This window comes from Hyperoodon ampullatus (assembly GCF_949752795.1).
Source record: "Hyperoodon ampullatus genome assembly, chromosome: 8".
Lineage (NCBI taxonomy): Eukaryota > Metazoa > Chordata > Mammalia > Artiodactyla > Ziphiidae > Hyperoodon > Hyperoodon ampullatus.
The window spans coordinates 2887530-2990020 of NC_136921.1; the positions used below are offsets into that span (position 1 = coordinate 2887530).

Sequence of the window (102491 nt, forward strand, 5' to 3'; positions counted from 1 at the left end):
TTAATAGTATAATAAATATATCCATAAATTATGTAAACATATTTATACATATTATAAATATAAAATATTCTCCAATTATTTTCTTCCGGTACTCTCATATGTTTTGAACTGTTTAATTTCTTGGAATTTATTTTTGTATGTAATAGTTTTGCCGTATGGAAAACCATACGTTCCAATGCCATTTATTTGGACAACAATCTGAAATACTTCTGCTTTGAAGTACCACATTTATCAGAAATCAAAATTCCTAGATTTATGTATCTGGTGGGGGGTTCCTGTGCTATTTCAGTGATTCATATTTTCCGACACCGGTACCACTCTGTTACAATTACTAGAGCCTCATCGTATGTGATCAGCTGACATTTCTTCAATAACGTCACTGGGATTTTACTTTTCACTGTTCGATTTCCAGGTTTCAGGGAGGAGGGTCAGTTTGCGTCCCTGAGGCCTGCACCCTGCCCATGCTCTGCACCCACCGGGCACGCAGACTCGCCGTGTCCCTGGCCCTTGCCTGTGCCGCGCCCTTGCCCCCCTTCCTGGGCACCGCTCCTCCACCCCCCGGGCAGAGGAAGCTAAGGGTCCACGCAGCAGAGCTGGACCCGGGCAGCCCACCGTGCTGGCTGGAGTGCAGTCCCGTGTCGGGCTGTCCTCCACTTGCCCACCCTCGGCCTCCTGTCCTGGGGGGAGCCGGCAGCCAGCCCTGCCTGGTCCCGCCCCTCCACGCGCCCTGTGGCTCACGACCGGGATGAAAGCCGAAGCCCCGGAGAGATCTGTGCCCACCTAGCCCCGTCTGTCTGTCCCCTGGGCAGGGTGGGCACATCTGCACTCAGGAAGCTGGGAGTCTGGGAGGGCCAGGCTGGCCCCTCACTGCCCAGGTCAGAGGGCTTCATGCGCTTTATGAAGACAGCACTTCCCAGAACCGTCAGGGCCCTCAGCCCCAAGGGGCCCCATGCCCAGCTTTGGGACCATATCGCTCCTCGGTGCCACCAGCCAGGAGGCCCGAGTCCCCTCAGTGGCCACAGGCCGAGGCAAAGCTGCCCCTTTTGTGTCCAGCTCTGGGTGTCCTCAGGCCAAGGCCTGGTCAGGCCTTTCCTAAGACCTCAGCTCAGACCACAGTCCGGTCTCTCACAGGAAAACGCTTGTAGCCAGCGATCCAAACACGGACGAGGGGACAGTCCTGGACTTAACTGTGCGTCTGCGGCACATTCTCTCCTCGAGCCAGGAAGGAGACGTGCGACCCTCCAGCAAGATGGGGACACGGCCCACATGCCCTGAAGGATGAAGGGGCTGAGCAGGAGCCCCCAGGAGCCCCTGTGTGAGCCGGAACGCTCTTGAGAAGCCCCCTGATGCTGAGGGGTCATGGCGACCCCGTCCACAGGCATCTACAGCTCAGAGATGGTGTGCGGGGACACCTAGGCCACACAGCCTCCAAGTCCTGAGCTCTCCCCAGGCCACTGGCCTCCTTCCCACCAGGTCTGCCTTTGCCTGTGGGGTTTAAGGGAAAGAAAAGCATCTGTCACCAGAGGATACCACCTCGGCAAGGGCAGAATTCACCCGGAGAGGTGGGGTCCGGCAGGGAGAGGGACCTGCACTCCTCCGTGGGGCACCTTGGTTCTTCTCTGCCAGCAGAGGAGAGACATGGCTCAAGTCCTGGTTGGGGGGCTGGGGGGAAAGGTCCAGGGGTCATGGGGGGCGCATCCCGTCTGTAACCCTGGTGGCCAGTGAGACGTGCCCCCAGCTAGCACGCCACCCTCAGGCTTCAGCTACTGACCCGTCTGCCCCTTACTGTTGATGATGAACCTTGTTTGGGCTTTGAAACACTGTGGCGTGATCCATGGACACGACAGAGACCAGTGATGGCAGCAAGTCACTATCTGGCCCAACCTTTGATTTTCAGGTCCATCGGGGGCTTTCAGTCTACAGTTCAGAGCAAGACCCAGGAACCAGCCCCCAGGACCGGCAGAGGAGGACGTCTTGCTCCACTTGGGAAAAAGGCTGCACAAGCCTGAGACTTTTCTTGAGCTGGGAGCTGAGGCCACAGGACAGGCACCCGACACAGAACCCAAAAGAGGGCAGAGCCCAACCCAGAAGGGAGAAAGCCTGGAGCCTGGGGCCACCCTCCTGCGGGTGTTCTCCACAACCACCCGGAAGACGCTGGATAGCTTTTCACCATGTATCCCTCGCGGTGTAGACCTGGGAAAGGGAGCAGCAGCCACTGGAGGGGCAACACCTCCTACTGGAACCTTCTCCCCCTCCCCCTCTGTGGGGCAGCGACAAGCACTGTCCGCTTCAGGGCACTGCAGGCAGGGAAGTGTACTGGGTCCAGACCTGCAGCCCAGGGCGGGCAGGAGTGCTCGGGGGCCGCACCCCAGGGACAGAGAACCACAGAGGACTGGGGTTAACTGAACAACAGAGGGCGCCCCTGCAGCCCCGAAAGCCAGGCCACAAGCGTCTGGCAACAGGAAATCCCGGAATAATGAATATGTAACACAACTAATTGATAGAGCAAAAGAATAATCCATCCTGATCAGGCAGGATTTGATCTATGCCTGTAAGGATATTCTGACACCAGGTGACCTAGAATATCACATCACCAGGCCAAAGGAGAAGAAGATACACTCTCCCTAACAGAAAAGAACGATTCAACATCCATTCGTGTTGATCACTCTTTGTGAGCCGGGAATAGGACATGTTTTCAACGTAATAAAAGTACCTTAAAGCCGCGGTCAACACTGCTCTGAGCAGTAGCACTGGAGGGTCCATCCGTCAAGTCGGTTACAAAGTGAGGATGATTAGCATCATTATTTGTTTAGCATCACTTTGGGTGAAAGGCAAAGTGGAAAATAATATTTACAACGCAAGACACAAAGGGCTTCTAGAAACAAATCAGAAGAAAAAGGCCAAGAGTCCACCAGAATCAAGGGCAGCTGATCAGAAGACTCAGTTCACAGAAAGGAAACATTCCTTAAACACACCGCCAGATGCTCGAACCCATTCGAAATAAGAGAAGTGCAAATTAAACCTCACTGAGATCCTCTTTCTCACCTGTCAGAGTAACAAAAGGCCAAACGTGTGACAATACGCTGCTAGAAAGGCTGTGGCGAAGCAGACACGCCTGCACCTGTGCTGGTGGGAGACCAAACAGCACAGCCCACGACCATCGCCTTGAAGCGGAGGTGCCGACATTACAGTCTGTCTACCCAGCAACCCGGCAATCTCACTTCTGGGGGTCCATCCACGGACACACCTGCCATTTCTTACACACATGTAAGAAACGAAGCAAAACAAGGTTGGTCACTGCACAAGGCTGGGAACCACCCAAGGCCAGCAACAGGGAGCTGGGCCGCATACACCGGGCACGCCCTCGGGACACTCCGCACAGCTCTGCAGGGAATGACGATGGCCTCTAGGGACTGGCAGGGTGCAGTCCCCAGGATTTGGGAAAATTTTTAAAACCAAGATGCAGAATGGCATACATATAGCATTCTACCTTTTGCGATACTGTGTGTTGTGGGAGTATAAAAATATGTATTCGTATTTCCCTAAAGAAACAGAGAGATAAAGGAGAATCTAATAAAAGAGGCTGCCTACAGGGGCAAGAAGAAACAGTGCAGACAGGGATGAGAAGGCGGAGGTGGCTCGGTGCAGACCTTCGGCATCACTTAGATTATTGATCCATGTTAATATATAACCTATTTCTTAAAAAAGCACTTTAAATAAAAATATGGAAGACATATTTTTAAAATTATAGTTATGCCACATACAAAAATGTGGAATGACTAAATACTGATAACGTGAGAGCAGTTAACGGTCATTTTCTTTTTTAAAAAGACATTTACATGTAACACTGTCATCGGGTGTCACGCCGGGCTCCGTGGGAACATGGCCCAGCCCCGCCGTCCACGCGGACCAGCCGGGCCTCGCCTCCAGGGGCACCCCCTGAGGTCGCGCTGTGCCGGCTTCACCACGGAACGCCCGAGGTGGGGGGGCGTCTCCGCGCGCCCAGCGCGTCCTGACTGCGGTGCCAGGAGCCCCAGGGTTCCTCCTGCCGCTCTTCTCCAAGCAGGGTCAGCCTGGTCCCATCTTGCCGCGGCCCGGGGAGGTTCTCCGGGGCCTCTGTCCTTCCCGGTCAAGCTCATGCCAGCTGCACACGGCACAGACCAACCTCCTGGAGCTCCATCCAGACAGCTGGAAGGGCGTCCAACAGGCCCCCTGCGATTCCCTTCAGGCAACGCCAGCTCACACGGGAGCCTTTGGGGAAGGCCCTGCAAAAGTCATGAAGCCAAGACACACGTCCACGTCTCGCCGCAGGCAAGCAGAGGCCCTGTCACCTGTCTGCAGTGTGGACGCGTCACGAACGGCCCCTGACCTACGGCAGAGATGTGGCGACAGTGGGACACACACGGCTCTCCTGTCGCTCAGAGGGGCCCCGTCACCCCTTCACGGCCATGTGTCACCACTCCTAGGTATCAAATAGGGAGAGGGAGAAGATCATTTGTCATCCAAACCAGGACCCTCCTGCAGGCGGGGAAGGGAGGTATTAATAATTATGCCTCAAGAAAAGGCACGGCTGCCACCGTCCTGAGCAGATCAGGGCTATGGCTCCGCTCCTGGGGGGTGCGCGTCGCGCCCCAAGTACAGGAGGGCGCAAGAGGCACCGCGCAACTGGCGTTCAGGCCGGGGTCCGGCAAGCGAGGCCCGCGATCGCTGGCCACCATCACCCGGCAAAGTGCTGGCTTTGACGGGGTCCGTAAACGGCGGACCTAAGTGTTTTTTGGTTTGTTACGTCACGGCGACAGCAATGCTAAGAGCCTTTTCCGAGAACAGAACGGGAAGCCCGAGAGTGCAGTGCGGAACAGGACAGACGCTGTGAATTAGCCGACAAGCTGTGGCTGAAAACTGGTGCGCGCGGAGCGCCCTCCGAGCTGCCCCGATTCGCCGGCCACGCGCATGCGGGGTGTACTGAGCCGGCGGTGCCGGGGGCAGAGGGCGGGGCTGCCGGGGAACCTCGCACACCGAGCGCACCCACCGCACTCGCTTACAAATCCCTGGTTGCGCCTCGGATGGCTAGCACAGCCTCCGTGACTTAGGCCTTGACTTCCTTCTGAACCCCGTTTTCGGTTTTTTTTGGGGGGGGGGCGGGGGGTCTGCACCACGAAGCTTGTGGGATCTTAGTTCCCCGACCGGGGACTGAACCCACGCCCTCGGCAGTGCAAGCGCGGGGCCCTAACCACTGGTCGGCCAGGGAAGTCCCTGAACCCCATTTTCTTACCAGAAAGACCAACTTGCTTGGTTTAAGAAGATGATAATCAATCTGGAACTCAGCTCTAAATATGGACTTAAACACTAGTTTTATAGCTTAAAAAGCCATTTAAATGTCATTTCTCTCACTGAATTAAAAAAAAAAAAAAAAGTCCTTCCCAAACTCCCTTTATGAAAACACACATAAGCGCAGAAGGGGACTCTTCCAGGGGCCTCCTCCTGCCCTCCTGCAGAGCTTGTGTGAACTGTACTCACCCGAACACTTTTTAGGAAAACATGAGGCCTTTTGATTAGTGAAGTGCATCACAGGATAGAGGTGAACACAGCCCCGCCACGGCAAGAGCTCACCCCGGGAGTGGACGGGCCTGGGGCTTCCTCCCAGCTCGGGCGGTGGGCTCCTGGGAGCAGGTAGAAGACCCCAGAGCCGGGAGGGGGTCTGGGTCTGTGCGGAAACCCGTCCTTCAGGGCAGCCGCCTGAGCACAGGGTCCTGCGTGCGGCCTCATCCTGAACCCGATTCTTGTGGGAACTCAAGCAGACTGGTCGTCCTAAGCCTGTGACTGGTGACACCAAGCTGGTAAAGGTCCAGCCACCTCTCCTCTCGCTCGTGTGCCCCAGGGCTGCGCAAGTCAGCAGAAGACACATCCCGGTCAGTTCAGGGCAGCTTGGAAAAGAAGTCTGGGAATATTTCAGGGGCACTTGTCAACAGTCTGAGAATTCCAGACCCCCTCTACAATCCTAAACTGCACTTATATTGTCACTAAATAACATCATCTCTCTTCACAGATTCCAGTTATCATTTTTTAAGTTGCTTATTGAGAAGAAAAATAAGCATGAATATCAAAGTAGAAAGCTCGAATTTTAGTCTTGTTATTTTTTTCAAAGGTTTATGTATTTCCTTTAAATATAAATATGTCAGCTCAACTTTTAAATTAAAATTTCTTTTTTTTTTTTTTGTGGCCGCACCACGCGGCATGTGGGATCTTAGTTCCCCCCACCAGGGATTGAACCCGTGCCCCCTGCGGTGAAAGTGCAGAGTGCTAACCACTGGACTACCAGGGAAATCCCTTAAATTAAAATTTCTGAAGTATGACTCCAGTACTTCTTGAAAACTTACAAGCCAAAGCAGAGAAAAACATTTAATAATCCCATTTGTGCATTCTATCAAAATAATTAATAACAGGATTTAATTCGTTTGTGATAAGACACAGTAATAACTACATGCAGAGACTTTCTAAAACTTCCTGAATGGTCTTAAAATTTCTGATAAATGCTTAACTGCAATGTATCAGACTTCAATTTATACAGAAAAGGGGTGTCACAAAAAGTGAAAATATAAATTTCCCTGAACTTTCTTCAAAGAAAAACAAACTGCACACATTTGAAAACTAAAAAAAATCCAAATGCTTATAAATGCTTTTTTCCAGGTGTGAACTGAACTGCACAACCCATACACTGATAGAAAAAATATCTGATTATTTTTAATGATTTATGTATAAAAGAAAAATAAATTTTATGATACAATTTGAGAGACTATTTCATACAAAATTTTACTCACATACAATGTATGCAATTTTTTGCAACACAAAATCTCTAGTCTTATGTACAAATTAATTAAAGGTAGACACCTTCACTTGAAGGAAAACAGGGTCCCTTTAGGATGGTGGCTGCCATTCAAGTCAGTGGAAAAGAGACTATGAGCATCTGAAGGGCTGGGGACTGACACACCTCCCCGCCGCCAGTGCTGCATTAGTGGAGCCTCGCCAAACTGAATTTTATGGTAAACTACAGAAAGGAGAAGAAGACCAATGTTTCACGACGGCAAATCTTAATAATCTGACCTTGAACTTACTCAGCTTCGAAAATCATAGAACTACCTTTGTAACAGATTTATTTTGGAAATTACACTAAGGAAAACTTAACCATGCCATTTGTGCTAGTCTTTGTTTGGTTTTTTTTTTTTTGCGGTACGCGGGCCTCACACTGTTGTGGCCTCTCCCATTGCGGAGCACGGGCTCCGGACGCGCAGGCTCAGCGGCCATGGCTCACGGGCCTAGCTGCTCCGTGGCATGTGGGATCTTCCCGGACCGGGGCACGAACCCGTGTCCCCTGCATCGGCTGGCAGACTCTCAACCACTGCGCCACCAGGGAAGCCCTGTGCTAGTCTTTTAAAGAAACAAAACTTTCTCAGGCAAATTCTAACACTTTAAATGGCCCTCCTTGGGTTACATAATAAATACAGTGCCTAGAAATAAAAGTATCAGGACCCAGACCTTAAGACCCGTAAGTATGTCTCCAAACAGTGAAATTCTTTATACACAAATTGAAAACTTTAGTAAGTACTTACAATATTATATGCAGTGAAAAACTAAATATAAACCATGTTTAAAAAAAAAACAAAAACTTTTGCTTTAAAAAAACAATTTCCAAAAAAATGCTAACATTAAAAAATTTTGCAAATCCATGTATCCTTTTAAGTCTTCCTTTTGCAGTTTTCCCTAAGCTACCTGTCTCTCAGGTACACCTGTGCAAAGGAAAAGGCATGATGCCGATGCCTTGGAGAGCAAGCCCCTCTTCTGGAGAGAACGAGGCAAGTGACACAAGTGTGCACGTGGCGAAAACCCAGGGGCAAAATGTTGAAGAAAGTGAGGATACAGCCTGGGACAATCTCATGTCCAGGTGACGTCCATGAAGGCCATACTCAAATCTCCTTTTTAAATGTATGAACTTTAAGGGCTGGAAATATAAGCAAAAGATAAAAGGGACCAGTAAGAAAATTACATAACGTGTATGCAATTACAAAGAGGTTAAAAATTAAAGTTCACGCGTACCTTATAAAGATATGGGCCGAAATTAATCCTTTTCAAGTGGAAATGAGCTAAAAATATAATTCATTCATTTTCAGGCTTCATTGTCTTTATGAAGCTCCTATCAAAATGTACAGCCATCCTTCACTCAGTGCTTGACTCACGGAAGTCCTGTCACTAGACTCAGAGTCTGAAATCACGGACGCCTGCATCCCTGGCTGTGCCAGCACCACTTACCTGCTGGAGAATCTGGCACAGAACTGAACAGCCTAGTAAAGAAACTTTTCACACAGGCATTTGCAAGAGCTATTTATAACTAGCAAGTATTCTAGCCGGAAGAAGGTAGGAACACATGGTCTTTCACACACTGAATATGCCTCAAGCTGTAAAGCTCTGAAAATTAGTTGGATAACATTGTAAACTGTTCATTGTCTTCGAACGGCAATTTAAGGAGTAACGATGTTCTAGCCTCCTTTTTACGTGCAAACTGAAGACGACCTTTAGTCTCTGAGACGTTTGAGCTTTCAACTTCTGGAACTCAAATGGATACTATGTACCATTTTCTGAATTTTCTCTTCATTCTTCAGAATACTGGCCTTCACGGCGCAGATCCTGTCCTGCTGGTCTCTGACCAGCTGCTCCAGCTCCGCCAGCTCCGCCTCCAAGGGCTCCAGGGCACAGTCTGTGATGCTGACGGAAAGCAAAGCCAGGGGCTCATAAATATCTTTCACATTTTACATTTGCTTCTTAATTAAAACAGTGGAAGGCAACAAAAGGGAATTAGTCATTGCATCCAAAGAAAAAGGGTAAAAACATAAACGTACTCTTTTAGAGTGAAAAATTAAAATACTTTCAAATTACAGTCACAAAGCTTTGGGGATTTCGATAAGATACATGAAAAATATGGTATCCAAACTGCAAAGTTTGCAGTTTGTTTTAATGTCTAAATCTCGTTTTTGAACACTGACTGCAGATCTCCTCTAACTGCTACAAAGAAATGCACGTTATGCTATGAACGAAAAAGAAACGTGTTTCCTTCGGGGGAGGGGAGGAGGTGAGAGGGTCGAGAGGCCGTGGGCTCTCCGGGGCTCTCCCCCTGGGCTGCGGGCCCACGTGGGCCCTGGGCCCCGCCCCGGCTCCCCCCACCCCGCGCTTTCCCCCTCCCCGGCTCTCTCCCGTCCCGGCCCCCCACCTCTGTTCCTTCTGCAGGGCTTCAGCATGCTGCCGGTTCTCGCTGTGCCACAGCTGCAACTCGTTCTGCATGGCATCCACGTCCTCCTGGATGTAGTCCATGATCTTGCCCAGGGGAAGTGCGCTCCTGCACAGGGTCTGGATGGACCCACGGAGCTTCTCTATCTCCTTGGAGACTATGTCCTTCTCCTTCTTCCACGCCGACTCAAAGACGAGCAGTTTCTCCTACAGTCAGTGGGAAGAGAATGAAGAGAGAGCAACATCCTCACTCCTAAGGCAGGACAGGGCCTGCTAAGGGCGGAAGGGGCATGGGTGTGGGGACAGTGCCGGTTCGGGACCCACCGGGCTATGGGACACTGCTTCACGCCTGTGACCGTGAGGCTAGGCCAGCAGTGACCCCGGGGTGCCAAGCCCTGTGTGAGCACGTCAGCAGCGCCCCGTAAGGGCCTGTCCCTGGAAGGCTGTCCGAGGGGCACATTTCTGTAGGGTAAGATTTTCATTTCCCAACTGACCAGAAACTTACTGCCGCTATTGTTACAAAAGCTCAGGCAAGGCCACTGATGATCTTCCCAAACCGTCTGGCGGGAAGGGGACCTGGCCCTGCATCTCACTCCTTGATGCACCACCTTCCCAGCTTAAATGACTCTGCAACCCAGCCTGCCAGGCCAGAGGAGGGCAGCCGCCAGCCGAGGAGAGGAGGGCCGCGAGGTGGAGAGAGGGAGGTGCGGTGTGCGGACGGAGGGCGCGGCCAACGGCAGCGCGGGGGCAGCAGGTGAGGTCGAGGAGGGCTGGCCTGGGCTGGCCGGTGTGGAGGTGATGGGGCCTGGGGCCCCGGCGGGCATCGAGGGTGCTGGGTCGGCGGGGGAGGGGCTCAGGCACAGCAGGTGAAGGAGGTGACGATGGAGGTGACCAGGAAGCTTCATGCAGTTTTGGCCAGGAGTTCTTGGGCTCTTTGACAAGCAATATTTAATTCCCTTCATATGAGGTTTTACCACAGACGTCTCTGAATTTTAAAAACTGATGTAAGAATCAACAAACAGTTTGGGTTGGGAAACCTTTCCTGGGGAAATGAACAATGTTTAGCAAGTCCCCCCTGGGTGCCCCCACTCCACACAGGCTGACTAAAGCTCCCTGCTTTACCCACTGACACTATGAGTCAGATGCATTAGGTTATAATTAATCAACGTCTTGTTTTATTTTTAAACTTCTTTTATTAAGTTAGATAACCACTTGTGTCACTTCTAATTCCGGTTTCAGACCATACACCCCAGGAGGGCAGGAACCCTGCATCTGGTCCATATAAGTGCTCCTTAAATATTTGCCAAATGAACAGATGAAGTGAATAAGTAAGTTATGAGTCAAGATCCTAGCCCCACCACGTCCTGGCCTTTGGCAAACACACGGAAAGCCTTAACATAATGCCTGGCACACAGAAAGTGTTAAGTACACAGGACTACAAATAAAAGACCAAGCTCATAGAACTAATAAGTGAGCTCTGCAAGGTTGCAGGATACAAGATAAACATACAAAAATCAACTGTGTTCCTATTTACTGGCAATGAACACACAGATACCAAATTTAAAAATACAATGCCATTTATAATTGCTCAAAAAAAAGAAATACTAGGTGTGAATCTAACCAAATATGTATAGAACTTGTATACTGAAAACTACACAATGTGGATGAAATAAATCAAAGGAGATCTAAAAAGAGAGAGCCATACGCTGTTCATCAATTGCAAGATTCAACATAGTAGAGATGTCAATTCTCCCCAAATTGATATATAGGTTTAATACAATTCCTACCAAAATCCCAAATTCTCTGTAGACATGGACAGGATTATCCTAAAACTTGCATAGAAAGTCAAAGGAACTAGCATAGCTAAAACATTTTGAAAAAGAAGAAATAAGAGGGAAGAATCAGGCTACCCAATTTCAGGACTTCCCAGATAGCTACAGTAATCAAGACAGGGTGGTACTGGCAGGATGGACACACAGATCAATGGAACAGAACAGAGAATCCAGAAACAGATCCTCACAAATATGCCCAACTGATTTTTGACGATGGTGCACAAGCAATCCAGTGGAGGAAACACAGCCTGTCAACATAAGGCACTGGAGCAACTGGACATCCACAGGGAAAAATGAACCTTGATCTAAGTCTCACATCTTGTACAAAAATTAACTCAAAATGGATCACAGACTTAAATGTAAAACAGAAAACTATAAAACTTCTAGAAAAAAAGCTAGAAGAAAATCCTTGGGATTTAGGGACCAGGCAAAGAGTTCTGACTTGACACCGAAAGCATGATCAATTAAAGGAAAAACTGATAAGCTGGACTTCATCAGAAGTAAAAACTGTCGCTGGGCAAGAAACCCTGTTGAGAGCATGCAAGACAGCCTGGAGGGTGAGGGGACGTATGTTCAGACCACAGACCTGGTGAAGGACAAGTACCTAGAGTGTAAAAACTCTCAAAAGTCAAAACAGCAAAAAAAGCAAACAGTCAAATTAGAAAACGGACAAAAGAACAGAAATTCCACCAAAGATGATATACAGAAGGCCAACGAGCATGTGAAAAGACGTTCAAAATCATTCCCTATTAAGGAAATGGAAATCAGAACCACAATGAGGTAACACTCCACACCTATCAGAATGTTTAAAACAAAAAACAGCGGCCACACAAAATGCTGGGAAGGGCGCAGAGAAACTGGATCCCTCATTCACGGATGGTGGGAATGTAAGACGGTACAGCTGCTCTGGAAAACCATTTGGCAGTTTCTTTAAAAGCTAAACATGCAACTGCCATACAACCCAGCAATTGTACTCCTGGGCACTGATCCCAGAGAAGAGAAGACATGTTCACACAAAAACCTGTATAGGTATGTTTACAGAAGCTGTATTCAAAGGAGCCAAAAATTGGACACAACCCAGATGCCCTTCAAGGAGTGAGTAGTTAAATAAACTATGCTACATCTGTATCATGGAATACTACTTGGCAATAACAAAGGAATGAACTGTTGATTCACACAACAACCTGGATGGACCTTGAGACAGTTATGCTGAGTGAAAAAAAGCCAGTCTCAAAACTTACATGCTGCGGGCTTCCCTGGTGGCGCAGTGGTTAAGAATCTGCCTGCCAATGCAGGGGACACGGGTTCGAGCCCTGGTCTAGGAGGATCCCACATGCCGTGGAGCAACTAAGCCCATGCGTCATAACTACTGAGCCTGTGCTCTAGAGCCCGTGAGCCACAATTACTGAACCCGTGTGCCGCAACTACTGAAGCCTGCGCGCCTAGAGCCCGTGCTCCGCAACAAGAGAAGCCACCACAATGAGAAGCCTGCGCACCGCAATGAAGAGTAGCCCCCGCTCGCCACAACTAGAGAAAGCCCGCACGCGGCAACGAAGACCCAACACAGCCAAAACTAAATAAAAATTTTAAAATTAAAAAAAAAACACATGCTGCATGATTCCATTTATATAACATTCTTAAAATGATAAAACTATAAAAACGGAGAAGAGATTAGTGGTTGCCAGGGGTTCAGGACGGGGTGGGGTGGAAGGTAGAGGGTGGATTGTGGTTATACAAGGGCAACAAGAGGGATCCTTGTGATGATGGAGATGTTGTATCTTGACTGTATCAAGGTCAGCATCCTGGGAGTCATACTGCACTTGGTTTTGTAAGATGTTATCAGCGAGAAAAACTGAGTAAGACGTCCCTGGGATCTCTCTATTATTTCTTACAACTGCATTTGAATCTACAGTTAACTCAAAATAAGTTTAATTAAAGAAAAAAGGTAGTAGTTACAAAAATGCTTTTAAATTAAAATGCTAAGTGACTAAAATGAATCAATACAGTGACAAACGACTTCCCAGGAAAAACTGTGTTGTCTTTATTATATTGACTACTTACTTAGTTGAGACATTTAAAATTCTATTTAAACCCACTCATAATGATTATTAAGTAATTCCTATGTATCTGGCATCGTGTTGTCTCTAACACAAAACTGTTTAGGGCACAGAGCTTAGGATGGAGACTAACAGGCACAACGTCTTGCCAAACTGGCAAGTCCCAATGTGGATGAAGACAATAAGGGGTCATCTGTCAAAATTCTTCATGTTTCTGTGGCACAGAACCAAACAGGATTGGGAACACTAATCTTGCTTTTTTTTTTTTTTTTTTTTTTTTTTTTTGCGGTATGCGGGCCTCTCACTGTTGTGGCCTCTCCCGTTGCGGAGCACAGGCTCCAGACGTGCAGGCTCAGCAGCCATGGCTCACGGGCCCAGCCGCTCCGCGGCATGTGGAATCTTCCCGGACCGGGGCACGAACCCATGTCCCCTGCATCGGCAGGCAGACTCTCAACCACTGCGCCACCAGGGAAGCCCGGGAACACTAATCTTAAAAGTCATAATTTTACTTTTAAGAGCCTAAGAATTTTAAACAAGATACATTTGGGCTTGGATTATGATAGTCAGGAGAGGCTTTTATTATTGCTGCAAAATATCAAAATTCTGGCATTTTTCAAACTTTCACTTAAATTAAAGTGGCAGGTGGGGTGGATAAGTCAAGCACTGATTATGTGCTTTAAAAGCACACTCCACTGACGACAGCCTCTGATTTACGCATAGCTTCTACTGCTATATCAACAACTTTCCAGACAAATACAACAATTATAAACCCTTGTTTTATAGACTTTTAATATGTACGGTAGAATTGGAGAATCCACCACCGTATCACCACACAGGAATTAGTCACATGAAATATGCTTAATTTTTGAAAACGGAAGAGCAAAAAATAACAAAACTGTATCATGACCCAAAATAGCACCTAAAACCGCCTAGAACACAGGAGGGCCTGTGGGCGAGGAGCGAGCGGTCGGGAGCGTGCGCTCTGCAGCGCCCAAGCCGGTCCCAGCTCGCCTCACTGTCTCCCACCTTTACGGCCTCGGGAGCTTGACGTGACCTCTCTGTACCTCGGTTTCCTCACCATAAAACGGAAGTAATAATATTTACCCTGCAGGTTGGATTAAGTGGGGTAATATAAAATAAGCAGCTCAGTGCGTCGCACGGAGTAAGCCCTCAGTAAACGGTAACCATTATCATAAATTTATCCACCATGAAGGACGAAGCCGCAAGGCCTGCAGGGGGCGCAGGCGAGTTCCTGCTTCAGTGCCGGCGCCGCCGCCGCTCCGGGCAAGGCGAAAGGCTAACAAGTACGCTGATGTACTGTCAACACCAACCGACAAGCTGTATGCCCAGCTTCAGGCAGACAAGTTCTTTCACCAAAAAATCATTTGCCTTCCTTCCTGACACATCCCCTTCCCCATTGCCACTTTATAAATAACCCAAACCATGAAATTAGCCCTTAAAAATCTTTACCGAAAGACTGCAGTGCTGAGCTCGGAGATCTGCAGCTCCTGCGTGTGGCTTGCCACGGGATCAGCTGCTACAGGTGACACAGAAGGGCACGCACACCCGCCCGCCCTCCGGCCTGGCCGGCCCTCCGCCTGCTGCAGGCTGCAGACTGTTTGCTCAGCTGGTAGCGTCTGGCCGGCCACTTCGCACGCGTGCTTCAGAAAAAGTGACTTTCCAAGAGTTTTCAGGTGAACGGTTACTCCTGGGACTTAATATTATTTGCATTTACCACACACACACTTGTCCCCAGAACTGTGGGCATTTGTGTTTATAGTGCTTTTTAAATTTATAATGATTTATTATTATAAGTCATACACATAAAAACTGCTGACCTCCGAGATTTGTTTCTTTAAATTTCAATTACAATGCTTCAGGGCAAAAAAGTACTATTGTTAAAATGCTTGGAAGCCTGACCCTTAGATACTGCTAGAAGTCTCTCAGAAGCGGGACCTGGGGTACGACACTGCCCTCCACTCTGCCGCTGATCTGAGGGGTCACGGACACTCCTGAGCAGAGCTCTACCCTACGTGAAGCCAACCCAATAAACAAAGGCCTGATTCATTGAGGAGGGGGGTAATAAATCAAAGAGTGTGAGTATTTGCTTTAAATAACATACTCTCCCATGACTTCAGGAAGCGATTTATATACAGCCTGTCAAAAGTTCATTTTCTTCGTAAACCGAGGAATGCCTGCATCCAAGTTACATGAGTAAAGCAGAGACCCACAGAATAATGATTCCAAGCGTCCTGTTCATCCAGAAATATTCCATCACCAAACTTCTCTGTAAACCACACATTCATTTCTAGTGTGGGTCAAACTGGTATCTTGAACGCACAGTAAAACAGTCTGGAATCAAACACTTTAACCTTTACACACACACAGAAAACCACCTAAGACATAAATGAACAGTTTAACAAAATGATAAAGTGACACCTGCAGCCATCATCTGGGTGAGGAAAGCAAACCCTGCCAGGGTCCCCAAAGCCCAAGGTCACTGTCAGCCTGCCGTCCCTGGTGTTCGAGTCTCGGGTCTGCATGACGGGCTCTGCTGTTTGCTGACCCGTGTGCCTGTCCTGTGTGCACGGGACAAATGGAATCACACATGTATCTGCATGTGTTGGCCTCTGTTGCTCAACGCTGTACTTGAGAATCAACCATGCAATTACGAGCACACGCATTCTGTTCATCTGCATTGCTGAATGGTTATGTCATCATATGAATACACCATGATTTATCCAACCACTCCACTGCTGGTGGACACTTGGGTGATTCTTGGTCTGGGGCCATGACAAACAAGGCAACTCGGAACAATCTTATACATTTGTCCTAATACACACGGGCACAGGATTCTCCACGGCATGCAACAAGAAGTGGCATTGCTGGGTCAACGGGTACGTGTGTCACACAGTTGTCCAAAGTGGTTGTACCAATTTATATCAAATATTTTTCACAAGCCAGTATTTTACTTCTGTGCACGTATAAGAACGTCGACTCCGATGGCATTTCCACAATCTGACAGCTGCAGGTATAACTACTGAACACTGGCAGCAGAGAGAAAACCACCGGTCCAAGTCAGGGATATGCTGTTAAAAAACCTCCCAGCTGGTAAAATCTGCTCACTGCAGCCACTACGGATAAGAAATAAACACGAGCAGGAAGCTTTTAGAACGTATGTATGAGAAGCTATATAGTGTGAGGTTCACTGATGTCCTACCTGTGCGACTGTCTACATAATCTTGGGCAAGATAACTCTTGTGCCTCAGTTTCCTAACCTAGAAAATGGGGATGACACCTATCTCATAAATTACCGTGAGGATTAAATGAAGTGATGTATGCAATTCCTTAGGGATAGTAAGTGCTCTATCAATGTCAGCTGTTGTTATAATTATTATACTGTCTACGACTGAGAATATACGATGGGTAAGCTTCTACAGGAGAAGAAATGCATATAAGGAACCACCTAGAACCTGGTGCAGAGAGAAATCAAAAGATCATTAAATGTTAGCTACTTCTACGAACATTAATGTCCTTGGAAAGGAACGAGGAACCCTCTCGGAAGGCTGGTGTGTTAAGATAAGAGTACAGAGGCTTGGTGTGGGGTCACTGTGGCTGAAGCCAAAGGTTACTGCACAGAACAGAGAAGACGTACCTTCAGCCTGGCCTTTCAGACTGACCTGAAAATGGAAAGAATTTAAAAAATCACCTTGTCACATGGAGGACTGACCATACTGACACTAACAAAGCAGGCAACCGGGAAATGTAGAACTCAGATTCCCAGCTAAAATGATCCCATCTCTACTTAAAGTAATGAAAGTAAGTTAAGAATATGACATTACTGGCCTAAACCTGGTCCTTTCAAACATTTTTATGAAAGGCTATTCTCATATATTTATGCTTTCAGAAAAACTTCAGAATATTCCCTGCCAAATTCCAAAACATCCATTGAATATTTACCGGAATTGCATTAAACTTACAAGTTAACTTGAGAGAAGTGACATCTCTATAATATTGAGTTTCCACCCAGAAACACAATGTCTCTCTCGACTTTTTCCAGACCTTTTATATGTCTTGGTAAAATTCTGTGGCTTCTCAATACAGTTACTATAAATTCTTATTAAATGCACACATGCCTTGGAAACTTACATTTTTGTTTCCAGTTCTGGATGGGGGACTTGATATACATTGTTTCCAACTGGTTATTGCTGACATATAGGAAAAGTACTGACTTCTGTGTATTTATTTTGTCACTGGCCACCTTATAAATTTTTTAAATAGTTTTAACTTTTAGGGGGGGTTGATTGACTTGGTACCCTGTTGTCATCTTCAAATGTTGGTGACCCTGTCTCCCTTCCAGAATTCAACCTCATTTCTTTTTGTACCAGTTAGACCCTCCAGAATATCTCAGCCGGGTTTCATTTCACATCCTTGTTCCTGAATCCCATGGAAACACCTGCAGCCCCTCCCTGTTGTGTAGGTTGCTGACTGCTTGATGCAGGTACTCTCCCGCCCGTGGCCAGAGGTACCTTCCTACCCCTCGTTCACTGCAAGCTTGTAGAAATAATGGGATGCTGAATTTTATATGTGCCATTTATTCTTGAGAGACAACCCACTCACTAGTGATTTTACCTGAGACACAACACACTCAGTAGTGGTTTTATTTGGTTCAAGAATAATTTCTTGGTTAAATGTAAGGTAAGTAAGCTAAGTTTAAAGGATGCTACAACAGCTGACTTGAGTTTTTTTTTAACTGAAACAACTGACTCTTTCCTGGATGTGGCAGCCCAAAAGAAGAAGAAATACTGACTATTAAAGAAAATGGACAAAAATATATTTACCCACTAGGGAATAGAGTTTCCATTCCTAGAGTGTATTCTATTTCACTATTAATCATATAATAAAATGTGTGCTTTAGAAAAAAATAAGATTAGGAATTCGTAACCATGAACCTTTATTTTTGTATTTCTTTATCTTTGTTTAAATCTTTAAAATTCATTCTAGCTAGAGATTTTTAGGATTCTGCAATTCTTTTAAGCTACACCAAGTAGATTCTGCCCAAATAACAAAACTGAAACCGAACTAGGGAACAACTATAAAACAGAACAAAATGTCAGAGGCAACCATGCTCAGGAGATAGACAAAGGCAGTGGACAGCTCAGAGCTGGACAGGAGGACACTCGGGCAGCCAGCCCACTCTCACTCCGATCTCCACGTGGGGACAATCTCCCAACTGCGGCACAGAGTAGGGGGCCACCAAGCTTTGGAGACTCCACCACAGGGCAGCGGATGTGCTGACTCTGCAGGCAGGGAGCCCTTGGAGAATGCCGTCTTAGGCGATCACCCATGATGGGAGCCTCTGCGGAAACCCAGGTTTCCGTGGAGAGGTCCAGCACACCACCAGAGCAAAACAATCCAAGTGTGGATGCATTGGAGAGGGAAAGAGAAACAACCTGACTTCACCCATGGTGTCACTCCTCCCCAAGGTGGAACAGCTTAGGGCCAAGAGAGACCACCATGGCCTGTGATTTCTCCCGAGGGGGACAGTGAGAGCGCTGGAGTGGGCACTCCGCTTCCCCAGCTCTGTGGGAAACTGCCAAAGAGGCTCCTTTCTCTCTCGCCCCATCCAGAGTCGTAAGCTGCATGCTGGGAGAGTGGCAGGTAGCTAAACTGATGCAGATCCTACTACCCCCACTGCAGACTCCACCTACAAGTCTGCCTATGAGCCGCTGGGGACGCCTTACCTAGCTGGCCCATGGGTGCCCCCCAGCGCTCAGCGTGCCTCACCCACACGCACTCCCACCCTGCAGCCACTCCTGTGTGTGATCCCCACATGGTGAGAGCAAGCTCTGATGGACGACTACTGAGCACGTGCAGAGAGCCAGCCTGAGTCTGTGGAGAGAGAGACCACAACCTTCAGCTTGAGCTCCCTCCACTCCTGGGAAAAGAGACGGAGGCTGTCATCACCCAGCCAGGAGCTGCAGGGCGGAGAGATGGCACAGAAGCTGAGGAATTCTGCTGAAGGAGGGAGCAAGAAACGGCAAGAAACATGGAGCGAGCGTACACATAGGAGACAAGAAAGCCTCAGAATCCCTAGCAGGGCTGGTGGAAATATTTATCACCCAAAGTCAGTTAGTAAAGAATGGAGGAGATGGCTGCTACTTCAAATGTGAAGACAGCAACATAAGACTCAAGGAACAAGGGGCTTCCCTGGTGGTGCAGTGGTTGAGAATCCACCTGACAATGCAGGGGACATGGGTTTGAGCTCTGGTCTGGAAAGATCCCACATGCTGCGGAGCAACTAAGCCCATGCGCCACAACTACTGAGCCTGCGCTCTAGAGCCCGCGAGCCACAACTACTGAGCCCACATGCCACAACTACTGAAGCCCACACGCCTAGAGCCCGTACTCCACAACAAGAGAAGCCACCGCAATGAGAAGCCCGCACACCACAACAAAGAGTAGTCCCTACTCACTGCAACTAGAGAAAGCCCGCGTGCAGCAACAAAGACGCAATGCAGCCAAAAATAAATAAATAAGATAAATAAATTAAAAAAAAAAGACTCAAGGACCATGAAAAATCAAGAAAACATGACACCACCAATACTCTTCCAGTAACCAATACCAAAGACATGGAGAGCTCCAATTTACCTGATAAAGAACCCAAAATAGTTATTTTAAGGAAGTTCGATGAGCTGCAAGGAAACACAGACAGTTCAACAAATCAGGAAAATTATATAGGAAAAAAAATGAGAAGTTTAACAAAGAGATAGAAACAGAAGTTCTGGAGCTGAATAACACAACCAATGAAATGAAAAATGTGACGAGAGCATCAACAACAGAATGGTTCAAGTGGAAGAAGAATCTGTGAAGTAGAAAACAAGACCTTCAAAATTATCCTGTCTGGGGGGAAAGAATGAATGAAAAAGAGTGAGGAAAGCCTACGTGATCAATGGGCACCATCAAGAGAAGCAATCTACAAATTACTGGAGTCCCTGAAGAAAAGAGGGAGAAAGGGCAGAAAGCTTATTTAAAGAAATAATGGCTGAGAACTTCCCAAATCTGGAAGAGGATTTGGACATCCAAGTTCATGAAGCTCACAGTTCATCAAACAAACTTCACCTAAGGAGATCTTCTCCAAGATGCATGATAATGAAACTGTCAAAAATCAAAGACAAGAAGAGACTCTTAAAGCAGCAAGAGAAAAGCAGCTTGTAACTTCCAGCTATCCCCATAAAGCAATCTGCAGATCTGTCAGCAGAAACCTTACAGGGCAGGAAAGAGTGGGACAAAATATTCAAAGAGATGAAGGAAAAAATTGCCAACCAAGAATACTCTATCCAGCAAAGCTGTCCTTCAGAAATGAAGGAGATAAGACTTTCTCAGATAAACAAAAGCTGAGGGAGTTCATCACCACTAGATCTGCCTTATAAGAAATGCTGAAAGGAGTTCTTCAGGCTGAAACTAAAGGACACTAATTAGTAACATGAAAACATGAAAATATACAACACACTGGTGAAGATAAGTATACTGTCAAATTCAAAATACTCTAATACTGGCCTCTTGCCTTCCAAGATGGCCCACACTCTGTCTATGGAGTGTGTATCTCCCTGAATAAACCTGCTTTCCCTTTAAAAATAAATAAATAGATAAATAAATAGGTGCATGTATAAATGCAATTATTTTTCTTGAAATGTAGTATTAACCAAATTTAAAACATTTCATCGGAAACAAAATGCTGATCCTGAAGGAAGCAATCTCAAGATGGGACCTCATAGTTCTTATGTCATGACATATAGTTACTCTTAGATTTATGGCTGTTAAATAAGAAGCCATAAAGTCTCAAAAATAGCATATTTGTTAACTGTAGACAATCCCATGTAAATCGTGCCTTCTAAAGTGTCATAGACAGAGAAGAAATGTCACAAGGCTTATCCATGTCTAGCATTTCTGCTAAAGCCAAAAGAAACAACAACAACAACAAAACTCTAGTACTGTAATGTCATGGAGGTATTAACCACTTAACTCTAGTATAAAGGTTTGAGGAAAAGAGTATTAAAAATAACTAAAGCTACAATAATTTGTTAATAAATACACAATATAAAAAGAGGTAGATCACAATATCAAAAACATAAGGGGGAGTAAAAGGGTAGAGTTTTTGTACGCAACTGAAGTTAAGCTGTTATCAGTGTAAAACAGATTGTTATATCTATAAGATGTTTTACGTAAGCCTCAGAAAAAAACAAAGCAAAAAAAAAAAACGAAAAAAAAAGCAGAGCAAAAACCTACAGTAGATACACAAAAGATAAAGAGAAGAGAATCAAGGCATGCCACTATGGAAAATCATGAATTCACAAAGACAGGCAGAAAGAGAAGAAGAAAGGAACATGGGAATCAGAAAACAGCCAGAAAATAACAGGATGGCATTATTAAGTCCTTACTTAGTGTAATTACTCTACATGTAAATAGATTAAATTCTCCAAGCAAAAAGCACAGAGCAGACCCAGCAATTCCACTTCTGGGAACATATCTGAAGGAAATGAAAGCACCATGTCCAAGAGCCATCTGCAGCCCCATGTTTATTGTAGCTCTATTCACAATAGCAAAGACATGGAAACAACCTAAGTGTCCATCAACAGATGAATGGATAAAGAAGTTGTGGGATGGATGGATAGACAGTTATACACAGTGGAATATTATTCACCCACACAAAGCGAAGAAATCCTACCATTTGCAACAACACAGGTAGACCCTTGTGCATTGTGCTAAGGGAAATACATCAGGCAGAGAAAGACAAATACAGTATGATGGGGGTAAAGGGAGAAGGAATTGGAGGAAGGTGGTCAAAAGGTACGAACTTCCAGTTATAAGACAAAATAAGTACTGGGAATGTGATGTACAACACAATGGTTATAGCTAACACTGCTGTACAGTATATATGAAAGTTGTTAGTTAGGAGAATAGATCCTAAGAGTTCTCATCACAAGGAAAAAAATTTCTCTTTTTTTGTATCTATGAGAGATGATGGATGTTAGCTAACTTGTTATGGCAATCATTTCACGATATATTTAAGTCAAATCATTACGCTGTACACCTTAAAAGTGCACAGTGCTATATGTCAATTATATTTCAATAAAACTGGGAGAAAGAAGGCATAGAGTGGCTGGAAGGATAAAAAAAAAAAAAAAAAAACAAGACTCAAGTACCTGTTGCCTGCAAGAGACTCACTTCACCTTTAAAGATACACATAGGTTAAAAGTGAAGGGATGGAAAAAGATATTTCACAAAATTAGAAACCAAAAGAGAGCAGGGGTATCTATACTTGTATCCGACAAAATAGAGTTTAAGCCAAAAACTGTAAGAAGAGACAAAAAAGGTCATTATATATAATGATAAAGGGGTCAATTCATCAAGAGTTTGTAACAACCATAAATATATATGCATATATATGCATATGCATTATAAATATATATGCACCCAACATCGGCACACCTAGGTATATGAAGCAAATACTAATAGGAGAGAGGAAGATAAACTCTTGGGCTCAAGCTGCCCCATCTGACCCAGAAGTTCCATGGAAACAGAATTCTGAAAAAGTATCGAGCCTCCTACTGAGTCCCGTCATCAAGGCAAGAAAACCAGTGGCCATTCTGTGAAGAGGACGGATGGCTCTGGGAGAACCCTCAGACGACCAGACCAGAGGCGTCGGGCTCAACAGATGGAGAAAACTGGTACCAAGCACTCAGAGGAACCTAACCCTGAGAAGACCTTCCCAGGAAGGGCCCCTGCTTTCCATCCAAGGCATCTCCAAGGCATCTCCATGGCATCTCCAAGGCACCTCCATGGCATCTCCATGGCATCTCCATGGCTACAGCATTCACATTTAAGCATCAACTAATAAATCTTCAGGGACATCAAAGTTATTAACATCCTTTTATGTCATTTTCATTATATCTCACATTCCTCTCATCTCTTTACAAGTCTATTATTTGTTATTTAGATTTCTCAGGAGCTCAAGACTAAAAAGGTGTGTGCAGGCATTTCCTGTACAATACTGTTAGGATGATCTCACCTTGGGGAAGCAGGGAGAGCCATGGGGTAAGTGAGTAAGCTTGGAGTGGTTAGGCTCATGCAAGCCAGGGCCAACAAGAAACACTCCCTGCTCCTGACACAGCAACCTGGGCAGACACACCAGCGAGAAAGAGGCCCCACTCCCTGCATGTCAGCAAGAGGAAGAAGCTATAACTGGATCACACAGGCCACCAGGCAGGAGGTAGTGCATGTTCCCTATTGGTTAGGATGATGCTTTTAGATCTGCCTCAAGTCCATAGCTCCATAGCCCCCCCACCCAAATGAGCCAGGTCCAAGAAGGCCACTGCTACCACCCAGGGCTGGAGGGAGTGGACAGGCTCTTTCCTCCCCGAGTACTGACCCCAGGTCTTCTAAGGGTTTAATGGGATCAGCCCTTGTGCACAGGAACCAGAAGTGGAGGTTAAGCAACTCCTACCTCCTCCCTCCAGGGGTCAGCGACCACCTGGCACAGAAGCTTGAAGGCACCGTCTCATTCCTGGCTGTGCATCAGAATCATCTGGGGAAGTTTTTAAACATACCCACACCAGGATCCTGTCCAAAGACTGACCTATGGGTTTGGGCAGACCCAGCACCAATATTTAACAAGACCCTTTGGACAGGGCTAATGCACAGACTGTTTAAGCAGATGTACCTTAAGGAAATTTCAAAGGATACAGGGTTCTAAAGTTCACTTCCTTTATACTTTATAATCACCTCCCATGATGTAGGCAGTGGCAGCAAATGAATCTAAGTTTAAAAATATACTTTAAAAAAAAAAAAAAAAAAAAAATATACTTTAGAAGTGTTTTTCTCTTTTCACTATCATCTCTGGAAATGCCCATTAGGATTATTAAATTATTTTGCTTTTCCTTTCCATCCCTTTATTAACTAATTGAATTTGCTACTTTAAATGTCTTGCTAAAATATTTATCATTTTCTATTGAGCCTATTGCTCCAATCTGTCCTTATAATTCTGGCTCCAGTTTTATTTTTTCATATTTAGACTTCTCAATTCTTACCATATTTAATGGCTCTAAAAATACCAGATAAAATAATCACACCCAAATTAAGCATTAACCCCTAAATGCAGTTACTGGGCTATGACCCCAGTGAATTTCATGGTTGGCATGTGAAATGGAGAAGAAATCAACACTCAAACCTGTAATTGGAAGTACCCGGATATCAGAGGTCTTCAGCAGAAAATAAATTCCGCAGAATTCGTGATGAGCATAAGCAGTGTGCCCAAAGCTAGGAGGAGCAAAGGAAATGCAAATAAAGGCCGCTCTGTCCCTGACACCCTGAGGGCGCTGAGGACAGTGGCAAGAGTGCTGCAGGTGCCCTGCAGACACAGATGGCACAATTCGGTCTTCTTACGCCGGGACTCATTATTCTTCGCTCCTCCAGCACTCAAGTCAGTCCAAAAACACATCCTACAATTCCAGGTGGCCACCGATGCCATGAAGAAAACAGTCGGGTGGGACACTCGTGGGTGAGGGGCTGGAGGGAGGACTGGTGTAGCCGGCAGGTAGGGAAGGCCTCTCTGAAGAGGCGACACGTGAGTGGGGACTTGAGCGGGGGTTTCTGTGACAGGTCCTGATACTGGCCACCCGGCAAGAGGCCGGAAGCCGCTGGCCCCGCAGCACAACCCAGGGGAGGAGGGGGCTTGCCTGCAGGAAAGCAATCAGGAAAGCAAGCCGCTAATTACACCCTGACAACAGCCCCGCCCTACCTCCTACAGACAGACAGACAGACAGAGGGAGCGCAGAGGGGACAAACCTCAGCTCTGGGATCCCGCCGAGCCCCCGCAGGGCAGCTGCACCCAGTGTCCCTCCCAGGGCTTCCGGAGGGGGGGGCAAGCTGACCCACGTGTGTCGGAGAAGGACCCCTACCCAGGCCTCGCTACCCGCGACCTATGTGCCCCGCAGGCAAGAGCATGGGAACCTGTGACTGTCAGCAGCTGGCGACCAGGAAACCCTGTGAGCTCCGAGCTACTGGTTCTCAAGCTGTAGTCAGATAAGAATTGAGCTCCTGCTTCTGATAGCAGCCCTGGGGAGAGGAGCCCCCGAGGGGACCAACCTCTGTCTGAGAAGAAGGAAGGGCACCCAGCCTCAAGGCTCCATGGAACCTCTGTGAACCAGATCACGCCTCTGACTTCAACTGTCCAGGGCACAGGAAAAAAACGAATTTTATAAAACCAACATAATCTTGATCGTAACACCTAATGACAATACACAGACACATTCGAACAAACACCCCAGGTTAATTTCACTTGAATAAAGATACAAACTTCTATTTTAAAATAGTAGTAAATTGAATATAGTTCTGCAGTGGACAAATAATAGTCTATGACCAAGCAAAGGTTATTTTAGGAATGTAAGAATTGCTCAACATTAGGAATTCTATTAATATATGATAATCTCAACAGTTGCCAAAAAGATATTTGATAGCATTTAACATCCATTTCTGATTTGATGCCTAGAACAGTGCCCAGGATATGGCAGGTGATCGATCAATAAATGGCTGGTGAGTGAATGAACACTGACTTGTTTTTTCTTTGGCTGCGCTATGCGCTGTGCGGGATCTTAGTTCCCTGAGCAGGGATGAACCCGTGCCCCTTGCAGTGGAATCGCGAAGTCTTAACAACTGGACCACCAGGGAAGTCCCAAATACTGACTTCTAAAACAAAATAACTTATAATCATAGAACAAGTTTATATTAAGGTTTTTTTAAAAGGCTAAATAAAAACTAGTAACAAGTGTCCAACTTAAGAAATTAAAAAACAAAACAAAACAAAACAGAATAAACTCAAAGAGTAGAAGGAAGGAAATAAAGAAAACTTGAAATATCAGCAAAAAGTAAAATCAAAGATACAAAGTGAAGATCAACAAAGCCACAATTTGATGGTTTTAAGAGAGTGACAGACAAATTTCTGTAAAAAGTGATTTAAAAAAAAAGGAAAAAGCACAAATAAGTAATATTATTGATTTAAAAAAAAAACCCTAAATTACAAATAGAGCAGATGTTTAAGAGTTCTATCAAAAGCTTTTTTGTGGGCTTCCCTGGTGGTGCAGTGGTTGGGAGCCTGCCTGCCAATGCTGGGGGCACAGGTTTAAGCCCTGGTCCGGGAAGATCCCACATGCCACAGAGCAGCTGGGACCGTGAGCCACAACTACTGAGCCTGTGCTCTAGAGCCTGCGAGCCACAACTACTGAGCCCGTGTGCCACAACTACCGAAGCCCGTGTACCTAGAGCCCATGCTCCACAACAAGAGAAGCCACAGCAATGAGAAGCCCGCGCACCTCAACAAAGAGTAGCCCCCACTCGCCATAACCAGAGAAAAGCCCGCGCGCAGCAACGGAGACCCAACACAGCTGAAAAATAAATAAATAAAATAATAAAATAATTTTTTTTTAAAATGCTTTTTTGCAATAAGCTTGATAGTTTAAAAGAAATTAATAACCAGAACTGACTCAGGAAGAAATAGAAGCCTGAATACGCCCACAATTAATACAAAAATAAAAGCAGTAGTTTAAATTTTTCCCACAAAAGAAACACCACCCTCGGATGGTTTCACAGGTGAGTCCCACCAAACTGTCAAGAAATGTATCATTCCATCATCTACAATCTCTTCCAGAGAGAAGAAAAGGACACTCCCCAATTCATTCTTAACCTGGGGACAAAAACAAGACGAAGACCACATGAGGAAGAAAATCAGGGGCCCATTTCACCCACGAATATAAGTGGAAAAATACTAATCAGCAACTAGAATCTAGCAGTGGATAAAAAAGATAGCACATCATAGCAATGCTGGTTTTATACCAGGAATGTAAGAATAGTTTAATATGAGAAAAGCTATAAATGACATTTATCAAATTAAAACAAGACAATAGAATCATCTCAATCAATGTGGAAAGAACATTTAATAAAATCAACACCCATTCAAGATAAAAGCCCCATACTGGGAAAAACCGTACTTTCTCAACTTGTTTTTGCTACAATAATATCAGGAAGGGGTAACTTCTAGAATCATGTCCATTAAAAATCAGGAAGGAAACAAGATTGCTCACTCTCACTACTACTATTTCATTACTACCCCAGCCAGAGCAATTAGACCCTAAAAAGAAAACCGTGAGGACAGGAGAGGAGGAGGTGAAGCCGCCTTGACTCGAGGTGGCACATGGGCTGGGGTCAGAAGGCCTGGGTGGGAGTCCCCGCTGCGCGCTGACCAGTCCCTTAGCCTCTTGGAGGCACCCCCATCTGCATCTCAATATCATCCACCTTAGTATCCAGTGGCTGTTACAGCATAGACACAAAAGCATCAACAGACGCATTTGGAACATAATCCGTTTATCGAGGAAGCTGGTTATGAATCAACAGCACTCCTACCTACCAGCAACAAACAGAAAACAGTTTCTAAACATACAGCACTTACAATAACTGAACGAACTCTGGAGTACCCAGACAGAATCTAACAAGAGACATGCACAACCTCTACAGAGAAGATCCTCAACATTTACGGAAAGACCCAAAAGAAGGCTAAATAAATGCAGAATCTTGTGCATGAATATGCCCACTGAACTCAAGAAGCTGGTTATAACGTTTACGTGGCAGTGGAAAGGGCCAGTAACAGCCAAACTCCCAGACGTGGGGCCTTATTATAAAGCTACAGGGACTGAAGCAGGGTGGACAGGGCAGGGCCAGTGAGACAGTGCAGCCCACAGCCCGCAGCCCGCAGGCTGGCCCACCGCCTGCTTTTCATATAGCCCATGAGCTGAGAATGGTGACCTTTCACTTTCTTAAACACTTGAAAAAATATTTAAAGAATAATACTCTGTGACACACACGAAAGTCCTATAAAATTCACATTTCAGTGTCCATAAATAAAAGTTTATATATGGATACGTTCATGTGCGTGTTGTCTACGGCTGCTTTCACTACAATGGCCACATTGAGTACTGGGCACAGACCTCACGGCTCTCATAGCCGAAAATATTTACTACCTGGCCCTCTACAGAAAAAGTTTGCAAGCCTCTCGTGTAGAGAATCCAGGAAGAGCCTTCATATACAGCAGAGGCAGCGTCACAGATCAGTGTGGAAAGGAGGAAAAACTGGGGAGAAAAACTGTATCTCTGCCTCAAGGAATACAGGAAAATCAACTCCACATGGATCAAGGACTTAAATGTCCTAACAAAGCATTCGTTTTTTAAAGAGAATAAATACCTTTCTGGCCTTAGAAGAGACAAGGATTTCTTAACGAAGACACAGAAAGCACTAATGATAAGGGATAAGACTGAAAAATTTGACTAGATTAAAATTAAGAACTGAGTCATCAAGAGACACTGCAGAAGGACGAGGAAACGTGAATAAATGACGCCTTTCATGCGACTTGACCTCCCTTGACTCTCCACCCCACTACCTGCTACTGTGTTATTTTTCTATACAACTGATGTTTTGAAAGTTGTCTTAAGGATTTCACATGTAATTCTGTAGCCCATTCAAATTCTCTTTGCTTCACTGGTTTTAATGCTCAATTTTAATTCATTTTGTTCACACCAAGGATGCCCATTACAAACACGTGAGCCACATATGTAACTTAACATTTTCTTCTAGTTTCGTTAAAAAAGGGGAAAGAAATAGGTGAAATTAACTTCAATAGAGTTTTAATTAACATTGTCCAAAATCTTGTTCCAACACACAGTCAATATAAAAATTACTAACGAGATGGTTTCTGTCTTCTTTCCTTCTATGACTTCTATAAACCCGCTGCGTCTGTTAAGCTTACAGCACACTTTCCAGTTCAGACCAGCCACTTCCAGGTGCCCAAATGCATCTGACCAGTGGCTCCTACACTGGCCAGGCCTACTTTCCCCTTTCCAGAGGGGTGGGCTTGGGCTGCTTTTTTTGATCTCTTAGTTATCTAGATAGTCTATATTTTAGGCAATCATTTTTTCCAAGAAGAATCCAAGAGCAATACTTTTTGAGCCCTTGCATTATCTGGGTATGTCTTTCATTATTTCTGCATATGAGATGCCAACCTGACTAAATAATAAGCATCTTGGGTCAATTTGTTTCTCTCCAAATGCTATAACCACTATTATTATTCCATTTTCTTCGGGCATTTAGGGCTGCTGAGAAGTGTAAAAGCAAATCTGACTTCGGTTCCTTTGAAAAGAACCTATTGGGGCTTCCCTGGTGGCGCAGTGGTTGAGAGTCCGCCTGCCGATGCAGGGGACACGGGTTCGTGCCCCGGTCCGGGAAGATCCCACATGCCGCGGACCGGCTGGGCCCGTGAGCCATGGCCGCTGAGCCTGTGCGTCCAGAGCCTGTGCTCCGCAACGGGAGAGGCCACAACAGTGAGAGACCCGCGTACCGCCAAAAAAAAAAAAAAAAGAACCTATTGTTTCTTGCCCTACGGTATACCTATAGAATAGTTAAAAACAAACAAACAAAAAAACACCTCAATCCCAACAATACTGCCAATATTGTGAGTTCTCTTTTTACCCAGAACATAATTTTAAGTGCAGGCCCACCGCAGGTTAAGCTTCTTGCTTTTGTGAAAGTACCAAAGCACCTCTTAAAAAGCATACTTTTGTGTTTAACATCACATTAATCTAGGTCAGAAAACCATTTAAGCGTCATGCCTATCACACTTTACTTGGAAATCTGAATCACTGTTCAAACCACAAACTTCCAAGTTGTGGCAGAAAACCGCAGAGCAAGGGGGCTGTGCCTGCTCTCCACCACCCGACGGCCTGCGGTCTGGCCATCCAGGGCTTTGTGCCAGGAGAGCTCCACTGGAGGGGCTGGAAGCACCACCCAGCAGCTTAGCATGCGGCTCCTGAGGCTGCAGCCACTACTGTTTATTTCATCTCTGCCAAGGGCTTCCTCACGTGTTAGCATTCCTTCTCTTCCATGTCCCTCTTTCTCTTCTAACTGTTGTTCAGTAGCTCTGAAATTCACCTAGTCAACAGGTAATGATCACTCACTTATGTCCGATACTATGCGAGCCACGGGAGGGGGAAGTGAGACGCACGGGTGCTCACCTTACGAGAGTCCCTTCCGAGGGAACGTCAGTAAGTGGCCTTTCCTGGCCCCTTTCCCTCCTGAACCATTCAGCCCTGAAGGGCAGAGCAAGGAAAGCATCTGCACGGGGTGGGAAGCCTCGGGGGCCCAGGGTGGGGAGGGGAAAGGGAGGAAGGGAGCAGCAGTCAACGCAGGCTGCAGAGCGGGCACCTACGCGGGGAGACTGGCTAGTCCAGGAGCAATGGGGAGCTCGTCCACAGGGCAGCGGTCACACTGGTGTTCCGGCGAGGGCTGCTGGAACCCAAGGTGGGTGAAGAGGGCAGCCACACAGGCCTGGGATAACAGCAGCAACGGGGACCGGCTACATGCAAGGGGGATTCATGTATAAGTTCATCTACAAAGGACAGTAAGAGCCAGGTTTCACACCGTTGGAAAAGAGAAATACAAATACAGAAACAGAAAACTGGAACACACACACACACACTCACACACACACTCACACACTTTTTCTCTTTAGCTCTGACCAGCGAGAGGGCCTGACAGCAGAAACACTTCAAAAGCAGTGAGCACGCCCAGTGAGCAGATCTCGGTTTCTAAAGACCCTTCTCCAGTGCGAGGAACCAGGAGAAACGGCTCATGCCAGGGCTGAGGCAGGGCAAGTACAGGCAAGGCCTAGAACATCTTGGTGAACCAGAAAGAAAGGAAGAACTCAAAGAATGACAGGGCCAGAGTGAAAGCACACAGAAGCCAGTCTGAAGGAGCCCCCACTGGCCAAGTCAGAGGCCATTTGAGCGTTAAGATAACGATAAAACTAAATTGGAAACCATGAGCCCATAGTGATATAAATAATTACATTGAAAGTTAGTGAAGAACAGGATACTTACCTGGTTCCAAAGCACTTCCCCACAAAGCATTATTTATTACAAAAAGTAACTTGACAGTGGAGAAGCCTGGCAGACACACGAGATCCGAGGCAGCACTAGCAGTAACGGGACAGATTAAAACACATGCCCCGTGATAGGACCCAGTGAGAAGAGCAGGGCCTTGCTTCTGGGCTATTCCCACCCAAACCATGGTAACAATGTAGCAGTGCTCACTTCCTGGGGAAGGTGGCCCTGTTGTAGTGATGAAAACGCCCTTGTTCAGAGAACTTACTCAGGAAAGTATCCGGGAGTGATATCAGCAATTCGTTCTCAGAGAGTTCAGAGGGGAAACTTCTTTGTATCCTACGTGCAACTTTTCTCTAAGTGTCAGATTACTGTGAGAATTAACTGTGGCAACATATCCAGGCACGTGGCTCAGGGCCTGGCCCACAACAGAAGCTCACCAACTCTGGGGCACGATGACTACTGCTGCCACCCCACGATGGGCTTCGGAGAAGGCCTTCCTTCCCTAGAACCTAAGCCGGCTTCACGCACTCGAGGGCTGAATGCGGAGCCAAGACTAACCAGAGGAGCAGAGTGGGGGGATAGGGGGCCCTGGAAGGAGGGCCATGACACATATACTCCTTTTTCACATTAAACATCCCGATCAGTCATCTCTGAAGTATCTGAAAGTGCTCAGAAGTGGTCCTCACAACTTTAAATGTCTGACCTGCTTCTAAATCGGCTTTTCTTCAAAAGTATCTTTTAAAATTGTTTAAAAGTATTTTCTTTGCCTTGTTTAGCTGTTACTATTACAACATAATTGTCTATCATTTTTCACTGCAAGTGACTCTATTTGTAGTATGGTAAAGCTTTTAAAAGCTACCTGGAAACCTAATCAGTCTCACAAATATTAATATGCAGAAATTACTCCTGAGTTTCAAAACCTAACAAATAAAACTTTTATAACACATCTTGTTTGTAATATGGAGTACCCATGGAAGAGTATTAGGATACAGTGTATTTATTTGTAAATAATTTATAAATAGCAATGTCTAAAAAAAATACACATTTCTACTTTATTTTAAGATCTTTTTTTCTTTAAGGGATTTAAGAATATTCTCTAAAATTTATAGCTTATGTAGAGCAAAACCCTGACATAAAACAAGCCCTTCACTAAGTGGCCATCAGTCCTGGCCTCTGTGACAACAAGGATTATGGAAAGGCTTTATTAGTCATTAAAGGGTTCCTCCTGCTGGGGAGAGGTCTTCGGCCAGAAGGAATGTTTTAGAGATTTGATCAGAAAACCTTGATAATGCTCCAATATGAAAAATTATACATGCATCACTGCTATAAGTAGGAAATCAAGTATTTCAATGCCAAGCATTTCAGTTTTCCTTGACTCTACAGCACCCCTGTGACCCGGACCCCAGGAGAGCGGCAGGGCCGTGCCCTTGGTTCCTCCAGCTCGGTCTCGCTGACATGGCCATGTGGCCCAGATTACATTAGAAACTCAAGGAAACCTAATTTATTCATCCAGGTCTGGTCCCTCCAGCAACAGAGCTTCCCTGGAAGCTGCTTTTCAAGTCATAAGTAAACACACAGGAACAATAAAGAGACGGGAACTAGCAAAATAAAATAAATATGTTTCTCACTTAAAACAGTAAGCACAAATGGGTATGTTTCAGGATGGACAAAAATAACTAAGAATAAGAATAGTTACCAGGAAATAAATGTCTTTGTTTAAAGTGAAGACAAAGACATATGGATTTCAGGATTAAACCAGTTCTAGGAATGAGCTGCTCCACCCAATCCACACAGCACAGGTTCTGCCCCTGAAAACTGGGGGGGGCGGGGAGGGGCGGTTTCTGGTGAATCTGAGATGTGTCCCCAAGCAGCCCACGGGCCCTACTGCGTTAAGACCCTCTGCCCAGGAGTGGAATAAGAGCTGGGCCCCAGGCCTTGTGCGTGAGACCTCGGCAAGGTACGTAGATGCCCGGACCCCAACTTCCTCAGCAGTGCAGTCCTCCCCCAGTATCTGGGGATTGGTTCAGGACCACCCCCCAACCCCAGACACCAAAATCTTCGGATGCTTAAGTCCCTTATGTAAAATGGCAAACTATCTGCATATAACCAAGGCACATCCTCCCGTATACTTTAAATCACCTCTAGATTATTTATAACACCTAATACAGTATAAGTGCTGTATAAATAGCTGTAAATTTAATGTAAATGCCATGTAAACAGTTGCCAGCACTGCAAATTTAAGTTTTGCTTTTTGGAACTTTCTGGAATTTTTTTTTCTTGAAATATCTTCTGTCTAAGGTTGGTTGAATCTCTGGATTCAGACCCCATGGGTGCAGAAGGCCCACTGTAAATCGTCGATGGTACCAGGCAGGGCTCTGAGCAAGGTGGTGAGATTACAGGAGGTGCTGCACGGGGAACGTGGCTCTCCTACCTCTGTCACCCACGGACCTGCAGTCCACCTGGACCAGCAGAGACAACTGGGGACCCGCCCTGCAAGGCTGCTCTGTGCTGGGCTTCAGGGGACCAGGCCAGACCTGCACCAGCAGGCCAGCCAAGGCAGGCTGAGCCGGCAGTGGCTCAGCTAGATGATTTTTACGCCACTCCTTGTAAGCCTTGATTTCTAATGTGTTTTTTTTTTTTCCTTAAAAAAGTTTCGTGGGGCTTCCCTGGTGGCGCAGTGGTTGAGAGTCCGCCTGCCGATGCAGGGGACACGGGTTCGTGCCCCGGTCCGGGAGGATCCCACATGCCGCAGAGCGGCTGGGCCCGTGAGCCATGGCCACTGAGCCTGCGCGTCCGGAGCCTGTGCTCCTCAACAGGAGAGGCCACAACAGTGAGAGGCCCGCGTACAGCAAAAAAAAAAAAAAAAAAAAAAAAAAAACAGTTTCATGACATCCATGACATCATGGATATTTTCTAGCCTTCCTACCTCCACAAACTAGCGAGAATTACCCTTCAGTCAGGGCAGTGCACCTGCAGTCTCTTCCTGTCGACAGAGCCAGAGTCTGCAGCTGGAGCTTCTGTGACATGTGACGAAATCTCTCTTATTTGTCTACTTTCTGCTCCCAAGACTACCCCCTGCACTCTTCTACAGTCAATTTGTCTAAACTCACTCTGAATCCTAACCCTAACCAACTGACGTCCACCCTGTGGCTTCCATAGCACAGTCCCCTCCTGCGTTCATTAACGTGTCACAGTGAGTATAGTTAAACCCCAGGCTCCATACTACTTTGTAACTGAATGTCCATCTACAGGCTTAGGCTGTCAAAATCAATCAAACTAAAGATATTTTTTATGCAAAGCACAGAACTTTGGAATTGAGGCCAAAATTACTTATCACGACAGAACTAAAATCTAGGAAAGTACAGATATAATATGATATGAATTTTAAGTTGACATTTTGAGTAAAAATATTTATTTGTCACATTATCATTCACTGAGTAAACATATTAACGAGAAAATGATGACCATTCAATTTGGAAATGTTTATAAGACTATAGCTCATTCTTATAATCCAAATTGTTAAGTCACATATATATTTTTTCAGGTAAAGTTTCCTCATCCACGTAACAAACCACATCACAGGATATACAAAGAAGGCCTGTGTCCTCATAATTATTTTCACAAAGTTCAGATACATATAATGTTTTGATGGTTCCTAAACCACTTTTGTTGTCTATAATATATCCATGGTATATTATCTGTAAGTATTTTGAAGTGATACTGTTGATAATGCTGCTTTAATTTTTTTTTTTTTTTTTTTTTTGCGGTACGCGGGCCTCTCACTGTTGTGGCCTCTCCCATTGCGGAGCACAGGCTCCGGGCGCGCAGGCTCAGTGGCCATGGCTCACGGGCCCAGCCGCTCCGCAGCATGTGGGATCTTCCCGACTGGGGCACGAACCCGTGTCCCCTGCATTGGCAGGCGGACTCTCAACCACTGCGCCACCAGGGAAGCCCCTGTTTTAATTTTATATCCAAAACTCCAAATCCCCAGCCTATGTATTGGAAAACACTGCACTACTTGGGAACGTAAAACTATCCCCTTATTTCCAAATAAATAAAGAAAGAAATACAAAAACCCTATAACTCTTCATGATTACGATCAATTTCAGTGGTTCCCCAGTTTAGCTATTAAAGGCTCACCAGTGAGGAACTATCGTAGCATACGTCCCCTTTTATTTCTTTCATAGCAATTTAAACAGGAACAATATTCTTAGCAAAAGAACATCCAATAATACTAGGACCATGAACTTCCAAACTAAGAATACATTTATCAGGCGCAGAATTTCAGTTAAGCAGGGATTTGGAATAGCAGTTTTCTAACAGGGTTAAGGAATTTGTAATGAAATTGCACCATCTAGCTACCAAAGTAAGAAATAACTTGACGACCTATTCAGATCACCAAAGTAAAAGAGAATATGACCAAAACCCCTGACTTTCATATAAGAATTTAGGTAATTACTATTAGCTATATTCTACTTATTACAATTAAAATATAACATGTTTGTGATAAGATCATTTTATCCATCAAGAGGCATTTCAAGATACAAGAGGTTCTCATATGCCCAAATAAGTGCTTCTTTAAGACAGTCATCCATAATCTCTATGATGTGTGGGTGCCACCTTAGATCCTTATGACAGCTTTCCTTCAGAAGGGCAGTGAAATACATACATGCAGGTCCAATTCAACACACGCTCAGGTTCTCATCTGAAGAGATGTATGACCTCTAGCAGTCCCAGTACAATAGATGGTTTATGTGACCGAGAAGATGAAGAGAGTAAAATCACCAAAACTTTAAATAAACGAAGAGAAAGAAATCTACGAAGAGAAATAGACTCTCTGAGTCTATTTCAAAATAAAGAATTTAAATGCAAAGAAAAAGCATCTGAACTTTAACATTCACAGAACAGATATAAAATGAAAAAGCACCCGAGAGAAGACTGTATAAAAGGAGACTGAAAAATTAGGAGTGAGAAATCTTTAAATGGTACTTTAAACTGAGTGAACCATCCTTGACACTGCTGGTTATTCTCCAAAGCATCTTCATTTATAAAGCTTAAAAAGCAAGCATTTTTAAAGCATAAGGAACACTGTAATAAAACTGCTTTTCTGGTTGTTTTTCAAAAACTTCATAAATCTGAAGGAAAAAAATACTTGGCATGGGCTAATATCTTACTATTAACAAAGTTTATATTTCCTCTTGAAAAGAGAGCAAGTAAGTCAGGATGATGAAGAAAATGCTCAAAGCAATCTGACTCACATATTTATTCTATAATGTATTCCTCAAGTCCATTAGCACAATAAGAAACGGCTTTTCTTCCAACACAACTTCAAAGACAGGCTGGAGAGATGCCCAGATTACAAATATGTATTTCCTTAGCATTGAAAAGAGTGCTCCTTCCAAAAAAATAAAAAGTACCGAAACTGAGGGCACACTACAAGTTATGTGAGAGCAAACACCTACTATTTGAATTTTTGAATAAGATAAAGAAGATAAGCAATTAATATTATGAATAATACATAAAAATCAATAATGATCATAGATAGATACAGTCTGCACATAGTCGTCCAATCACCTCTCCGTGAAATCAACAGTGTGCACTGAAGTGTGGACACCAAAGAGAGAAAGTAAACATACTCTGCAAGCACTCTGAAACATTTATAAAAACTGACCACAAACTAGGCCACAAAGAAAGTCTCAATTCCAAATAGTCAACATCATACAGACCAAATTCTTTGAACATGCAACTATATTAGATACTGTTAAAAAAAAAAAACTTTTTAAAAACCTTTATGTTTAAAAACTAAAGACCAGGGCTTCCCTGGTGGCGCAGTGGTTGAGAGTTTGCCTGCCGATGCAGGGGACACAGGTTCGTGCCCCGGTCCGGGAGGATCCCACATGCCATGAAGCGGCTAGGCCCGTGAGCCATGGCTGCTGAGCCTGTGCGTCCGGAGCCTGTGCTCTGCAACAGGAGAGGCCACAACAGTGAGAGGCCCGCGCACCGCAAAAAACAAAAAAAAACTAAAGACCAGACTCCGAAACAGCCCACATGTTAAAAAAGAAATAACAACCAACTACTTCATATTAAAATTCATGGAGTTTTTAGTATTCAAAAAATTCTAAACTTAAGGATATAAAGCATGCTTAAAGGGAGATGTACAGTCTTAAACATATTTGTTTAAAATTATAAAGACTAAAAATAAATGAGTTGTGTCTTTTACTCAAGAGGCTAGAAAAACTAAACACCCAAAGAAATTAAGAGGAAGAATAAACAGTAGATACCAATGAAATGAAAATAAAAGTGAATATCTACAAAACCAAAAGGTGATTCTTTGCTAGAGGGTGTCTCCTTCAATAGTTTTTTCAAAGTTTTATCAAAGGAAAAAAGACGCAAAAATTTTGGAAGAAAAGGAAAACTATAACTATAGATATAGTTTTTAAATCATAAAAGTATCTCAAAACATCTTTTTGCCATGACTCTGTAAAATGTGCATGAAATAAGCAACTTCCTAGAGAAGCACCGGGGAAGGGACTGCTGGTTGACCCCCGTGTCTGATCTCCCTACTTATAGCAAAGCTTCCTGCCCTGTGTGCAGCCCACATGTGGTAGCCGTGCTGGTTCCAGAACCCTCGGCCCCTAGCCAGGCAGGCAGCCTCCGCCACTTACCCAAGTGCCTTGCAAAAACATCATTTTCTGACCATGCCAGGCAATGAGAAAATTTGGCAAGTTCTAGTCTGTATTAATGGAACCTCTGATTGCTAGCTAAGCAAACGGATGCCTGGAATAAAGGTGTCACTTCACAGACCCCTTCGTGACAAAGATCTGGCCAATATAATGTAAGTAGAAGTAGTGTGCATCACTTCCATTAAATAGCCTAAAAGAGAAGAGGTGGGCCCTTCTCCTACTTCCCTTTTCCTTCTTGCTGGCTGGAACGCAGTCGTGAAGGCTAGAGCCGACAGCTATTGTGGCCCATGACATGCCCTGAGAGATGGAAGTCACGCATGGAGGAAGGAGGCAGAAGGGTCTGGATCACCACCACCTCCAGACTGACTCGTGACCTTCCACCTCACTTTAGCCACTATTGCTTCAGATCTTTCCTCCACCCACAGGTAACCCTAATCCTAACTGATTCAAATATTAATTACCATAATAAACTTAAAAAGAAATAGGAAATGGAATAGACTCACTTAGGAAAGTGACTTGGTAAAACAAACAGAAAGGACCAGTCTGAGAGAACAGAAAAGCTAGCAACGTAGATGCCAATACTAAGAAAAGTGAGAGAGGAGGAGGAACCAGCAATGGAGACAGAGGAGAGCTGACCAGCACTGAGCAGGGGTGACCGGCACCAAGCAGGTGTGACTGGCACCAAGCAGGGGCACCAGAGAGGCACGCTGCTGTCCTGGGAGCCAAAGGGAGAAGGCACATCAAGGAAGAGCGCCCAAGTGAATGAGGTGCTGCTGCTAATTCCAGTAAGATGAGGACTGAGAATGACACGAGGAGGATTTAACAACCAGGAAGGCAGGTGACCTTGACAAGAGCAACTCAGAAGAGTCATTCACGAGAGGATGGGAAGGGGTGAGCTGTAGCTGGTGAGTACATCCAATTCCACCGAGGAGTTCTGCTACATAGGGAGGCCAGGCAATGGAGCAAGAGTGAGCAGCCAAAGCAAAATCAAGAAGGATGAAAACAATTCCAATCAACATCACAGTAGGATTTCTAATGGAACCACACAAACTGATTCTAAAATTCATACAAAGCCAGAAAGATTTAAGAATAATAGCCAAGGGCTTCCCTGGTGGTGCAGTGGTTGGGAGTCCGCCTGCCAATGCAGGGGACACAGGTTCGTGCCCCGGTCCAGGAGGATCCCACATGCCGCGGAGCGGCTGGGCCCGTGAGCCATGGCCGCTGAGCCTGCGCTTCGCAACGGGAGAGGCCACAGCAGTGAGAGGCCCGCATACTGGAAAAAAAAAAAAAGAATAGCCAAGACAACCTGGGGGTGGGAGGAGTGGAGGGGAACAATTAGAAGGTCTTTCCCAGACATAAAAACATAGGACTTAAAACAGGAGGAACACAGCAGAGCCCAGAAATACACCCACACACGAGGGGTCTGGGTTCACTAGAGGGTGGCACCACTTACAAGGAGGAAACAAGCAGATCCCTACCCACGACATAAACAAAAACTCCAGATTAGAGACCTAGATGTAAAAAAGAAAACAAACTATTTTAAGAAAACTATTGAGATCATCTCTATTACCAGGATAGGACAGTTTTTTTTTTTTTTTAACGCAAGAGCAAAACAACTTATAAAGAAAAAGGCTGATTAAATTTTATATCAAAATAGAAAAGTTCTGTATATAAAAAGACATTAAGTTAGACAAGTAACAGACTGGGAAGATGTTTACAGCATGAGACACAAGGGATTATTCCATGACACATGTAATAATATATGCAACCATAACATATACCATATGATATTTATTATTATAGGATATATGACATATGCAACCATTTTACACACACACACACACACACACACACACAACAAAAGGAAAAACACCACTAAAGAAAGTGGGCAAAGATGTGAACAGGCAACACACAAGAAGAAACCACAGTGTCAATTCCAAAACCCACAAGCACTGAAAATGGAAAGATTTTTCATAAACTTGGCACCAAAACTCATGTGAGGTTATTTTTAGCATTCTGCCCACCCCCTTAGTGGGACTCTTAATCCATGCTGTTGTGGAACTGTTCATGCATTTGATTACCTCTAACCTCAACAGGGATTAGAGGATATACAGTATATGTACCACATCACATTTCTAAATCCAAATACTTCTGGCATCAGGAGTTCTGCATACAGGACTGTGACTGAACCGACACCAGACAGTTGATATGAGGCCAGAGCAATCAATACAAAGCCCCTAGCACAAAGGGAGGCAACAAATGTGAGTTGCTATTAATATTAAATTAAAGAAACAAGAAGATACAATCGTACATCCTTCAGATTGGCCAAAAAATTTGTTAAGGGTGACAATTTAACAAATGATGCTGGAACATTTGGATACCATATGCAAAAACAAATAAATAAACTTCAATATACCTCGCATTCTATACAAAAATTAACTCAAAATATAAAACCTAAAGCTATGAAGCCTCTAGAAAATATATGAAGAAACCTCTATGACTGAGGGTTAGGCAAGACTTCTTAGACACAACACCAAAAGCACAACCAACAAAAAGAGCAAACCACTACATCTGACTGCTTTAAAATTTTAAACTTCTGCTCTTTGAAAGACGCTGTTAAGAGAAGGAAAAGACAAGCCACAGACTGGATGAAAATATTTGCACATCATGTCTGATAAGGGTCTCGTATCCAGAATATAAGAAGAATTCTCAGAACTCAACAGGAAGAAAACCACCAGCCTAATTTTAAAAGGGGCAAAAAAATTTGGACACTTTACCAAAGAAGATATTAGAATGGAAAAATAAGCACAGAAAAGACGTTCAACATCATTAGCAACTAAGAAAATGCAAATCAAAACCACAGGAAATTAAAAAGACTGGCCATCCCAAGTGTTGATCAGGGTGTGGAGGAACTGGAACTCAACTGCTGGCTGGAACGGAAGGTGGTGCAGCCGCCCTGGAAGACAGTCTGGCAGTGTTTTAAAAAGGTGAACACACATTTACCACATGACCCAGCAGGCCCACTCCTAAGTACTTACCCAATGGGATGAAGTATTTGTCTACACAAAGACTTGTTCACAGCAGCTTTGTCTGCAACAGTCCCGAACTGGAAACAACCCAGATGTTCCTTGGCTGATACATGGGTAAGCACGCAGCGGTACACCCACACCGCCGACTACTTACTACTCAGCAGTAAAAGAAAAAGTGAACTGTTGATACACAATGCAACGTGGAGATATCTCAAAACAATCAGGATGGATAAAAGGAGCCAGACCCAATGAAAAGTATATACCAACTGAGTCCATTCATATCCAGTTCTAGGAACGCAAACTAAAGTGACAGAAGGCAGATGAGCGGCTGCTGGGGACTGGGGGGAGGGGGGGACATGGAGAGAAGTGGGTGGGAGGGATGCCCAAGGGCCACTTCTGAGGGCGGTGGGCATGTTCGTTATCTTGGCTGTGGCTGCACGGATGTGTGGCAACAGAGACTTCCTTTCCATTCGGAGAACAAATCGGTACCGCCTTGGACAGCACCTGGTGAAACTGCACCTCTGCCCGCGCTCTGGCAGAGCAATTCCAGGTCTGGCACGGCCTCTAAAGTACGGGGGTCGCAAGTCACAGGCCCAGGCCTGGTTCTGCTGTTATGAATACAGTCTCATTGGAACGTGGCCACACATCTGTTTACTGGTATGTATGCTGTATACAGCCGTTTGCTCGTCAGCAGAGATGAGACGTTACAACGGACACTGTATGGCTCTGAAGCCTTAAATATTTACTATCTGGCCTTTTACAGAAGACGTTTCCTGACCACTGCTGGAGAGAGACACTGGCTCTTGTGTGCCAGGACACACGCAAAGGAGCCTGTGGAAGCACTGTTCACAACAGCGAAAGGCTGAAGAATCCTAAATGTCCATCAGTAAAGGAATTAATTACTGACAAACACTGGAATACCATTTGTCAATTAAAGTGAATAAACTAGATCTACTGGTATCAAAACAGGCAGGTCTCAGAAGCATCACGCTGTCTGAAGAAAGCAACTTACACAACAAATCAACAACAGGATAAACTTACAAACTCATAAAGCAATGCAGATACACATAAAAGTAAGGAGCGCACCGAATCCATCTTAGTGGTTTTGCCCTCGTGAGAACAGGATTAGAGCGAGGACAGAAAGGACTTCAACTTTTCCTATACATTTTAACTTATTTTTGAAAATCTAATTAAAATGTTTTTAGAAGACCCGCAAGTTAAATTTAAATCTGATGTCTATAACATACCAAAGAAAAAAAAGCAGTGAAACTTGCTGACTTTTCCCTCCCAACTGTAATACACATCACCCCTGACTTTAGAACACTCACAAACTGTACTTCTTTAAAGCAGCAAATGTTCACCAAACAAGGGAATTTTTTCCCTTTTATCTTCTGAAGTCAGAAGATCTACTAATCTGAAATTTACTCTTCAGAGGAAACTGGAACACAGGCCTAGTGTGCTTTGCAGAAAAACATAGCTATAAAATTTAAACCAACTGAAGCTTCAAAGGTTACCTACAGTAACAGCCCGGGGCCCACACTGGAGGTTTCTGACAGGGTTGCAGAAACACTGCCAGGGACACCGGGACAAGTCCTCAGGCCTATGAAAAGGACTATGACATATTAAAATTCCACAGCAATAGACAATAAACCGCAGAAAGAGTTTTTCTCCTTTCAGAAGAGCTGGCAGTGGTGTTGCCCGCAGAACTCAGGCTACGCTACTCTCCCGTTACTGCTGTAAAGGGCTCCCTCTAACGGTGGGCTCTACATGCAGCTCTCCTCAGTAGCTATTAATCCTGCAGGCCGTATCTGCACGCCAAACCAGGACATTTTAAGCAAAATTATCTAAAACAAATAACCGTTCATTCAACTGGAAGGAAAGAAAAGTGTCTGTGGGAGTGTGTATGTAAAACTTACTGGAACTGTTGGCTGCTGATAAAGCTAACTAACCAAGAAACTTCTGTTAAAAAACCCCAAAATAGGGCTTCCCTGGTGGCGCAGTGGTTGAGAGTCCGCCTGCCGATGCAGGGGACACGGGTTCGTGCCCTGGTCCGGGAAGATCCCACGTGCCGCGGAGTGGCTGGGCCCGTGAGCCATGGCCGCTGAGCCTGCACGTCCGGAGCCTGTGCTCCGCAACGGGAGAGGCCACAACAGTGAGAGGCCCGCGTACCAAAAAAAAAAACCCAAAAAACAAAAAACCCCAAAATGAAGATTTATTCTTTTTTTAAGGCATGATAACGGAAACCTCACCGTGGCATTTGAGGCACACTACCCGGCCTGCAGGTATCCACCCCAGGTCACGTGCCCAAGGGCAGTGGCTGGTAGGAGGCCGTGGGTTCCAACAAAGCCACATCACACACCTGTAAGAGAGATGGCTGGAGGCCACATACAAATAGCACGTGTATTTAAAAGCCAGCCCTGAAAACGTCCCCCGACTCTTACTTTGTCATCAGCCAGGGCCATGCGGACAGCCTGTCCACTCTGCGCAGGGAGAAGGGATGCACCAGGCAGGAAGGGGTCAACAGGGGGTCAGAGCAGAACAGGCCTTGGACCCTGACTCCTGAGCTCCCAAGCAAGGCCACTGCCCCACCCAGGACGGGACTGGATGTGGGTCCAGGGAAGCAACGTCGCACCCCAAAAGCCCCAAATCTTCTATCCTCCCAACTGGAGGGTGGGGCAAATGGGAAGAGGCTTGTAAACATGTAAACAGACATTACTGATAATCACAACATTTGAAAGATGCTTCTAATTTTTAAATGTAAATGTGTGAAACAGACTGCTAAAATGCCACTGTTTACAAAAATCATTTTGTTACCTTCTCTCCAGGTTTGGGTGACTGTTGCAACTTCTCATAATCTTTCTTAGTCTCCAAAATTTTTTTGACAAGTCCTCCTGTTGAAAACCAGTGGTTTTATGTTAAAGTGATTCTCTGCCCTAAGAAGCTATCCTGTTCTAAAGGGGTGGGGGGCTGGGGGTGAGGAGGAATACTTAGTTCTTATTCTTTCACTCTCTATACTGAAACAGCTTCAGATAATCATTATATGATAAAAGATCAAAGCAATTCTCTCAGCCTATTGTAGACTAAGTACAAATACTTTTTTTATATTGGGACAAGTGATCAACTTTTTTTTTTTTTTAAAGATTACTCGTGGGGTAAATATCATATGAAAAACCATTTGAATATATCTTGTTTGGTACATTTCACCTTGGAACCATGTGAATATTTTACATAAGGGGATATTTTACACAAATAAAACAAAATTAAATCAAAAACTTCAAAGCCTAAAACTTGAAAGCAAAATGAAACTCTAAATGTAACAGTATCGAAACCCTGAAGCATCATGAACTGTTAGCTCATATTTGAAATCGTGTATCCACTGACTCAGAAGCTGGAGCATGTCACAATCCGCGCTCTGCAGGACTGAGACCCGAGGAAGAAGAGGTTCATCTGAAACCTTGAAATCAGACCTGCCTCCTTCCCCTTGACCCTGTTCCCGCCCCACCCCCCGTTACAGCTATGCAGGCCAAACACACTTTTCATCACGTCCACCTTCTCGCATCATGCCTTGCAACCAGAGCCCTAAGACCCTGGAGGTACATCAGAGAAAACTCACAGGAGCAAATGCCTCCCTTTTTCCAGTTCTGAGGGACCATGAAGCAAATATCATGAAAGAGTCCCTTCTAATTGCTCCTTGAGGACAGAAGTGATGGTGACTTTTTCATTTTGGTTTTTTGCTTCTGTTTCTTAATTTTTTATAAATAAATAAAAAATAAACATAACAGTATCGTGTTGGCAAGCATAACCGAACAGAGAAGAATTGGTTGTACATCCCTAACGGGATACGCACTAAGAACAAAAAGGCAAGCAGATCTACCAAAAACGATCCTAAGGCGTTTCCAGTCATCACGCTGTTGTTAACCACCAGTGGTGTTGCTCTAAATTGCTGTGAGTGCACAATGTAGGGTAAAGAAGCAAACAGCTACTGCTGCTGGGAGCCAGGACTGGGGCACGAGACAGGAATGTACCTGCAAAAATCAAAGAACTTAGGAAGAACCCTGCAATCATAAATCTAAGTTGGAAATACCAGTACAAACTCAGGATATACTTTCCTACAAAAAAAATTAGAAAACCCCCAGAAACAATGACCAACCCAGAAGCAAGTTGCAGCCAGGCTCCTTAGAGACACGGGGCGGGAAATACACAAAACGAGTCTGAAACATCTGTCCTACCATAAACAAGGAAGCTACAAAGTCCACTGGGACACGTCAAAAGGCCCCCATGGTCCAACACTGGACAACAGAACATCAAGGAGAAACTGAGATGGACTGAAATGGAACACGTCAAGTGTGTTAAAAACCATGACATCATAGAGACATCAAGCGCTTGCTTCGGCAGCACATATACTAAAATTGGAACGATACAGAGATTAGCATGACACCTGTGCAAGGATGACATGCAAATTCGTTCCATATTTTTGTAAATCAGCTACTCCAATAAAAATTTTAAAAAAAAAACAACCCACCACCACCACCAAAGCCCTCATTAGTCACCCCTGAAGGTGCCAGGAGACAAATGCACTATTAAGAAAACTGATCAATGAAGGGGAAGCACGAAGCTGGGCCTCGGAGCGGCAAATTCCTGCAGAGGGAAAGCCTCACAGTGTGGAGACTGCCAACAAAAACGTGCTGGAGGGGGGAGGGGGCGGGACGAGAACGGTCACCGTCCCCACAACCCTCATGAAACAACAGACTGAGACCAACCTCCAAGCACAGAGACAGGCCGGTGTGATGAAGAACCAACACCACTTGTCAAGTGTTCTTGCCCGAAAAACCTGAATCTGACCAAGTCTCTAGAACCAATTTACAGGAACCGAAGAACATGGAAGAAACCCACAACACTGGGGTGTGACAAGCAACACCCAACTGTGAGGAACTCTGCTGGACAACCGACCAGCCTCTTCAACAAATAAATTACAAGGGGGATGGGGTGGTAGGGGACCTACAGGCTAAGAGCGGATTCAGAGTTAGATCCACCAGCTGCAAACACAGGGACCTTATTTGGATTCTGACTCATACAAACTAGAAAAAAAACACACAAAACTGGAAAAAGAAACAGGCATTTGATGATATTAAGGAATGACTGCGTTTTTTTATATATAATAATGGAGTTATGGTTATGCTTTTTAAAAAAGAACATGTTTATGGCAAAAATGATGCTCTCCAGGACTTGAAAGCAGTCGGTGGAGACTGAGATCAGACCAGATGACCGTTCACCGCAAAAGCTGCACAACAGTCAGGGGTTCACAAGACTATTCTCTCTGCTTCTATAAATGTTTGAAATCAAAGAAGACGTTGTGCTTGGGAAGAAAACAGTATGACAGAACTGTCGACCTGGAAGGACTTCAGGGGTCATCCAATCCCACAGTCTAACCGTGCAGAAAAGAAGTGATGTCATCCCCACCACTGCCTACGGCTGCCCTCCAGGGTCCTGGCCACCCCCCACCCTCCAGCAGCTTCCATCACCTTCCAGAATAAACCACACACGGAGGAGGCATCCGTGCCCACGGCATCCTATCTACTGCTACTCAGACCCCTGACCAAACTCTGGCAGACAAAGCTCATTTCACCAGATCTTTTCAAAACACACAGAGCAGACACACGTGTGCACACACAACCCCACGACTCACCGTGCTTCTCATCTTCTAATTCCACCGCTTGTACCTGAGCAGGAAAGGAAGAAGAAGAGGAGATTCAGATTTGTTGGAATCTCAAACTCATGCTTGCATGCATCTCAGCAGAGGTGACAAAATTAAAGATGGCAGAGAACTAACTGAAACACTGGAGGCAAATTCTGTCTACACAAATCTCAAAGTTGGAGAATTAATTCAGTGCTATTTGAGTGTGATTATAAAACATATGCTGTGGCTGACCAACCATTTCAAGCTCTGACATCTCAGAGAGCTGGGGGGCGGCTTCCACCACAAACTCATCGGCGTCCTCATTGTCAGAATTCTGTGACTCTACGATCACATTTGAGATGGTTTTACCACTTCCTGTCCTAAATGAAAAGAAATTAGATTAAATTAGAAACATCCTCCAGGTCACACGTCCTCATCAATCCCAGCGTCTGGAACTGTGCCTAAGGTTCCCTGAGAAGAGGCCGGAGCTGAGATGCAGTCTGCAAACGTGAAGTCTGGGGAAAGCAGCCAGGCCCCGCACACCCCCATGCCGCCCCGCCCCATGCCGTGCCCTCCTCCCAGCCGGGCTCGCTGCGGGACCAGCCCTGGGCCTGCAGCCCCTCTCCAGGAGAGGCCCAGTCTCCCAAGTCGCAAACCTCAGGGCAGGGGTGGCACTGGTGGCCCTGCTGGCCAGCGCCGCCCCAGACCCCCAATCCTTGGTCTCTCGCAGGAACACAGCAGCCTCCTCGAGGCCCCTCATTTGGCTGCTGGGTGCTGTCCCTGACCTACGCCCCCGCCCAGCACCCTCACTTACACACCTCCTCTCCCCGAGGGCCTGCCATCATTCTGGACCAGTCTGATGTCCACGGGCTCCCGACCTGGTCTCCCTGGTAACCGCCTCCATCCAAGGGCTCTCTCCTGCCTCCAGTGGCCACCACCGGAACTGCCCCGCCTACTGTCACCCCCGCGGCAGACCACCACCATCTGCCTGCTGCTTAGGCACTGACTTCTGCTGCGCCTGCACTTGGACCACAGCCCCCAGACCCAAACACTCCATGGCTCCCCACCAGCCCCTCCTGCCCTCATTTCTTCCCTACCAACCTGACACAGTCATGCTTCAACAAATACCTTTCGGCCCCTGCCACTCTCTCTCCAGCACACGTACACACGCGTGCACACACACCCTTCAGTGGGATGGGAGGTCCAGAAGCCAGTCCCTGCACTTGGGTGTGAGCTCTCAACGCCACACCCGCTTCCCACTAACACCTTCGGCTCCACCCCCAGGGTCCTCAGACACTCCCAGCCGCCAGTCCTGCCCCACCAGGCCCGACCTTATCTCGTCCTTGGTCCTCCACGCCCTCTGCACACCCCGTCCGGCCTTCATCCCACCACTTCCAACTCCCGAAACCCTCCCCCGCATCCTTCCCCTCAGCAAACCCTCTCCATCCTCACCCTCGTCCCCGAATGCTGCCGCCACATGCCTGCCCTACAAGGCCTTCCTCCTTCTGGCCTCCGACCGCCAGGTCCCGAGGAGGGTCAAGGTTTTCCTTGGGCTCATGGAGGCTTCCAGATCTTTCTCCCTAAAATCTCCCAACTCTGAATCTCACGCTGTCAGAGATTCCCCGAGAATCAGAGTCTCGCCCTGAACCCCATTATGAGTGCCGCCATCTGCCAATCCCGGGCCTCACCCCTGCACTCCAGGCTCCTGGCTTCACTCTTGAGGATTTCAAGGGCTGAGAAATGATCCCTCCCAGTCCCTGGGCTCTAGGGTCCCCGGATTCTCCCGCATCCGTCTCTTAGCCACACTCCCAGGGTGATGTCTTTTCACTGCCACTGACAGCAAATGCTTAACCGCGGATCCAAGCACCCACTCTGTGACCTCCCCCACCCATCTTCCCAGCTCCGGCTGGAGAACAAAGTCCACGCGATGCTGACCCATCACTCCACCCCACGTGCCCCGGGAGGCACGCCACAGACCTCTGGGGTGGGGCTGCCTGTCCTCCACAGGATGTCCAGCAGCATCCTTGGCTCCGAGCCCCAGCTAGAGGCCAAGGGCCTCCCCTCCATCTCTTCCCCAGTCACGGTGCTACAAAACGCCCCCAGACGTGGCCCGGGCTGGGGCGGCCCCTGGATGAGGCCCTCTGCCCTCGCCTGTTCACCAGCCCCTCTTGTGGAAGACGCTATCCACCACCTCCTCTCCTCTGAGCCCCGCTCCTCCACCCCCAGACTCGCTGTTGGCTCAGGAGAAAGAGGAAGAGCCAGGGTCTCACCTCCCGGGATCTCACCCGCCCGCCAGCCTCCCGGCCTTCTCTGCGGCCATTCCCTCCACACGGCCTGGCCCACCCAGGGGCTCTGTTCCCACAAGCCCCTCTCCCCACCCGGCAACGCCGGCACCTCCGGTCTCCCCCTCTCCACTGGACCATCCCCCGCACCAGAAAAATGTGCTTGCCGTCTCATCTTAAAAACAGAGACCCCTAACTTCCCTTGATGTTGCGCATCCCTCCACTTCCCCCGGCAACCGCACGTAAAACGCGTCTACGCCGCCTCCAGGCCCCGCCTCCCGTTCCATCTGAAGCCCACTCCGACCAGCCTGTTTTCATCTTCCTAGTTTTTTGATTTTCTGTACTGGATCCACAGGTAGATTTGTGAAGTTTGTAAAAGCCCTGCCCGAGGCTTGTCTTTATACTGCTGATGACTTTCTGACCACCTTTTGTTTTTTAATTTTTGTGCAATTAAACCTTTAAATTTTTTTATCCTATTTTTCCCCTAATTGTTTTTATGCTTAGAAAATCCTCTATTTAGAGATAGAGGCAATCCACTTTCCCCGTAAGTGTAAAGACATAACTGTACGAGCACGAACACCTGTGTTTTCCCTCACTTCTACCTGAAGTGTGTGGCAGGCACGAGGTTTGAGGTCACGGTCTACCCCGGGTTCTCTTTTATTCAACAGCAAGTGCTCCCTGCACCGTCTGCTGCCCGCTCCACCTCCTCTCTCAGCACACGCACGATCCTCACCCATCCCTGTCCCACCAGCGCCAGGGAAGCCCTGCCCCTCGGTGCCAACGCGGGTGCTAGGGCCTCACCTGTCCGTCGTCAGCACCTCCGCACTCTCCTGCCGCCTGACCCGGGGAGGTGCGGGCCGTGCGCTCCCAGGCCGAGGTATCCTCCTAAAAAGGGATACAAAACACTTGTATGTTTCAAAGTGGACAGATGAAAACCCACATTAATGTTAATGCTAATTTCCAGGCCACCATCAATATGCCAGTTAGGACATAGCCTGCAGAATATTAAGAACGTTCCATTCACCTGACAAGTCTAAAAGTATCCATCTTTTAATCTTACATTCTCGTTAATTTTAAGGTACAAAAAGTAGTAACATAACTATCAGGAATCAAACCATGACATACTTTAGCCTTAAGTACGAACTTCCCTAAATCTCTAAAACATTCTACGTGAGTTAGTTACACCTCAGGTACAAGAAAATTAAACAGTTTTTGCTTTCTTTGTACACATACTTCCTCACAATTAAGCTCAAGCGTTAAATGAGCTGTGGAAGGTACGGAGAGGAGCCGGGCAGCTGCCCGGGTGGGAACCAGAGCACACGAACCTGACGGCGGCTGGGAGCTCGCCTGGCAGCTCGGAATTCTCTGGCACCTCACACTTCTCCTGGCCAGAAGGTCCAACGTCTCCTTCTGGACAGACAGCAAGCCAGCCAGCAGTTCACAGAGAAAGAAACAAGCAACTAGTAAATATGTGAAGAGACAGCAATCAAACAACTGCAAATATAAATGAGCTTTTTTTCATCTATCATTTTGATGAAGTTAAAACAGACACTTGATATCTAAATTTGGGGGGAGATTTGGGGAAACGGGCACACTCAAACCCTGGGAATACAAACTGGTTTAACTTCTCAAGAGACAGAATTCAAAAGGTAGGTTAATCAAGTCAGCAAGCTAACTTACAGGAAATACAAGCTAAGGAAAGAAGCGGACACGTGTAACCTCGTGTCAAGACGCTCACCCATCAGCATTTACAACAGTGACAGACACTAGGAAACTTCAGGAAACTGCGGTTTGTGAGACCCTCGTATAAAACAGTCATCATGTTAATGTATGTATAATCAATAGAGTAGGGTAACATATCTGATAATTACATAAACATAGGTGGGGTTCTAGAAGGACACTCATTCAAGTTATGAGCAGGTGGATTGCCAGTGCTTTTCATTTTCTTCTTCATATTTTTCTGCATTTTTAAGGTTTTTTACTTTGGCTCCGTACCATATTATTTTTATGATCTGAATAAAGTTTTGTTCATTTTGATAAATATTTAATCAGTAAATAATAAACCCAAACTATAATATTAAGACAATTAAATTTACTATTTAAAGTAAAAGGACTTTATACATTAGAAAAGAGTAAAATCAGAATTTGATTATTGGAAATACAGCTTACACTCAGGAAGAAATTCTGAAATGTATTCTTTTGAAACGTATTTTCATAAAATATGAAAATTAAATCTTAACTTGGTGTAGTTATGTTTCCTTAAGTTACTTTCACTAATTTGTAACACATAAATCTGAGAGTACATGTTAGTAACTATACACACGTACACAATTTACACCAAACAGATTTACTTAAGGCTATTCCTTACCTGCATCACTAGGAGAATCACCTAAAAAAAAAAAAAAAAAAAAAGTGCATCAGAAAATCAACTTCTGTGTTAGGAAACCTCAGTATATTAAATGAGCAGAACAGGATTAGAGAGAAATACATAATTAATAATTTTGGAAGTCTATTGGGGAAAAAATGGTCATTTCCTCATAGCCTTTTTTCTAGTTTCCTACTGCCACTGCTTTATTTTCAAAGAGAGAAAGACAAAGAACAAACAAAACTATGAATCAGAACATGTTATTACGTGAAAACAGGAAGCAGCGATGAGAAGAAAGTGTATCCATCAAAGAGATGAATGAAAGAAACAGAAGAAGGAGAAGGTGACAGAGCCTCGAAGCCACGGATGGACTGACTCCATGTGTGTGGGACGAGCCAGGGGTGAACTGGCGAACACACCTGGGGGCATTTTCAAGGCTCTGGATGGAAGCAAACAAGAGTCCATCTTGCGTAACTCAGCAGCGAGTGTTTCTCCATCGGCTCCCAAATAAGGAGAAAGTGTCTCTGCCCCACACGGGCCTGCCTTGGCACTCTTCCCCCAGGACCCTTTCTCTTCAAGTGCCGCTTTATGGGGACAAACGTGACCGACGCGGCCACAGTCAACGAATGAAGCATTGCAGGGGTGGGTGGACCCAGGAAGGTCTCTGTGTTACACTCCTAAAATGCATGAACGCGTGTGCAGAAGACCCAAAACTCCCTGGATTCAGGTGAGGGTCTGGACAGACGTCCCCCGGGGATGGGCCCAGCTTACCCTCAGGACACACAGACGCGACAGACAAGCGCCCCTCAGACCCCGGAGCTGTGCACCGGCGGGGGGACCTCGAGCGCTTTGAGTGGCCTGTGGATGCCGTGGTCAGAGCCACAGAAACACTGCCCCAAAGAGGGCGGCTCTAGGGGTGGGGGGGCCCCCGCTTAGGGCATCGGGGGGACCCGGGAGCCCTCCAAGACCCCATCTGCGTGGGACACAGAGCCTCCCAGAGGTCCCGCCCCACAGAGGGACAAGGCGAGGACAGGCCTGGGGAGCGTGGCTCCAGACAGAGCCTCTGGAAGACGGGGTGACGGGGGCTGCCCGGGAGGACGCGCAGCGGCCGCAGCCGCCCTCCTCGCTGCCCTGTTGCCTGGTGCGCGGGAAAGAGACCAGCGTGAGAGCCGCTGGGCCCCCGGGGCCCCGACGTCACACCCCCAGACTCTCTTCAAAGCCCATGCCCTTGGCGTCGCTGGGGACAGGCCGTGGGTCCCGGAAAGGTGGCTGAGTCACGAGCTGATGCCCAGGCGGTGAGGGCACGCGGCAGCCCCGCCCACAGATCGGCCCGGCCCCTGGGCGCCCCGTCCTCGCGGATGCCCAGGTCCTCTGCGGCTCCACCTCCTCCCCAGATCCCGGGCCGAGGTGGCCCCCACGTGCAGGCGCTCTGTCCCCCCAGTCCCTCGTCCCAGGTGAGCGCGCCCTCACAGCCGGCCGCGCCCCCCTCTGAGCTCGGGAGCCTGCCCTCAGGTGTCTGTGCGCCGCGAGACTCTGCCGCTCCCCCCTCCCCGCCACTCACAGCCCAGGCCGCTCTCGCCTTGGACCGCGCGCTGCGCTGCCCACATAGAGGCCATCTGACTAGGGCTCAGCCAGCCACGCATCGTAAAAATGCCATCGGCTTCCTGCTGCAAAGCTCCCTGACGTGGTCAGTGGCCCCAGCTCTCACCGCTGCCCCTGCCCAAAGGCTCTCCCTGACCCTCCCCCAGAGAGTGCAGAGTCCCTCCCCCCAGACCACCCCCAGCACCCCTTAGGGCACCTACTGGCTTCTGCCCACTCATGCACTCACTGCCTTAGGGCCTAGCACACAGTAGGCCTTCAACCAACATTTTCTACTGGAACAAACTGACAAATGTCGGCCTTCACCTGGCCGTGCCCCTGCTGTACCGGTCCCAACACCCTGCACCAGGCCCAGCACAACTCACGTGCCAGGGGGCACGTGCACCCCTCCGTGCTTGAAGGAGCTCCAGGGCCTTAAAAAGCAAATGCTGAACGTGGACTTTACCACGACTTTTTTTTTTTACCGCTGAGAAAAATTATGCCAAAAGCAGAACCCCACTGAGGTAGGACTTAAGACACTCAGAGAACATCACAGACAGAAAAGTCACAGTCGTGACAGCGCTCTGAGCTGCTTAAAAGTCCTCTTTGGACCTGAAACCTGGGGGATGCAGCTCGGCCTCTGGGACCCCCAGCAGCAACTGAGGCTTGTTCCTGTCATCCCGACACCCCGGGCTTTCCCACAGTATCTCAGAAGGAACACTGGGGACACAGGAGAGTCTGCTGCCATCAGGCAGTGACTAGAAGACGCTTTCTAGTTTCTGCCACGTTCAGTCCTGATGGTGTGGAGAACGAGGGACTGGACTCTCTGGGGGTGTCAAAGACTCAGGGAACCTGTGGTTGCAGCCATGGCCTTGAGCTGAGAGGCATCCACACAAGCAGCGCCACATCTGGGGTGCTGGGTCTCCCTCACGGGACAGGAGTGGTTGACAAGGGGCCCCCTTCTCACCTTTCTGCTTTACTGCTGGTTCTGGCTCAGCACTTTCTCGCTGCAGACTAGATGAATTAGCATCTGAAACACTAGCTGAGTTAGTATTAGCTTCCTTTGTTCCTGATGTAAGACAGTTAAATGGGTTATTAAGATGGAACTGGTCATCAGCGGCACCTTACTTACCTATGCTTCCCCCACCGCAAGCTTCCCAAGGATGACCCAGGGCAACTTCTAGAAAACGCACCCAGAACACTCCTCCCGGGCCTGGCTCTGGGATCAGGAGAGCGCAAAGGGACACCCAGACGTGAGCAGACCCCGCCCACGTGGCCCAGGCAGAGGCCTGGGCTCCCACAGCCAAAGCACCCTGGCCCCCCATTTCCAGAACCACCCGACACTACCAGTCTCCCCTCATTTCCCCACGACAGCCAGGCCTGGGAGTCACAAGCTGCAAATAGGTTGCAACTTCAGGAAAGCAGGAGGAAAAGGAAAAATATTTCTGGCCTCGTGCGCAGCCCCTGACGTGTCAAAAGCTCCCATATACTTGCCTCCTGATTACAGACTCATATGCGAATGTTTATAAAAATAGAAAAAAACACCAAATACCTGAGAAATAAAACATTTTTTTCCTAGTAAAAAGAAAAGGATGGGTGCTGGGGGAACAGATTTTGAATTGTGGCAGGACCCAGGGAGGAAACCTGACCCGTTACTAACGGACCCTCACACACACTCTCTAAAATGGATCAGGAGGCACAAATAAAATTAGGAAAATGTTCCCTTTCCTGAAACACGATCTTACAATTTCTTAAAAGTACTCAAAGAAATAGTTTATGTCAGAATTAAACATAAATTAGTTTATGAATTAGTGCAGAATTAGTGCAACTACATAAAATAGACAACATCTAATTTTCTGAGGAAATTTTTTTTTGATCTGCAAAAACGATGCTGACTTAAACAGTCTGATTCATGTCTACAGTTAATTATTTATGATATCTCATAGGACCAACAAGAAACACCATTAAGTTCTAAAACAAACAAATCTAAAAATAAGTATAAGCTAGGCAGCTGTAGATTATCAATTTTAGAAGAAAACACCTCTATAACTTTAAGTTGTCATATGTTATTTGAAAGTATCAAATATTTTCTATATTGTACAAAACCCACCAGCACAGTAAGTAAATTACAAATGCATTACTTCTGTCCATAGCTTGAGGAGACTAGTGACACTCTGCACAATTTTATCTCCTCAAAGCTCTTTCTGTCTTTACTTTTTTGAGAGGCCTATGATGGTTGTTTTAACGTTTCCAGTGGTATTCTTAAGTAAGGTTTACTAAACCCCAAATTCACACAAACAGAAAGAACATAAAAACAGACTATCATTCACTAATAATACTACAATCGATTCTTAATCAGAGGGCAGGTTAACCAGCTTGCCTTTAAAAAAATAACGCACCCATAAGAAATTAAAATTACTATGAATTGGGAAAAAAAAAATCAGTGCATTAGCACAATCTGCTGTCTGAGTTATCGGCAATTACTGAGCCCCGCAGGTAAGGACGTGGGCGGAGCGCCACGCCTTGAGGGGGTTCTCGCCCCAATAAGATCACCTGCGCAAAGCTGGGGGCACCGGCTGGGGCCACGGTGTCTGCGCCAGTCACTCTCCCTGAAACTCACCAAGCAGCGCAGAGCCCACAGCACTGCACAAGCAGCTTGCTGTTCTGCCAGGCCTCTGTGCAAAGTTCAGCTGCACGGAGGTGCTGACTACATCTGAGGGTAAATGCAAATAACCAGGGTTTAAAATGGGCGGATCTGCCTGGCCCAGTGACCAGCCTTAGCATCATATCATGGGATGCAGAGACACTAAGTGCATCCTGACAGGACATAAGGTAAAGGACACAGCATCACCTACGTAGGGGTGAGGGAGAAGCAATCTCTTCAACCGAGATCTGATCAGGCCTTTAGATCTAACAGAAATACCGGGGGGCGGGGGGGTGGGGGTGCCATAAGTTAAACGACACCACAAGGAAGCAATCAGACAAACACAGAGGAGGGAACGCTGTACAGGACAAGCAACCTCCCCTCTCCAGAAAGTCAATGTTCTGGAACGAAAGGTGGGGTAAGAGGGGCTGTTCCACATTCAAAGAGGTTAAAGAGACGAACAGAAAAATAAAAAACATACAGTGTGTTCTGGATCCTGATTGTTTAAAAAATAACATTGTTGAGACAACAAGAATGCAGACTGGGTCTCAGATGCTCTTGGGGAATGACAAGTCTGTTGGGTGCAACAATAATTTTACGGCTATGTAGGAACATTTGTTTTTTGAGGTGCATGCTGAAGTACTTAAATGGAGTTATTTAGAGATAAAGTATTAAAATATTTTTTAAATACCCTGAAATATTTCATGAAACTATGTCACTATAGATGAAGCAAATATGTCAGAATGTTAGGACTACTGAATCTACATGAGAGGTACGTGGGTGCGAATCATTCTATTCTTTCTATGTATTTTTCATAATGAAACGTCTAAACAATCAAACAAAGTGAAATGAGCGAACCCAAGCAAAATGAAGACATGGATGGCATAAGGTTCCGGGAAAACATAAGACGATCAAACAGCTGTAGAAGGAGCGAGTCTCCTCAGACAGCCTGCATGACGATGTGAGCAGGCAAAGAAGACGTTCATGTTTTGAGCAAGAAATGGATAAATTCCTTGTTGAATTCTTCAATCCACCTGCAAAGGCAAATGAGAACCACCAAGCCCAGCCATTCTCCCGGGACACCGCAACAGTGACACAGGTCGGCCAGGCCCTGGAGCAGTCAGCACGACCCGGCCAGGCGTTGGTTTCAAGCGCTGGCCAGGACAGGAAGGGGACTGGGAGGACAGACCCAGTGGCCTGGACCTGGAAGCCATAATCAATCTGGGAACTTAAGGAACCCTAACAACTGCTGGCAAACCCTGAATTCCGGAAGTAAAATGACTGCCAGTGCAGGAGGACATCTGTGATGACAGGGACCCGGGGTGTGTGCAGTGACAGGACTCAAGGGAGGAAGGGTGTGTGGGGAGGAGGGCTCACCAGGGCCACCCAGGGACGGGGAGCGCACAGGACTCTGCTGGCGGCCACCAGGTGGCACCAGGCTTGCTTCTAATCTCCGCAAAGCACTCAGCTGAGAATCACCTGCTGCGATGTTCTGTGCTTCTTAAACACTGAGCTTTTATTATTTTCACACATGCAGATAAAGATCTATAAAGATCCATAAAGTCTAACATATGTCTAAAGAACCGCCCCAATTTCTTTTAAATCCAGCATACCATCTCAGAACAGCGCTGACTCACCCTGACTTGGGGCTCTCGGTAAACTTTATATATAAAGTGACGGGTACTAAAGCAATGGCGCACGACACGTCTGTGACAAGCCAGCCACTTCACCATCATCACCTCGTTTACCCTCAAGGCAGGTCTTCTCACACCCGTGTACCCACGAGGAGACACTGGCTCAGAGGGCACACCTGTGCGGCTCGTTCCAGGCCAGCAGGTACGCAGGTTTGGGTTTGGATGCGAGGTGTGCCCACGTGGGCCGCCCAGGGCCTGCGCAGGGCAAGCCCTCACTCAAGCTTCGCCCCGCCCACTCCCCTCTCCTGCAGCACCGGGACTGCCCTGTGCTGCCCCCCACAGGACCCGCCTGTGGCTGAGAAAAGCTCCTGCAGAAATGAAATAAACCATCACAAGATGCAGCTGAATTGCTACAGGCGTGGCCACCGAGAAAAGCACTTTCATCCGTAAGAACTCATTCTGTCCCAGTTTAGGTCGTTCGGTCCTCCCACACTGCTCAGGACGCAGATAAACCACACAGAGCTGACCTACTTGGAAGAGAATAACCACAGACCATCACTGCTGAACCAGCGATGGAGCAGACGGCTTGCAAACACGCCCCTCTTAGAAAAGCAAAAGCCAGTAAAGGGAGAGCGCAAGTGCAGAAAGATGGGCTTATGGTTACTCTAGCTACAGTTACAGAATGTTAAACAACCAGAGAGACCCGAGGCAAGTTCAGCCTAGAAAAAGTTTTGTCTTTCCCTGGGGGCAAGATTTACACTATTTTCCCCCTCAAATGTCACTCAAGAATTGCCATATTTTTGAAGAATTTAGTTAAACATCACAGAAGACCACATACAGTTACAATCTTGGATCATCCCACTGAAATTCCATATCCGTACATCTAATCACCCGGTATCAGCAGGGTGAGGATGTGCACACACGTCACACTGCCAGCCTCGAATGTAAAAGGTGTGCCACAGGGACACCTTCCCCGGGTGTTCCGAGCAAGCACTTTAAAATAGTTCTCGTGGAGCATTTTCTTAACAGAACACAGCAGAGCACGCTGGAGAACTGAAAGATAATTTCTCTAACTATCCACAACACTTTTTTTAAAACTCCAGGAGTAAGATGAAGAAAGCATTTTGACTTAGATGCAAAGATGTTACACATAATAAAGCATGTAAACGTTAACTTAAAGCTGAGTTAATCTTCTTTATCATAAAACTTAGCAAATTAAAGCAAACAGATTATCAAGTCATTTCTGTTCTTCAGTACACTGTGGGCAAAATTAATCTGATGAACATTAAAGGGGTTAGAAAAATAAAGAATAATGACAACCGCACTGAGATGTAAACATTTCATACCAAGGTGGTGAGGAATTTAAACTAAAGACTATATTTTTCTTACCCATTTCTGAAGTTGTAGTTTCCTGATCTGGTTCATTATTTAATCCAGACACTATGGGGTCTAAAATTTGAGCTGAAACATCATCCTCCTTTCTTCCTGACATAAAATAGTGAACAACAGATTAAACTACTGCAAAGGTTTTTGCGTTCGGTTGCTTTGGCTGGGATTTACAAGGCTTTATGCCAAGGTCACCAACTAACTATCCCATCAACTCAACGGTCAGCTCTCAGCCTCCACGGGAGCCGTCTCGGAAGCGCTGGATAAGCCCCTGGCTTTCAGGGCGCTGGCTCTCCAACCCCCCCAACTTGCTGGCCTCTGTCTCCTCTGCCAGAGCCCTCTCCTCTCCGACCCTCGAATCCTGGGCTCCACGCTCCCCGGAGGCCATTACTGCATGAAGGCCCGCGCGCTAATCTGGGAACCCCCAAGTTCTTCATTTTAACGTCAGCTTCTCCAGCTCTGCCCCTGAACCCCAGGCCCACACACCCGCCCGCTGTCCCAACGCCTCCACCTGCTTGTTTCACAGGCATCTTGAACTTAGCGCCTCTAGAACCGATCCGCCAACCAGCTTCTCCCAAAGCCTTCCCTACTTCAATAAATGACACCACAGCGGTGCCGGACACCCCCGACGGATCCCACCTGTGGTTCCTCTCTAACAGGCGCGCTGTCGTCCCTTCCGTGAGAGCGGCCTATCCCGCTGCCCCGCCCCACCCCGATCTCCGCAGCAGTGACCTTGGGTCCCAGACATCACGGCCTCTCACCTGGACGCCACAGCACCACCTAACTGCTCTCCGGCCTTCATTCCCACCCCTGCAGTTTTTTTTTTTTGTTTTTTTTTTTCCGGTACGCAGGCCTCTCACTGTTGTGGCCTCTCCCGTTGCGGAGCACAGGCTCCGGACGCGCAGGCTCAGCGGCCATGGCTCACGGGCCCAGCCGCTCTGCAGCATGTGGGATCTTCCCGGACCGGGGCACGAACCCGTGTCCCCTGCATTGGCAGGCGGACTCTCAACCACTACGCCACCAGGGAAGCCCTACCCCCTGCAGTTTTAACGGGGGCGCTTCTCAAACCTAAGCCAGAGCCTGTCTCTGTCCTGCTGGGCACCCCAGGGACCTCGCTCCCACCTACTCCACCATGCCCCCAGCCTGCCCGCTCATGAGCCCCTTCTCCTGGCACCTGCCCTCTCTCTGCTCCAGTCTCACCACCCAGCTTCCAGTCACTCAAACAGGCTGACCTGTCCGCAGCTCGGGGCCTCTGGCCGTTCCTGGACACCCACAGGTCATGTGCTCTGTGACGCTAGTGGACTCTGTCCAGACACCCCCTCCTCAGTGGCCCTCCCTGCCTACGCCCCGCCTACGCCTCTCTCGGCTTCACCTCCCTTCAAAAGCCTCATGGTTAACTAACACGAATGTATACATCCTGAGTTCTCTTTATTATCTGTCTTCTCCCTCTAGATCATACTCTCCACGAGGGCAGGTACTCCACAGACATCTGCAGAATTAAGAAAGGAAGGCTCACATGGGCGATTTCGGCCAGTGAGGGAGTCACGGTCGGGAATCCATGCACGGCGGGGGCAGCCCCGTGTCGCAGACAAGGGGGCCCACGGGTCCCCTGCCCCGACTCCACTTGGGGCCGAGAACAGTGCTCTAGCACCCGGGTCCGCGTCCATCAAACAGGGCGCATCTCCTCTGCACCACCCACAGGGCTCCATCTGTTTAATGATCAAATGGAAGCAAGGGATCAGGCAGCTAAAGGTTTCGAGTCGCAAACCCTCACTCGCAGCCTCCCTGGGGTTCACTCAGTCTTACCGAGCTGTTTCCCGGTGTGTTCCTTCTTAGCTTTACTGCAGGAAGAGTTACGTTCTTTTTCAGGGGAGAGACTATTTTCACTGGTTCTAGAATCCCTTCTTCCTAACATGAAATTGCACAATGAAAATACGTATTAAACTTAATTTGCGATGCTGCATATTATCGAACGAATGAAATTAAAATGCACCCACTAACTCCAAGTGATTTGCTCTGCTAGTCTCCACTAGTTAAGAATAAGCAAAAATTATCATATTCTTATGCAGAATGTTTTTTGGATCCTATAGGGATTCTAGTATGGCCTTAAGATTCTAAGTATGTCTAACAAACGTGATGCCCTCCCTCTCTAGTAAAGGCAAGGCTTCTCTCCTCGGCGGGAACACAGAGGGCCTGTGTCTCGCACACCTCCTGGGTGCTGGACCCTTCCCCTAATGCTACCCGCTAAAGCGAGGCCGCACGATAGGGCGCAGTGCCAGCTTTGCTGGGCAAGGACCCGGGGTGAGGTCAGTGCCCGACTAGCAGAGGCAGGGAAGAAAGAGTTCACCAATTTGTTGACAGCTCAGTAAACCTTAATGTCATAAAGCTGGCAACTCTCTGATAACCAAATCTCTTAAAGATCAAATAAAAGGAACCCTACAGTTCAAGCTTACGGGTTAACTCAGATGCTAACATCCTGAGTTATTAAAAAAGAAAAGCAGATGATACGACCATCAGCTTAGAAAATCAAAACATCAATGGAACAATTATGGGTTAAGATTCAATGCAAGCTAGATTTAAGATACATTTACAAAAATCAATAAAGCTTCTATATTCCAACAATGATCACTAAAAATTAATGAGGGGAAGAAAGATACCATTTCCAAAAAAACTGAAAACAAAACAAACAATCGAGCAATCCCTGACTGACAGACACACCCACGCACCCAACACACGTCTCGGGAGAGGAGGAGACCCCGGTCTAACTTGAAAGTAGAGTTATCCAATCTTCCCAGAATAATGAAAGCCTAAGTTTCACCCAAGTCCGATTACATCCTGATCCATCTGTTTTGTGGGAAGTGGCATTCTTTGACTCATGAAGTGATTACAAAATACATCTGGAAGAACAGCAAATAAAAGGGCTTAAAACGTCTTCGAAAAGAAAAATGATAGGGAACTAGTAGTGAAACAGAAAACAGTAGAGAAAAAACAAAAACAGAAACACCAGACTCCAGACTCCAAAAGGCATGTGGGGAGATCACAGAGCAGGAGGGAAGGGAACAATTATTTAGTAAGTGACCCTGGAACACCTGATGAGTTATTATGAAAAAATAAATTCAGAGCCTCATTTTATACCATGAATTAAAATAAGAGATAACCAAAAAGATTAAATACTAAAACGTATGACAAAACACAAACCTTCATCTCTCAAATCTCTGGAAAAACTACAGAAAAAAGACTGGTAGCTACCAGTGCATAAAATTTAAATACCTAGGCAAGTCAGAAACCAAACAAAATTAGAATTTAAAAAAATGGAAAAAAAATATAAGAAACAAATACTTATTTAAAAATCGGCAGGGGGTGGTGGTGGGATGAATTGGGAGATTGGGATTGACATACATACACTAATATGTATAAAATAGATACCTAATAAGAACCTGCTGTTAGCACAGGGAAGTCCACTTCCCTGTACAGTAGAAACCAACCCAACATTGTAAAACAACTATACCCCAATAAAAAATAAAACAATAAATACTTTAAAAAAAAATTGGCAGATGTCCTTAACATACAGGGAGCTCACGCAAATTAAGAACACTCAGACTCTGAGTGTTTTCCATCTATCAAAATCAGCAAGCCTTTCAAACAAATCCCCAGAGAAGGTGTGGGGTAGAGTGTACAGTGTCCACTGTAGCTAAAACCTCGGAATGTCCATAATGGCCCTCTGGGGCAGTAATTATACCCTGGGAACCTATCCCACAGACATCGCCCAAAAGGAAGAGAAAGTTTCTGGCACAAAGAAGTTCACTGAAGCATTTATCAATGTCAAAGAGTGGAACTTACCACCTAAGTTCAATTTCTCAGTGAAAAATTCCAACTACTACATTCTTGCCATACTTCTTTAAGTTTTACAATTTAGGAAAAGGATGACTTTTCAGGAACTACTACTGCTCATTCAAAGCAACTTCATGCTTCCACTGAAAGCCTCTGACACTGCCGGCCTCCAACTGTACTCCCCTGCATTGGACTGACATTCTTTCCCTACTTATTGGTCTGTCATAAGGAGACATATCCTCGGGCAAACCCACGCCAGGCCCGTTTGCTTCAGCTTCAGCTTTTAGCATGACTGCCAGTGACATTTTCTGCTATGTTTTAAATGCATAAACATCACCTAAGGGCAGGATGCTCTTGATGTCCATCCTGCATCAGGACTAAATTAGCTTACCTATTCAGAAGAGTCAGTGAGACACGGATGACTGATAAATATTTCTGGAAAATTAACGTTCAGTCACACCTTTTAGATTGGAACACAGATCACGCAGGTGTACTCTGCCCCTGGTGTCGTGAGCTCACACATGTGTGCAAGGGCATGCACATGCATGTGGGTGTGAAAGCCATATATCGTCATCATTTTCACAGAGTCTTTGTTCATTCCTTCCAAAGGCAAATCTGCTTTCTAGTCACAGAAGCTTTTTCCTACTAGATGTTGTGACTAAAGCAAAGAATCTAGTATTGGGTTTCCCTGGTGGCACAGTGGTTAAGAATCCGCCTGCCAATGCAGGGGACATGGGTTCGAGCCCTGGTCCAGGAGGATCCCACATACTGCGGAGCAGCTAAGCCTGCACGCCACAGCTATTGAAGCCTGCGTGCCTAGAGCCCATGCTCCACAACAAGAGAAGCCAGCGCAATAAGAAGCCTGCATACCACAAAGAAGAGTAGCCCTCACTTGCCACAACCAGAGAAAAGCCTGTGTGCAGCAACAAAGACCCAACGCAGCCAAAAATAAAATAAATTAAAAAAAAAGAATCTAGTACTTTCAGCTACATTGTATGATAAATTTTGCAGTACCTTCCTCTGAATTTTTGGATCGCCGTTTTGATGTCTTTGCTGTCACTGACCTGGATGCTCTAGTGGAAATCTCAGTCTTAAAGAAAAGAGAATGAAAAAACAAAAATTAATTGATGCACCACAGAGCAACATCATGAGCAGATTCATTATTCAAGCTCCAGGAAGAACAAACAGGAAACACAACGACATCCGCACGCATTCAAAGGGGAACTGACTCCAAGTCGGTGCAGCTAAGCACTTAGGACCCAAGAGTGTGAGTTACAAGGAAGCTGAAAGCTCTTTCACTCTAAATGCAGAATTCCACTTTTTGGTACAGCCCTAAAAAGGTCAGCCGTCCACTGACCATACCTTGAGAATCACTGTCTCATCAGATGAGTTTATGAGGACTCGACTTCTGTCGCTATATGCTTAATTACTTCAATGCATTTGTGAACAACTCTGAGAGTGAAAATGTACACGATGTGTTTAAACAGAGCGTAAATCAGAGAAAACAGCACATCCTGTCCCTCCCACCGCTGGCTCAGTTCCCTGGCCTGACCCCTCCCTCAACCTGCCACGAGGGCCTCTTAACTAGCCTCCCAGCCTCCACTCCACGCCTGTCCATCTTGTCTGTGGCTGCCCGGATACACTTTCTGAAATGCAAACTGGACGATGAAGTTGGGGTGAGTCTAACGTCCCCAAGACAGCCTGGCCTGGCCTGTACCTCACTCACAGGAAATGCACTGCAGGGTCCCACCGGGCCAGGCAGAGCTTGGACGGGTCCCTCCAGCCGGCCCTCTGGTCCCTGTCTGCCTCGTGACTTAATCCTCTCCCAGACTCCTCTGAAGTGCCACCTCCATCCTCTCCCAAATGACTGCCTTACCCCTCTGTACACCGTACATCATACTTGTCACATAAAGGTACGAGGAGACCCAAGAGTCCACCGCAGAGAAGCAGACGATAAACACACCCCACCTACTTTACAGGCAGTAAACCATTTAAAGCGGTACTTTTACAACAAAATAAATATGGACCTATTGTGTGTGAGCCTCCACCATGCCCCACCCCGTGCCTCCGTGGACTGGGGGAGGACCACACACAGCACTTACTATTTCAACACAGCTACGGGTTTATGTCTCTCAAAATTATTTTTTCAAGTTTACCTCTGTTTCAGCTTTGGAGTCTTTGAAAGATCCATCTGACGACTTTTTAGACATCTCTCCTGAGGTTGAGGACTACAAAAAAAAATTTTTTTTTTCACACTCTAGAACTACTCAAGTCTGTAACATCTAAAAACGTGCCAAGATGTTTTCTCTAACACTGACCAACAAGATAACCCTTCACACGGGAGCACCATGTCACATCCCAGCCCTGCCCTCCTGCGGTCGCTGTGTGGCCTGGACCTCCAAAGGACCATCCAAGATCTCTGACCACTAGGGGCTGACCAGGAGGCCAAGGGCAGCAGAGACAGGGTCTCGCAGGGAACCGTAGGGAGCAGCGTCTCCCAGGCCCACGTGGTCCCTACGCCAGGCCAGACTTCTCGGAGATGTTCCAGGGACACACAGGGAATCTGGAAACGAGGGAGTCACTCACTCCTATCTTCTGTGAGGGAACCACTCTCACCTCCCAATGAAGTGGCTCTTTTTGAGCAAAGTCTTCAGACGCTACATCAGGAAAGCACTCTCAAAACAAAAATGACGTGAAAACTGTAAGCATGTTAAATCAACACCTTAAAAAATCTCACACTTAAACCAACTCCCAGAAAGGCACATCTTGACATAAGAAGTAGAAGAGATACAATCACTGAGATTTTCCTCCATAAAAAGCAATGGATGCCTGTTGAATACTTCAACAATTAACTGTCCTCATGACTTAATTATGAAAGTAGCAGACTGTATCCGAAGTAGTTTCTTGTGCGGGCTGGGCTCTGTGCCTGGGGTCCCCCCAGCCCAGAGTGCTCAGTTCCCTGCAGACATGGGAGGAGGGCAGCACCCACACGTGGCCACTCTGACCTCAGACTCATCCTCCACCGCCACACGGGGACACACCCGTGACTTCTCAGAGTGCCTTCACACCTGCTGTTTCACAGGCTGAGAATGTCTCATCATCGTCTCTTCTAGGTCATGGGATTCGACCGGAGGCTGCAGACTGCCCGGCAGGGCCCAGGTGAGAGCTGAGTCTCCTCTTCCCCGGAGCTGCCCTGCTGGAAGCCTCAAGGCCCAGCTCTCTGGGGGTCCCACCACTCCTGGGGGAGAGAGCAGCCTGCCCCCAGAGCCCTGTTCCACAAAGGAGCCCCAGACGGACACAGAAGGGCCAGTCCAGCAGAATCACCACGACAGGTCTATGAACACCTGCCTTTGGTCAACAAGGGCCAGCTGGGAGCAGGAACGCAGTCCGTTCACCCTGGTCTCACACACTTAAACAAAACCGTCACTCGCTCGTGGCTCCAATACGTCCCATATATCCACCTATAAAAGTTCTCTTTGGAACTGTCTCTCTGCTTAGAAAACCAGTCACACCACCAGCAACCTCAGTGAACATCACAGGTGGGACACTGCATCTGAAGGCCTGGAGGGCTGAGAAGGTGCCCCAGGCAGGGGCTGCCTCGTGCACGGTAAAGTGCACTAGAATGTTCGAGCACCACACTAAAACCGGCTCAGTGAAAAAGACTTTTCTTAGACCTCTAAAAAGAAGCAAAAGACGGGGAAGGTCTTTGTTATTTCTAAAACTCCTACGGGAAACCAGGCTTTTATGATACATACGCCGTGGTGGGTTACATGACTCCAGGGTGTCCCTGGGAGACCCCAGGGTCCCAGGTAGCATACTGACAGCCAACAGAACCACCGAGCAGACCAGCTTCCAGGCCTGGCGCGCAGTCTGTCCCACGGGGCCCGCTCACCTCCCGGTGCCAGGGATGTAAGGCCACAAAACCAGAGGCCGGCTCGGCAGGAAAGAGCAAGCTGGCCCCTCACCGCCTGGCCACCTCAGTCAGCAGACCTTGTACTTTTCCAGACCTCAGCTTCCTCCTTTCTAGCAGCTGGAGACCAGAGGATTTCCAGGACCTGCCCAGGACACTTTACAGTTATATGATGTCCCTGCAAGAACCAGCATTTGCAATGCCAGCCCTGCCAGGAGACTTACCCTATCTACAGCGGGTCCAAAATAACCTGCACATCTAGAAAACGGTGTCTGAAACCAAAAGAATTTTCTGGAAAATCCTAAATTTACCTGAAAATTTAATTAAACAAGAATTCAGTAAACTGAGGTCTAATTTTACTCATCTGCTAATGCTTCAGAGACTTAGAAAGTATCCCTAATCCTACCTAGAGTCTGTCATACAGAGTGAAGTAAGTCAGAAAGAGAAAGACAAATACCGTATGCTAACACATATATATGGAATCTAAGGGGGGAAAAAAAAAGTCATGAAGAACCTAGGGGTAAGACGGGAATAAAGACACAGACCTACGAGAGCATGGACTTGAGGATATGGGGAGGGGGAAGGGTAAGCTGTGACAAAGCGAGAGAGTGGCATGGACATATATACACTACCAAACGTAAAACAGCTAGCTAGTGGGAAGCAGCCGCATAGCACAGGGAGATCAGCTCAGCTCGGTGCTTTGTGACCACCTAGAGGGGTGGGATAGGGAGGGTGGGAGGGAGGGAGACGCAAGAGGGAAGAGATATGGGAACAGATGTATATGTATAACTGATTCACTTTGTTATAAAGCAGAAACTAACACACCATTGTAAAGCAATTATACTCTAATAAAGATGTAAAAAAAAAAAAAGTGTCCCTAATCCTTAATAAACGCAGCCATGCCCACACCCCGGGGACCCCACACACTGAGGCTGCCTGGAAACGCTGCTCACAAAGCCACGGGACCCACTGATCCCCAGTCTCCAGGAGAACGCCCAAAGGCACACACACACAGCAGACAGGAAAAGCAAAAACCAGTATCACTTTAAGGTTCTCCTAGGAATCCACGACTGTCAGAATTTTAAATTGGTGATAAAGAAATCCAGTTTCCCAATCACACTACAACCAAGACCAAAGTCACTGTGGAGAACAACACGAACCCTTTCTAAGTTAAAGGCAGAGGTCTTCCAACAGGACTTACCTTTCTCCCCGGCTTCTCACGCTCGTGGCTCTCTTCCCTGTCGGGGTCCCTGGGGTGCTCCCCGTTCCGCGCCCTCTGCCGCTGCCGCTCCCGGCCCTTGTCTTGCTCGCGCTCTCTCTCCCGGTCTTTCCACTTCTCCTTCTCCTTTCCACCCTCGTTCTTCCGCTCCCTCTCCCGCTCTGCGTCCTTGTCCCTGTCCCTCTCCAGCCGGGCCCTGTTCTTGGTCCGCTCTCTCTCCCCTTCGTGGTACTTGTCTCTCTCGGGATCTTTGTGTCTGTCTCGGTCATTCTCCTTGGCCTTTTCCTTGTCCCTTTCCTTTTCTCTTGGTTTGCTTTCTTCCTTTAATTCCTCTTTCTGTTTTCGACCTCCGCTTGTATTTCTCTCGTTTATTTCAGAGTTTCTTCTATCCTAGGAAAAAAAAAAAGCTGGATGACAATATCGCTTATAACTGTCTACCTGAACCACAAAGAGCCTCATTATTTCATTTTCAGATGCATGTAACCTGCATTCACCTCTTTATCTTTACGAACCCTGGACGCATCCTCCCTCGCGTTCTTATTGTCCAGTTCTTGAGGTTTTGACGTCAGTGAGGACCTTCCTTTTGTTTCCGCCTTCTCTCCGGCTAACACTCTCTTCACCGCATCGTCGCTGGAGAGCTTGTCCCAACGTGAGGAAATAAAATGCAAGGTTGCAATGAAATTAGTACATTTAATAAACATGAATGTCAACATTCAAAGATTGCTCATTAAACGGAATCTTTGTCTCCTAATGGATTTCAAAGGATAAAATATTAAAAGGAGATGAACGTTACCACAGACAACGTACAGCACCTCCTCTAACAGTCCCCTCCGGCACTCCTGCGGTAACAGCGCAGCCCACTCAAGCTAAATGAACCCTGGGTCCCCTCTACCCGAGCTGCCAAGTTCGGACGTGTGTGCTGTTCAAGGACACCAAAGCTGACCACGCGACTCTACGACACCCTTCACTTCTCACGGGGCCACAGAGGCCCAGCACTGAAAGGGCCTAAGGAATGATCTAACTGGAGCCCCATCAAACGCCAAAATCCCTTCTGCAGCATCCCTGACCGCCCCCCAGAGTCTCTGAACACCTCGGGTCAGGAATCCCACTAGCCCTCACACTCCCGCTTTCCACAAGCCTGCGCTGAGTGACTGCTACACGCCAGGCACTAGACCCCAGGCCGAGGACGCGCTGCACACCGGCAAGGCAGCCAAATACAACAACCAAAAGTCAGTGCGCTGGGGGAACACGACGGGGGTTCCGGCAAGAGCAGCCAATCCCACACGGCTCCCGGGAAGCAGCTCCACACAGAGAAACCAGCAGCCCAGCAGCACAAGCGAGGGAGTGGGACCAGGGCAGGAGACCTCAGGGGCGCAGGCACAAGGCGAGAGACGAGAGAAACGGACCAGAGGAGAGGGGCTTCGTGAGCGGTGCACGGAGCTGGGGGCAAGGGATTCAGCAGGAAGGCTAGTCAGATTTGCTTTTTGGAAAGATGAGCAACGAGAAGGATCTGGGGGTGGGGGCGGGGGACAGAGGCCAGTGCACTGGAAGATCAGCCTCTGCATCTCCATGCCTTGGACCCAGCACACCAGGGCGAGGCTATCCTGAGGCCCTGGGGGCCAGTCTGATTCCACTCCCCATCTCCCACTGCTGCTGTGTGAGCTGAAACCCACTTTTCCCACCTTGGTAACATGGAAGGTTAGCCCCCAGCCCATCAGGTCCATGAAGGGCTCTATTAGCCATGCCCTTGATAAAGGGCCAACTCTGCTCCCCTGGGGGCTCCTCAGATCCCACAGAGAAGACAGGCCCTGGGGATGACCTGCTCTTATGGCCCCAGCTGGACTGTGAAGCCAGAGAAGCCAAGATTCTAGCCCATGGTGAGGATCTCAGGAAATCCAGTCCCTGCACAAGTGAAGTCGGATCTCTTTGAAGGCAGCACAGCTCTGCAAACACCCACCAGGGGAGAGGGAGGGATGGCGGGGGGGAGGGAAAGAGGGAGGGAAGCAGACCCAAGAGGCTGGAAAGGCGGGCAGAGAACAGGGACATCCCACAAGCCCCAAAGACGAAGAAAAGCAGCTCCTCCGGCCACCCGGTTGGAAACAGTCACCTGCCCTGAAAGGAGGCCCAAAAGGAGAAAGAATGCAGGGCTCAGCAGGCCGGGCACGCAGCCCCCAGCCACGTGCCCATGAGCAAAGTGCCTGCGGGGTCCCTATTTGATTCTGACAGCTCGGGAGACCCTGTGCGTAGCACTGCCTTATCTGTTTCAGTGTACAGCTCTAAACTACTTCTGCAACTGTGAGGCTCCAGGAGAGGTGGGATCAGATTGCAAGCACAGGGTTAAAACCCCCTCCTTAAACACCCCGGGCTCCGTTGGGTGGCCTGCCCTCCCTGTCTGGTCATCCCTCCCGTGCTGGCAGCTTCCAGCTCGGGGGCGGCGCTACCTTGTTGAGACAGCACTTTCCGATTCTCTGGAGCAGCTCGTTGGTCCTTTCAGGCTCGTGCCCAGCCACGATCCGAGCCGGTTTTGCCAACAGTGGCTCTCCGGAGACCATGACAACCACGTCTATGGCCTTCTGAAGGAAGCTAATTTTGGCGTCTTTATCCTGAAAGATTTCCATTTAAAACACAAATATTAAAATACTTCAAAAAGAGCTTGTATTATCTTCAGTATGGCCAACAGGCACAGTTCCCATTTAGATAAAAAGCTATTTTTAGATGTGTGTTAAATTTAGAAATCCTGACTCTTTATAACAACAACCACCAAAAAAATCTTCGGTAAAGCTTTTAGTTGTAGGTGGTGGGCTAGCATCATGAACCTTTGGAACACTCATTCCATTTCTCCAGGATAACATGAGCGTGCTAGGCAGCTGCCGCAAAGACCATGAAGTGAGAAAGGGCACATGGCAACTCCCAGAGCCACCAGCCTCGCATGCCAGCCACAGGTCAGCCGTGAGCGAGGGGCCACCACAGCGCACCGCTCACAGAAACCCTGTTCATGAAGGCGAGCAGGGACAGCGCCTCAAACCTACCTTAACGTTATCGGACTTCATCTCGGCGTCTGTGTAGAGGCCCTTCATGAAACCAGTCATCCTGATCACCTTCAAAAGATAAAGCGAGGCCATGGTCAGCACCCCACGGGACAGCCCATGCCCTGGCCTGGCCCGCTGCCCCCGCTAAGGGCCGCCTGGATCTGTCTACGCCCAGGATGTCATTCATCCACTGACGCAATGAGCACTGAGCATCTGCCATGTGCAAGGCCTCGTCCCAGGCGGAAGCCAGCCTGGTCCTCACAGAACTCAGCCTGGTTGTGACGACAGGTAAACACGATGGACCCGCGGGGCTATAAGGGGGGGACAGGATCACTCCTAGTCCAAGTGCAGGAGGCCCTGGGGAGTCAGGGAACACTTCCCAGAGCAAATCATATCTAAACTAAGACCAGCAGCTTACGGGAGAAGAATTGGGGGAGCAGGTATTGAGGAAGCACACGCCAGGCAAAAGAAACAGTCCCACAAGGTCCAACTAGGTCCTGTTTGAGGGGCCAGAAGAAGTTTGACAAGAGGAGTCTGAGGCCAGGGAGTCAGCACGGGCCTGAGCAGATAGCCTCTGAAGCCATCAGGAGTATGGACTTAGCCTCACTGCCATGAGGAGGCCCCGAGAGGTGCACAAACAGGAAACGGCCTCTTGTGAGGAGGGCTCAGGGCAGTGGAGAGCGTGGATTCTGGGAGGAAGAGGAACTTCCCAGCCTGGGTTTCTCCTCACCACTGTGTCACTCACTTCCTGGGACAGAGGGGCGCTCTGTGCCACATCACTTTTGTTCTCCCCCCACCTCTTCCTCTCCTCAGTCAACCGGGACCTCCCAGTTACCCCGCAGTCAGGCTTTGGGGGTGGTGATGTTTTCCGTTCCTCCCCACCTCCAGACACACCAGGGCCCTGGCTTCTCTCAGACCAGAGGTTTTCAAAATGCGGCAGGTCACTATAAAGTCAATGTAATGGGTGGCAGTGAGCATTTTTTTAATAAAACAGGTAAGAAAATATCAGACTGCACTGTATGTAGTAAGAATGAATATTGCCTCTATGTGTGTGTCCTGGGTCAGGCATAAAGAGTATTTATTACCTTAAGAAAAAAAAAGACAGTCCCACACTAATATTAGGCTCCTTCTGAGACCAAGCTACAACTAGCTAGCTATTAATTAAGCTAGCTTTCATTCCTCAAACTACTTAACAGCTGTGCTGTTTTTTTTCCTGGTAAGACAGGTGGAATATGAAGAGTATCCTGCATTTCATATTCCTGGAACTCCTGCATCCTCAGAAGGAAAAACCTTTTGAGCTTTTTCCAGTGTGCTTGACAGTTCAACTTGTGAGCAATCATTTTAACCAAGAAGAGACGTGAATTTCACAGGATCAGGGCTTCAGTTTATGAAGGAGGCAGAGTTGGTTTAGCTAAAATACTAACAGGGAGGCTTGAATACAATACTCAGGGGCAGTGAAGAATTTTCGTACAAGGATCTGCACATATTATCTGAAAATGCTTTCCAGATGTCAATTGTCCTAACATCTTTATTGGGTAGGTAACAATTAACATATTTATCTTTACACAGGTAGAGAAATTAATTTTGACCTTAGATTAGGAAAAACCTGAGGAAGAAAAGGAGACCAGTGGATCCCGATTGGGAACACGGAACTCCTTCCCCACACCCTGGCTACCTGGCCAACCAAGTCGATTCCTGCCCGAAACTTCCTCCTCCTTCCGACCTTCCAGGAGGTGGGGACGGCAGCCACCAGGAGCCCAGGGCCACACCAAGACCCACAGGACGAGGTATGGCCCCCAGCCTCCTTCCTGGCTCTGTTTCAGTGAAGTGATGGGACTAACACAGAAAATGAAAGTGTGAGGCTGGGCGGCAACCACTGTAGTTGGCCACTCACCTCCTGGCTAAGTGACTTGACCCCTCCTGGGTTAGAGGACACTACCTGCCTACTTCACAGGGCGGGGGTGATGCAGCTCAAGGCCCGGCTCCCACCAGCCTCTCCACGCAGCCACGTCCCTTCCCCAAACACTGTCCAGGGCAGGTCTAAGTGCTGCATTAGCTTAGGAGGAGGGGGAGGCCAGTCAAGGCAGACCCTTGGGATGTGGGTGGGTTTCAAGAGAGCTGTAAGCACGATGAGGGTTTTTAACAGAGAGAGGCACACATTGTAAGCTAAGCTAAAATGGCAAAAACAAGCCAAGCAAAGTTTGTGTAAGACGCCGCACCTGCTGGAAAGAGTGAGAAGTGAAGTTTAAGGACAAACATGGGGCAAGAGTGGGAGCCTGAGCCCCTGGACACCTGCAAGTTCGAGCTGACTCCTAACTCCCCAAGAGCATGCCCGAGTTCCCAAGGTCAGCACTGCACTCAGGTGCACCACGGAAATGGGCGCTGCCACCCTGAGATACAGGAGCCTTGACCGATTCCATTCAACAATGAATATTTGTCATGCACCTTCTGTGTACCGTACCCAGGATATGCCAACACACAAGCTACCGTCCGCGTTACTCAGGAATTCACCAGCCAGTGGGGGAAAGTTTACAGACAACCAATCTCAAGACATGCTCTGCCGTTTATCAGCAAATACTGACCTGCTCTTTTATAGCTTCTTCTTTTCAGACCCCTAAAACCACCTTCAATCAATTCACCTACAGGTACTGATTAAGCATCCAGTATGTGGTGACCACAGTGGAGCAGGTGGAGGGAAACTTGAGGAGAGGGAGTTTATTAAAAAAAAAAAAAAAAAAAAAAAAAAAAGAATTGATTTCTTTCTCCAGGGATTTGTAAGCACTCTCCACATGCTAGACACCGCAGCAAAAAAACCCCACAGAAACAGCTTTGCCAGGTAGAGTGGAAGATGTGCTCTAAGAGATACATGGGTAGGATGGGAAGAAATAAGAATGCGCCCCAAGGGGCCAGGAGTCTCCCCGGAAGAGGGGGCCCAGGGGGTTGGCGCGAAGGGGAGCTCAGGGATGAGAGCAGAGGCGCCGCGGAATCCGGCCAAAGCCCGGCTCCTCGGGCAGGGGACTAGCTCAGCGACGCGAGGTCCGACGCTGACGCCAGCCCTGGTCCCGACCCACAACCCGGCAGTGACCCCCGACCCGCATCCCGGCCCTCACCCCGACCCCCACAAGGGCCCTGACCCCCGGCCCGCACCCCGAGCCCCACAGGGGCCCTGACCCCCGGCCTGCACCCAGAAAGCGCGCCGGGACCCCGGGCCCGACCCCGAGTAACCCCGGCCGGCACCCCGACCCCCGCCCCAGCCCTGCGCTCACCTCCGTGATGATGTCGTGCAGGTAGCGGAACGGGGGCTTGTTCAGCAGCTTCTCCGTCAGCGGCGGCCTCCGAATCACCTTCCCCAGAGCCTCCTGCGTCCGCTTCACCACCGCCGCGTTCATGGCGGCGCCGCCCGCGTCTCGCCGGTCGCCGACACTAAGCCCCGCTCCGCGGCCGCCGCCGGCCCCGCCGCAGCCGCCAGGTCCGGCCTAGACGCGCCGCTCGGGTTTCCATCCCACAGTGCACCGGAGTCCGCCAAGGCGCGTGCGCGGGGCCGCGGCCCTCGGTCGCCAGGGCGGCGCGGCCTTAGCAACGGACCCGCAGTGGCACCCCGCCCCCTGTCCAGCTGCGCGCGCACGCGGGCGGCGTCTGCGGTGGGGCGGCGTCTGCGGTGGGGCTGCCTCAGCGTCCCTGCCCGGTGACAGCGCCGAACCCCTCCACCGCTCAGCAGCCTCGGGGAAAAAGCTGTTCGCCCCGCGTTAGAGGAGACCTCCGAGGACTGGATAGCAGCAGCACAGCTTCCAAGATTCATTTCAGGGGGACTGGACTAAGTTATCTCGAAAGACACATACCTTATCCTGTTGTTACTTAATATGGCTTCTTGGAAGAGTACCTCCTTTTCTCTGAGGCTATGTTTCTGTTCCTATAAAGCAGGGATAATATGTGCCAGCCTCCCTAGCTCCCAGGGAGATGAGGACTGAACGATGCTTCGGGGCTTTGTAACCAGGATGAAGCCGCTCCCTTGTTGTTCTGGCAGGTGTCTGTGGTTCTGTCCCATCTGTCTTCCATCCGCCACGCACAGGCTCACTGCAGATCCTTCTATCAATTTTGAAGCTTTGTGGTCTGTTTTTAGTTCTTCTGTCGGATACCTTTATAATTTTTATTTACATTCATTTTTACCATTTTCAATGCGCTCCATTCTTTATGTGTTCTTTGCTCGAGATGTATCTGGATGTGGAGTTTTTTAACTCAAAATTTATATTTGACTTTTTAAAATATTTATTTATTTGGCTACGTCAGGTCTTCGTTTCAGCACGCGGAATCTTCGTTGGCGGTATGTGGGATCTATTGTTGTGGCGCTCTGCGGCGCGCGGGCTTCTCTCTAGTTGTGGCGTGCGTGCAGGTTTTCTCTTCTCTAGTTGTGGCCTGGGCTCCAGAGCGCAGGGACTCTGTACTTTGCAGCACGCGGGCTCTCTAATTGAGGCGCGAGAGCTCGGTAGTGGCGCTCAGGCTTAGTTGACCCGCGGCATGTGGGATCTTAGTTCCCGACCAAGGATTGCACCCATGTCCCCTGCATTGGAAGGCGGATTCTTTACCCCTGGACCACCAGGGAAGCCCCTGATTATGATTGACATTCAATAAAATTCACCCATTTTAAGTGTACAGCCTGATGCATTTTGGTAATTTTACACAATTATGCTACCTACCATCACCACAATCAAGACACAGAACAGTTCCTGTACCCTAAAACATTTTCTCCTGCTCATTTGCAGTTCATCTCCTCCCCCACCCCGGCCCCAGGCATCTGTAACTGTCATTATAACCATGCCTTTCCTAGAGTTCCATATAAATGGAATCATACAGTACATAGTCTTTTGTGTTTAATTCTTTCCTTTATAATGTTTTGAGATTCATCCATATGTCATTCCTTTTTGCAGCTGAGTAGTATTCCGTAGTATAATTTGGTTATCTGTTCAACAGTTGATGGATATTTGAGTTGCTTTTAGTTTCTTATTATTTATGAATAACACTACTAAGACCATTCACATACAAGTCTTTGTATGAACATAAGTTTTCATTTCTCTTGGATAAATACCTAGAAATAGGATTGCTGGATTATATGGTAAGAATATGCTTAACTTTACAAGATACAACCATACTGTTCTTAAAGTGACTGCATCAGTTTTCATTCCCACTAGCAACGTATGGGATCCCCAGTTGCTCCATATCCCCTGGCAACACCTGATGTGTCAGTCTTTTTAATTTTAGCCATTCTAGTAGGTATGTAATAGTATCTTATTATGGTTTTAATTTGCATTTCTCTGGTTATTTCTGATTTCAAGCACTTTTCATGTACATGTACACTTTTCATTTTCATGGACATTCATATATATTCGGTGAAGGTAGCCTACAAAGTATCATTCAGGCATTTATTGAATCACTGCTGTGTGCTGAGTATTGTTTAGGTGCTGGGGATTTCTGTGGAACTACAGACCTTCTAGTGAGCAACTTCCACAACATCCACTGTTGTTCACTGCTCCTAGGACCATAGCTCTCTCTGCTGCTAACTGCATCCAGGACCACGTGAGCATTGGTTATCTAGCCAGAGGCCAGGTGAACAGCCAGAGCTCATCTCCCTCCAGCAGTGTCAACCTCATTTCTTTCCACACTTTACCATGCAGGTGGGCTGGCTGCAAGAGACTTTACTGAGAGGTTGAGAGAAGCCTAAGAGGTGACAACCTGCGAGGGAAGGCATTTGATAACACTCACTGGAGCTATTCCACGGTCCATGAGGAAGAAAAGCCCCCCCGGAGAATCGGGTTCTCAGAGAGATTCCCTCCCGGGTGGCCCTCGGCTATTAACCCTGCTTCCCAACTTCCAAGTCCACCCCTTGGCCAGAGCACCTCCATCCTCTGACCCCTACCTTATCAAATCTTCCTGACTTTCTGGAAACCCCACTCTCTACCCATGGGAGCTTTTGTCTTCCCATCCATTCCCTTTCTCCCAGCAGTACATTTCCCAGAGTCTGGGTTCTCCCGTCCGGACTCACAACCCAAGGTCTTGGTAGGACAGTCCCCTGTGGCATTTGGCACTTTGGTCCCTTGGGCGATGGTGGACACTGTGAACCAGGCTCCTTCCAGGGCTCTCAGATTCCTGTTATTCTCCTTGCGGTCCACACACTTATTTTTACCACCCATGTATCCTGTTTCCCAAGAACAAACATTCATTCTTAAACAGTGTTTAATCAAACGCCATAAAGAAGCATAAAATAGTTTCCCAACTGCCTCAGCATTTCTGAGCATCCTCACCCACGCTGATCCTAGTATTTCACATCACGATGGAGAATGGTATTCACTCCCGTCCACCACCCTACCCCACCTCAGGCCCCCTGGAAGTCTATGAAAGGGGGGGCCGTAATGGGACTGTGTACTTCTTCATGGCTGGGCCCTTAGTTCGTGAAGCTTGGCCCAAAGCTCTGAGGCGATTAAGCCCTTAGACAGAGGATGCACCAGCTTCCTGCCCTCCAGGCATTAGGGAGAGAAGGAAGGGGAACTCACTGGCACAGGGCGGCCAGGCCCTCGGGGCTGCAGCAGATGCAGAAGATGCTGTGGAGTCTGAGAGCCGGAGTGTCCCACCCAGACCTCTTTCTCCACCTGCCCTCCGTGGCCAAGCTGGGAGCCCAGAGTCTCCCGTCAGGAGCCCCCACCTGTGAGCTTTGAACACTGGCTGGGGTTGGCCTGAGCAGGGGCAGAGGGGGAACTCAGGGAGGTCAGTGACCTTGGCCTCTGACCCCCAAGTACACTGCCTTCTCAACAGAGGCTCCCCAGCCTCCTTCCCAGAAAGTTCACGCCGGGCAGAATCCTCCTCTGGGCCCGGAGCAGCCAGGGCAGCTGTGGCCAGTAACCGGCTTGTCTGTGAGCGGTGGGGGAGGGCCTATGGCTATGGAGAGTCCTCTGGCCCCGAGGGTCCACCGAGGACCCCAGCCAGTGCCACATGAGGAGGAATCGTGTTTCTCCCACAGCTGTGGAGAGCAGGAGGACTTCTAGGCTGAGGAGGCCCTGTGGAGGCCGGAGGGCACAGGCCTGGCCCCTCTCTGTGGGACCGTGAGAGAGGGTGTGAGATCTGAGGTCTGGGACAAGGGAGCAGGGTCACCACCCTGCACTGAGGGCCTGTCTGGGCGGAGGTGACTGTCGAGTGGACATGAGTCCCTGTAGGTCACGTCCTTAACACTGTCCCTAGGTGAGTCCTCACCTCCCCCCTGGAAGGCAGGTGGGCAGGCATTCTGGGGCCTGGGAAAGCAGGGTTAGTGGATGCAGCTAAGGATTCCTGACTCCAGGAAAGAGACCTGGCACCAGGGCCTCAGGAGTCGGGGCGGGAGGAGGGCGCCAGCTTGGGGCCTCCGGTTCTGGGGGCTGGCTGGCTGCAGGGAGTGGGGGGCCTGTACCCTGAATCCCCCTAAGTTCCTCAGAGTCACGAAAGGATTAGAGAAAAAGGCAGAGCACATAAAAGAGCGTCATTCATAAAAAAAGATAATTGATTGAATAACTAGAGAAAATCACAGCAAAGAAAGTGTTTGAAACATAAAAACCTGGCAGGAGACGCTTTTGAAATTGGCAGTTTCTGAATGAATGAATGAAGTAACTGTGGCCAGGACTCACCCCAGGAGGGAAAGTCCACAAAGCAAGGTGGCTTCCAGGCCCTACCTTCTCTTGCCTGAGAGGCGAACATTCCTAGAGACAAAGGCCCACAGAGGCTGGGGAGGTGCAATCCTGAGCTCCACATCTGAGAAGAGCCCAGAATGTAGGTCAGCCAGAGGGACGGGCTGAGAGGCAGGCACCAGGAGAAGGAGAAGTGGCCAGAGCCTGGGGACAGCCTCAGAAGGGCAGGTATCAGTCTGTATGGCCAGTCAAGTGCCTTGCTGTATACTCCATCATCTAAGCCACGAGGTAACTGACATCATTTTGTGAAACCTGAGGGGTCTGCCTAGAAGGCTTTGTCCCCTCCTCTCCAAGTGAGCCTAGAAGACAAAACCTTCTATCCGTTCCTAAACTTGCTAAGATCATTTCTGCCCCAGGACCTTTGCACTTGCTGGTCCTTTCAGCTGAATGACACTGGTCCCCCAGATCTTCATATGGCTGCATCCTTGCCATTATTTGGGTCTCAGATCACATGTGACATCCTCAGAGATGTCAAAAGTAAACCACATCTGAACTCTCCAGCCTGTTATCTTTACTTTCTTCGAAGTACTTATCACTCTCCGGAAGTAATTTTTAAAATTCATATCTGCCTTTTCATTTTCTGTCTCATCTCCCACCCCAGTTGCCCCCCAGAAAGTGAGTTCCATGAGTACAGGCTGATTTGCTCACCTCTGAATCCCCTATACCTTCAACATTGTCAGATGCATACGATACTCAATACCTATTTGCCAAACGCTGAATAGCTTATGCAGTTAGTAGAATTGCTCTTTCCTAAGGGCTCTTAGTAACATGGTTCACTTATACCGCAAGTTTAAATGAAAAAATCAAACTATGATGTTATGTGGACAATATGATCTCAGTCATGTTAAATGTGTACTTGTGTGAGTGTGTTTGAGTGTGTGAATAAGTCCAGCAGTCCCAAGGTTTCAGAGATGATCTTGGAGTTGGGATAATGGGACATTTCTCTGCTTCTTTATACCTCATTGTAATTTAGATTTATTTCTCAGTAAATAGTAACTTTTCAATCAAAAACAAAAGTTAAATGTTGTCAGAGGAAACCCCCACTTAGGAAAAGCCACAGTATTGATGCCTTGTTAGTGAATGTTCTGGATGCCCATTTATACCCCGTTCAAACATAACTGCATCTAACAGGATCAATTAGGAGACTGAAGTTTACCTGGTACTGTGGTGAGCTCCCCAAATTAGCAGCGACCAGCTGTCACTTTACCTGTAACCAGCTGTGTGACTTTTTGGTCAATTCTGGCCTTTTTAGTCCTCATCTATTTCACCAGGAAAATGAGGGGTTTGAATTAGATAAGCTCAAACGCCTCCTCCAATAATTAGCCCTAATGACAAGCCCTTGGAACAACGCCCCGCGGAAGAATCTGGGCGGAGCCAGATTCCACCAGGATTTTCTTAAACCGGGGTCTCCCAGGACCTAGAGATCTGATGGAGGGCCCTTACATCCATGAAAACACAGACAGCATAATTGTTTAGGGCACCTTCCTGGAGTGGAAGAGGGGGGCGTCCATGGCTTTCCTCGTATTTGAACAGGGGGGCTGGTTCTCAAACAAAGGGTAAGAATCATCTGCTGTCAGAGACCCAAGCAAGCAAGCCCCTTCCAGGAAAGCCTGGCTAACTAGTGTCCAAAGTCAGTCACGGTTCGCCCAAAAGCACGAGGACAAGGCACACACGTGGACTTGGCGCTTTCTGCCAGAGTAGGTGTCACAGGAGGGCAGGCGGGCGGGTTCCGAGGCCCGAGGAAGCTCAGCGCTGCCTGGCACTGCCCCTCCGCCTCGCTGGGCCCCGCCCCTCCGGAGCGCCTACCACATGCCGTCCACGTGAGCCACACACCGTGAGCCCCACACCGTGAGCCGCACACCGTCCACGCCTCAGAGCAGAGTTTCAGAGCACAGTTTCTGTCTGAATCACGTAAAAACTGAGTTTTCCACCCAAACTATGCCAGCCTGCCACCCCTGCAAGCCCTGTAGGCTTGTGGGTCATGCCTCGGGGAGCTTCCCCTGACCTGCACCTCCGCGTGCCTCGCCAGGTGGCCCACGGCCGCCCATCGGCTTCCTCCAGGCTGCAGTTAAACGAGAAATTGTATGAAGGGATGTACAGTGTCTCCTCCCCACTAGGACGCAAGCTGCAGGAAGACAGGAGCCTGCTCTGCCGTCTCCTCGGTACACACGGTGCATCTTGGCTGAATGAGCCAGAGTCTGAAACCACTGTCACGGATGCTGTGGACGGCCACCCAGATGCCTCTCGGACCAAAGGCCGCTCCACACGGAGTACTGGTCCTTGTTGCCCCCCAGCCAAGCTCCTCTCTGGGGAAATCCCACCAGAGCGGCTTACCTCCCCCCTCTTCCCTCCGGGGAGTCCCCATTCGAGCTGGGGCTACAAACCCACTTTCTCAGGGACCTCCGCCTGATATAGCTGCTCTCAGGAGTGGTCTGGGGAAGCAGCCTCTAACCGGAGACTTGGAAGCGGACTCACCCACTGGCCAGCTGAACTGAAATCCTCATGGTTAGTGTAAGAGTGGGAGAACTGAGCCCCTGGTGCAGTAGGGATGCAACAGTGAAAACTCTCCCCAGCGCTGGAGGGATGGGAGTCCAGCAAGAGGATGCTATCTTCAGCACCTGAAAGAACCATGGGGTCAGTTGGTGGCTGTGGGGTTGCCAGGGCAGTGGGTAAAGGCAGTGAAGGCCAAGGCTGAGAGGCCGAGGACCTCCTTGGCAGGTCGTAAAGAAGCTCTTGTCTCTTGCAGCCAAAGATCAGAAATAGCGGAGGATCCGGTCCAACAGTAAGTTTAAGGACAGTGGAGCTCCAGAGGAGGTTTATTTCTCAACTCCAGGAAGTCTGTTCTGCCGAGATGAGACGTCTGATTGGGAAGAAATGGGACTGAGATTTGAACAGGACATCTGGATTGATGTGCTCAAAACTCTAGAATCCCCACATTCCCCTGAATCTTCTGGGCTTACAGAAGTGGTCCACTCCTCCCCGTAAAGGGCTAGCATTCCCCCTTCTCGAAGACAATATAGAGGTCATTGCATGCAAGTCAACACGCACCTTTCTCAGCATCTTCCCCATTAGCCCCGTCCTGGCCCCAAAGCTGTTACTAGGGTGGTCAAGTCATGACATGACCTGTCTGGGTCTGCTGGGCCTGCTAAGGGAAGGAGGCGCTAGACCCTACAGGAGCTGCAGGACCCAGCAGAGCCTGGAGACCGTATTTGGGACGGCATCCCAACATGCTGGATCAGCAGGGGATAGAATGAAAAGTTGGATGAGAGAGAGTTAGTCAGTATGGGAGGACTTCTGCCATACAGTGTAGGATTTACGACCCTGACAAGGGCCCAGGGAGACGGGACTAATCATGTTAGTTGTTAGTATGGTTCTTGAAAGCCTGCAAAACGCTGTGGCCTTCACTAAGTGAAGGAAAATTGCCATCCCTGCCACGGGATATGGTGGAGAAAAGGGTCAAAGGCTCAGAGAAGTAGTCCTGCTAGAGTAGACATAGTATGTAGTGCCAGCAAACCCGCCAGCCAACTTGCTTCCATGCGAGGTCCTGGTGGATCACTTCTTTCACCAAAGCAATGACTGGTGAGAAGTGTGCTCGTGGTCAAGAGATGCTGTTGTGAGTCTGAGCTCCCTGATGACAATGGGGACGACAGGATCTCAGAATAATAGAGGCCAAGCAGCGGTGCCTAATGATCAGAAACAGGGTAGATACAATTACAGTAAAGAGTGGCCAGGTTGGCGTGGTAGCCAGCAGGAGGTGACATGCAGACAGCCATGGAAATGGTTGATAGAACACAGTGTTCCTAGGGGCCAGATGCACGGGCAGTCAGTGAGGTTTAAGCAGCCAAAGAAATCAAAGATAATCCAGAGGCTGAGGGTATCTGCCCCCAATAAAATGCCTCTATCCCTTACGCGCTTTTCAGACCTGGACCCCACTGACTGAAGGAAAGCCCAGATTCCCAACGTCACTGCCACTGTATACAGTCATAATCTCCCCCAGTCTTTCTCCAGAGAGACCTAAGGTCACTCATCCAGGTAACCCTACCCTGGGGGGCAGGGGCGGGATATACACAACCTTTTCAAGGAATATTGGACGCAGGGTCCTGGGGACCTGAAGCATCATCATGGCCCCTGTTAGAGGGAGGGCATTCAGGGTCGAGTGATAAATAAAGTCCTGGCCAAGATTTGCTTCAGTTAGCTGTAGGTTTGTTTAGATTTTGTTAGGTCCACTGAGTGTATGGACCCACCTGGTGGTCATTTCCCAAGCCCTTAAACGCATAGTTGAAATGGACATACTTAGCAGGTGGGACAAGCCCCGTGTTGGCCAGGTCCTTGGACTGTGGACTAAGAGCTATAGAAGTGGGGAAGGCTGTGTGGGAGCCCCTGCTCAACCTCGGCCAGGAGAGTAAACCAAAACGATACTGTATACTGGTGAGGATGACAGTAGTTATAAGAATGGGATCTGCCCCACTCATAAAATGGGTAGTTTTCCCCATCATATAGCCATTTAATTCATCAGTCTAACTCCTATAAAATTCAGTTGGATCCTGGAAAATGACAGTGGAGTACTGTAAACCCAAACAAGTAGTAGCCCCAATTATTGTATCTTTTCCAGAGCAGGTCAACACAGTCTCAAGTCCGTGGTAGGCAGCCAATACATTCTTTTCCATCCCTACTAAAAAGGAGGACCAGAGGCAGTTTACATTCATTTAGGATGGACAGAGGGCACGTTGATGGTCTTGCCCCAGGGTTATGTTAACTCTTTTCCCGCTGTCCTAACATAGTCTGGGCTGTCTGGGCACTCTGCACGACACCATATTGGTCCAACATATTAATGGTATCATAGTAATTAAACTGGATGAACAAGAGGAAAACACATCAGAGGCTTTGGTAAGATACACGTGCTGCAGAGGGTGGGAGAGGAATCCTATGAAGACTCAGGGGCCTGCAGCCTCAATGTTTAGGAGTCCAGTGGTTTGGAGTATAACAGCCATCTGCTCCAAAGGGAAGGACAAAAAAAAAAAAAAAAGAGAGGACAAATACTGCATTTTGCACTTCCCACCACTAAGAAAGACCCACAACGCCTCGTAGCTTCTTTGGATGCTGGTGGCAGAGTGGGCCACACTTGGGAATAATGCCCCGATGTACTTACCAAGTGGCTCTGGGAAAGGTCCCAGAACAGCAAAGAACTCTAGCAGGTGCAGGCTGTGGTACAAGCATCCCTGCCACTTAGACCATATGATCTGGAAGATTCTGTGGTTCTAGAGGTACCTATGTTGGGAAACAATGCCATATTCCTTTAAACCACTAAGCCTGTGGTAATTTTATGGCAAGCCCCAGGAGGAGAATCACAACGTAGACCCCTAGGTTTCTGGAGCAAGGCCACACACTACCTGCAGCAAAGACCGATAGCTGCTGGCACACCTCTGTGTCCTAGAGAAGAACTGCCTGACCGCGAGACACCAAGTGGTCACCACACCGCTAGAGCTGGGTTCCACCAGACCCTCCAAGTTGCAAGGTCAGGCACAGCCAACTGCGATCCACTGGAAGAAGAAAGTAGTATGTCAGGATCGGGCACGAGCAGGGCCAGAGGACGAAGGAAAACCTCGTAAGCTCAGACCTTCGTATCACCTACTGCTGTTGCCCCATTTGCCTGTCCCTCACCTCCACCTATTGCTGTGTTGGGTTAGGGTGGCACTTATGACCAGCCAACAGAGGAAGAGGGGAGCTGAGCTTCCTGTGTGGATGGGTTGGCTTGGGGTGGGGCGCAAAATGTGCCTAAAAACAGCAGCGCTACACTACAGCCTCACTCGGTGTCCCTGAAAGGCAGAGTTGACATGAACTCTTCACAAGCTCCCAGGGAGGAGAAACTTGGTGTGTTAGTTTCACTGTTGCTGCTACAACAAATTTCCACAAACTTAGGAGTTTAAAACAATATACATTTAATATCATACAATCCTGGAGGTCAGAAATCCAAAATGGGTCTCACTGGGCTAAAATCAAGGTGATGGCAGAGCTGTGTTCTTTCTGGAGATTCTTGGGGAGAATCCACTTCCTTGACTTTTCCAGCTTCTAGAAGCCACCTGAGTTCGTTGGCTCGTGGCTTCTTCCCAGCAATGACATCACTTCAACATCTGCTTCTATCGTCACATCTCCCTCTCTGACTCTAACCCTCCTGCCTCCCTTTTTCCCTTTTAAGGACATTTAGTTAAATTGAGCCTGCCCAGATAATCCAAGATCACCTTCTCATCTAAAACTCCTCACCTTACTGACATCCGCAAACTCCCTTTAGCCATGTACTGCTACATATTCATAGGTTCCAGGGATCAGGACGTGAACATCTTTGGGGGCCATCATTCTGCCCACCACCCCTGGGCAGCACACTTGGCTGTTCATTTTACGTAGAAAGGGATGTGACCTGAATGTGTTCAAACCCATGGACAGTGACTAAAGGCTTGGCTGCTGCTAGTCTGGACCTGGAAGGATTCAAAGGTTGAGGACCAGGAGTTTTGTGGGGGGGCACGTGTGTAGATCGACCTGTGGGGGTGGGGGTGGTGCGAAGACCTTTGTCTTCCACGGTGACACCCACCAGAAAACACCCACCAGGGAAGAGGCAATAACCAACCAAGCAGGCAAATGGTTTGACTGGTTGAAATCAACATGCCTCAGCCATTGGCCACTCAGCGATCAGCCGTGGTGGTGGGATAACAGGACGGCATGGGCCCAGCATGAGATGCTACCCACCAAGGCTCAGCCGGTTATGGCATCTGCTGAAGTTCAACCTGACAGCACCAGGAAGCAGAGCTACCCCCATCCTAGTACCACCCCTTGAGGAATTCCACAGGCTACTTTGTGGAAAGTTGATCACTTTGGACTTTTCCATCCTAAAAGGGGCAATGATTCATGTTGGCTGAATCAACGCACATTCCAAGTGTGGATTTGTTCTTCCTGCCTTTACGGTCACTCTCTGGGGCTTATAAGAATGTTCGATCGTCAGGTATAGAACAGCACATAATACTGCTCCAGACCAGAGGACCCACTTGACAGTAAAGGGGGTGTGGCATTAGGCCCATGAGCGTGGGGTCCACAGGGCCTCTTACTTACCTCTCCACCCAGAAGCTGTGTGCCCAGGTGAGTGATGGAGCGCTCCTCTTGAAGGTTCAGCTGAGGTCCCAGGTGGGAGAAAATACCCTATAAGGATGCGACTCCATCCTTTAGGACACGGAATGTACCCTAAGTCATTATAAATTGCTGTCTCCAATTGATAAAATGCATAGGTCTGGGAACCAAGGAGTAAAACTAGAAGCAGTGGGCTTCCCTGGTGGCGCAGTGGTTGGGAGTCCGCCTGCCGATGCAGGGGACACGGGTTCATGCCCTGGTCTGGGAAGATCCCACACGCCACGGAGCGGCTGGGCCCGTGAGCCATGGCTGCTGAGCCTGCGTGTCTGGAGCCTGTGCTTCGCAATGGGAGAGGCCACAACAGTGAGAGGCCCGCGTACCGCAAAAAAAAAAACAAAAAAAACAAACTAGAAGCAGTGCCCTTTCCTTCACTTACAGGCATTCACTGGGAGAATTTGTGCTTCTCCTCCAGAGGGAGACCACTTCCACCAGGGTACCCAGTAAGAGTGCCACTGAACTGTCATGGCTGTCACCAGTCACTTCGGGCTCTTTGTGTCCAGAGACCGGCAGGCAGGAAAAGGAGTCACCACCGGAAGGTGGGATACCAATGTAAGGTCAGACCTCCTCAAGCACAAACAAATGGGAATGTGGTTGAATTTTTAAATAACCTTTTAAATAAGCTGTAAATCCGGCTACATGAATTATGAAACCCAAGCCGCTGTTCTGCACACTATACGCAACATACTTTTTTTGGATAAGATTAAAAAATAAAAACAAACCAAAGGATGCCCAAGGTTGCATCTCCTGTGAGACCTTCGACTCCCACCTCAGCTGGTCCCCAGGGCCCATCCACCCAACCCCTTTCTCAGGCCATGTCCTGGGGATCATGTTCATGGTCAGACCCCAGATGTGCTTCGACCCTCCCCTACCACGTCCTGCAAGGCCTGCACTGTCCCCTCCCCACCAACCCCACTCCTTTTCCTTTACTTTGTCCATCAAGTTGGTCTCTGAGCCCCCAAACAAGCCTGTTTACCACCATCTGAACAAGATTTGACATTCATTTCCCTCTGATGCACTCGCCTTCAAATCAAATCAACTTTGTAAAAACAAAAATAACACAAGCCAGAGAAACAGGAAAATAACATTTATATCAGTTCCCACAATGTTCACTGTATGCAAACAAAAAGCTGAGGCAGAGGTCCAGGAGTGATGTGTTTCTTCAAAAGGCAGTAACTGGCTAACAATTTATATGTTAGTCTTGTCCATTCACTTTGTGCAGTCCAAACAGATGAATTTTATATGTGCCCAACAATTGTTACAAATTTAGGACAGCTAACACTAGGCATACTGCCAGCTTCTAGAAGAAAACAGGGCTGCATCATTGTACGGAGCCATTAAGTGAGGCCAGGCCCACCCCTGAGACTCCTGGGGGTCCACACGCAGGAGGAGCATGGAATAGTTTTAAGAGTTAAAACAGGGCTTCCCTGGTGGCGCAGTGGTTGGGAATTGGCCTGCCAATGCAGGGGACATGGGTTCGAGCCCTGGTCTGGGAAGATCCCACATGCCGCGGAGCAACTAAGCCCGTGATCCACAACTACCGAGCCTGCGCGTCTGGAGCCTGTGCTCCGCAACGGGAGAAGCCGCGACAGTGAGAGGCCCGCGCACCGCAATGAAGAGTGGCCCCCGCTTGCCGCAACTGGAGAAAGCCCTCGCACAGAAACGAAGACCCAACAAAGCCAAAAATAGATAAATAAATTTTTTTTTAAAAAGAGTTAAAGCAATTGGTTTTATTGTAAGTGCAATGAAATTTTACAAACAAACCAAAACCAATTCCACTTGCTGGAACTTAGTAGGCTCTCAGCAAATGCTTAGTGCACTCAGCTTTCCTTTCACTGAAGCTCTCTGCAAACTCAGGGCTCAGCCGTGTGCCAGAGCTGAGCCTGGTGCCTGTGAGGCATCCATCACCACGGGGAATTGGGGCTTTCACAGGCCTGAATCCCAGGTACCAACAGGGGGTGATGTTTTCAGGGTATTTCCATTGTGCCCGTTGACTTTATGCCTAAAGAGAGGCTTCCATTATGACTGAGCAAAAGGAAACCAGAGTCTTGTAAATTTTCCAGAAAGAAAGGAGGTGAGATTTCACAGGAGAGCCACGGCCAGGCTTCCTTCCCACCTGCTAAGCCCCTATCACTTCTCTTAAAAACAACCCGGCCCAGCTGGAGACACATTTCCGCTCTCCCATACAAACTGAACAAAGGCTTCGTCGGCTGCAAGAAGGTGGCTGCAGAAAATGGGTCAGTCTTTTGATGCCGGTGAAAGATGCTAGTCCCTGATGATAGGCATTCACACACACACATGTGCACGCACGCACGCACACACACACACACACATACCTCACTGGGCCATGCAGACGGAGCCCCAGAATCCCCAGGGACAGACATGGCTTTCCCAGATATCACAGGCAGCCTTGGCCTGAGCACCCTCCAAAGACCTGGAGGGACAATTCCCAGTCAGGAGCTCCATGTACAAGCATGCCAGGAGCTCCTTTACTGGCCAGCAAAGGGTGTCTCAGAGGAGAGTTCATCTCTGGAGTGACACAGATGTGGCCTGAAATCTTGGGGACCTGAACAACGAGGGGGAGGGAAGAGAATATTGAGGGGAAGGTAGGGGACAAAAGAGTTAAACAAAAACAAGGCAAAGGACTTTCCTGGTGGCACAGTGGTTAAGAATCCACCTGCCAAGGCAGGGGACATGGGTTCAAGCCCTGGTCCGGGAAGATCCCACATGCCGCAGAGCAACTAAGCCCATGTGCCTCAACTACTGAGCCCTCGTGCCACAACTACTGAAGCCTGTGCGCCTAGATCCCGTGCTCCGCAACAAGAGAAGCCACCACAATGAGAAGCCCGCAAATCCGCAACGAAGAGTAGCCCCCCCTCACTGCAACCAGAGAAAGCCCCGGCTCAGCAACTAAGACCCAACTCAGCCAAAAATAAAATCAATTAATTAATTATCTTTAAAAAGGCAAAAACATTTGGATAGGATGAGGTGAAGCTTGTCCTTGGAAAAAAGAGTGAGTTCCAAACAGATTTGGAGAGAGCACTCCTAAACCTAGAGCCCAGGGTGGCGAGAACTGACTCTCTCAGAATAAAAAAGACTCCATGATCCCGGTCAGGGACGCCATCAGATGTTTCCCGAAAGCGGCAGTTGGATGAAGAGTTCCGAGTGTTTGAAGAATGCTGGAGTCCCGAGGGTGAGGACAGAGAGGAGGGCAGGAGAGGAAGTCAGGTATGGTAGAAGCCATGGGTGCACAGTGTCCTTCCGTCAGGGCCGGTGGAAGGTGAGAGCCGGGGACAGATTCTGCACGAGGCGACTTCCAGGATGCAAATCCGCCCACACCCAGCGCTGACCGACGCTGTCATTTCGGGGCCTGATGTCTTCACCCAGATGACACCCAGGGCCACGTCCAGTCTTCATGGACCGAGGAGCATGAGCAGGCAACCCGTGTTCCAACCCGGAGCCTGAGGGGGTTGGAGGAGGAAGGGGCTGAAAAGTGACCTGGAGGTGCGCTAAAGCCTCGGGGGTCCAGCTGTGAGCAGGTGGCGGGCAGGGGCAGGGTGAGCCCCCCGCCCACCCCCAGGGCTCCCCCGCACTGCCCTGACCCGCTCCAGGAAGAGCCTCTTGCCACATCTCTGCCTTAGCTCCCCCAAATCCCACTCATGAGAGATACCTGGTCTTTTTCTTTTTTTTCTGAAGTAGAATTGATTTACAATGTCGTGTTAGTTTCAGCAAAGTGATATATATATATATATATATTTATATTTATATTTATATTTATATATATGTGCATAACTGAATATATACATATATTCTTTTTCAGTTTTTTTTCCATTAAAGGTTATTATAATATATTGAATGTAGTTCACTGTGCTCCACAGTAGGTCCTATTGGTTATCTAGTTTATATACAGTTGTGTGTATCTGTTAATTCCAAACTCCTAATTTATCCCTTCCCCCTTTCTCCTTTGGTAACCATAAGTTTGTTTTCTCTGTCTATCTCTGTTTTATTAATAAGTTCATTTGTATCATTTTTTTAGATTCCATATGTAAGTGACATCATAGGATATTTGTCTTTCTCTGTCTGACTTACTTCACTTAGTATGATAATCTCTAGGTCCATCCATGTTGCTGCAAATGGCATTATTTCATTCTTTTTGTGGCTGAGTAATATTCCATTGTATATATGTATCACATCTTCTTTATCCATTCATCTGTTGATGGACACTTAGGTTACGTCCATGTCTTGGATATTATAAATTGTGCTAGATGCATGGTCTTTAAGCAAACACGCTTAGAAGGTTTTGTTTTGTTTTGTTTAAAATCTAGCTGAGGGCTTCCCTGGTGGAGCAGTGTTTGAGAGTCCGCCTGCTGATGCGGGGGATGCGGGTTCGTGCCCTGGTCCGGGAGGATCCCACATGCCACGGAGCGGCTGGGCCCATGAGCCATGGCCGCTGAGCCTGCGCGTCCGGAGCCTGTGCTCCGCAACGGGAGAGGCCACAGCAGTGAGAGGCCCGCATACTGCAAAAAAAAAAAGCCTTTGAGTGTGTTCAGGGTGCAGCTGGGCCTGGATTTGCTTGGGTTTGTGGATGTCTATTTAGGGAGGGGGACGGGGAGTACGTCAATGTCAGAGAAACAGGAGGGGCTGCTCTCACCAAGGAGCGTGCGGCACGCAGCAGGCCTGCCAGGACTTATGTGGGAAAGATTGTCCTGATGAACTTGGCATTGCTCCGCTTTGCCTCTGTGTGTGATGAAGTTGCACACACACCTTGCCCAGGAGAGGGAAAGAAGTGACTTGCACATAGGAAATCCTGAATGTGCATTTGGCTTTGGGAACAAGCAGCTTGGTTTGTTGCAGGCCACCAGATCATAACTCTTCCCTCCCTCCCATCCCTCGTCCCTAGGAAAGCCCAGGAAGAAGAATGGACAAATGGAGGGAGATTCTACAGGCCCCTTCAGCCCTTCAGAGCCCAACTAGCCTCACCTCCCCCATCAGACCCTGCAGTTTCAGAGGCTGCTGCAGCTGAGCTGCCTTGGAGTCTGCCTGCTGTTTCACGTCCCACAGGGAAAGCCTTGGCCCTCTACCTGGTCTGAGAGGAAGTTCTACTCTCTCCTGACACTTTAGACGGAAGGCTGGGGCTTCAAATGCCACAAACAATGCTCACTGAAGAACAAATGGCTACAGCCAAGGTACTCAGAGTACAGCGCTCTCTCCCAGAACTGCCCACACCTGGCTCATTTGCCTCTGTGGCTTCCACCTTCAGAAAACCCTCCTTCGACTTCCCTGGTGGTGCAGTGGTTAAGAATCCGCCTGCCAATGCAGGGGATACGGGTTCGAGCCCTGGTCCAGGAAGATCCCACGTGCCGCAAGCAACTAAGCCCTTGCGCCACAACTACCGAGCCTGCGCTCTAGAGCCCACATGCCACAACTACCGAGCCCGTGCGCCTAGAGCCCGTACTCTGCAACGAGAAGCCACCGCAGTGAGAAGCCTGCGCATGGCAACCAAGAGTACCCCCGCTCGCCGCAACTAGAGAAAGCCCAGGCGCAGCAACGAAGACCTAACGCAGCCAAAAATAAATAAATAAATTTCTTTAAAAAAGAAAGAAAACCCTCCTTTTCCAAAGGCCTTTCCCACTCTTCAAGCGCTGCCTCCTCCATGGAGCTTCGGGAATGACTCTAGCCCCGGTTAATTTATGATCCATACCGCTCAATTTAGTAGTTGATTAAGTTCCCTTTTCATGAGACGTCCTTTCTCCCTAATGACGTGGTTGGGGGCAAAGACAACATCATTTATTTCTTTTGTACATCCTTCTAGTAACAAGGACCCCATTTGCTGAAACAAAACTTGCGACACATGGTCTGAAAAATAAGAAAGGCCACCTGGAAGCTAGCTGTCCTGGCAGATCTGGGACAAGTGTCCACCTCAGTGGCCTGGGTGGGCGCGCACCGGGAGCTCCTGCAGGGCCGCCCAGTCTCCGGGGCAGCTACAGCGCCTAGCGATGAATGAATGAGAGTGAGTAAATGAATGAATGTGAATGAGTGAATGAAAGATATCTGCGGGGGGCTCGCCTCTGGCCGGTTGCTCAAGGTGACAGCCTCTGGGGGCCTGGGTTTCAGCGGGGGTTCGGCTGCCCGGCGGGCCGGCGCGGGTGCACAGAAACCCCAGTCCCGCGTCCAACTCCCCCCGCCCCGCGGTGGTACGCGCCACTCCGCACTCCCTGAGCCGGCGGACCCAAGCTGTCTTGAATGGAAGGCGCCGAGGCCGGAAGTGGAAGGGCCCACTCGGGAGGACAAAGAGGGGGGCACGAGCGCGCCGCGTCTTCATTGAGTAACCGAATCTGTGAACATGGAATTCCATGTGCGTCTTATGTAAAGAGAGCGACGGGCGCCGCAGCCAATGGACGCGCGGCGCTTGCAGGCCCGGCCCCCCCGTATGCAGATGAGGCGGCACCCCGGCCAATGGCGGGCGCCGGGGGCGGGAGCGGCGAGCGGTCACGTTTTCCACTATGTGACAGCGGCTAGTCCCCGGCGGCGGCGGAGGTGGGCGGCCCTGTGGGCTCAGCTCAGCATTTGGCGGCGGCGGCGGCGGCAGGGTCGGCGGGCGACTAGCAGACGGTCTGGCGGACAGGCGAGGACGCGGCTCCGGTGAGTGCGCGGCGCGGCGGGAAGGGCGAGCCAGCCTGGGCGCCGACTGGCGTCCGGCCGCCCGGCTCGCTGGTTACGTAACCGTCTCCAGGCCAGCCCCCGCCCTGGCCTCGGGCTGGCGGTCTGGGGTCTCGGCGGGCTGGCTACGGGAGGCGGCAGAGGATCCTCTAGCCCACGGAGGCATGATCCGAGGGTTTCCTGGGCCCTTTTACTCCTCGTCTTGAAACCAGCCTCCTCGTCTTGAAACCGGCCTTGGGTGGGGACTGTTATTCCCATTTTGCAGATCAAGAAACTGAGGTCCAGAGTGGTTAAGCCCATGTCTGAGGTCACAGAGCTACTGAGTGGCTATGTGTCGGACTGTTCTTCTCTAGACGATTTTCTTTTATGAACCCCTCCTCTTCTCCCTCCCTGACCCCCTCCCTCCCCCCCCACCCCCGTGGGAGAAGGCTGAGAAAGGCCAAGGCAACTGAGGGTCAGTGCGACAGTCCCTGGGAACATGGAGGGACCCCTGGGGAGCCGGCTTCCTGCTCTGAGGCCACAGAGTCAAGTCTCTGGCTGGAGCAAGGCTACTGCTGGGCACTAGTCTAGGAGCCCTGCCCGGACAGCCCACGGGTCCCCTGGAGTGGGTGAGTAGAGAGACAAGACAGTTCCTGCGCCAAGCCAGGCCTGATGTTCATCCCCTTTGCCCACCCTGGACCTCTCTGTATTTATTCTCTCTCCCCAGGTTGGGTGGAAGAAGGGGGCGGGTTGTACTTTGTGGTGCAGCAATCACATTATCCTTCTGGGGGGTACTTTGGCTGCCAAGTCCTGGACAGGAACCAGGGGGTGGGTGGTGGCCTGCTTATCCCTCCAGGAAGGCCAGGATAAGGGATGACAACTCGGTTACCAGGGTTTCTGATACACAGAAGAAACCAGTTTGGAAAGCTGATTCATATTCACAGAAAAAAGGAGCCAGAAGGTACTCTGGAAATCACCCAGGGTAACCCCTTAGCTTGACAGATGAGGAAACTGAGGCCCAGATGCCTGCTGGGCGGGCACACATCACAGCGGGGCCAGGCCCAGGCTCAGGGTGCCTGCAGTGTCTTTCCATCGTCCTGAAGGTCTTGATCTGGGTCAGGATGAGCTTCAGAAGTTCTATGAAGGCCTGAAATTGGGTGCTGCTGAATCTTGAATGAGCTGGAGTTTAGAGAGAGGGGCCTCAGGCCCCCCAAACGTTAAGAACCCTAGCACCATGGCAGAAGCCCCTCCATGAATACCTCTGCCCTCCCACGTCCAGTGCAGCAAGGCCACTGGCCTTCTCTCTACCTGCCCATCCCCTGTCCCCAGCCGGGGTTTCTGGTCCTGGGCTGGTTTGGCTGAGGAGGGAACAGGACTCTACCTGAAGGCTTTCACTGGAAATTGAGCTTTTAAATACAAGGCTAATCACTTTATAAGGTGTCTGAGTAAAATGAGGAAAGGGACTCCTTTTTCTTAAGTGGAAGCTACGTGATATGCCAACAGAGATGGTACCGTGGGTGTTCGCAGTTATCTTGTCACTGTCATCTTGGTGTGATTCACTGGTACGGAACCAACACAGCCCTGGCTTTCTGTGGAGGCTGGGGCGCTGGTGAGGAGGGGGTGGCTGCTGCTGGCTGACTCAGCTCCACCCTGGAGCTGGTCTGTACAGCGGGGCTCAGGGTAGGCAATCTTTGAGGTCTGTTTCCATCCCTAGCTTTTTGGATTCCTCTTACTCCATCAGGTGATTTCCTTAGGCATCTACACAGGAGACACAAGTTTCTGACTCTGGGGCACATAATGTTACCCTGTGAGGCTTAGAAGGAAACAGGAAAAATTCCTCTCATTTGTACTATTTCTCAATCACACTTAACTATCAGAAAAATGCTTGTGGGCACGCCTCTGTTTTTAAATGATGATGTAACCTGACGGGGCCTCAGCAAATCACAGGCTCTGGCAGGTCACCGAGTCCCTGGCGGGACCTCTCAGCACACAGTCCAAAGAGAGAGTGACACTGAAAACTACCATATTCGGCAAAACCAACTAGAAACACATAACCTGGCATCTCTGCAGACGCTCTGCACCGCTGCCAGTGACAAGCTGGCCCACCTGCCAACTCACAGAGAACCAGAAAGTCTGGCCAGGGTCTCTGACGGGCCTGCCCCGAAGCTTTTCTGTGAAGCCCTCCTTTCAGCTCTGTGCTCTTTGTAGGCACCTCTGTAACAAGTTTGTTACTGTATTTCCAGGTCTAGAGCAAATCAGAAGCAGTAAGTGAGCATCCCAGCAGTGCAGGTCAGGGCGAGGCCAAGGCCACTGTGTTATCAGAGATGAGCAGTTCTGAAGGTGGTGGGGCTCCGGGCTGAGTGCTGGACCCTCCCCAGGCCCCGACGGCTTTGAGAATCCTAGCACTCTCCCTGGGGTGACAGAAGAATCAGAACAGCTGGGCTGTTCCCAGGCACCCCGACGCTGAAGCCAGGGAGCTGACGCCTTTGCATTATTGTTGTTTTAAATTTTGTGCTTCTCCGTATGTGAGGTTTTAAAGGCCGAGCTGAGAGTGTTTGAAGGGGTCTTAGTGAGGCGGAGACAAGCCTCTCCCCAGCCATCTTCCCTTCCATATTTGGACAGCTGCAGTCACATTTTCCTCGGTTACCAACCGTTTCCATGGAGAGTGCGGGTGTTTATTCAGCAGGACAAACATTTTCTCTGGATTACAGCAGGCTGGCCTCAGGGAATTGGCTCCTACCAGGAAGTAGCAACTGTGTTATAATATTTGGGGTTGTAAAATACCGAGGGTTTGCAGAAACAAAGTACAGGCTGTGAGATCCCTGTTACATAAAGTTCGGAAACAGGCAGAATGAACCAGGCTGTGAGAATTCAGGCTCACGGGGCCCTGGGGTGGGAGGGGCAGGGGTGGGGGGACCACCCGGGGCCCCTGGGAGCTGGCAGCATTCTGCCTCCGGGGCTGGGGGCTCAGTTTGTGGACATAGAACAAGGCCTTACCATCTCAAGTATCTTATCTTCCATTTCAAATCATTGATCGTCTTAAGTGATTGAACCTACACCGCTTTCCGCTTTCCACAGAGAAATTCACGTTCCCCCTTAAACTCAGGGGTACTGAGTGCAGGGAGCCTGTACCAGTCCTGGCAGCGGCAGTGGAAGGTGGCCCTGGGGCCCAGGCTGTGTTTTTGTTCTCCATTTTTTTTTTTTACTATTTATTATGGAAACTATGAGTACATGTGCAAGTAGCAAGGACAGGGTAATGAACCAGCTTTGGTCTTGGCCATCCTCCTCCCGTATCCCTGCCCATTTCCTTCCCATCCAGAATACTGTGAAGCCATCCCAGACGAAGATCTCATCGTGGACGGCACTTTCTAAGTGTTCCTCTGTCCAGTCAGGGCAGCCCTCGCTGCTGAAGGTGTGGTCAGGGGCCCAGAGTCAGGGGTGCGAGCTCAGCTCCTTTTCTCCGGTCTGACCGTTTTCCGGGGCACCCGTGTGTGGACAACTGAGAAGTGGCCGCAATAGCCTCTAGCATTAGGCGCTTGAGCTCATGCCCAGCGGCACACCTGGCTTCCCCGCAGCCCCTTTGCAGCAGGGCTGTCCTTTCCTTCGCGGGGCCCCTGGGCTCACGAGGACCCCCCACTGCCCTGGTGGAAACACAGGTTTCCCGGGGCTTCCTCGGGGCCCTGGCAGTGCTGGCGCGAGCGGACGCTCAGTGGACGTTGGTGGAAGGCAGGAGGCAAAGTCTGCTTTGACGGGCATGTTGGTTTTGCCGACTTGGCAAAATGAGGTCGGTCAGTTAGAGCTGTCAGTGCTGAGTGACACGTTTTTCTGGAATAATGAAGCTCAGATGGTTTGGTTTGTTGTTTCTCATTTCTGCCATGCTTGCCCTACCCTCTTAGCAAAAAGATTTACCTTCCACCGAAGGTCATCTTGTGACCCCTGCTCGATGAATCCTACTCAGACAGGCTCCCAGGGGTGGGACTGGTGAAAACCAGGAGGCCCTCCGAGGAGCTGAGCGGCAAGCCTGGGCGAGCGTGGAAGCAAAGCACGTGATGCGCCCACCAAGGGTCGTCCGCATCTCCTGGGGCGGCCAGAAACAGCACTCGTGACAATGAAATATCAACTTTTTTTTTTTTAATTTGCTTTTTGTTACGCTGTCTCTTTTCCTCTAGTGATTGGCAGTGATAGTAAAAGCCAGCCTTTGCTGGACACTTACTGCATTCCACATACTGCACTGCTGTCCTTTAACCCTCCGAGCAACCAATAGGAGGCAGGTGCTGTTGTAGCCCCATCTCACAGAGGAGGAAGCAAGGCACTGGGACATGTAGGAACTTGCCCGAGGTAACGGCCAGGAGGTGGAAGAACCCGCCAAAGCCCCTGCTGTCCAAAGTCTGCTCACTTAGTCCTCTGCTGCTGCCCTGTCCCCTTCATAACTTACCCAGCAGAGGACCGACCCTGCTGCTTGTCTGGGGAGGGCTGTGGGATGGGACAGGTGGTATCCAGGGAGTGGAGGGGACAGAGTGAATGTCCTTTGCACCCGGGGCGGCCCAGAGCCCCCCAAGAGGTGTCCTGGCTTCCACCTTGCCTCTGCCCTGTGGCCCTGCTAACACGTGAGTGATACCTTGTTGCACAGGAATCTACAGCAGTGCCCACCTCACTCAGAAAAATCCAGGGCCCTGGCTCTGCCCTGCGAGGTGCCACATGACCTGGCTCTGACCTCAGGTCAGCTCCTACCTTCTGCCTTGCCCTTTCTGCTCCAGACTCGTCCATTGTCCTCAGACCCATCTGCCTCAGGACCTTTGCATGTGCTGTCCTCCTGCCTAGAATTCTCTTCTTCCAGCACCCTCCTGGCCCATTCTGTCACTCTCTTCAGTCTGTCTTAGTTTGGGTTCTCTTAAAAGCAGAGTGCGGGCCGAGGCTTAAAGGCTAGTGCTTCCAGCAATCAGAGAAGAAAAAGAAATAAAAGGAATACAATTGGAAAAGAAGAAGTAAAACTGTCACTGTTTGCAGATGACATGATACTATACATAGAGAATCCTAAAGATGCCACCAGAAAACTACTAGAGCTAATCAATGAATTTGGTAACATTGCAGTATACAAAATTAATGCACAGAAATCTCTTGCATTCCTATACACTAATGATGAAAAATCTGAAAGAGAAATTATGGAAACACTCCCATTTACCATTGCAACAAAAAGGATAAAATACCTAGGAATAAACCTACCTAGGGAAACAAAAGACCTGTATGCAGAAAACTATAAGACTTTTGAAAGAAATTAAAGATGATGCCAACAGATGGAGAGATATACCATGTTCTTGGATTGGAAGAATCAATATTGTGAAAATGACTATAGTACCTAAAGCAATCTACAGATTCAGTGCAATCCCTATCAAATTACCAGTGGCATTTTTTACAGAACTAGAACAAAAAATCTTAAAATTTGTATGGAGACACAAAAGACCCCGAATAGCCAAAGCAGTCTTGAGGGAAAAAAACAGAGCTGGAGGAATTAGACTCCCTGACTTCAGACTATACTACAAAGCTACAGTAATCAAGACAATATGGTACTGGCACAAAAACAGAAATATAGATCAATGGAACAGGATAGAAAGCCCAGAGATAAACCCACGCACCTATGGTCAACTAATCTATGACAAAAGAGGCAAGGATATACAATGGAGAAAAGACAGTCTCTTCAATAAGTGGTGCTGGGAAAACTGGACAGCTATATGTAAAAGAATGAAATTAGAAGACTCCCTAACACCAGACACAAAAATAAACTCAAAATGGATTAGAGACCTAAATGTAAGACCAGACACTATAAAACTCTTAGAGGAAAACATAGGAAGAACACCCTTTGACATAAATCACAGATCCATCTCCTAGAGTAATGGAAATAAAAACAAAAATAAACACATGGGACCTATTGAAACTTAAAAGCTTTTGCAAAGCAAAGGAAACTACAAACAAGACGAAAAGACAACTCTCAGAATGGGAAAAAATATTTGCAAACGAATCAACGGACAAAGGATTAATCTCCAAAATATATAAACAGCTCATGCAGCTCAATATTAAAAAAACAAACAACCCAATCCAAAAATGGGCAGAAGACCTAAATAGACATTTCTCCAAAGAAGACATACAGATGGCCAAGAAGCGCATGAAAAGCTGCTCAACATCACTAATTATTAGAGAAATGCAAATCAAAACTACAATGAGGTATCACCTCACACCAGTTAGAATGGGCACCATCAGAAAATCTACAAACCACAAATGCTGGAGAGGGCGTGGAGAAAAGGGAACCCTCTTGCACTGTTGGTGGGAATGTAAATTGATACAGCCACTATGGAGAACAGTATGGAGGTTCCTTAAAAAACTAAAAATAGAATTACCATACGACCCAGCAATCCCACTACTGGGCATATACCCAGAGAAAACCATAATTCGAAAAGACACATGCACCCCAATGTTTATTGCAGCACTATTTACAATAGCCAGCTCATGGAAGCAACCTAAATGCCCATTGACAGACGAATGGATAAAAAAGATGTGCTACATATATACAATGGAATATTATTACTCAGCCATAAAAAGGAACAAAATTGGGTCATTTGTAGGGAAGTGGATGTATCTAGAGCCTGTCATACAGAGTGAAGTAAGAAAGAGAAAAACAAATATCGCATATTAACTCATATATGTGGAGCCTAGAAAAATGGTACATATGAACTGGTTTGCAGGACAGAAATTGAGACACAGATGTAGAGAACAAACGTACTGACACCAAGGGGGGAAAGCAGTGGCAGGTGGGGGTGGTGGTGTGATGAATTGGGAGACTGGGATTGACATGTATACTGATGGGTATAAAATGGATGACTAATAAGAACCTGCTGTATAAAAAAATAAATAAAATTCAAAAATTCAAAAAAAAAATGCTAGTGCATCCCTGGGAGGTGCAATCCCAGGACAGCTGGAGTGAGGGGGAGGGGAGTGCGGAAGAGAAGGCTGGGACACACACACACACACACACAGGCACACACACGCACGCACACACACACACGCACACACAGGCACACATGCGTTGACACCCTGCTTCACAGACACTCAGCTGGCCACTCAGCCCCTTGGGGCCTCATCCAAAAACCTATCAAAAAATAAGGAAGGAAGGAAGGACACAAAGAAAAGCTCCAGGACAGTGTATTCGAGGGAGGGGTGGAGAGGGACCATCCTCCCTCCGGGTGCTGTGGTCCGAGCTCACCCAGGGAGTACCGGCTGCCTCACCAGGCCCTTCGGCAGCAGCGGGGGAAGCAGGGTGCACCCCGTGGTGTGGCGCTTCATCCAACGTCACAGGCGTCTGGCAGAGCCAGAGTCTCCTGACGGCCTCAGGTGTGGAGCCAGGAGGGCCGCGTGGGTGTGTGCCTAGTGGTGGCTGGCGGGGGGAGTGAGGGGCTGCAGGCCGTGGGGCGAGGGAGGCCGAGGGGCTCTGAATCACCACCACCTGGGGGTGCCCGGTCAAACATCACTTACCCATGGGCCTTCCCTGGCCCGCCTTCCTCACTCACGCCGGCCGCTCCCCCACGCCTCCTGGACTCCTGCTCTGCTTCTTTCTCTTAGCACTTAACCTTAATCGGCTGTGCACATCGTTCCCTCTTGATGGTCTGTTTTCCCCACTAGAATGTAAGCTCCATGAGGGCAGGAAAGATGGCTGCCCCGTTCTCTGCTGGCATGGTGGCCCTCGGTGCTGTGCGCAGTCAGAGCAAGTCCATCAGCAGAGACAGCCCTGGAGTGGTGCCGGCACACGCCGAGCCCTGCGATGCGCTGCCGGCCATTTCTACTGTCGCTCCCGCTGTTCTGTGACTTGTCCGTTTATGCCCCAGAGTCTTCCCACATCAGTGTGTCTGGTCTCCGTCTTTTTGATGGAGTACATAGTATTCCACAGTGCAGATGTCCCAGGGTTTATGCCTTCACACCACGTGCCAGGCCCTGGGGTACAGCCGTCAGCAAAAGCACCCACGCGTCAGTGTGCAGTCGGGCAGTGTCAGTGCCACGGGAGAGAAAGCCAAGAAGGGGATGCAGGGCTGGCAGGGCCGGGGCGAAGGCAATGCTGTTTGTGCAGGACGGTCAGGCCATCTGCCGGACCAGTGCTGCGGGCACCAGGGAGCAGCAAATGCAAGGTCCCCGAGGTCAGAGCACAGTGCCTGGGCCAAGGGGGTGGCTGCACGGGAGATCCCAGGAGGCAGCTGGAGGCCTCGCTGAGCTGTTGACCCCTGTGCAGAGCAGGGCTGAGCTCTGCGCCCAGGGCAGAGAGGAGCTCACTTGCCCTGTGTGGACTGCAGTGGGGTCAGGTGAGGCAGGGGGCCCAGTTTGGAAGTTGCCCTGGACAGGATGCGGGTAGACTCCTTGCTGGTGGTTCTTTCCAGGTTTTTCTTCCTCCAGACCCCGTGCTCACACGTCTCCGTGCATGGACGAGCATTCCCACGGAGCAGCTTCCTAGGAGTGGGGAGGGACTGGGGTGTAAGCATTGCTAGACACGCCCAGAGACCCCCAGGAAGACTTCGTTAGTCCAACACAGTGCACAGGAGCCCTCCTCCTGGCCAGCCCAGGATGCTGTCGGTCCTGTTAGATTCTGGAAGCCTCCTGCTTTGCGCTTTCCTCATGTCTAACAAGGTTGGGCATCCTTCCAGGCTTATAGCTCTTACCTGGTGTTTCTCTTCGTGGGAACAGTCTGTTCTTAGTCTTTGGTCTCTCTTCCTAGATGTTGGCACCTTTCATTCTTTCATCGAATTAGCTAGAACTTCCCTGAAATGTTGAAGACCGAGCAGTAGACTGGCTTGTTTTGTTCCTGACTTTCACTGCAAAGAGCTGGCGTTTGAGGTTCTCTGTGATTCGGGACCAATAAACAGCTTCCGTCTAAAGCCATAGCAAGATACTCTGAGACTTCCTCCCTGTGGCCGTGACCGTCTCCTCTCAGAGTGTATAGACTTTATCTTCTGAAAATTAAACATTACAGCAGAGATGTCCAAGACTAGCATGACTTAGCATCCTTCGCAGGTAACCTGTTTTTCCTGTCGGGATGTGGGTAGAATTTTCTTTTTTCTTGAAAACATCATTTTCATCAGGACATAGATGGGCCTTGACACTTCTCACATAATTTTGCCTGGTCCTCAGGAAGTCATGCAGATGCAAATCTGCCTTCAGGATGGTTTCCTTCATGTGTATCTTTCACTGTAGTTTCTGTTTCATTGCTATGGTGTCTTTTTCAGAAAGAGATGTTATCTGCAGGTAAAAATCTGCCTTTAATATCAGCCCTTTCCCTGGGCGTGTTTAAAAAGTTTCTCATCCTCCCCATCACTGAGTCTGAACTTTAGCTTTCTAATTGTCTGTTGTAATGTGACATTTTCACGTCAGTCTGCAGCTTTAGCTCATCCTTCATTACGTGTTTCATCGAATCCGTCGTTTCTTGCTTTTTGTTTATGATACAGAGTTGGTGCTGTCCTAAATTTGCTTGTTTCCTCGTGCCATGGAGGTTGTGTGCATCTTGTCTTCATTGCACTTCTTTTCAGAAGCTGCATGTTGGCTCTTTTCTGTTTATCTGGTTCATGAACATGACAGGGTCTGATCAGACCTGCTGTTTTCCAAAGAGTAATGTGGTTGGATTCTGCGCGGGTCCCCATCTTTGGCGGGTGGGGGAGCCTGAATCCAGCACTGTCTCCTGCTGTGTGTGGCCTTGGGCAAGTCACCGGCCTGTTTGCCCATCCCTAGAAGGGAATGCTGGTGCGTCGTGGATGGTGATCATGAGGGTTGCATGAGCCAGCACGTGTCACATCCTCAGCACAGGAAAGGTGCAGGGGCACATTCTGCTTTCTGGGGACCCCCCTCAGTGAAGGCACTGCTGCCTGGGCCCTCCAGATCTTCCCCCACTGCTCGGTGACCAAGGCTAGCCTTTGGGGACTGTGTCAGTGTGTCCCTTTGCCTACTGACCTCCGAGCTCAGGAGGTTTACGCCCCCACAGGCCGCAGGTTGTCTGGGCGCCTCTGCTTTCAGTGGCTCTCCTCTTCCTGCCCCTCTGGGCCCAGAGAAGATGACAGCTCCCTCCCCCTAGCTGGTTGCCCCTGAGCTGCACATCATTTGTAGTTACCTTAACCCTGACCACACCCTTTCGTTCCGGGCCTTCCTCGACCTCTCCACTGGTGTGCATGAGTGCCTGCTTCCTCCCAGGACCTCGCAGTGGGGCACCATCCCAGGTCCTGCTTTTACCCTGTGGCCTCTAAGTCTCCCGTCCTTAGGCTTCTGGTCAACCCCTCCTGCCCCAGCTACTCACTGTCTTTACTCATCCCAGCCTGTGACTGGTCATTCTCTCATTTCAGCCCCGCTCCATCCACCTACCCGCAAAGCACCAAAGCTAAACTTGCTGTCCAAACGCAAGCGCAGTTATAGGAGTCTACTGCTTCCAGCGCTCCAGCAGCTCCTCGTCAATCCCAGATGACTCCACGCTGGCCTCATACTGGTCCCTCCACTCCCCACCCCACTCGCACACACCTTAGCGCTCGGCTGGACCAC

General features: G+C 48.4%; 1 protein-coding gene across 3 annotated transcripts; it reads right to left on the bottom strand.

Moving 5' to 3' along the window:
* Positions 1-8418: 8418 nt before the first annotated feature.
* TRAF3IP1 (TRAF3 interacting protein 1) lies at positions 8419-73805 on the bottom strand (the record flags this gene model as incomplete). Of its 3 annotated transcripts, XM_079710797.1 has the most annotated exons (17): positions 8419-8757; positions 9260-9483; positions 43676-43752; positions 46548-46581; positions 46795-46918; positions 49622-49705; positions 50146-50230; positions 51189-51209; positions 58431-58526; positions 60234-60335; positions 63273-63348; positions 64415-64486; positions 67370-67777; positions 67882-68025; positions 69829-69990; positions 70417-70485; positions 73683-73805. In XM_079710797.1, 17 exons carry the CDS (start codon positions 73803-73805, stop codon positions 8592-8594), a joined length of 2067 nt encoding a protein of 688 aa, XP_079566923.1. In that variant the 3' UTR covers positions 8419-8591. The 3 variants fall into 3 exon arrangements, with proteins under 3 accessions (XP_079566923.1, XP_079566924.1, XP_079566925.1); XM_079710798.1 differs by lacking the exon at positions 60234-60335; XM_079710799.1 differs by lacking the exons at positions 58431-58526; positions 60234-60335.
* Positions 73806-102491: the final 28686 nt, after the last annotated feature.